At 43.9% G+C, this 144,179-nt stretch overlaps 1 protein-coding gene across 2 annotated transcripts; it reads right to left on the reverse strand.

Annotated features, from left to right (window-relative positions):
• Positions 1 to 10,096: 10,096 nt before the first annotated feature.
• LOC144892394 (uncharacterized) lies at positions 10,097 to 90,895 on the reverse strand. 2 transcript variants are annotated; one of them, XM_078778876.1, is made up of 8 exons: positions 90,857 to 90,895; positions 90,567 to 90,632; positions 90,319 to 90,437; positions 84,302 to 84,420; positions 78,727 to 78,881; positions 78,159 to 78,325; positions 34,680 to 34,786; positions 10,097 to 12,155 (listed from the first exon to the last, which is right to left on the reverse strand). In XM_078778876.1, the coding sequence occupies exons 1-8, from the start codon at positions 90,867 to 90,869 to the stop codon at positions 11,996 to 11,998; spliced, it is 906 nt and encodes a 301-aa protein (XP_078635002.1). In that variant the 5' UTR covers positions 90,870 to 90,895; the 3' UTR covers positions 10,097 to 11,995. The 2 variants fall into 2 exon arrangements, with proteins under 2 accessions (XP_078635002.1, XP_078635001.1); XM_078778875.1 differs by lacking the exon at positions 10,097 to 12,155 and adding an exon at positions 33,934 to 34,405.
• Positions 90,896 to 144,179: the final 53,284 nt, after the last annotated feature.

Consider the following 144,179-nt stretch of genomic DNA (forward strand, 5'->3'; position numbering starts at 1 on the left):
ACGGTGCCACAAAGTTTCTTAGTACTTGTACTAAACTACCATTTATACTTTGTAGTTTTTATATTTTTCCTGCACTCCCAATTTCTGAGCTGGATCTCGGAGCCGGTTGGGCCTTTTGGAATGAAATTTTGCAGCAATAATGCGAATATAATGTACGTGTAGTTGACATAATTTTTTGACCTTGACATAATTTTAAGGGCATGACCTAATTATAGACATTTTAACATATACCACAACTCGACTAAGCTTTTTTTATCCGATTGGAACTAAATTGCCTTCTCCAGATAGCCAAGACCACGGTGCTTAATTTACATCATACCCCTCCAGGTTAAAGGTCAAGGTCTTACACCCCTAGGATGATTAAACCACCATTTAGGTTTTTTCTGCCAATGTCCCAGAACTTTCGGAATGAAATTTTGCATCAGTAATGGGAATAAAAAGTATGTGAAGTTGACGAAATGTTGTTTTGGGCTTGACCTAAATTTAAGGACACTACCCAATTATCATCATTTTAGTATTTTTCACCAAAACTTGCCGAAGGTTTGTCGGATCAGAATGAAATTGCCCTCTCTAGATAGCTTGGAGCAAGTGCATTCATACCCCTCGGAGTTAAAGGTCAAGGTCTTACACCCCTCAGAGTGCTAAACCACCATTTAGGTTTTTTGCCAATGTCCGAGCTGTATCCCGGATCTGGCTGGGACTTTTGGAATTAAATTTGCATCAAAAATGGGAATAAAAAGGAGACGGAGTTGATGGATTTTTTGACCTTGGCCTAATTTTAAGATCATGACCCAATAATGAAAAATTTTTTTTACCAAAAACTCTACCAGGGTTTGACCAATCAGAACAAAATTGCACGTCACTCTAAATCCTAGAACATGTGGCATTTACGCTTGATTTACATCCTGCCCCTCTGAGTTAGAGGTCAAGGTCAAATGGCGGTTTGAAAAAAAAAACGTGTATTTTCTCATCGCTTAATTTTGCCGAAGCAGAATCTCAAAGACTGCTTGTCCTACCAAGATGTTTTGCATCATAATAGTGTACCTGCATTGAAGTTGTGCACCTGATATTTGGTTTGTGTCCTTGACCTGCTCTTTGCAGATTGTGACCTCATTACCAAAAAACACCTTTTTGATGCTAACTTGAATAATTTTCCACTTTTCATGATTTTGGGTTTTATAGATAGATTTTAGATGGGGACACATCTTCTTAATTAACACTCTATCCCTAAATTCGCTATTAAGTATATATCATATTCATGTGGATAGATATGCATTGTGAATGATAGCTTTAGCACATATTATTTCCTTTCTACACCCTGGACTCAAACAATTTCATGCCAAACAGCATGCACACGCCACGCCATCTCACGTCATTCCTTCCCACTCGAGCGGAGACTCCTGCACAACGGGCTAGCCAGCCCACTCGAAGGGCACCACGCAGGGGCTTCCCCTTGACAGGAAGACATCAATCACCGAAGTGACAGGTACACGCCAAATCCTTTCTCCTCCCCCTTCCTGGAAAATCCACCGCGGAGGTCCCGTCCCACCAATCGGGCTCCATTGCCTGGCAGAGGTATGGGACCCGGCCAATCACCGGCAATGAGGGTCAGTCCGCCCTCGTGGTCTCTGCACCAACGAGGGGTCCCAGAGACCCTTTGGATCTCTATAGGCCCTTTGGAGCACTTAGACACTTTAGACACCTTAGACCTGTAGACTGGTTAGACCCCTTCAGATGCACACCACACAAACATCTAGAGCCTTCCGACAATATACAGACTATACTTTTTCAGAAAGTAATGCTCAATCTCAACCCACCCGGATGCTGCGTCGTGCTCTACAAGGTAGAACAGAATTTGCATATTGGGTCACTGAATTGTTTCACCAATCAAAACCTGGACATATTTTGTTTATTTGGATTTTGTAAGTATTGGGATATTCGCGACATCTTTCTTTCTTTCTTTGTCTGTCTGTCTGTCTGTGTGCAGGATATCTCAAAAAGGTATGAACGGATTTAGATGTAATTTGGTGGACAGGTTGTATGTGTGTGACAAGGGCAAACTGATTCGATTTTGGTGAAAATCCGGACCCGGATCTGGATACTAGAAAATTTTCGGTGATTCTTCACCATTGAGAGATAGGCCAAAACGATACACAGCATATAGTCAGGTTCACTATGTAATTTCGTTGGAATTTTTGAGGGATTTTGAAAACTATATATTTTTGGAAACTATATTGTATAGTCAGTCAGAAAACCAATGTTGATATTTGCACAGACTCCTGTATGGCGGCCATCTTGGATTTTAAAAATTGCCGCCGTAGAACGAATTTTTCTCAATATCTCAGCTTCTAAATAACATAGAGCTTTGATTCTAACGGCTAAACATACATTTTCAAGGGCCCCGAATCCAATGGTAACAAGTTCGATAAGCTAGACATGACCATAGAGCTCCTATGTGGCGGCCATCTTGGATCTTTCAAACTGGCCGCCGTAAACTTGATGTTTCTCAATATCTCAGCTTCTAAACAACATAAAGCTTTGATTCTAACGGCTAAACATACATTTTCAAGGGCCCCGAATCCAATGGTAACAAGTTCGATAAGCTAGACATGACCATAGAGCTCCTATGTTGCGGCCATCTTGGATTTTTCAAACTGGCCGCCATAAACTTGATGTTTCTCAATATCTCAGCTTCTAAACAACATAAAGCTTTGATTCTAATGGCTAAACATACATTTTCAAGGGCCCCGAATCCAATGGTAACAAGTTCGATAAACTAGACATGACCATAGAGCTCCTATGTTGCGGCCATCTTGGATTTTTCAAACTGGCCGCCATAAACTTGATGTTTCTCAATATCTCAGCTTCTAAACAACATAAAGCTTTGATTCTAATGGCTAAACATACATTTTCAAGGGCCCCGAATCCAATGGTAACAAGTTCGATAAGCTAGACATGACCATAGAGCTCCTACGTGGCGGCCTTCTTGGATTTTTCAAACTGGCCGCCGTAAAACTGATGTAACTCACCTTCTAAAGAGCACAGAGCTTTGATTCATCATTGAGTAAAGTCATCATCATCCTCATCATCACTTTCGTTCATCACATCTTGAGAGTCCTCATCATTTTGGCACTGGATGTCACATTGACAAAGGTCTGCACAAGCCAATTTGTTTGTTCTGCAGGAACATCTAGATGAAGAACAGTCTGTTTTGCACTGACATCTAACCATTTGAATGATGGCCTTGGGGGCTGGAGGCTCCTCAGTTGTGGTTGGTTTCACTTGTCCATCCGTGTCTTTGTAAAAGCCGTTTTGCAGGGGATTCAGCTGAGGATCCTGTTGAGCAATGCTTGCCTGACCCCACACTCTGGCTTGGATATTGACTCTAAGGATGTGCTGCTTGAGAGCTCCAAGAGTAGGAGGAAGCCTGTCACTTTCTGCCATGTGTTTGCAAAAGAGATACCATCGTAGTTCGGGGATGCTGTCGATGTGGATGCCATTTGGAGAGTAAGCAGCACATACAAAGTTAGCTAGTGTGGACAACATGTCCTCCGTCACTTCAGTTGCATCTGAAAGCATTCGCACGGTGTCTATGACATCTTCACTTGCTTTGAGGTAGACATGCAGCCAGGTTGCTTTGCCTATTCGAGAGAACCTCCCAGTGTTGTCTGCCCCTGTGAAAGCATGAAAGGCTGGCAACGCCTTTGCTCTTTCGACCCCCTAGAGCTGTCCACAGTGGCTCTATTTGAAGTATTCCAGAGGCCATGGAAATTGATGTATTCCTCAGCAGTAGGTCATAGTTTGCTATGACTAGTACCAGGACATCTGTGTCGGGAGAGAAGAACACCAACTGCGCATCATGTGGGTTTCGCTGGGATGCCAGCACGGCCTGGTGGATCAACAGGGTGTCAGCTTCTTCATGGTTGTTGTCCTCGAAGAGCAGGTCACTGTTGCTCCTAGTATGCCCTGAAGCAGACGTGATGATCAACTTGGATGAGTGACTGTTGTATTCTAGAGTTTTCGCTGCCAGATAGTCAGTCAGATCAGCCTTTGTTTTGTCATGAGAAAGGAATCTGCTCATTGGGATGTTTGATGTTGGTATCATCTCTGACTTGATACTGTACTGCATCCTTTCCTTGCCTTCTTTTAGCCCTGGTAGCACTCTTCAGAGAATCGTTTTTGTACGTGTCAAAGACCAGTATGATCTCATCACAATCTTTTGTTAGAGACATGAGTCTGTCATTGAAGCATTCACCCAGATCGTTGACTTTCACTACAGTGGCTGGTTTCTTTGTCAGCTTATGCACAAGTACCATCCCATCCACCAGTGCAATCTTCCGACTTGTAGGTTTACTAGATGTGGATGCCATAGTTCTTGTGTCCATTGGATCTTCTTGTAGAACACTTGCAGCTGGTGTCTGCTGCTGATCTTCGGGGTGAATTTCTGCTCTTGCTAACTTGTCGAGGAGATGAATTAACTTCGACTTGTCAGTGCATGGAAGAATTGTCCCATCTGGAGTGAACAGTGCTCTTGGTGTCACAGTGAACTCGTAATTTCCGATGGCATATTTCTGGTTGACGTCTCTGTTTGACTTGGCAAGGACCATGAGCCTTCCGTACAGTTCCTTAGTCTCCTTCAGATCCACAGTCCTGTCTCTGAGTTTCACTGTGGTTCTCTTGTTCCCAGACGTGAACATCTTGTTGTTCTCCTTCTTGACTGGTGCCCAGAGGCTAACATCTCCATTGATACGCTCCGACACGTAGTCTTCATACAACTTCTGACCATTGACATCAATGTTCAAGATCTGTGGTACATACTCGTCTGGGATGTAAGCATTCGTTATCACATTGTGCAGCTTGTCACCTTCAGTGTCAAATGGATTCCCGTGACTCAGTATCGCAGCCTTGATCTTGTTGATTGCTTCATGCTCCCTCTTGACTGCACTTGGACCAAGGTCATGATGTTCTGTGATCTTGTCACCTTCCAGGCCAAACTGACTCTTGAAGTCTTTTGACAGGCGTGATAATTCTGGTGTAACCATGAAGAATCTCTGTCTAGCATTGGCATTGTTAGAGATGCCAATCAGTCCAGAGTGAATCTTCATCAGCTTGTTCAGATGTTCACATGCATGATCTGGTCCAATGGATACAAACGGGATGTCATTCTTGGTTACTGATAGATTGCCAGCTCCTAGTTCTTCCCAGGTCCTAGGGTGATTGGTTCTTAGGTCATACATGTCTGCGATGTATCGGGGCCAGAGCCGCTTGTATTTGATCCGGTCCATGGCAAAGAATAACTTGCTCAGTTCTTCTCCAGCTTGGAGGTGAAGCACCAGGTCAGCACTCCGTGATACAGTAGTCAACACAGTCAGGTTCAGCATGTCCAGATTTTAGATTTCGTTGGATTGTTTTTGGGATTTAGAAAAATCAAAGCTCCGTCTTATTTAGAAGATGAGATCCTAAGAAACATCAATTTTACGGCGGCCAGTTTGAAAAATCCAAGATGGCCGCCACATAGGAGCTCTATGGTCATGTCTAGCTTATCGAACTTGTTACCATTGGATTCGGGGCCCTTGAAAATGTATGTTTAGCCGTTAGAATCAAAGCTCTGTTATTTAGAAGCTGAGATATTGAGAAAAATTAGTTCTACGACAGCAATTTTGAAAATCCAAGATGGCCGCCATACAGGAGTCTGTGCAAATAGCAACATTGGTTTTCTGACTGACTATACAATATAGTTTCCAAAAATATATAGTTTTCCAAATCCCCCAAAAAATCCAACGAAACTTTAAATCTGGACATACTGAACCTGACTAATAGCATGATATCTCAAAAGGTTATGGATGGATTCAGCCGAAATTTGATGGAGAGGTTGGATATGCGACAAGGAAGAATCGATTAGATTTGCGTGAAGATCCGGATCTGGATCCGAGAAATTTTAAATTGATTCTTCATCATTGAGATGGGGCAAAAAAAACGATATATAGCACGATATATCAAAAAGTTGTGGAGAGATTTAGACCAAAATTGGTGGACAGGTTGGGTGTGTGACAAGGAAGAACTCATTCAATGTTGGTGAAGATTTGAATCCGGATCCAGATGAGAGCTTTTTTTTCAAGTGATTCTTCACCATTAAGTAATAGGTTTTTTCCTCGAATTGTGACTACCACTTTGATCGTAGTGGGGAAGTTTGCATGCTCTTGTAACCCGAAGAGCTATACTGGCAGGAGCTTTGCTCCTGGTAGGTCTTACATAGCCAGGCAGGACAATGGGTAGGAGACACACATCTTTGGAGTGTAGGAAAATTAATTTTTTCCGCCTGGCCTAGTCACCACCACCTTCACAGTGGTGCTGTGAAGAGGGTTGTCCTTGTTTCAGGACTATGTGAATGGCACGAGCCAGTCTTCTTTGTCCTTGTCTTCTTCTTCTTCGTTCGTGTTTTCTTCTTCTTCCTCATCCCTGTTTTATTACCCTCGCCAGAGGAGAGGGTATTGCATTTGAGTCTTTGTGTCTGTTTGTCTGTCCGCACAGAATAAATATGATTTTCTCTGCAACCATTGGTCCGATTGACAGGAATTTTTCACCATAGGTGCAACTCCACCCATATATTTTTTAATGATAAATATGACGTCATCGGTCACGTGGTTCGGCCGCCATCTTGGAAAAACCGAAAAACTTTGCACCTCTATATCTCCGAAAGCGCTGAATCGAAAAAATTGAGACATGGCTCATTGTAAAGAACTCTCCATGAGGAATAAAATATGTTAATGAAGAAGTCATAGGTCCCTCCATTATGACGTCATAATTCGACAAGTACACAACTTTCTGATCAAGATGTAATTTATTGAGCATAATCTAGGAATAAATTAGTTTCGAAAAAAAACATAATGATGTCATCGGTCACGTGGTTCGGCCGCCATATGTGTTTTAACACAGAAGCCTTAAATACCACTGAAAATACATCCTGGTGAGGGTTTGCAATCTCTGATTGCTCTTTCTTGTTTGTCTTTGTCTTCTTCCTCTTCCTTGTTACCCTCGCCTGAAGAGAGGGTATTGCATTTGAGTCCATTTGTCCGTTTGTCTGGTTGTTTGTTTGTCTGCACAGAATAAATATGATTTTCTCTGCGACCGCTGGTCTGATCGACAGGAAATTTTCACCATCGGTGCAACTCCACCTGACGAATTTTCTAATGATAATTATGACGTCATAGGTCACGTGGTTTGGCCGCCATCTTGGAAAAACCGAAAAATATTGCACCTCTATATCTCCGAAAGCGCTGAATATAAAAAAATGAGAAATGGCTCATTGTAAAGAACTCTCCATGGGGAATAAAATATGTTAATGATGATGTCATAGGTGCCTCCATTATGACGTCATAATTCGACAAGTACAAAACTTCATCTGATCAAGATGAAATTTATTGAGCGTCATGTAGGCATAAATTGGTGTTGAAAAAAATAATGATGACGTCTTCGGTCACATGATTCTGCCGCCATATTTGTTTTAACACAAAAGCCTTTAAAACCACTGAAAATACATCCTGGCGGGGGTTTGCAATCTCTGATTGCTCTTTTTTTCTTTGTATTCCTTCATATTCTCCTTTCTTTTCTTTTTTCGGACGGTCCTTTCAGTGAGAGTGTGAGATTTGTCAGAATTGAAAGACACGTTCCACGTGTTTGACCAGCTTGTGATTTTATCCAGGTCTGCAGAGAGTGAGGAGGCTGCTGACTGCCGCTCCGAGGGAATGAGAGATGGTACAACAGAGGGTGGAGTCATCAGCAAAGAGATAGAGAGGATTTTCCAGAGAGTCGGAGAGATCATTGATGAAGACCAGAAAAAGCACAGGGTCCAGAACACTGCCTTGGGGAACTCCAGCCTGAACAGGAAGGGGAGATGAGAGAAATCCATTCAGGGCCACACGTTGACTACAACCAGAGAGGAAGTCCGCAAGCCATGCATGGAGATTTCCATGGATACCATAGGAGGAGAGTTTGGTGAGCAGAGCGGGGTGCCAGACCGTATTGAAGGCACGTGATATGTCAAGGGAGACCGCTCCAGTTCCTGTTTGGCATTGCGGACCTCCATCCATTGTTGAGACAGCAGAAGCAGCATGTCCAGAGTAGAATGACCTGGTCTGAAACCAAATTGATGATTAGAGATCAAGCTATTGGAGAAGAGGAAGGATTTAATATCGGAAGTGATGATGGATTCCATGACCTTGCTGATTATTGGGAGCAGCCTAGTTGCTCTGTCGTTGCAAGGATCTGTTTTTGCACCTTTTTGTGGAAAGCGGTAATGTTGGCTCATTTCCAAGCAGATGGCAGATGACCTTGAGCAAATGAGAGCGTGAAGAGAACAGAGAGAGAGAGAGAGAGAGAGAGAGTGAGTGTGAGAGAGTGTGAGAGAGTGTGAGAGAGTGTGAGAGAGTGAGTGCGTGCGAAAGAGCAGTAAGGCAGATTTTTAGAACCCGTGGGCTGATGCCTTCAGGTCCAGTTGCAGAATCAGAGTCGAGGACTAAAAGAAACGTCTCCTCCATGTTGGAGCACCAGAGTATGGGTGACACACACACACACACACACACACACACACACACACACACACACACACACACACACACACACACACACACACACCTGGGTGATAGAGTCCAGGAGCAGCTCGGTATGACTGGATATAAGGAGGGTACAGAGAGAAATAAAATTTTGCCAAGAGAAATAAAACTTAAAGAGGCAGTCGTTCATGTTCAAAACTTCGCTTTGGACCAAACCATTGCATGTAAATAGAGGGGGGGGATTGTCACCACTCGCAAGCCGTTCGCTTTGGACCAAACCATTTCATGTAAATAGAGGGGGGGGATATAATTTTAGATATAGATATAGTACGGGCATGCCCTAGTGTTCAAAACAAAGATAACAAATCAGTAAAAGTTTATGATTGAAAAATCTGTACTTGCAAGTCGGTAGAGCTGATTTTTCAGCGAGAATCCAAAATGGATTCCTTTTTACCATGATGCAAACCAGTTTTTTTTTCTCTGTCCAAGATGACCACTTGACTGGTACATGGCTGTGACCATTGCAAAAAAAATGTTATCAAAAATTTGCAGCCTTATGTCCCATTGGGACAAAGAATCTCAAAATGATATGTGGTTAAGGAGGGTTTATCATTTTATCTCTGCTCAACAAAGATAAACAAGAAAAAGAGCAATCAGAGATTGCAAACCCTTGCCAGGATGTATTTTCAGTGGTTTTTAAGGCTTTTGTGTTAAAACAAATATGGCGGCCGAACCACGTGACCGATGACGTCATCATTATTTTTTTTTCTAAACTAATTTATTCCGAGATTATGCTCAAGCAATTTCATCTTGATCTGATTTTGGAGAGGGATTTTTGAGAATGTAAGAAGGTTTTTTTTCCCCTTTTGCTCCCACTCACTTGCACGTTAAATTTTGGGTGTTTGGGGAGATGTTGGAGATAAAATGATAAGGTTATCGTGGAGAAACCATTTTTGCCTCCATCTAAATCCTTGTTAAATTCGTCCTACAACTATCATTTCTCTACCATCATGACCATGATTCCACTCATCAAGATACCATCATGGTCCTCTTTTTCCTGCTTGTGGAACCAACTTCACACCCTTTTCAATCTTGTTCTTCTCCAGGTCTTCAAGACGGCTGTTAACCACCATCTCAAATAACTCCACATCCAAAACCATGATCGTTTCTACACCTGCTAAACCACCCCCACCCCTCCCAAAAATTTGCTTCATCTTTCAAAACAAAACTTTTTCAAAATAAAAAAAATCCATCTTATCCACCCTTTGCGTTCTTCCCGACACATCATCATTATCTGCATCCCTTGCTTGTCCATCTCGGTCTATTTTGTCCCTCTGCCCTGCCATTGGCATTTTCCCCTTCTGCTGTTCACTTTGTTATGTTGCATTCTGATCCATTCTGTGTTCTAGCTGTACCACGAGCCTTGACTATGTACATAATATAAATCTACAGTTGTCTCCAAAAATATTGGCACCCTTGCACTTTTTTCAAAGAACTCACCATTTTCTCCAAAAATAAGTTGAAATTGACAACATTATTTGGTGTTCACAATTCTTTATTTCACTGTTAATATTACAGAACCTTTGTTTTTGATTCAGAACTTAATATATCCTTTAAAATCAGAAAAGAAAAAGAAATTACATTGACAAAATTATTGACACCCAAACTTAATATTTGGTAGCACAGCCTTTGGACAAAACAAATTGCAGTCAAGCGCTTACTTTTGCCATGAATGAGCTTCCTACAGCTCTCGACTGGCAGTTTGACCCACTCTTCTTATGCAAACAGCTCGAGTTCTCCCAGATTTGAAGGGTGCCTTCTCCCAACTGCTGTTTTCAGATCTCCCCACAGGTGTTCAAAGGGATTTAGATCTAGATGCATTGCTGGCCACTTCAGAACAGTCCAGCGTTTTGTCTTGAACCATTCCAGGGTGCTTTTTGAAGTGTGTTTGGAGATCATTGTCCTGCTGCATGACCCATGACCTCCGACAGAGACCCAGCTTTCTGACATTGGGTTGAACATTGTGCTCCAAAATGCCTTGGTAATCTCCTGATTTCATGATGCTATGCACCCATTTAAGGTACCCAGTGCAAGAAGCAGCACAGCAACCCCAAAACATCACTGAACCTCCTCTATGTTTGACTGTATGGAAGGTGTTCTTTTCTTTGAGGGATTCATTTTGTTTCTGTCCACAGGACAACATAGAGATGATGTGCTTTACCAAAAAGCTCTAATTTGGTCTCATCTGTTCACAGGACATTCCCCCCGGAAGGATTTTGACTTGTTTAGGAGTGTTTTTACAATCTCCAGTCGGCTTACATATCTCTCTCTCTCTCTCTCTCTCATCAGTGGGGTCCTCCTGCGCCTCTGACCATAGAACCCCTTTTCATTGAGTTGGCGACGGATGGTGCGAGTTGAAACTGTCGTACCTTGTGTCTAAAGGTCAGCTTGAATCTGGTTGGCAGTTGATCAAGGTGCTTTCTCCACCATTCAAACAATCCTTCGCTGCAATCTTCGATCAAGTTTTCTCTCGTGGCCATGTCCAGGGAGGTTGGCTACAGTGCCATGGGCCTTAAACTTCCTGATAACATTGCATACGGTGGACACAGGAACATCAACGTCTCTGGAGATGCACTTGTGGCCCTGATATTGTCCATGCTTGGCTAAAATCTTGTGTCTGACCTCCTCAGACAATTCTCTGGTTTTCTTTCTTTTCTCCATGTTCATTGCGGTACACACAGTGACTCAAAACGGCAGAATGACTCCTTTTCTCTACTCAAACTGGTTGAATGAGTGATTTTTATATTGCAGGCACCTGCAACCTGATTTTTATATTGCAGGCACCCAGGTGAGTTCAATTCCAAAGTAAAGGTGAATCACCTGCTTGAAGTCCAATTATTTCTAACAACTTCTAAAAGGTGCCAATATTATTGTCTGGGCCATTTTAGGATTTCTGTGTGGAATAAGCTAAGATTTAGTCATTTTTACAGCTTTTCTTTTTGTTCAACTGCAAACCAAAGAAATACATATGTGGATACCAAAATATTTTTTAATTTCAACAATTGTCTGGAAGAAATGGTGCATTATTTCATAACAGTGCAAGGGTGCCAATATTTTTGGCCACGACTGTACAGTGTACACATATACAAACACACACACACACACACATACATACACACACACACACACACACACACACACACACACACACACACGAAGGAAGTTCAAATTCTGAGCATCACTGAATACATTTTAATGAAAAATTCCAGGCAGCATCATCATTTTAAGCAAGCATCAAGTATTAACTTACGATGCACATTGCTTTTAACAAGAAGATATTAGCGATGACTTTGGAGAACATGTAAAATTAGCAGCACCATCACCAATATTTATTTACCCCAAAACTTGAAAAAAAATTTGCACGGCTGAAAGATCCTGAGTAATTATTTGGACACTTCCACCTGGATACCACAGAGGATCAAGTGGTCAACCCGATCCAGGATTTTAAGTACGACATAGCGGGCTTCATTATCTCCATCATCAAAAGTGAAAGTTCTATTACTCCCAGGTGGTATAAAGATGTTTCTTCCATCATGAGCGCACCTAATGAGAAATGAGGAATAAGTAATTAATAGTTGAGTAAGTTTGATTTTGATCTCAAGCATTTTTCCTAGGTTGCCCGCAGAAAGTTTTTTTTTTCTGGTCGAATAGCAAAGCAAAGATGATGATGGCGTTATGAAAGTTTAAAAGTGTTTGAAGAGCCATTGATTGATGTTCACAATTCCTTCAACTTACGATACACTTGTGTGTGTATATACGTATGTGTGTACATGTATATATATATATATATATACTGTATATACAGTCACGTGAAAAAGTAAGTACACCCCATGTAAAGTTTTGACTTTTTCAACATATTTCAACATTCAGCTATTTGATCTTCATTTCAACAATATTGACAGATAGAGGTGATGTAATTTAACAAATATCATGAAACATTTACATTTTGTAGTCCATTGTATAATTTAAATAAACATAAATGCAAATTTCGCATGTGGAAAAAGGAGAACTTTTTTCTCCTCTTCAATGGTTAAATTAATGGAGGAAAAAGTTTTATTTATGGTCTCATGTATGATGCCCACCTCATCAGAGTGACAGATGACAAATGTGTCATCCACGTACCGGAACGAAACACGTGATTGCACTAACAGGGCTGGAATGGTGCGTTCCTCCAAATCCTCCATCACCATGTTGGCAATCACAGCCGATACCGGGGAACCCATAGCGGTGCCATAAACCCGCTTGTAATATACCTCATTAAATACAAAGTAGGTGGAAGAGAGGCAGGTAGAAAGCATGTCACAGACGTCCATCAGGCTTAACGCTCCAGCAGTCTCTTTCCATCGATCATCTTCCATCAAACGCCGGTTTGCCACCTCAATCGCCAGGGCTATGGGCACGTTGGTAAATAAAGACACAACATCAAACGAAACCATGGTCTCATGTGCTTCGATGGTGAGCTGCTTCACTCTTTCAGCAAATGCTGTGCTATTGTGCACGGTTCGCTCTGTTGTCACCACCAAATGCTTCAAAATGTTTGCCAAACACTTGTATAGAGCATATGATGGACCATTAATACAGGAAACGATTAACCGTAGCAGAAATCCCTCTTTGTGCACTTTCGGTAGCCCGTAGGCCCTGGGAGCCACGCCCTTACTGCTGTACAGACGTTTGTACGCTGCAGCTGATAGTCTACCCTGGGAACACCTTGTTCTTTAAATGTCCCCAAAGGAAATAATCACATGGTGTGAGGTCAGGTGATCTTGGCGGCCATTCCACTGCATGGTTGAGGGCGATGACTCGGTCTCCAAAGAGTTCCCTCAGTCGATCTCGGACAGCGATAAGACGATGTTCTGGGGCGCCGTCTTGGGCCCACCAGAGATATCTGAAGACACCATGAACCTGTCGCTCAAAGTTCTCCTCCAGCTGCGGTAAAACTTCATCATTGATCATCTGCAGATACCTGTCACCATTGACATTCCTTTGAAAGAAAAATGGTCCGATCACCTGACCACTTCCAAAAAGTCCCAACCAAACAGTCCACTTTTGTCGATTCATGTTGGTGTCAAAATAAAATTCCAGGGGTTGTCCTGTCGGTGCATATTCAAGAACATTATGGGTATTGACCTTGCCGTCCATGGCGAAAGCAGCTTCGTCGCCGATAACGAGATACCGCAGGAAATTGACATCTGCTTCGCAACGTGATATCAACCATCTGGCAAGCACCAGCCTCCTGGCAAAATCCCCTGGCGTAAGTTGATGCCGGATGTGAATCCGATATGGATGTTGGTGGAGGTCCAGTCTTTTGATTCGGTTGAATGTTGCCGAAGGCAATCCCGTCCCATTTCGTCTTGCGTTGGTATCCCAAGGATGCTCCAAAACTTGCTGCCTCACTGCTGCAATGTTCATTTCCGATTGCCCAGTGCGCCTCCTACCAGAATTGTCCTTGTTGCGGTTGAGGCTAGTGCCATGCTCTTGGTATTTTCTAACATTCGCCCAGATGGTTTTGGCTGCTGGAGGCTCCCGTTCTGGGAAACGTTCCCTGAACGCATCATGAGTTCGCTGCAAACTTCCAGTTTGGTGAAAGGTTGTAACCACGAAGGTCCGCTGTTCAGTCATAAGTTGAACCATTTTTTCAATGACTCAGACTGCCTCTAAACCCATACACTGTAGGCCCATCTTAAATACCCATCTTAAACAAAGGATGATGCAACCGACGATTACCAGACCAGCTTAACAATTTTACATAATCAACTTGGCAGTCGACAAGTAATGCATCCATTTCAAACTGTCTTGCACTGATTCGCCAAACTTGTAAAAATGCGATTTGAACTTGTCATTTTCAATGAACATGTACATGTGTGACAATGACAATGTGACAATGTGACATGTACATGTGTGTGTGTGTGTGTGTTTTCATGTGTGACAGCAATGATACATGTAAGGCATCAATGGAAAGCTGAGGATGTCCTCATAATTGGTAAACCACATGTAAATTGTCAAACTAAATAACCTTTGCATATTAACCCCTTTAATTCGGATTACCGTTTTTTTGATATGCACTGTAGAAAGCCTGGTGTTGGCTTAGCGGTTAGGGTGCTGGCTTGGGATCCTGGGATCCTGAGTTCAAATCCCGGTCTATCGCTGAATTAACGCCATGGGGGTTGACTCAGCCTGTCATCTCTCTGAGGTCAGCAAATTGCGTACCAGCTTGCCTGGATGAATGATCCCGGTGTGTAACCCGATTTAGAATAGGTGCACTGTATCCCTGCGCATCGTAAGAGATGACGAAGGGTTGGTTTCAGGAAGGGCATCCGGCCATAAAAACATTTCCTCAAACAGGGAACCATGATTGTCATGGGACCCGCAAGGCTAAGCCCTGCCCGAGCGGGGGAAATTGGCTTGAAAACGATCATTCATTCATACAAAGTATTCAGACCCCTTCACTTTTTTCACATTTTGTTATGTTGCAGCCTTATGCTGAAATCGTTTAAATTCATTTTCCCCTCATCAATCTACACTCAATATCCCATAATGACAAAGAGAAAACAGGATTTTAGAAAGTTTTGCAAGTTTATTAAAAAGAAAAAACTGAAATATCATCGTGACATAAGTATTCAGACCCTTCGCTATGACACTTGAAATTTAGCTCAGGTGCCTCCCATTTCTCTTGATCATCTTTGAGGTGTTTCTCCACCTTGATTGGAGTCCACCTGTGGTAAATTCAATTGATTGGACATGATTTGGAAATGCACACACCTGTCTATATAAGGTCTTACAGCTGACAAGGCATATCAGAGCAAAAACCAAGCCATGAGGTCGAAGGAACGAACTGCAGTGCTCAGAGACAGAATTGTGTCAAGGCACAGATCTGGGGAAGCCGACAAAAAATTCTGCTGCATTGAAGGTTCCCAAGAGCACAGTGACCTCCATCATTCTTAAATGGAAGAAGTTTGGAACAACCAGGACTCTTCCTAGAGCTGGCCGCCCGGCCAAACTGAGCAATCGGGGGAGAAGGGCCTTGGTAAGAGAGGTGACCAAGAAACCGATGGTCACTCTGGCTGAGCTCCAGAGATCCTGTGTGGAGATGGGAGAAACTTCCAGAAGGACAACCATCACTGCAACACTCCACTGATCTGGGCTTCATGGCAGAGTGGCCAGACGGAAGCCTCTCCTCAGTGAAAAACACATGAAAGCCCGCTTGGAGTTTGCAAAAAAGCACCTAAAGGACTCTCAGACTGTGAGAAACAAGATTCTGTGGTCTGATGAAATCAAGATTGAACTGTTTGGCTTCCGTCTGGCCACTCTGTCATAAAGCCCAGATCGGTGGAGTGTTGCAGTGATGGTTGTCCTTCTGGAAGTTTCTCCCATCTCCACACAGGATCTCTGGAGCTCAGCCAGAGTGACCATCGGGTTCTTGGTCACCTCTATTACCAAGGCCCTTCTCCCCCGATTGCTCAGTTTGGCCGGGCAGCCAGCTCTAGGAAGAGTCCTGGCTGTTCCAAACTTCTTCCATTTAAGAATTATGGAGGCCACTGTGCTCTTGGGAACCTTCAATGCAGCAGAGATTTTTTTGTAGGTTTCCCCAGATCTGTGCCTCGACACAATCCTGTCTCTGAGCTCTGCAGGCAGTTCCTTCGACCTCATGGCTTGGGTTTTGCTCTGATATGCATTGTCAGCTGTGAGACCTTATATAGACAGATGTGTGCCTTTCCATATCATGCCCAATCAATTGAATTTACCACAGGTGGACTCCAATCAAGGTGTAGAAACATCTCAAAGATGATCAAGAGAAATGGGAGGCACCTGAGCTAAATTTCAAGTGTCATTGCAAAGGTTCTGAATACTTATGTCAATGTGATATTTCAGTTTTTTCTTTTTAATAAATTTGCAAAACTTTCTAAATTCCTGTTTTCTCTTTGTCATTATGGGGTATTGAGTGTAGATTGATGAGGAAAAAAATGAATTTAAACGATTTCAGCATAAGGCTGCAACATAACAAAATGTGAAAAAAGTGAAGGGGTCTGAATACTTTCTGAATGCACTGTATATACAGTGCATATATATACATATTTTTCGTTGTTGTTGTTGTTGTTGTTGTTGTTGTTTGCGAAGCCTGGTGTTGGCTTAGCGGTTGGGGTGCTGCCTTGAGATCCTAGGATCCTGAGTTTGAATCCTGATTGATCGCTGAATGAATGCCAGGGGGGTTGACTCAGCCTGTCATTCTTCCGAGGTCGGCAATTTGCCCCGGTTTGGAATAGGTACACCGTATCCCTGCATGTTGTAAGATCTGACTAAAGGGTTGGCATCAGGAAGGGCATCCGGCCATAAAAACATTGCCTCAAAAAGGGAACCATGATGATCATCATGGGGCCCGCATGGCTAACCCACACTCTAGCAGGGAAAATAGACCTAAAAAGGGAGGAAAAAATTATACTGTATATATTTTTGTGGTTTTGGGAAACGGCTAAGAAGTAATGGCAACCACCATACAGGTCCCTTGGAATAATTATATCATAGCAGAACATTATCTTCGGCAATTCCCCTTATTTCAGGTTAGTATGTCATTATGTGTTGGGGAGGGAAAGACAGGCCCTCCACTCATAAGGGGAAGACAGGCAGATGCACAAAGATTGCATCCTCAGATATTGATTCAAAGTCTTGAAGGACAGATGACAGGCCAAAGACCATTGGGATATGCACCAGGTAAAAGTCCCTTCGAGAAGGCTTGTGGGGGCAGGGGAAGCAACACCCCATCAATCGGCAGCTTGGAAAACACCCTAAAACAGCCCCCACCTCTCGCCAAGGCTGAACAAAAAGGCCTTGCACACGTGCCTCTCCCGCTTGGCCGGTGTCTTTCCACCTCCTCTGCACGTGTGCATGTCTCTCTTGGCCTGGACTTTGTTCTCCATGCGTGTGCCTGCATAATGCTCTCTGCTGGATAGAAAGGCCTGGGACTTTGTTCGCTCTGGACGTGTTTTTTCCCACTCTTTGTGCATGTCTTGGCAGACGATCTCTCTCTCTCTCTCTCTCTCTCTCTCTCTCTCTCTCTCTCTCTCTCTCTCTCTCTCTGCTTCCTCTTGCTGCATGAGGCCACAACGTACTCTTTCTCTACACAAGGCCACGACGTACTCTTACTGTGCACGGGATCACGATGTGCTCTCTCTCCACGTGTACTGTCTCTTACTTGCACGTTTCCCGATGCAATCACCTGCTCAAGTTTGTGCTGAGGATTGCCTTTACCTGCCCAAGTTCGTGCTGAGGATCGCCTTTACCTGCTCGTGTTCATGCTGGGGATCGCCTTTGCCTCTTTGTGTTTGTGCTGAGGATCACCTTTACCTACTCAAGTTTGTGCTGATGATTGCCTTTGCCTGCTCAAGTTCATGCTGAGGATCGCCTTTACCTGCTCATGTTCATACTGGGGATCGCCTTTGCCGCTTTGTGTTTGTGCTGGAGATCACCTTTGCCTGCTCATGTTCGTGTTGCGGATTGCCTTTGCCTGCTCGGGTTCGTGCTGGGGATCGCCTTTGCGTGCTTGTGTTCGTGTTGCGGATCGCCTTTGCCTGCTTGTGTTTACTGGGGATCGCCTTTGCCTCTTTGTGTTTGTGCTGGGGATCACCTTTGCCTGCTCATGTTCTTGTTGCGGATCGCCTTTGTCTGCTCATGTTCGTGCTGGGGATCGCCTTTGCCTGCTCATGTTCGTGCTGGGGGTCGCCTTTTCCTCCTCGTGTTTGTGCTGAGGATCGCCTTTGCCTGCTTGTGTTTACTGGGGATCGCCTTTGCCTCTTTGTGTTCATGCTGGGGATCACCTTTGCCTGCTCGTGTTCGCATTGTGGATCGCCTTTGCCTGCTCGTGTTCATGCTGAGGATCACCTTTTCCTGCTCGTGTTCGTGCTGGGGATCGCCTTTACCTGCTCGTGTCGGGGACTGCCATTTGCTGGCCTGGTGCTCGTTAGTGAAGTCAAGACAAAGGTCGTCGCGAGGAGAAGCGTTTGGTAACATCGTGGCCATTTTGCTAGCAGGATCCCAACGCTCGTTCCTCCTCCCCTCCCCCATAAATGTGTGCTGGGCGCCCTTGTTGTGTTTATTTGTAGTGATCGTCATAAGGCATAGAATAAGCTAAGTTTCTGCCTCTTGTCCTTTTTTTCTTTCCTACCGATAAGTTGCACTGTATATATTTGTAAATAAATCAAATTGTTAAACATTTCCTTGCCCTCTGTCCGTGAATGTCTTTTCTTCCATTGGTCCACCATTGCTTGCACTCAGAGTAGTGATCGGCCGTAGGAAAATTAGCATCAGCCTGGCGTGTAGCAACAGTGGCTTGGCCGTCTAAATTTCCATCCAGGAACAAAAGACAGTGGTACACTGCCGAAGGGAAGGTACGTTCCCCGATTGAAACCGTCACGAGTCACGTGGTACAGGTAAGCGGTGTCAGACGATTGGACCCTGCTATCAAGCGACAGACCAATTGGCGTTCGTGGTTGATGGTTCGCAACCTGCCGAAGTATGATGTCATTCATGTGTGGCAGCCTCAGGTCCGGTAAGTTCGGGAGGGAACAAAGGCGAACCCCCTCGTAGTAGACCCCGAACCCTGGGCCATAACAATATATTGTTACGGATCCAGGGGACGGCACTCCTGTTAGCAAGGGGGGGTTAATCCCCTTGTCCTGTTAAGCTGGCCGTCCGACCGGTCCTGGTACTTGTAACGCTCTTTTGCGGGGTGGGATTGATCAGGGTTATTGGTCCAGGTATTATCCCGAATACCTTTATCAATCTCTCCGCAAAACAGGGAGATAAGTACCGCTCGAACCACAGACAAGATGGTATTTGCCGAGCGGTTTAGCAATCGACGGTTCGAGCCATTATCAATGGACTAAACCTGATTAAAAGCGGTTCGGCCAAAATCGCGCCACAGGTACTCAATTGACAGAAATCACGAAAGCGATCGGACAAGAATGAAACCAAAGAATAAGGAGGAACAGGTATTTATTAATTATTTACACAAAACCAAAGAAAGAGAAACGAAAGTAATTTACAGAAGAAGAAGAAGACACAGAGCAAACCTTAAAACAAGCTTATATTATACCTCAGACAACAAACAGGACAGACAACGGACGTACACGACAAGGGGAATTGGCAGGAAGGAATGGCTGGAAGGAGAAGGTCCAGGCAGACGACAGGGCAGGAAGGTCCGGGCAAATGCACAGCGTCGAGGTTGGCTCCAGTCCATGCTCCGGGCTCGAGGCGAAGCCCGGCGGCAGCTGCACGTATCCGTTTCACACGGGCTGACAACGTGAATAGATGGCGTACTGTCAGCGGACCCACTCTTCTGCCTCACGATCCTTCACACTCAGCTCTCCGTTCTTTGATGTCGTGACGCACTCATCCCTCTCACTTATCTGCGTAAGCAGTCCCTCTTCTTGCTTTTATTGCCCTCTCCGAAATCAAGCCGCCAGCTCCGATGACACGCCTACCGGTTGGCTCACCTCGGCGCTGGTTGGTCGGTTAGGGCTGGCTGACTCCACCTCTGATGACGAGCTGATGCCACGCCCGTGATTTGGCAGCTCCTCCCCCCTTCTACTCCGAGACGGAGCACATGGGCAATGGCGTCTTGCGGGATAGAAAACCATTCGCACCGCTTTTGAAGGGAACTTTGGAGAGCGGAGATGATTGGGGAAATTGAAAGGGGACCTATCTTATTTGATTAATGCAACGTAGAGTCAAACTATTGGAAACACAGCCTTACCTGAAACATATAACGAAATAACTACGAAGAAGGCCTATGGTTCGCTACGTGTTGCGATGTGGACTAACTAGGGGACGACCTTTGACCTTTACAATGAATGGAGGTATTAACAAAAAGAATTATTTACAAAGGGGTATATTTACAACAATTTACAAAGTGCAGGGTTCTCAAAACCCCAACAATATGTATGTATGTGTGTGTATATATATATATATATATATATATATATATATATATATTGTTACAGACACGACTTTGATGTTAAGGTGGGCCGAGCGGAATGGCCGTCGTGTCCGCACAAATTACCCGATTATACTCGACGTTGACGAAGTCGCGTTACGCTGGCTCAATAAGAAAAAAGAAGACACCCGGCTGGATTATAATGACAGACACTAATGTTTCGATTCTCAATTATATTCGTACGGAAAAGGTTAGATTACAGGGGCTAGAGGTATATCACAGGAAGACAGGCACTTAGACACACTCTTATATTAACCCCGGACAGACGACAGGTAAACGGGACAAGGCTGACTCACACGGGGGTTGATGGCAGGAAAGCGGGTATCGATGGCTCAAGGTGCACTCTTGGCTCAAAGCAGGGTACAGTCCGGTCCAAAGATGCGGGGAGGTCACAGCGCTCGGAGGGGACGTTCTTTCTCAGGCGGGTCTTTCTCTCTCAGCGATCGCAGGCAACGTTCTTTCTCAGGCGGGGCGCATCTGACTCAGCGCTCGCAGGTACCTCTTTCTCCAGCTGGGGGCGCATCTCTTCTCACTTCCGGTAAGTCGCCACGTATATCCGGCGGGGAGTGACACGCCCTCGGCTCGCTAGCGCCGCCCCAGATGGAATCGGTCCGCCCTTCTGATTGGGTGCGGGGGGTTACCAGGCTCCGCCCTTGAGGAGGAGCTGACAGCCAGCCCCTCCGTGGTAACCCCGTGGAGCGCGTGGTCAATGGCGCTAATCGAGCCGGTGTGAGGACGCATCCTCCCCCGCGCCGCCGCCATCTCCTCTGTTGTTGTTGTAATTGTTGGGGAAGAAGATGGAAGGAGGTATGGGAGAGGTCCTAAACTCACTACTCATGCCATATAATCACATTCTGGTGCAACGAAGAGTCATAATTAATGGAAACGAGGCCTTAACTGACATAGACTTGCCTCACACTCCTCTCCAATCGTGCCTCACACTCCCCTCCAATCACTCCTCTCCAATCGTGCCTCACACTCCTCTCCAATCACGCCTCACACTCCTCTCCAATCGTGCCTCACACTCCTCTCCAATCGCGCCTCACACTCCTCTCCAATCGCGCCTCACTCGCCTCTCCAATCGGCTTTCCCCGTCTCGTTTCTCTCCTTTTTCTCCCGTCTCGTTCTTTTTCTTGCTCCAAATCGGCCCGTCGGAATCGGAAATCGGCCCGTCTCGCCCGTCGGCCCGTCGGAATCGGAAATCGGCCCGTCTTGCTTTTGTGCTTGTGCGTAAATAAATTGTGTTCATGACACCATTTCTGGTGTTGGGCTAGCGGCTAGGGTGCCGGCTTAGGATCCTGGGTTCGAATCTCGGTCGATCGCCGAATTAATGCCAGGGGGGTTGACTCAGCCTGTCATCCTTCCGAGGTCGGCTAATTGAGTACCAGTTCACTGGTAATTCCCTGTTTGTCGTTGAAGGCGGCAAAAAGGGTTGGCGTCAGGAAGGGCATCCGGCCGTAAAACATTGCTTCAAAAAGGGGACAAAAAAACAACAACTACCACGGTCCCCGAAAAGGCCAACCCCCGCTTTGCGGGGAAAAATGGCCTCTAAACGGTGGTTTTTACACCATTTCTGGATCTGATGACTTGCCAGTAACCATTTTGTAAAAATGAATGTGCAGCATCTAACTCAATATGTCGAAATGTCACACACATCCATGCCCGTGGGATTCCCACGGGTGACCCCGCAAGTTTGCATTGACGTTCGTCGATGGACTCGTTCGCCCGTCTCATTCGTTTTCTTGCTGCATCCTGTTCAAGTCTGCGTTCTTCATCGATCGTCTCATTCATTTTGGAAATAGAAGTTTCCACGCAGCGCATGAATTGTCACGATCCTCAAGAGCAATTTGTCTCGTAATCATCAAATGATAAATGGCAAGTAAATTATATTGTGGAAAATTAAAGATTTCAAATAAACCTATTTAAAGTGTATTCGCACATAACTAATTTTAAAAAACGAAGAAATATCTCTCGGTAATTTCCTGAAACATATTTTACTTCCGGCTAATAATGTTGAATTAAATAAAAACGAAGAAATATATGTCGGCATCATTGTTGACGTTTTTGTGACGACTGTCATCAAACGAAAAAGTAATATATCTTAACGGAAAAGCAAAAGCGAATTTTTAATATATATCGACACGTTGCCGTCGGTGTCATGTTGGGCGGTGTATGATACACCATGACGCGATTTTTAAAAATATATCTCTGCATTTTCCCGCGTGTGTGGAATGTTCTCAATTATTGCTGACACCGAGTCCAAAACCATCGATAAAAATGAAATCATATGGTGAGTTAGATTGGAGATAAAGGCGTGAGAGAGACTCAATGGCCTTGAAGTTGAAGTTACAGGCGTTTGAGAATTCATTTCGTTCTATAAACGGCAACTTTCATTGGATTTCCTTCCCGTTTTTTTTCAACCGAGTCGAAAACTATGTTAGCGACTGTGAAAAATGAAATGATATATCGAATTTTTAATATGTATCGACACGTTGCCGTCAGTGTCATGTTAGGCGGTGTATGATACACCATGACGCGATTTTAAAAAATATATCTGCATTTTCCCGCGTGTGTGGAATGTTCTCAATTATTGCTGACACCGACTCTAAAACCATCGATAAAAATGAAATCATATGGTGAGTTAGATTGGAGATAAAGGCGTGAGAGAGACTCAATGGCCTTGAAGTTACAGGCATTTGAGAATTCATTTCGTTCTATAAACGGCAACTTTCATCGGATTTTCTTCTCGTTTTTTTTCAACCGAGTCTAAAACTATGTTAGCGACTGTGAAAAATGAAATGATATATCGAATTTAAAATAGATATCGACACATTACCGTCGGTGTCATGTTGGGCGGTGTATGATACACCATGACGCGATTTTAAAAAATATATCTCTGCATTTTCCCGCGTGTGTGGAATGTTTGTGGAAAATTAAAGATTTCAAATAAACCTATTTAAAGTGTATGCGCACATAACTAATAAAAAAAACGAAGAAATATCTCTCGGTAATTTCCTGAAACATATTTTACTTCCGGCTAATATGTTGAATGAAATAAAAACGAAGAAATATATGTCGGCATCATTGTTGACGTTTTTGTGACGACTATCATCAAACGAAATAGTAATATATCATAACGGAAAAGCAAAAGCGAATTTTTAATATATATCGACACATTGCCGGCGGTGTCATGTTGGGCGGTGTATGATACACCATGACGCGATTTAAAAAAATATATCTCTGCATTTTCCCGCGTGTGTGGATTGTTCTCAATTATTGCTGACACCGAGTCTAAAAGTAAAACCATCGATAAAAATGAAATCATATGGTGAGTTAGATTGGAGATAAAGGCGTGAGAGAGACTCAATGGCCTTGAAGTTACAGGCCTTTGAGAATTCATTTCGTTCTATAAACGGCAACTTTCATCGGATTTTCTTCCCGTTTTTTTTCAACCGAGTCTAAAACTATGTTAGCGACTGTGAAAAATGAAATGATTTATCGAATTTGATTTGAAATAAAACTGGGGGAGAGCAAGACACCACGGGCCTACAAAACAGGACTCAAAGCTATGCGAGTTAATAAAATGGTGGATATTTGTTTATAGCCACTCCCAGAATGGGTGGAGCTATGGGTGGAGCTACTCTGCAAACCGAGTAAGCCACACCCCGGACAGACACCCAACAGATAGACAGACAGACAGACAGAATCATCTACGGCTATTATAATATAGATATTGTTACGAATTTGAGAAAGTGTAAAGAATGTGAGAATTATGGTTTTGTTGTGTGTAACTGACCCTCGTAATGTAAAGAAAGGTCGAAGCTCGTCCTCTTAGTTAATTCCATAAACCTACACACAGGACACCATATATCCTTTTAACTAGTTAGTCCCTTATTCTATGTAGGCTAAGGATGTGTTTCCCAATAGTTTGACTCTTCATTGCACCAAATTAAATAAGAGTAGGCCCCTCCGACACCCCATGGCAGCTTCCAAGTGCCAGGTTTGCCACTTTGCTGCAATTGACTCTTTAGGCACTTTGCTGCATTTTCATCTCCCGTCCACTTTGCTGCATTTGACGCCATTACGCACGAGGTAACGACGAAGAAGAAAGGCGGGTCTCCACCTCGTCATAGAGGGGAGGAGTAAGTCGGCCCCGCTCATCCAACCCAGAACGAGGGGTTTGGCTTGAGAGAGCGGAGAGAGAACGCTTGGGGGAGGTTCGCAAAGGGTGAAGGGCGGGGCCTATATAACCCGCCGCGGGACGCTCCCCACGGAGATGAGCTGAGATGAGCAGATGAGCTTTTTGGAGAAGATTGAGGTCCGAAGAAGATTGAGAGAGAGGTGCGGCAGATGCGCGATCCAGCTAAAGCAGCCGAGAGAGAACGAGACGTGAGGGGGTGCTGATACTGAGCAATACGCCGAGACCCTCTAGGCCCTATTGCCGGCTGTGGAGACGCGGAGCTGCCACCTGCTGTTCGCTTCGAGCACGGAACGTGGACCTCGACGGTGTGGAATTGCCCGGACCTTCCTGCCCTGCCATCGGCTTGGACCTTCTCCTCCCTCCAGTGATTCCTGCCATCAATTCCCCCGTGTAAGTGTGCCCGTTTGTCCGTCTTTCATGTTGTCTTGGGGTATTAATTAAGACTGCCATAATATAAGCTAATCATTGCCCTATGTCTCCTGCTCCTTCAATTGCCTTATAAATCATCTTTCTTTTCCTTTCTGCTTAGTGTGTATAAATAGTAATAAATCTTGTTATTCCCTACTTTGTTTTTACTTCTTCATGCTCTTTCGGTCGCTTTAGAGGTTTCCATATTGAGTGTACGTGGCGCGATTCGGCCAACGTTCAGGATCGGGTTTAGTGAAGGCTAATGACTCGAACTTCGGGTTGCTAAAAACCGCTCGGCAACTAACTAAACCATCCAAACCGGGGTTCGAGCGGTACGTGTCTCCCTAGTCTGCGGAGGGACGGATAAAGGTATTCGGGATAGACCCTGGACCCATAACCCTGATCCGTTCCATCCTGCGGGATAGCGTTACAAGTACCAGGACCGGGGAGACGGCCAGCTTAACAGGACAAGGGGCTAATCACCCCTTGCTAATGGGAGAGCCGTCCCCCGTATCCGTAACAATATATATATATATATATATATATATATATATATATATATATATATATATATATATATATATATTGTTGCGGTTTTGAGAACCCACACTTGTAACATCATTAAAGGTTAAAGGTAGCACCCCATAGGTAGGCCACAAGCAACACGTAGGTCACCTTAGGACATCAGCTATTTCTTAGTATGTGTTAGATAAGGCTATTCCCAGTAGTTGCATCTGCATTATGTCAAACAAATAAGAATAGGCCCTTTCGTTCATTCCATTCATTTTGGCAGCCTCCTTTCCAAGCGACGCCATTAAGCACTCTACAGTCTATGCCCCATCGGCTCTCCCAAATTGTTACGCGCCTTTGCCAGCACCCTTCGCTGCCTTTGGGCTTGCTCAACCCCGCCATAAGCCACGAGGTGAAGCTTGGAAAAAGGGGGCGGAGCGCCAGGATGGAGGTGTGGCCACGTCAACCAACCATCAAGGCGGGGCCGGTAAGCCAACACCAGCCAACCAGGGCTGAGGTGAGGTCGCTTGACTGGGCGTGGTTTTGGCTTCGAGAGCGTTTGCTTGCTTGAGATATAAAAGCACGCATGCAAAGCCCTCATAAGGACTTATTGGGAGAGCGCACTGCGAGAGGACTTATCGTGGTTGGGAGGACTCGCTGGGGAAGAAGGACTTATCGTGGTTGGAAGGACTGATGAGAAGAGCTTGTGTTAAAAAGGATTTGTTGGGAGAGCGCATTGAAAGAGGACTGTGCACAGAAAGCTGATCGTGGTTGAAAGGACTCGTGAGGAAGGTGCAGTGTGATAAGAACTTACGAAGCAGCACTCATTGTGGAAGGAATTGCGCTTCACGAGAGGGCTGACTGGGCGAGCGCGCGGCACGCATTTGCCGAGAATTGCAGCGTGCAGGACATAGGGGAGGGGGCGCTTTGAGCGAGTAAGACCGGTAGCGCGAGTACAAAAGCGCCGGTACACAAATTACGTATGCCGATAGCCCAAGCTTACCTTTCCCCGTCACGACAATGGTCCGCTCACGCTACGCTACACGGAGAACTGCCTGCCGGGTTTCATTGCCTGGAACGAGTCAAGGACCGGAGCCTGGACTCCATCGCCGGACCTTCCACCCTACCATCTACATCCCCGCGTGAGTTTGAAGTCTGAGACCGAATCTGAGAGTGAGCGGGCCCGAGTCCAAGGGAATAGAATAAGACTGTTTAAGACTGCCCTGTGTACTTTTCCTTCCTCTTTCTTTCCTGTACATTCTTTCGTTTCCTCTTCATTGTACAAATTGTAAATAAATTACCTTGTTCTTCCTGGTTTCTTCCTAAATTCGATCGTCCTCGTCTTTTCTCCATTGGGTAAGCATGGCACGACTATAACCGCTCCAATCGGATTAGTCCTTGTTAACGGCCCGAATCGCAGCTCGCTTCGCTCCGTGTGTCCACTAACGCCGTGGTTCAGGCGGGAGTTATTTCCTTGCTTTACGGTCGGTGGTAGTACTTAGGTAATAGGGCTAAAAAATCGACCAACAACCCTATTTACCACCGACCGGAAGGAACGTGATAACTTCGGATCCCGTCGGCCCGATAAAAGACAAGGGGATTAATCCCCCCTTGATAAGGGGAGAGCCGATGTCGGAGATCCGCAACAATATATATTGTTGCGGATCTCGGACGTCGGCGCTCCCCTTATCAAGGGGGGGGGGGGGGTGAGGGGAGTTAATCCCCTTGTCTTTTTATCTGGCCGACCCGAGTCCTCAGAAGTTATAACGTTCCTTCTGGTCGGTGGTAAATAGGGTTGTTGGTCGAGTCTTAGTCCAATTACCTAAGTACTACCACCGGCCGTAAAGCAAGGAGATAACTCCCGCTCGAACCACGGATATTGGTGGAAACGCCGAGCGGATAGCGATCCGTGATCCGAGCCGTTAACAATGGGACTAAACCCGATTATGGCGGTTCTGATCGTGCCACGTTTACCCAATGGAAGAAAAGACTAATGCGATCGGATAATAGCAAAACCAGAAAGAGCAGGGCAATTTATTTACAATTTACAAGAAGAAGAGGAAACGAAAGAATATACAAGATAGGAAGAGGAAGAAGCAGGACACAGGGCAGTCTTAAAACAGTCTTATCCTTAATACCCAGGACAAACGTACACACTCACACGGGGATTGTAGATGGTAGGGCGGAAGGTCCGGCGATGGGCTCCAGGCACCGGTCGGCTCCAGTCCAGGCTCCGGTCCAGCGGGCGAAACCCGGCAGGCAGCTCCACGTGTAGTTGAATGCGACCGGACAATTTATATAATGGGGGGAAGCTGGTGTCCTATCGCGTATGTAATATGTGCACCCTTGTGCCAAATTCCCCCTCTCCAAAGTCCTCTTAATCAGCGTGCCATATATCTCATGAGTCCTTCTCAATGTGCTCTTTCCCAGAAGTCCTTTGTAATGCATGCTGCCACTGTGAGTCCTCTTGGTAAATGTGCTCGCTGGCAAGTCCCCCGTGCAGTCCTGTGAAAGGGCTTTGCGCTCGTGCTTATATAACTCGACCAGCAATCGCTCCAGCTTGCGACCAGCAAAAGCCACGCATGTTAGCGATGTCACCTCAGCCCTGGTTGGCTGGTGAGGGCTTACCGGCTCTGCCTTTGACGGCTGGGTGACGGGCCACACCTTCTTCTTGGCGTTCCGCCCCCTTTTTCCGGCTTTACCTCGTGGCTTATGGCGGCGTTGAGCGAGCTCACGGGCAACGAAGGCTGCCGCTGCTGGCAGAGGCGCGTACCAATTTGGGAGAGCCATAGGGCAGACTGAAGTGCGCGTAATGGCGTCGCTTGGAGAGGGAGGTTGCAAAAATGAACAGAATGGGGCCTACTTCTTATTTGATTGACACAACACAGAGTCGACTATTGGGAACACGGCCTTATCTAAACACATATTAATGAAATAACTGAAGTCCTATGGTGACTTACGTGTTGCTGTGGCCTATCTAGGGGTGCTACCTTTAACCTTTAATGATGTTGAATTTATTTACACGAGTGAGGGTTCTCAAAACCGCAACAATATATATATATATACTGTATGTATATATATATATATATATATATATATATATATATATATATATATATATATATATATATATATATATATATATGTATGTATGTATGTATGTATGTATGTATGTATGTATGTATGTATGTATATATATATATATATATATAATAATTCATTTATTTTGTATAGCGCTTTTCAAGAAGCCCAAAGGCGCTTTGACAGAGTGGAAAACATAATGCATAACAATACATGAAAACAACAATTGCAAAAAGACGAATCAATAGGGAAATATTTAAAGCAAAAGGAGGGAGAAGGAGAAGAGATAGTCAGGGGTTAAATGCTGTGGGTTGAATGTTGAATGCAGTGTTGAACAGGTGGGTCTTTAGTGATGTTTTGAATGTGGTGAGTGAGGAGGAGTCTCTGATGGTGTGAGGTAGTGAGTTCCAGAGGGTGGGAGCAGCGATGGAGAAGGCCCTGTCCCCCCAGGATCTGAATTTGGTCCGGATGGAGGGGGTCAGGAGGTTGGTACCAGCAGAGCGGAGGTTGCGGGTGGGAGTGTGTCTGGAGAGGAGGTCAGGCAGGTAGGATGGGGCCAGGTTATGGAGGGCTTTGTATGTCAAGAGGAGGATTTTGTACTGGATTCTCTGGGGGATGGGGACCCAGTGAAGCTTGTAAAGGACGGGGGTGATGTGGTCACGGGTCCGGGAATGGGTGAGTAGACGGGCAGCGGAGTTCTGAATGTATTGGAGTTTATTGGTGATTTTTGAGGTTGAACCATAGAGGAGGCTATTGCAGTAGTCCAGACGGGAGGTGATGAAGGTGTGGATGAGGGTTTCTGCAGCCGTGGAGGAGAGGGATGAGCGGAGACGGGCAATGTTTTTCAGGTGAAAGAAGGCTGACTTTGTGATCTGTTTAGTGTATTTGTCGAAGGAGAGGGTTTGGTCAAAGATGACGCCAAGATTCCGGATGTGAAGGGAGGTGGATACTGAGATACCGTCGATGTTGAGGGCAAAGTTATGGGTGGATTTTGTGAGCGTTTTTGGGCCAATAATGATTATTTCAGATTTATCACAGTTAAGCTTGAGGAAGTTGATTTGAAGCCAGGATTTTATTTCAGTGATGCAGTTTGTCAGGATAGAGTGGGTGCCGGTGGAGACAGACTTGGTGGAGATGAAAAGCTGGATGTCATCGGCGAAGCAGTGGAATTGGAGACCATGACGGCGGATTAAGTGACGGAGGGGGGACAGGTAAAGGATGAAGAGGAGGGGGCCAAGAACTGAACCTTGGGGGACACCTTGGGGGAGGGGAGCAGTGGGGGATTTGCAGTTATTGATGGAGATGAACTGGCGTCTGTCAGAGAGGTATGATTTAATCCAAGAGAGGGCAGTGCCGGTAACGTCAAAGGTGGATTCAAGTCGGGTGAGGAGGATGGTGTGATCGATGGTGTCAAAGGCAGCGCTGAGGTCGAGGAGGACGAGAATGTTGAGGTTGCCAGCGTCAGAGGAGAGGAGAAGGTCGTTGGTGATTTTGAGGAGAGCAGATTCAGTACTGTGGTTGGAGTGGAATCCGGATTGGAATGTTTCATACAGGTTATTGGCAGAGAGGTGATGTTTGAGTTGAGTGGCTACAGTGCGTTCCAAAACTTTTGACAGAAAGGGTAGGTTGAGATGGGTCTGAAGTTGTTTAGGGTGTCAGGGTTTAGACCAGGTTTTTTTAGAATGGGGGTAACAGCAGCAATTTTGAGGGAAGGTGGGACGATGCCTGTAGACAGGGAGGAGTTTATTGTTGCAATGATAAGTGGAGAGAGAGCAGGCAGGGAGGCCTTGACAAAGCTGGAGGGGATGGGGTCAAGAGTGCAGGTGGCAGTTTTCATTCCTATGAGGAGTTCAGAGAGGTCAGTAGGGGAGATTGGGGAGAACCGAGACAGGGGATGGCAGGACAAGGGGGGGCAGGTGGTTGGAGGGGGAGCGGGTGCAGCAGTGGTCAAGCTGTTGTAGATGTTGTCAATTTTGCGTTGGAAGAAAGAGAGGAAGGAGATGCAGTTGTCTACTGTGAATGACTGGGTGGTGGTGTTCAGGGGGTGGAGGAGTTTGTTTATTGTCGAGAAGAGTGCTTTTGGGTTTCCGGAGCCAGAGTGGATAATTTGAGAGTAGTAGGCGGAGCGGGCGCGGGAGAGGGCATCTTTGTAGTGTTGTAGGTGGTCCTTGTAGGCTTGGGAGTGAACTGTGAGACCTGTTTTATTGCGGAGTCTTTCAAGTTTGCGAGCACGAGTTTTCATCAGGCGGAGTTCAGGGGTAAACCAGGGAGCAGAATGGGTGAAAGAAACTGCTTTGGTTTTTACAGGCGCAAGCTGGTCAAGGCAGGAGGAGAGAGTGTGGTTGTAGTAGTCAGTGAGGTCGGAAGGGGTGTGGAGGTCAACGAAGGGAGAAGTGGACATTTTTTCAGAGAGGGTGGATGAGAATGAGGTAGGAGAAAGAACGTTTAGCTTACGGAAGTTGATAGTGCGATAATGTCTTGGTGTTGGGGTGGGGATGTTGATGGTCATAGTGATAGCTCAGTGGTCAGAGAGGGTGAGGTCGGAGCCAGAGAGATGGTGCAAATTTAATCCAGTGGAGCAGACAAGGTCCAAAATGTGACCACGGATATGGGTAGGAAAGTCGACATGTTGAGTGAGGTTAAAGCAGGTGAGTAAATCAGTGAAGTCAGTGGTTATTGTGGAGTCAGTGGAGTCCATGTGGATATTGAAATCACCAAGGAGGAGGATTGAGGGGGAGAGGGAACATAGCTGGGTCAGAAAGTAGGAGAAGTCAGACAGGAATGATGGGTGTGGTTTGGGAGGGCGGTAGACGACAGCCATGACTGACTGCGTGCGACCAGAGAGTTTAAAAGCCAGGTGTTCAAATGATGAGGATGAGGCGATGGGGATGAGGCTGGTCCTGATGTCTTGACGGTGGATAACGGCAATTCCACCACCTCGGCCCCCCGAGCGTGGTTTATTGACGTAGGAATATCCATTGGGTGTGGTGAGGTTGAGTGTGTAGTAGTCCAGAGGTTGTTGCCAGGTTTCGGTGAGACAGAGAAAGTCCAGTTTGTTATCCAGGATGTATTCGTTCAGGATGAGGCTTTTGTTGTTGAGGGACCGGGTGTTGAACAGGGTGAGCTTGATGTTGTTTTGAACAGCAGGGATGAATTCAGGTGATTTAGCCAGGGTTCGTAGGCAGGAGGTGCGATTGTGTGCGTTGCTGTGACCAGGTGCGCTGGGACGATGAGTGGGAGTGCGCTGAGCCGATCAGAGGACGGGGATGGAGTGACCTGATTGCAAATATACAAACTTACGACCGGAGCCACGGTGAATGTACCTGGGTCGTCGGAGGAGTCCATTTGATTTGATGGCAGAGATGCATGATGGGGTGGAGCGGGTATTGAGCAGAAGGAGCCTTGCGGCGGAGTACCGCAGAGCCATGTCAGGCAGGAGCGGAGAGACGAGACGAGGCCAAGGTTGGGGAGGTGAAACAATGGTCCCAACCCACGGGGGCAGGCCCGAGGAAACGAAGGAGCCAGGTAGGTGAAGCCAGGAGCAGAGCCGGGACCAAGCAGAGGGCAGGCAGGAGCAAAGAGATGATCACGAGGCCAAGGTTGATCACGGCAAAGCGGCAAATGCAGCGGCAATCGACCGCCGCCGCTACAAATCTAGATCACGGCGGGAAACCGCCACCAAACCGCTGCGATGGTCACAACCCACGAGAGCGTGCCCGAGGAAACAGCGAGCAGGCGAAGGAGCCGGGCAGGCGAAGCAGGGAGCAGAGCCGGGGCCATGCAGAGGGCAGACTCAATGGGCAAAAAATCCGCACGACCACCAAAAAAGCAAGCAACTGACAGTGGCCCGGTCAAGAAGCGGCGAGCATGTCTCTTCATACCGGACCGGAAGCGGAGCCATATATATGTGCATGGGGTTATCTGCGACTGGTGGCCTCAGGGCCAGTAGTCAGGAGCAGCCTGAGGCCTGAGAAATTCCCTCGTTGTGGCAAACCCTGATACCCGGATCCGTAACAGTGTGTGTGTGTGTGTGTGTGTGTGTGTGTGTGTGTGTGTGTGTGTGTGTGTGTGTGTGTGTGTGTGTGTGTGTGTGTGTGTGTGTGTGTGTGTGTGTGTGTGTGTGTGCAATACAACAAACAATACGTTATATCCTATTCTCCTTTGTAATAACTAGCTGATGAATCAAAGTACAAAGAGCAGGCTCCTCAGTGTTGTGCAGTGCCACGGAGTCATCTGGTGTGATGTTTTATATATTTCTACACGAGATCGCGTTGTTTCACCTTTTTGTGCGATCTGCTTTAATTTAGGATGTTGTTTCATTTAATTAGTAGCTTGGAGCGATGTTATCTTCGATATAAAAGCGAATGAGACATTGTTAATTTGTTTGTTACCTTAAGCCTAAAGCCTAAGTCACACATAGGTGGATTTGTCGGCGACTACTGGCAACTGGAAAAATCGCCACCACCCGCCGACAATCGTAATAAAACCGTAATGGACGGTCTTCTGTAGTCGTGGTTATCCTCCCCAGGTCTGCTGCAGTCGGCAAGAGCCGCAAAGGGGCCAAATGTTTTTTTAAATGTTTAAAAACGGCGCGCTCAGTCGTCCTCAAAAAAGATCCGCCATGCTGTCGTGATGGAACCGCCATGCTGTCGTCGGTATCCGTAATAAGACCGTAAAGCGGCCGCAACCCAGTCGCTCATGGTCTTCCGCAATCGCCCCACCAGCTAGCACGGCAGAGATGCGAATGCCATACGGCCTTCCTGCGGCATCTTCCCGACTACGGGCCGACACTGTTGCGGCTGCATATCGAGTACAGAAGAACAGCCACGTCTCCCCTGCGGCTATGGGAGACTGACGATGACAGCAGTAGGACTAGTGGCGGCCGAGTTACGGCCATTTGCGACAGAGATACGACTGCCTGGCGACTGCATTACGACATACCACGATTCCATGGCAAGACAGGATGGTGTGAGGGTCTCCGTGGAGTGAGGTCCTGTGGTGCCGACAAGGATATGGCTTTATTGTTTGGACTTGGGACTTTTGGAAACTTTATTTTTGGGACTTGGGACCAGTGGAAATAATTTGTTGGACTTTATTTCCATTCTCTCTCCCTGCAGAAAATTTTGATTATTACATTACAATGATACATCTTTATTAACTTTCTTATTGTACATCAAACATCTTTATGCTTCATGTCATACATCATTGAAATGAATAAAGTGAAATGTAAAATAGAGAGATAAAGATTTAAAAAGTTGTGTGAATCGTCTCCAATCGCCGGCGGTCTTATTGCAGTCTTGCGGACGTCGGAGTAAACCGCCACCCGGCCCCAATGCAGTCGCCGCGATCCGCCATCGGTCGTAATCTAGCCGCCAGACTGTCGCCACGCTGCCGCCGTGCATCCGCAATGCAGTCGTCGTCGATCTTCAACAGTCGCCATCCCATTCGGGGCGTCGTCGCAATGCATTCGCAATGTGGCCGCCTGCAGTCGCCATACTGCCGCCTGACCATATTTGACCGCCCGAAATCGCCAATAGTCGCCGAAAAATCTTGATCGCCGGCAGTCGCCAGTAGTCGCCAAAATATCCGCCTATGTGTGACTTAGTCCTTTGCGGGGTGTGAGGAGGAGGGAGGGGAAGGGTGGGGTGGGAAGGGGAAGGGTGGGGTGGGAGGGGGAAGGGTGGGATTGGAGGGAACACCAGGTACCTTTGCTCATGCTGAATAAATAATAATTACAATAATTATTATAATAATACTACTAATAATAACGATGATAGCAACCGCAATACTCATACAATAAAGTATAAACTAAAAACAATGATGAAAAAAATTACAAGAAAAGTAGGGGCCGAGGTTTGCATACAGTAATTCAATTTGGTACCTCCACTGGTGTTTGGAGCAATCGTACATGCGACAGATGCACAGAGACGCATTGAAGAATCGCATACCCTGAACGCCATTGCTGTTCTGCAGAATGATCTTGGATATCTGCTCACAATAGAAAATGGGTTATCTATAATAATAAAAGACAATGTGTGTCAGTTGGTGTTGGTGTGTGTGTGTGTGTGTGTGTGTGTGTGTGTGTGTATGTCTCATCCATAACTCAAAACATAAGCGGCCTGAAACTTTGCAGGCATAATAAGAGACCTCTGGAGGAGCACATGAATGAAAAGTGGGTGTTTGGATAAATTTAAACATGCCCTTTGAAGATAAATTAACCGGCTTATTTAATTAAAACAAAAAACAGGCTTTATCCTTGGTCAGACTTCTATCATTCGCAGGGGTCTTCAGCTGTTTTGGCCTGCTCAAAAACGCCTTGCCTTGGATGCCATCATGTTTGTTTCTTCCCCTCCACTGCCAAACTCTGGAGCTCTTTACCTTCTCATGTCTTTCCAAACACACATGATCTTCCTCTTTTCAAAAAGCAGATTTTTTTTACTTTCTCAAAAACTCTTAGACTATTCTCTCTTTCTTCACTTTTGTATCAATGCAGTCCTTTTATTTAAGGCCTGGCCTCGATGAGGACTACATAGTTCGTGACTGGAGTCTTCAACATAATATATCTACATCTACATATATATATATATTACTAGCTGAGGTACCCGGCTTCGCCCGGGTTGAATAAGAATAATACAAATATACGATGAAAAGAACATGTATATTTTAGAGCAATATCACAGTACATTTCCTACATGACGTTTTGTGAATTGTCAATTTCTCAAAACCTCTGGGTATACAACATTTCTGGTTTTCTTACTTGGTGCCAAGACATAAAGATTGCTTGGTTTTCCAACCCTCGAGCAGCCCACGTACAGCTGGGCCATGGGAAGTACCCGGCATTGCCGGGCGGGGGAAGGGAGGGGAGGAGGAAGGGGAGGGGAGGGTGGGGAGGGGGAGAAGAGGGGGAGAAGGGAGAAGAGGGGGGGGAGAAGAGAGGGGGGGGGAGAAGAGGGGGGGGAGAAGAGGGGGGGGGGGGAGAGGGGGGGGGGGGAGAAGAGGGGGGGGGGGAGAAGAGGGGGGGGGGGGGGAGAAGAGGGGGGGGGAGAAGAGGGGGGAGGGGGGAGGAGGAGAGGAGAGAAGAGGTTGGGGAGGGGGAGGGGGAGAAGGGGAGGGGGTAGGGGAGGGGGAGGAGGGAGGGGAGGAGGTAGGGGGGAAAGGGAGGACCATGGGGGGAAGGGAGGGGGAGGGGGAGGGGAGGGTTGGGGGGAGGGTTGGGGGGAGGGGGTGGGGGGAGGGGGAGGGGGTGGGGGGGAGGGGGAGGGGGAGGAGGGGAGGAAGAAAGGGGAGAGGAGAGGGGGAGGGGGAAGGGGGAGGGGGAGGGGTTAGGCTGGAGGGGGAGGGGAGGGGGGAGGGGAGGGGGAGGGGGGAGTCAAGTCGGAAGTCATTGTCGTCAATTGAATGTCGCATTTATTTTTTATTCCCTGTCAAATGGCATTGGTCCCGCATTCCGAACCCGGAAGTCGGAAGTCATTGTCGGCAAAGTTGAAAAATTAACGTTACGAAATACGCTGATGACGTCATAATTTTAAAACCCGAAGGTTTTAAAACATTTAAGGTGTGCTGTAGTTGCTCTGGGACGTACTGATTCCGAATATGAAGTTGAAAAATTAACGTTCCGAAATACGCTGATGACGTCATAATTTTAAAACGCGACGTTTTTTTTTTTAGTTGAGATTTTATTCGAATTCGAATGCCATTAAATTTCAACTGTTGGAAACAATAATTATTTAAATTTCCAACAGTTGAAATAATTATTGTTTCCAACAGTTGAAATTTAATGGAATTCGAATAAAATTTCAACTACCGTTTATTCGTTCTTGGCGCGAAAAAATGGCATGCATTTTGTCATTATGTGCGACTTTACGTCACTCCTACGGACGTGAAAACATTTGTTTTCCTTAAAAATATATTTAAAATAAATACAATCTCTATATATAAAGGAGGAGTGTGTGTGTGTGTGTGTGTGTGTGTGTGTGTGTGTGTGTGTGTGTGTGTGTGTGTGTGTGTGTGTGTGTGTGTGTGTGTGTGTCTGTCTGGATGTCAGCTTATAACTCAAGAACTACACATCGGAGAAAAGTTTTAGACACAGATTCGGAATCAGCATAAAATCCCGGTGGTTTTAGGCTACGTTTTATTTTAATATCAATGGTTTAAAAAAACCGCGCCAGCTGCAATTCCATGGTGTAGTTTGTGGCGGCGCTAGACGTTCGGGGTGGATTGCAATTGTTTGTCGGGTTTGGCTGTGGGTCCAGAATAGCTCCCATTTCCTTATGTTATTCCACTTTTATTTTGATTCTTCTGTTACAACGCCTTCCTTATCTACCTTATATCCCCCCGACGAGGCCTCTACATAATTTCATGCGGCAGAATTTCGTGCATTTTGAGTGAAAGAAGTGAGACGAAGTTGAAGGAGGAAGAAGAGGCGCGGTCACTGTGGAGGCCTCGATCGTGAGTGTAAATGGCGGGAATTGCGTTTGTATCGCAAAGTAAAGGATCTGCATTCATTTCTGAACTTGCATTGGTGGATTGTTATACATCTGCATTATTTTTCATAAAAAACCTTTTTGTTGAACTTGAAAGCTCCAAGCACGGACTATATTGTTACAGACACGACTTTGATGTTAAGGTGGGCCGAGCGGAATGGCCGTCGTGTCCGCACAAATTACCCGATTATACTCGACGTTGACGAAGTCGCGTTACGCTGGCTCAATAAGAAAAAGAAGACACCCGGCTGGGTTATAATGACAGACACCAATGTTTCGATTCTCAATTATATTCGTACGGAAAGGTTAGATTACAGGGGCTAGAGGTATATCACAGGAAGACAGGCACTTAGACACACTCTTATATTGACCCCGGACAGACGACAGATAAACGGGACAACGGCTGACTCACACGGGGGTTGATTGCTGGGAAAGGCAGATAGCGATGGCTCAAGGTGCACTCTTGGCTCAAAGCAGGGTACAGTCCGGTCCAAAGATGCGGGGAGGTCACAGCGCTCGGAGGGGACGTTCTTTCTCAGGCGGGTCTTTCTCTCTCAGCGATCGCAGGCAACGTTCTTTCTCAGGCGGGGCGCATCTGACTCAGCGCTCGCAGGTACCTCTTTCTCCAGCTGGGGGCGCATCTCTCGTCACATCCGGCGCGGGGCCGCGTATATCCGGCGGGGAGTGACACGCCCTCGGCTCGTTAGCGCCGCCCCAGATGGAATCGGTCCGCCCTTCTGATTGGGTGCGGGGGGTTACCAGGCTCCGCCCTTGAGGAGGAGCTGACAGCCAGCCCCTCCGTGGTAACCCCGTGGAGCGCGTGGTCAATGGCGCTAATCGAGCCGGTGTGAGGACGCATCCTCCCCCGCGCCGCCGCCATCTCCTCTGTTGTTGTTGTAATTGTTGGGGAAGAAGATGGAAGGAGGTATGGGAAAGGTCCTAAACTCACTACTGATGCCATATAATCACATTCTGGTGCAACGAAGAGTCAGAATTAATGGAAACGAGGCCTTAACTGACATAGACTAAGAATAACTAGCAAGATGTCCGAAAGTTGTCTACGTGTGGTGCGGTGGACCTGGGCACGACATTTAATGGGGGAATAAGGGGAAGGTCGGCTCTACTGATTGTTGTTTACATGCAATGGGACTAGGGAATGGGGGATTGGGGAAAGTTGGGGAGTATTGGAGAAAATAGGGGAATATTTACAAGCGGATATGGAGGCCAAATTCCATATTCGCAACATTGCACCCTTCTCTACCCTCGGGGCGTCCCGACCCGATAAATTTTTACCTACTTTAGTGTGGCACGCAATGTAGTTCCCTCTACTATTAACTCTACCCTGAGTGCGACAGTTTTACAGATATTCACAAATGAGTAAATATGTCCCCCTGCGACGTTGCACCCTTCTCCTCACAGAAACACACCCACAGGATAACCGAATTGCGGAAAGAATTCTCAAACTACACAGACAGCCGGTAGGGAGCATTATTTACAAGATTACGCTGATATCTACACTACGATCCAGGACCTGTCTTTGGAGGAACACATGCAGATGTTATGCATAGAGAGAGCGCGCTTGCCAGCATCGATACACCAACCCACGAGTGCTCTGTGGCCGACGGCCCTTAATAACGTGCAGAGCACCCTTCCCGAGCATCAAAAGCACCACCCCACCACCAATCGGTGCAGTCACCATTGTTCATGGGAATAAAAATAAATTCGACAACCCCTAACCCTGCAGGTGTCTCTTGCTCTTCTTGTGGTGCACTTGGTGTTAACTAAAAGTGGTTCACCTGTATGGCATAGGTGCCACGTTGACCCATAGGTCCATCCCCGGGTGGTGCTTGGCCGCAAACGAACTGCGGTCCATTGTGGGTGGCCACAAACATTGCGGTCCATATGGTGTATCGATCCCGGCAGCAAACAGCGAAAGTGCAGGCCCACAACTGCGCAGCCAGCACCTCTCTCTCCTCTCTCTCTACCCCAAAGCCAGATCCTCGGAGGTGGGAGACAAAAGAAGCAGACAAGTGAGTAAGGTGGTAAGGGCGCAAAAGTGCACGCAATGTAAGGTGATGCACACTGGGGGCACATGGGAACCAGGTGAGACAGGTACGTTCCTATCGTACGCCCCCCCCCCCCCCACCAGGTAACCTACATGGCCCCTCCCTTACCCCTTACTGTATCCACAAAACACAACACTACCCATAAACATCTACTTTACAAATCAACAAACATCCCTACTGTCTTCCCCGTTCCTCCCATATACCAAATTCGTCTTCTCTCCCTCCTAACCAATCAAATTTGCCATTTTCAACTCTCATCAAAATTTGCCATCTCCAACTCAACATCATAATTTGCCATTACCAATTCATCATCAGTCCCTCCTAGGGAGGGAGAGATGGAATCACCCCAATGTCTCATCCACGTCGTGATGCGTCTCACAAATCCACACAGCAATTCATCTCCTGCAACAAAACAAAGAAAACACAGGTGTGGAGTCATCATCATCACAGGTAAGTGGCTGCGTATGGTGCGACAGGTTCTTCAATCCTAACTATTTCCTAAATGACTTTAACAACTTTACACTACCCGGGGTCTTTCTCCGGCCAAACCATTGGCCCTCTTACACTATGGGTTCTAAAAACCAATTCCCATTGGCCAAACTGTGGTGCTTTTCAATTTGGGGTCTCACTCCCCCGATTCATCTCCCGGTGCCCTCGCACAATTTCTGGGCTGTGGCGTGTACCTCTCCCAGCGGGTCTACCCACCTGCACACCTCCACCACTGTAGTTGCCTCCGAGCTTACCTGCTCCTTACTCTAACCTAACTACCTGGGGAAGGCCCTCTGGCACTCTCCCCACTCGGTGCCCTCTCTGGCACTGGGCTACCCGGGTCCATCCTCCGGATCCTCGGGCCCCATCCACAACTCTACCGGCTCCCAGAGCCCACCTGCGGCCTCACCTGGCCGACATCCTCACAGTGGTGGAGTGCCCAACCAACTACACACACTAACAGGCTACACGCCCAGCCATTTTCACAACACTAATGCACCCATTCACAACACCATTCTGCAACCGCACCACAAATGCCAATATCCAACCACAATTTACCTGCACCCTCTACCTAACACTTACAATACCCGCCCCGGGTATCCGTGATGGGGGTCCACTCTTCCCCCATTCACACCTTCGCACCATGCACACCACTCCGTACCACTTACTCCAACTCTCTCCACACACCTGTACTTGCACACCTGTGCTCTCACACCTGGTGCCACCTGCACCCTTCTCTCCCCAAGCGCATTCGCGCTGATCCACAACACTCACTACTCATACACGGCTCCACACACCTGTCCAGTTGCACACCTGTGCAATCACACCTGTTCAATTCTCACACACACGGCATCATCTCAGCTAACTACTCCCTTCTGAAACTTGCGCTTGCTTCCCAGTCGTCCCTTTAAACTATTGTGCTCCCACGTCATTATCATCCACACTAAACTACCTGCGTCCCCACTACAGGTATCAGTCACTAACTAAACTTAACGTCACCTAAGGTCATCTTCTCTAGATCCCTACACACAATATCCTAACCCACCCGGGCTAGTTTTCACTGCCATACACCCCATAAGCTATTGCTCCTTTGCCCCCACATGGGAAGGGTGGCAGGGATGCCATCCCACCACATCGGGGGTCTCTCACTACCAATTTTGCACATCAAATTTCAACAAATCAAAAATTTGCCAATCACTACCCATCATCTGCCAATCACTACTGCCAATCCCTTGCCAATCATCAAATTTTGTTTTTCTCTAATTTTGGGTCCAATACACTAACCTCATCACCCAGTCGACTCACTAATACCTCTCGGTGCGCCAATCCCTGTCCAAAGCCCGGCTTCGTAAAGCCAAGCAATGGATGCTGGTTGTTTTGTGCCAGCGGCTGGATACGTCCCGCATTCGGGGCAGGGACGGGGGCTTACCCGGGCCGAGATCCCACGCACCACCTCGGCGTGGAGCCATCCAATGTCCCGCTCTCGACCTGCCGGCACGTCTCACCAAAAAGTGGTCGCCATGACGACCCTTTCTATCGGGCTGCCAGCTCCGCCTAGTGGAGCACGGACGCGGCCGTTCAAAGCGAGGCCCGGCACGCACCGAGGGCCCGATTCGGCTATAAGTCTCTACTAAGCTATAAGTCTATAAGCTTATAGTCTAAGCTATAAGGCTATAAGTCTCTACTATTCTAAACTCTACCCCGTCTAACGTCGATGCTTCACCTGGACGCTTACACCCCGCAGCCCGTTCCTTGCTCACACATCCAGCTGTGCCCATGCTCCTCGTACCTTTCCTTACACACCCAGGTACACCCATTCCACTTACAGCCTTGGTCACACACCTGACCACCGAACACTTTGGCACACATTCGTTGCTCGCACACCTCACCAATACACCGCTTCGCGCCCCCTCCTCGGTCACCTCCTCTGTGACAATCACAGGTGTGCCCTCATTCGCACACCCAACCACGTGCCTCACCACCAACTCCAGCGTGCATTCCCACTCACGCTCTACCATTCCAGGTGTGCATCCTTCCATTCCAGGTGTACATCCTCGCTCACCTGTCACACCCAACTCACGCTCCTCGTCACTCTCACCACCACTCTTGACAACGCACTCACCCTTACTCTTGACAGCGCACTCTTTCCCCATGCACCTGTCCGTTACACACCTTTCTCGCGCACACTCTCCCATTACACCCTCTGTAACACTCACCACAGGTGTGCATTCTTCCTTACTTCTGACAGCGCACTCTTTCCTCATGCACCTGTCCGTTACACACCTCTCTCGCGCACACCCTTGCGCACACTCTCCCGTCACACCCTCTGTAACACTTACCACACCGCGCTTCCATGTGCTCCCTCGCACACTCGCTACGACCGACTCACTCTCGCCAGCACCCTCACTCCTTGGCGTGCACTTTTTCCTCACACACCCCAGAGTCGGACTTTCTCGCACACCTCCTTTTTCGCACACCAGACCTGTCGCACACTTCACCAGTCGCCTCTCACGAACATCCGGGTCTATCTCGACCCCCAAGCTTATTAAATCACCTGGCGCATCATACGCACGACCATATTGGTCACCACTTACACCAGGTCTTCTTCCTCTTCGCTTCTCCTCCATCACCTGCGAATCCCTCATCCGGTTAATGAGCACATCACGATCCAAACACAGACTTTGGACCAATTCTTTCATCTCCTCTTTTATCTCTTTGTTATCCCCTCTCCGTCGCTTCTTAATTTCGCTCACCCCCTCTTCCACTTCTTTCTGTGTCGCTTTCAACCCTCCTAATACCGCAGTGTTCCTTTGAACCTGCTCCACTAACTCCGTCTGTCCCACCGTCAGCTGCTCCACCTCCTGCGTCAGGTCCTCTATGCCCCCTTGTAACTTTACAGTCCCCTTTCTCACCTCCTTCTCCATGTGCTCCTCACAGTGCCTCACCTCCTCGCGCACTCCTCCGACCTCCTCACTCACACCTCCTCTAATCTCCTCTCCCTCTACCCCATTTTTCACTCCCTCTATCTGATTCTCCTGGGCAGCCATTCTATTTTCTACCCCCATTAACCCATTTTTCACCTCCTTTATCCCGTTGTCTAACCCCTCTCCGGTACCCCTCGCTTCGTCCCTCATTACCCCCATCTGGTTTCCCATTACCCCCAATCGCTCACTCCGAGCCCTCGCTTCGTCCCTCATTACCCCCAGTTGGCCCTCCAATCGCTCACTCCGAGCCCTTCCGAGCCCTCATTCGGTTCGTTATTTCTTCAATTTGGTTTCCCAATCGCTCACCCTGAGCATCCATCCGGTTTCCCATTCTGTTTGCCATTTCTTCATTATTCTGGGCCATAAGGGCCTTCATTTGTATAAAAAACAAGTTCCAATCCACCGGGGGCGCTGCCACGGTCGCCGGCGCGGTGACCAGCGAGGCGCCATTTTGCGTGCTTGCTACCCTCGCTGTTTCGCTCTCCTCACGTGTCTCAATTTGGTCCTGGACCGACCCTGCTTCACTCTCCCCTACCGGACCCCAGCCGTCTTGATCCGCCATAGCGCGACTTTCAAAATTCGAGTTTCGTAACACAAATCCAAATTTTGCTGTTATAATTTCGTCGAGCGCAGTAACCGCGGGACCGCGCTCCGGATCGATTTTATCGAGCGCAGTACGCGCTCCGAATCGATTTTCCCTCCCAAAATTTGGGCCTAACTAATTTAGTCCCGGGTCCGAATCTCACTCCTCGACACCAATTGTTACAGTACTAACACAATTGGTGTCCAAAATTTGGGCTAAATAAATTTAGTCCCAGGTTCGAATCCAACTCCTGACAACCAATTGTTACAGACACGACTTTGATGTTAAGGTGGGCCGAGCGGAATGGCCGTCGTGTCCGCACAAATTACCCGATTATACTCGACGTTGACGAAGTCGCGTTACGCTGGCTCAATAAGAAAAAGAAGACACCCGGCTGGGTTATAATGACAGACACCAATGTTTCGATTCTCAATTATATTCGTACGGAAAGGTTAGATTACAGGGGCTAGAGGTATATCACAGGAAGACAGGCACTTAGACACACTCTTATATTGACCCCGGACAGACGACAGATAAACGGGACAACGGCTGACTCACACGGGGGTTGATTGCTGGGAAAGGCAGATAGCGATGGCTCAAGGTGCACTCTTGGCTCAAAGCAGGGTACAGTCCGGTCCAAAGATGCGGGGAGGTCACAGCGCTCGGAGGGGACGTTCTTTCTCAGGCGGGTCTTTCTCTCTCAGCGATCGCAGGCAACGTTCTTTCTCAGGCGGGGCGCATCTGACTCAGCGCTCGCAGGTACCTCTTTCTCCAGCTGGGGGCGCATCTCTCGTCACATCCGGCGCGGGGCCGCGTATATCCGGCGGGGAGTGACACGCCCTCGGCTCGTTAGCGCCGCCCCAGATGGAATCGGTCCGCCCTTCTGATTGGGTGCGGGGGGTTACCAGGCTCCGCCCTTGAGGAGGAGCTGACAGCCAGCCCCTCCGTGGTAACCCCGTGGAGCGCGTGGTCAATGGCGCTAATCGAGCCGGTGTGAGGACGCATCCTCCCCCGCGCCGCCGCCATCTCCTCTGTTGTTGTTGTAATTGTTGGGGAAGAAGATGGAAGGAGGTATGGGAAAGGTCCTAAACTCACTACTGATGCCATATAATCACATTCTGGTGCAACGAAGAGTCAGAATTAATGGAAACGAGGCCTTAACTGACATAGACTAAGAATAACTAGCAAGATGTCCGAAAGTTGTCTACGTGTGGTGCGGTGGACCTGGGCACGACATTTAATGGGGGAATAAGGGGAAGGTCGGCTCTACTGATTGTTGTTTACATGCAATGGGACTAGGGAATGGGGGATTGGGGAAAGTTGGGGAGTATTGGAGAAAATAGGGGAATATTTACAAGCGGATATGGAGGCCAAATTCCATATTCGCAACAATATATATAGCCCTCATTGAGGTAAAAATAAAAGTAAAAAGCCTGCTATCGCTTGCCAAGCTAGCCATTCCCCCCTCCCCCTCCCCATCCCCTCCCATCCCTCCCCTCCCCCCTCCCACTCCCCTCCTCCCCCTCACCCCCTCCCCCTCCCCTTCCCCTCCCCCCCTCTCCCCCCCTCCTCTCCCCTCCCCCCTCCCCTCTCCTCCTCCCCCTCCCTCCTCTTCTCCCCTCTCCTCCTCCCCCTCCCTCCTCTTCTCCCCTCCCCCCCTCTTCTCCCCTCCCCCCCTCTTCTCCCCTCCCCCCCTCTTCTCCCCTCCCCACCCTCTCCTCCCCTCCCCCCCATTCCCCTCCCCTCCCCCCCTCTTCTCCCCTCCCCACCCTCTCCTCCCCTCCCCCCCCCCATTCCCCTCCCCTCCCCTTCCTCCTCCCCTCCCTTCCCTTCCCCCGCCCGGCAATGCCGGGTACTTCCCATGACCAGCTGTACGTGGGCTGCTCGAGGGTTGGAAAACCAAGCAATCTTTATGTCTTGGCACCAAGTAAGAAAACCAGAAATGTTGTATACCAAGAGGTTTTGAGAAATTGAAAATTGACAAAACGTCATGTAGGAAATGTACTGTGATATTGCTCTAAAATATACATGTTCTTTTCATCATATATTTGTATTATTCTTATTCAACCCGGGCGAAGCCGGGTACCTCAGCTAGTAGTACATCAATTAACAATAAAAGAAGCAAAAAAAACAATTTAAAATACAATAAAAAGCACATTGAAAATATATAAATAAGTACGTACAGTATACTGTACGTACGCGCAACCGCGGGATCGGAAAGGGGCAATAGCGCCGCCACAAACTACACCATGGAATTGCAGCTGGCGCGGTTTTTTAAACCATTGATATTAAAATAAAACGTAGCCTATAACCACTGGGATTTTATGCTGATTCCGAATCTGTGTCTAAAACTTTTCTCCGATGGGTAGTTCTTGAGTTATAAGCGGACATCCAGACAGACACACACACGCACACACGCACACACACACACAGACACTCCTCCTTTATATATATATATATATATATATATATATATATATATACTAGATTGGCTCGGCTCGCTGCGCTCGCCTCAAAGCGTCGATACTGAGGAACGGGCTTATTTTAATTGAGGCTAATGACCGTACCTGAGTTGCTGTGTTGTCATGATTTTCACCAATCATAATACAAACAATTACTTTGCACAAATGTATTTGTTGTGTTTGTGATATTACATTTTTATAGGCAATTTAGGTTGAAGATTTAGGTTGAATGTTTTTTTTTCAAGAAAGAACCCCTCCACACATACATAGGGGAGGGGTAGGTGCACATTGGAAATTTGGGACGATTACACCTCACCACCACGTAATTCAAAACACCTCATCACCAAGTAATTCAAAACACCTCACCATCACGTAATTCAAAACACCTCACCACCAAGTAATTCAAAACACCTCATCACCAAGTAATTTAAAACACCTCAGCTATAAACCACGTTATAAAAACAGATTTTTCAAAAAAAATACCCTTAGGGCATACTGACGGGAGAGATATGTGCATTCCAGAAGTTTGGTACGATTTCACAAAAGTTTGAGAAAGTAGTTCAGTGACAACACAACACAACACAAGACAAGACAAGACAAGACAGACGCTGCACAGATATATATATATATATATATATATATATATATATATATATATATATATATATATATATATATATATATATATATATATATATATATCTATATATATATATATATATATATATATCTATCTATCTATCTATAATTCCAGTAATCTCTGTGTGTGTGTGTGTGTGTGTGTGTATGTGTGTATGTCTGTGTGTTTGTCTGTGACCGCTGTTTCTCGACAACCACGGGTCCGATATACTTGAAACTTGCCAGGTATATTGCTGGGGACCTGAGGATGTGCCTTTTCAAGGTTTCATATTAATCGGACAAGTAGTTACCGAGCTATGGCGATTTCTTTACCAAACTCCGCAAGCCGTTCGCTTTCCATTTCATGTAAATAGAGGGGGGGGATTGTCACCGTACTCGCAAGCCGTTCGCTTTGGACCAAACCATTTCATGTAAATAGAGGGGGGGGATTGTCACCGTACTCGCAAGCCGTTCGCTTTGGTTTTGCGAATGGACCAAACCATTTCATGTAAATAGAGGGGGGGGATATAATTTTAGATATATATATAGTACGGGCATGCCCTAGTATATATATAATCGGGAGATTAAATAAGACGTGGACGTAGCTTCAGGACGGTCGATCTTTAATTCTCGACAAGCTTTCGACTAACAAGGGTCTTCTTCTTAGTCGTCCCCACAAGTTCAGCGGAATATATGTATGTATGTATATATATATATATATATATATATATATATATATATATATATATATATATATATATATATATATATATATATATATATATGTATATATATATATATATATGTATATATATATATATATATGTATATATATATATATATATGTATGTATATATATATATATATATGTATGTATATATATATATATGTATATATATATATATATATGTATGTATATATATATATATATATATATATATATATATTATATATATATATATATATATATATATATATATATATATATATATATACTGTATATACATATATATATATCTATATACATATATATATATATCTATATATATATATATATTATCCCTGGTGTTGGGCTAGCGGCTAGGGTGCCGGCTTAGGATAACCTAGGATCCTGGGTTCGAATCCTGGTCAATCGCTGAATCAACGCCAGGGGGGTTGACTCAGCCTGATCATCCTTCTGAGGTCGGCAAATTGAGTACCAGTTCACTGGTAATTCCCTGCTTGTCGTTAAAGGCGGCAAAAAGGGTTGGCGTCAGGAAGGGCATCCGGCCGTAAAACATTGCTTCAAAAAGGGGACCGATAAACAACAACAACCACAGTTCCCGAAAAAGGCCAACCCCCGCTTGTGGGGAAAAATGGCCTCTAAAGGTGGTTTTTTAATATATATTTATATATATATATATATATTGTTGCGGATCTCCAACGTCGGCCTTCCCCTTACCAAGGGGGGATTAATCACCTTGTCCTTTTACTGGCCAACGTGATCCGGGGCTATGACGTTCCTTCCGGTCAGCACTGAATAGGGTGGTAGGTCGAATTTGTCCTATTACCTAAGTGCCAGTGCCTCCCGGGAAGCACGGAAATAACACCACCAAAACCACGGTTTCAGTGGACACGCCGAGCGATAGCGAGCCGCGATTTGGGCTGTTAACAGGAACTAAACCCGATTGGAGCGGTTACTAATCGTGCCACGCTTACCCAATGGAGAAAACACTAAGACGGTCGAATTAAGAGGAAACAGGAAGAACGGATTGGTTTATTAACTATTTGCACAGGAAGAAGAAGAAGCACAGAATACACAGGGCAGCCTTATACAGTCTTATACTTATCCCCTGGACACGGGCCCGTTCACACTCAGTCACACTCTCAGACTCACTCACACGGGGTTGGTAGATGGTCAGGCAATGGTCCCAAGGATCTTGTTCACAGCTCGTTCTGGTCCCCGACTTGTACCATGAAGACGATGGTAGACGGCAGGCAAGCCCTCTTTAACAAGCTCGCTCTGCTGTTCAATACCGAATCTATTAATTAAGGCCACACGGAAGGCTGGTAGGGTGATAGCACCCGGTGGTAAGGCCGTCAGAACCTCCCCCGCCGCGCCGCGTAGTGCCCCCACATGATGTACTCCACCTTCGTCCAGATTCCAACCATTCCCCCTACACACGTGGTCGAATTGCGCCAGGTACGCCCTCAAATCACTCTTGCCGTCATACGGCGCGAGTGGAACCTTATGGCTGCCCGAAGGCCAGACCCCGTGCATCGCTCCCTGCGGAATTAACGCGGGGCCGAACCGTTCGGGCCCCCATAGTACACTATTCCCGGGGGGCTCGCGTGCGTCCCCCGTCCCTCTAAAGACTACCCCTGTCGGTGTCGATGCTTGGGTCGCCTCGTTGCAACCTGCCACCCATTCCATACTTGCACACCCCGGCTCACCAACACCTCTCACACTCCCCATGGTCGGACATCCCTGTGCACACTCTCTCTCCACGCACTCCGGACCAGTCGCACACCTTACCATTGGCCTCTCACGAATGCCCGGGTCTATACCAACCCCCAAGCTCGTGGAGCCTTCCCTCACACCATATACATTTCCGACATTATCGCCACTCACCTCGGCGCTTCTTCCTCTTCGCTCCTCCTCCACCACCTGCAAACTCTTTATTTGGTTAGCAAGCACGTCATCACGATGTGAGCACAGACCTTGTACAAATTCCATCACCTCCTCCATTATTTCATTCTTAGTCTCCCTTCGTCTCTTTTTTATTTCACTCACCCCTTCTTCTACCTCCTCCAACTTTTGTTTCACCCCTTCTATTTCCCGGTGCGCCCCCACAATTTCTTCTTCTAAGGCCACCTTGGTCGTCTCTATATGGGTCCTGACTTCATGTTCCCTTACCCCCAATGTCTCTACCACCTCATCCAACCTCTTTGTCAGCCACTCGTGTGCCATCTGGCACTCTTTCTTCGTCGCCATAAGTTCTTTTTTAATTTCTTTTGTGCTGATTTCAGCCCCCCTTATCACGGCCGTGTTCTTACCCACTTGCTCCCCTAACTCTTTCTGTCCACCGTCAGCTTCTCTAATTCCCATGTCAACTCCTCTATACCCCTTGTAACCTAGCCGTACTCTTCCTCACCTCTTTCTCCATGCGCTCCTCACACTGCTTTACCTCGTCGCATACCCCCGCGACCACTTCGCTCACCCCGCGCCTTATGTCCTCCCCCATTTCTTCTATTTCTCTCTTAGACGCCACCCTCATCTGTTCCAATTCGTTCTTATGGGCGTCGATTTTGCTTTCCAGCCCGTTTTTACCTCTTCTAATTGGTCCCCCATCTTGTTTTCCAATCCTGTTATTTCCCGGGTAGATTTGTCCCCCATTTCCTTCAATTGACCCCCCATTTTATGTTCCAAATTATTGGCCTCCAAATTCTTCCCGGGGGTCCTGGGTTGACTCTAATTCCTCCTCTATCTCCTCATTGACCCCCTCCGGCATCCGACCGCTTTGGCTATCCATGGCACGATTTAATTTGGTTGAATGAATGAATGAATGAATGAAAGATCGTTTTAAGGCCATGTTCCCCGCTAGAGCGGGGGTTAGCCTTGCGGGCCCGATGACAATCATGGCTCCCTGATTGAGGCAATGTTTTATGGCTGGATGCCCTTCCTGACGCCAACCCTTGGTCACACTCTTACGATGCGCAGGGATACGGTGTACCTATTCTAAATTGGGGTACACACCGTGATCATTCATCCCAGCAAGCTGGTACTCAATTTGCCGACCTCGGAAGGATGACAGGCTGAGTCAACCCCCTTGGCGTTAATTCAGCGATCGACCGGGATTCGAACCCAGGATCCTAGGATCCCAAGCCGGCACCCGAACCGCTAAGCCAACACCAGGCTAAATTAAATTCACTAAATTGGTTGTTCAATAAAATTTCGGCCGCTCGTAATTTTGAGTGCGTTAAGCGCACTTCGGGTCCAATCCCACTCCTGACACCAATTGTTGCGGATCTCCAACGTCGGCCTTCCCCTTACCAAGGGGGGATTAATCCCCTTGTCCTTTTACTGGCTGACGCGATCCGGGGCTATGACGTTCCTTCCGGTCAGCGATGAATAGGGTGGTAGGTCGAATTAGTCCTATTACCTCAGTACCAGCGCTTCCCGGGAAGCAAGGAAATAACCCCACCCGAACCACGGTTTCAGTGGACACGCCGAGCAATAGCGAGCCGCATTTCGGGCCGTTAACAGGAACTAAACCTGATTGGAGCGGTTCCTAATCGTGCCACGCTTACCCAATGGAGAAATCACTAAGACGGTCGAATTAAGAGGAAACAGGAAGAACAGATTGGTTTATTAACTATTTACACAGGAAGAAGGAGAAGCACAGAATACACAGGGCAGCCTTATACAGTCTTATACTTATCCCCTGGACACGGGCACATTCACACTCAGTCACACTCTCAGACTCACACACACGGGGTTTGTAGATGGTCAGGCGATGGTCCCAAGGATCTCGTTCACAGCTCGCTCCGGTCCCCGACTCATACCGTGAAGACGATGGTAGACAGCAGGCAAGCCCTCGGCGTGGCGTTGGCGCGAAGCGGACAATTATATCGGGGAAAGTTAGGCTGGGCTAACGGTTACGTTGTGGCTCATGGCCGTGTATCTAATAGAAGGACCGGCGCTTGATATGCGCTCCCCGCAAGCCCACAGCCAAATTCCCACCGAGCCCTTGCAATCGATCAGGATAGCGCATCTCTCACAATAGTCCTTCACAATGGCGCTTTCCCCAGCGAGTCCTTGAATAATGGCGCCTTCCACAAAAGTCCTTGGTTCTCTGGCAAGTTCTTTACACATGCGCTCTCCCATCAAAGTCCTTGTAACCAACAATGCAATGCGCTCCAACCAAGTCCTTCAGACCTCTCCCTTCTCAATACTTGTCACAGTGCGTCTCTCCTCATAACTGAGGTGGGGGCCTCGCGCAAAGGGTTTTATTGCCATGCCCAGCGAACCCTCTGGAACCTCTAGCCACACCCTGTCAGGCGATGTCGCCTCAGCCCTGGTTAGTTGTTGGGGTCTTACCGGCTCCGCCCTTGATGTCTGCTTGACGTGGCCACACCCCCACCCTTGCGCTCCACCCCTTGTCCAGGCCTTACCTCGTGGCCTTTGGGCTGGTTCGAGCGAAAATCCAAGGGCAGCGAACGCTTCTGGCAAGCAAGGTGCAACAAACTGCGAGCATCCCAAGCGTAACAAACTGCGAGTTGTCAAATGGGGCGCGGGATGGATTCGGCCCAACGAGTTGGAATTTGGAGGGTGGAGGCACAATGGAACGGGACCTACTCTTATTTATTTTACACAATGCAGATGATAACTATTGGAAATGGCCTTATGGCCTCACATATACTAATATGTGATGGCTTATGGCCTCACATATACATATACATAAATGGCCTCACATATACTAAGAAATAACTAGCGTTCTACGGTGACCTACGTGTTGCTCGTGGACTAACTATGGGGGCAAAACCTTTAACCTTTATTACTCAAATATGTACACTTTCTCAGAACTGCAACACTATATATATATATATATATATATATATATATATATATATATATATATATATATATATATTGTTACGGATCTCAGAGACGGCAATCCCCTTAGCAAGGGGAGGGTTAATCCCCTTGGCCTGTTAAGCTGGCCGTCTCTGGTCCTGGTACCTGTAACGCCCTTTTGCGGGGTGGAATTGTTCAGGGTTATTGGTCAAGGTGTTCTCCCGAATACCTTTACCAATCCCTCCGCAAAACAAGGAGACAAGTACCGCTCGAACCACGGACAAGATGGTATTTGCCGAGTGGTTTAGCAATCCGCGGTTCGAGCCGTTATCAATTGACTAAACCCGATTATAAAGCGTTGGCCAAATCGTGCCACAGGTACTCAATCGAAAGAAATCACGAAAGCGATCGGACGAGAAAGAAGAAACCAAAGGTAAGAAATAACAGACATTTATTAATTATGTACAAAAAAACCAAAGGAAGAGCAAAGAAAGTAATATACAGGACGAAGTAGAAGAAGATACACAGGGCAAGCCTTAAAACAGTCTTATAATATACCCCAGACAACAAACAGGACAGACCACAGACTTACACGACCAGGGAATAGCAGGCAGAAATCACTGGACGAAGGAGAAGGGTCCGTGCAGGACAGCAGGGCTGGAAGGTTCGGGGGGAAGGCACAGCAAAGAGGTCCGCTCCAGGTCCACGCTCCGGGCTGGAAGCGAGCAGCCAACACAGCTCGACATATTCGGTTTCACAGTAGGGGCTTTCTGAAGCAGCTCCGCGCAGCTCGTCTCTCATGCCTTCTCACCGGCTCTCTTATTCAGGTTGCACCTTCTCACCCAGCTCGTACCTTTTTATCTCTCCTTCCTCGGAACTCTCTCACTCCAACTGGTACCTTCTCTGTAAAAAAGCTTCGCGCCCGTGCTTATATTACCGTGTTGCAAATCAATGTGCGCTTCATGGAGACACGCCCCCGAGATCGTCTTTCGTCAGCCCTGGTTGGCTGGTGGGGGCTCGCTCGCCACGCCTCGGGTGGTGCGTCGGCGTGCCACGCCCGTGATCTGGCGGCTCCTCCCCCTTCTTCTCCGAGATGGAGCACATGGGCAATGGCGCCTTGTGGGGAGATAGCAAACCACTCGCACAGCATTTGAAGCACAGCACAACATATACGGTGGGGAGCATTATTTACAAAACACTAATTTGTATTTACACTGCAACCCAGGACCTGTCATTTTTGGGAGACAAAAAGAAAAGATCTGCAAACGAGGAAGAGCATGCACTGCACTGCACCGATACACCATACTCAAGTGCCCGGGGATGCACAATTGATATTGCAGTGCACCCCCGAGCACAAGAGCACCAAAGCACCATCAGCACCAATAAGCACCAGAAAAACACCAAAGCACAATTCAGTGCTCATTGCACACATTTCAAATAAAAACAAACAAACTGTTGACCGGGTTCTTCTTTCTGCTCCTGCTCTGCTGGCCGATGTTTCTTCCAGATGTTGTCCTTCTTGATCTTGTGGCTTTCTGCCTATTTGCAATAATAAAAAGGCACACAACACGTCCATTTTTATTTATGGCCAACAGGGGCCAACTATGGGTGGTCCACCTGTATGGCAAAAAGGGGCCACCTCACCGTGGTCCGCAAGCCAACTCTTCTCTGGCCATCAAGGCCGGTCCCAGCAGAGGGGCCAGGCCCCAACACGTGGGGTCCATAAGGGTGTGGTGCTTAGCCACAGAAACGTGTGGTCCATATGGTGGTGCTAGGCCGCAAGTCGTGCGGTCCATAAGGTGGTGTACCGATCCAGGCAGGCTGTGCAGCGGCGGCTCGGACACACAAGTGCTGCTCCTGCACGCTTTCCCCTCAGTGCCCAGAGAGCACAGTCCATAGGTGGGGAAGGAGGACAAAGCAAAGTTAGCGGGGTGCAAGGGCGCAAGGGTACACATCAACACAAGGTAATGCAGAGGTGAGGTGCGCAGGAGAGCGAGCGGAGAAAGCTCGTCCCTACCGTACGTCCCCCCCCCTGTCACCTAATCTACCCTTGCCCCTACCCCGTATTTACACAATCTACAAATTTACAATTTTTTGATTGGCAAATCCAAGGCGGAGAGATTGGCAAAGGTATTTGGGAGCCCATCTTGACCAATCACCCTGGCCAATCTCAACCCCGCAAAGGAGCGTTATAATTTCCAGGGCTGGGGGCTCAGCCAGTGTACAAGACAAGGGGATTAACCCCCCCTTGGTAAGGGGAGCGCCGACCCCCGAATCCGCAACAATATATATATATATATATTGTTGCGGTTTTTAGAACCTTCACTTTATCAAATTTAGTATTAAAATCCCTAATAACTCCCCGTGTACATTTCCCCTTAATTGGCTGTTAATTGTTTGCACCTTAGTTAGTCCATCGCATCACGTAGCAAATAATAGGCTTCCCTCAATAGTTATCTCATTATTATATGTCAGTATAAGGCTCTGTTTTTCCACTAGTTCATTGCGTTGCACCAAATCAAATAAGGTAGAATCCCCTTTCAATTGCCCCAAAACGCCATTGCCAACCGCATTACCAACTGCATTCGCCGCCATGCCATGTGCTCTAACTCGAAGAAGAAGGGTGTGACCCCACCTCGTCATCAGGAGGAGGAGTGAACCAGCCCCGATCAACCAACCAAGCATGAGGGGTTTGGCCTGAGAGGGCGGAGGAAAGAAACTTCGAGGAGGTTCAGGAAGATTCGAGGGTGTGGCCTATAAAACCCGTGGCATGAGCCCCCACCATCAGATGATTGAGGGAGTCAGATGATTGTGGGAGTCAGATGAGCGAGGGAGCACAAAGGCAGTTTCTGTAAGGAAGGCGCTTGAGTTGGTGAAGAGAGACGTGCAACCTGCGGGAGTACGAGTGAGGGAGACGCTGTTTCCAACCAGCCCCTGTGCGCACGCAGCTTTGACGCGCTGCTACGCGGGAACCAGATTGCGGTGGAGTCGGTGGCCGTCCACTTCCAGCCCTGACCGGCCGTGCAGGATCAAGCTCCAGCCTGCGTCCAGCTGAACCTTCCTCTCCTTCCAGCCATTCGTTCCTGCCTTCATTCCCCATTCGTGTAAGTCTGCTCGTCGTCTGTCCTTTGTGTTGTCCTGGGTTTAAGTAAGCCTGTATAAGTTAAGCTTACTCTGTGTCTATCTTCACTGTATATTACTTTTATTCCTTGCTTTCTTTGGTTTGTGTAAATAATTAATAAATCCTGTTATTTCTTACTGTTGGTTTCTTTTTCCTTCACATCGATCGTCTTTGTGATTTCCCCCATTGAGTACCTGTGGCACGATATTAGTCTTTGTTAATGGCTCGAACTTCGGACTGCTAACCCGCTCGGCAGATAACATCTAGAACCGTGGTTCGAGCAGAAGTTATTCCCTCGTTCCCGGCTGGCGGTAGTAATTAGGTACGTAGCGAACCCCTAGGCCTAACAAACCCTACCTACTGTCGGTCCGGGAAGGACGTAGTAGCTTCAGGATCAGAGACGGCCAGTGCAAATAGAAGGGGGATTAACCCCCCCCCTTGCTAAGGGGGAGCGCCGTTCCCGTTTCCGTAACAATTGGTGTCGAGGAGTTGGGATTTGGACACGAACCAAATTTTTAACATCTAAAAAAATTTGGTCAAAAATTACGAGTGGCCGAAATTTCATTAAAACAACTAAATTATAAAATTGTGCCATGGATGGTCAAGGTGGTCGGATGCCGGTAGGGGAGATAGAAGAGGGGTTAGAGGCAACCCAGGACCCCAGGGAACAATTGGGAGTAATAAAGGAGGTTAATGAAGGTGCGGTAGCGGGGGTTGCAGGCGCACAGGATGGCGGCGCCTCGCACGAGGTTTCAGGAGCACAAAGCGGCTCCTCGCACGTGGCCGCGGTAGCCGAGCCCGCTGTACCAGCGGGCTTCGACATGCAAGCCCTCATGGCGCAAATCATGAATGGATTGGAAAAGCTAAATGATAAGATAGATGCTCAGGGAGAGCAATTGGGAAACTAATTTGGGGAAGTGAGAAACGACCTAGGAAGCAAATTAGATGGGTTAGACAATAAATTTGAGGGGTTAGACAACACATTTGAGGGGTTAGACAGCAAATTGGAGCGAATAGGTAAATTTGGGGACAGAATGGGTGAGAGCATACAAAGATGGGGAGAGCATGGATCGCATGTTGAGTGGGAAAGGCACACGGTTACGCGACGAGGTAACGCGAGTCGAGGAGCGCGGGTTGAGCAAGGCGGAGCAGAGCGCGGTTAAAATGACCGGGATAGAAATCGCGACCCGGGGTATGGGGAAGCCGGCGACCGCTGAGGTTGAAGAGAAAATTTTAATAAAGCCAGCGGTCGTCGAAGAGAAAGAAATCAATGAATTAATTATAGTGGAAATTGGGATTGGAGAGATGGACTTGGTAGAGCAACAGCGGGAGGAAAAGATGGAAAATGTGCAAAGTCCGTGCTCACATCACGATGCTGTGCTTGATAACCCCAATAAAGATTTGCAGGTGGTGTAGGAGCGAAGAAGAAGAAGCGCCCAGGTGAGTCGTGCTGTATATTGTGCGGGGAGATTTTTCAGGAGGATGTTTGACGCAAAAAGAATTTTCGCGCACTTGGGATCGAGAAAGCACCCGGGCGTTGGTGGAGGGTCCCTTGTGAGTGGTGTGAGTGGAAATGGCGCGCTTGCGAGGAAAAGGTGTGCATCGGAGAGTGAGTGTGTGACAGAGTATGGGAGTGATACCGGGTGCGAGAGCGAATGCATGTCGGAGGGTATGTGTGAAACAGAGTGTACGGAGTGTGACACGGAGAGTGAGTTGGGGGTGGCGCGGGTGCGGGACAGCACATCGGAGTGCGTGATGGGGAGTGTTACAGAGGGTGTAACCGGAGAGTGTGCGCAAGAGTTGGCGCAAGAGTGTGCGATGATGATTGGGTGTGCAGAAGAGTGCACACCCGTGGGGAGTGTTACGGAGGACGTAACGGGGGAAGAAAGGTGTGGAACAAAGTGTGTGAGCGACGAGTGTGTGCAAGAAGGTGCGTGAGAGGAGTGGTGTGTAACAGGGTGTGCGAATGGTGGAATGGATGCGCAAGAATGTGCGCGAGAGTGTGTGGTGAGCGTTATGAGTAGACCGGAGTATGGAGCGAAAGAGAATGCACGAGCGAGTACAGTGGAAGAATGCGAGGGATGTACGAGAGGCACTGAGACACCTGGATGTGTGAGTGTAAAAGGGGTCGCGTATGCATGTGAGCATGCGAGTAAAGCATCCACGTTGAATGGGATAGCGGTTAGAACGACATTTAGCCGACGCGAGCTCTCGGTCCGTGCCGGGCTGTGTGTATTGCGGGAGCCGGCGGGGATCGGTGCCGCGTGGCTCCTGTTCGGAGCGCCACGCACGATCCGGGCCGGGCCCCGCCCTGCACGATCGAGTCCGCGCTTTGCCGGGCAAGGCGACCGGCCCGGTTCGAGGGAAGGTAGGAGGGATCAGAACGGCACCCCCTTGTGGTGGCGGCGTCCCACCCAGGCAGGGTTGGGCCCACCGCGCGGGAGACCGAAAGGCCCCACGTCGGGATGGTGCTTTAAACCTTAGCCCAACCAAACCTCCTCCCCTGAACCGAATGCCGGATGGACCCAACCTGCAGGCGACCAAACCACCCGTATTCATTGCTCGGCTTTGCAAAGCCGAGCTTTGGAAATGTCATGACGTACCGAGATGCTCAAGTTTAATGGACTGTGATGATGATAGTGTTTTGATTCGAAATTGGGATTAGTGAATAGGATTGGCAGTAATGATTGGCAAATTGGATGGGTAAAAATGATTGGCAGTAATGATTGGCAAATTTGATTGGCAAAAATTGGATGGGAAAAATTGATAATGGGAGACGCCCGATGTGGAGGGATGGCAACTCTGCCATCCCTCCCATCCCCGGGCACATGAGCAATAGTTATGGGGTTTTGGCGGTGTAAACCAAGCCAGGGACGATTTCGATAATTGTTAGGGATCTAGAGAAACGACAATAGGTAACTGTAGAGTTAAGTAGCGACATGATACCTGTAGTGGGGACGTAGAATAGATTAGATGGATTATAACGACGAGGGAGCGCAATAGTATATGGGGCGACTGGGAAGCGCGTGTTTCAGAAGGGGGGTAGTCAGCTTAGACGATGCAGTGTGTGTGAAGGAGGTGATTGAGCAGCGTATTGTGAAAAGTGTGAGTTGAGTGCGTAGTATTGAATGAATGGTCCTGGAGGAGAGACGGGTGCAAGAGTCACCCGGTGTGTGTGAGTACAGGTGTGTAAGTGAAGCACAGGTGTATGGAGAATGGTTGCAGGGAATAAATGGTATGGAATATATGGAGAATGGAATACATGGAATGGAGTATGGAATGGATGGTGTGGAGTGAGTAGTGTGGAATATGTGGAGTGGAGTGGTGGGTGCGGAAGGAGTGGATGGGGGAGGATGGACCCCTTTCACGAATACCCGGGGAGGGTAGTTTAAGAGTAGGTAGAGGGTATAGGTAAATTGTGGTGGATATTGGCATCTGTGGTGCGTGTGGTCGAATGGTGTTTGGATGGGTGCATTAGTGAAGTGGAAATGGCTGGGCGTGTGGCCTGTTAGTGAGTGTAATTGAATGGGCACTCTGCCACTGTTAGGATGTCGGCCAGGTGAGGCCGCAGGTGGGCTCTGGGAGCCAGTAGAGTTGTTCAGTGGGGCCCGAGGATCCGGAGGACGGACCCGGGTAGCCCAGTGCCAGAGAGGGCACCGAGTGGGGAGAGCGCCAGAGGGCCTTCCCCAGGTAGATAGGTTAGGGTAAGGAGCAGGTAAGCTCAGAGGCAACTACAGTGGCGGGGGTGTGCAGGTGAGTAGACCTGCTGGTGAGCCACACGACCCAGCCCAGAAATTGTGCGAAGGCACAGGGAGTTGAATCGGGGGAGTGAGACCCCAAATTGGTGAGCACCACAGTTTGGTCAATGGAAGTTCGGTTCTTAGAACCACACAGTGTAAGATGGCCAATGGTTGGGCAGGGAAAGACCCCGGGTAGAGCAAAAGTGTTAAAGTCATTTAGAGGACTAGGACGTGCCCGTACGTGGGTGCCCGTTCCTTGCCAAAAAAAAATAAAAAAATGTCTGGGCGTGCCCATGGGCCCATGGGCGTGCCCGTAAGTGCGTGATGTGACCGTACAATGAATGTATCGTCCCGACGCCGCAGCTCGGATGGCGCTGCAGTTAATCGGGCCTGTATCGGCAGAGTTATTATAAACGTGTACTACAATCGATCGTACCTTACAGCGTCTGCTCGCCACGTTCAGCATCAGTACGTCGTCACTATGACTATCCGTAAGTCCGGAAGTGACGTCCTCATTTGACTGTCCGGAAGGTCGCATATCGCAGTTACGATGAATCGCAAATTAGTTTTAATTAGTTTTAAAACATAGTTTAACGCCAACATAGTTTGCCAACGTGAAATAAATGAATACGCTCTCAAATGTGCCGTCCGAGGCAGAGTCTGTTCGGCACGTTCGGCACACGTGATAGCTCGCTGCTCTCTGATTGGTTGAATCGTTTTTTGGACATAGCTCGGTAACTACTTCTCCGATTAATATGAAACCTTGAAAAGGCACATCCTCAGGTCCCCAGCAATATACCTGGCAAGTTTAAAGTATATCGGACCCGTGGTTGTCGAGAAACAGCGGTCACAGACACACAGACATACACACAGACATACAGAGATTACTGGAATTATAGATAGATAGTTAGGATGGAAATCCCTTCGCACCATCTGCAGCCACTCAACTGAGGTGATGACATGACCATGACCAAACACCATGGTTGTTTTTTGATTTTTGCAAATGTGTTTTGGAATGGTGAGACGCATCATGACGTGGGGGTGACATTGTGCTGGTTGTTCCATCTCTTCTTCCTTATGAGGAATTGATGAGAAATTGGGCTTGATGGCAAATTTGAGGAATTGGGATTGTTGACGAATTTGGTATAGAGGGGAGATATGGGGAAGACGAAACAGTAGAGACGGAATTTGTAAATGTGCAGAGTTGTGTAAATATGGGGTAAGGGCAAGGGTAGAATAGGTGACAGGGGGGGTGACATACGATAGGGACGAGCTTTCTCCGCTCGCTCCCATGCGCACCTCACCTCTGCATTACCTTGTGTTGATGTGTACCCTTGCGCCCTTGCATCCCGCTAACTCTGCTTTGTCCTCCTTCCCCACCTATGGACTGTGCTCTCTGGGCACTGAGGGGAAAGCGTGCAGGAGCCGCATTTGTGTGCCCGAGCCGCCGCTGCACAGCCTGCCTGGATCGATACACCACCTTATGGACCACACGACCTGCGGCCTAGCACCACCATATGGACCACACGCTTCTGTGGCTAAGCACCACACCCTTATGGACCCCACATGTTGGGGCCTGGACCCTCTGCTGGGACCGGCCATGGTGGCCAGAGAAGAGTTGGCTTGCGGACCACGGTGAGGTGGCCCCTTTTGCCCTACAGGTGGACCACCCATAGTTGGCCCCTGTGGGCCCTAAATAAAAATGGACGCGTTTTGTGCCTTTTTATTATTTACAAATAGGCAGCAAGCCACAAGATGAAGGACAACAACAGGAAGAAACATCGGCCAGCAGAGCAGGAGCAGAAACCAGAAGAAACGGTCAACAGTTTGTTTTTTTATTTGAAATGTGTGCAATGAGCACTGGATGGTGCTTTGTGTGTTTTTCTGGTGCTGATTGGTGCTTTGGTGCTTTGTGATGCTCTTGTGCTCGGGGGTGCACTGCAATATCAATTGTGCATCCCCGGGCACTTGAGTATGGTGTATCGGTGCGCAGTGCAGTGCATGCTCTTCCTCTTTTTCAGACCTTTTCTTTTTGTCTCCCAAAATGACAGGTCCTGGGTTTGCCATGTAAATACAAATTAATGTTTTGTAAATAATGCTCCCCACCGTATATGTGTAGTTTGCGAACAATTCCGTAATTCGGTTATTCTGTGGGCGTGAGTCTGTTAGGTAGGATGCAACGCAGCAGGGGGACATACTTAATTGTTTTTAAAACTGTCACACTCAGGGTAAGGTTAATAGTAGAGGGCTACTACACCTGTGTCACATTAAGTAAAGTTAGTTCGGGTCGAGACGACCCTAGAGGAAAAACGGGTGCTGTGTTACGGTTTTTAGAACCTTCACTAGTAAATTTTAGTAAATGTATCCCTTATAAATGTCCCCCTGTAAATATTCCCATCAATTGGCTTGTTAAAGATCGCACCCTAGTTAGTCCATGAACAACACGTAGCGAACCATAGGACTTCTTCGTAGTTATTTCATTATTATGTGTTTCAGTTAAGGATCTGTTCCCAGTAGTTGAATCTGCGTTGCATTAATCAAATAAGAGTAGGCCCAAAGTTCCCTTCAAAAGCGGTGCAAGTGGTGTTCTAACTCCCCACCAGCCGCCATTAGCCATGCGGTCAAGCCGAGAAAGAAGGGGGAGGAGCCACCAGAACAAGGTGTGGCACGTCAGCTCGTCATCGGAGGTGGAGTCAGCAAGCCCTTACCGGCCAACCAGCACCGCGGTGAGCCAACCGGTAGGCGTGTCATCAGAGCCGGCAGCTTGATTCCAAGACGAGCAATAAAAGCGGCTGCAAGGAACTGCTTCAGGAGTCGGTGAGAAGGCACGAGAGAGAGGTGATCTGGCGAGTGGGTCCGTGACGGCGACCACAATACAATCATCAACTGACATTGTCCGACCGTGTGTGTGGAAACGAATACGTGGAAACGTATACGAATACGAATCGTTCGAATACGAATATGTGGAAACGAAGACGAAAACGAATACGCTGTTCGCCTCGAGCCCGTAGCGTGGTCAACATTTGGAGCGACCTTCGACGCTGCGCACCGGCCCGGACCGCCCTACTCGTTCACCTGCACGGACCCTTCTCCTTCGTCCAGTGATTCCTGCCTGCTATTCCCTTGTCATGTAAGTCTGTTGTCTGTCCTGTTTGTTGTCTGGGTTATAATATAAGACTGTTTTAAGGCTTGCCCTGTGTCTTCTTCTTCTTCTGTATATTGCTTTCGTTTCTCCTTTGGTTTCTTTGGTTTTGTAAATAATTAATAAATGTCTGTTATTTCTTACCCTTTTGGTTTCATTCTCCCCCGATCGCTTTAGTCCTTTCTTTCGATTGAGTACCTGTGGCACGATTTGGCCAATGCTTTATAATCGGGTTTATTCTCTTGATAACGGCCCGAGTCGCAGCTCGCTTCACTCGGCGCAATCCAATCACGCTGCGGCCCGGGTGGGAGTATTTCCTCGCTTATGGCCGGTGGTAGTACTTAGGTATTAAGACAAATTGGGCTTACAACCCTACTTACCATCGACCGGAAGTGACGTAATACCCGCAGGACCGGTTGGACGGCCAGCTTAACAGGACAAGGGGATTAACCCCCCCTTGCTAACGGGAGTGCCGTCCCCCGGATCTGTAACAATATATATATATATCTATATATATATATATATATATATATATATATATATATATATATATATATATATATATATATATTGTTACGGATACGGAGTACGGCACTCCCCGTTAGCGGGGGAGGGGGGGGTTAATTCCCCTTCTATTTGCACTGGCCGTCTCCGCTCCTGAAGCTGCCCAGCTCCCTCCACGAGGCAGGTGAGCAACCCCGTTCGAGACCGTGGACAAGATGTTATTTGCCGAGCGGATTAGCAGCCCGCGGCTCGAACCATTAACAAAGACTCAACCCGATCCTGAACGTTGGCCAAATCGTGCCACAGGTGTTCATTGTGGAAACCTCTAAAGCGACCGAATGTGAAGAAAAGAAGGCAGAGTAAGGAGGAACAGGAATTTATTACTACTATTTACACAATCAAAGAAACCAAAGGAGATGGAAAGATACGAAAATAATTTACAGAAGAAGAAGAAGACAGTGCAATTCTACCTAGACACGCTTAACTTATCCCCAGGGACAACACAGACAAACAGACGACATTCAGACTTACACGAGTGGGGGATGAAGGCAGGAACGAATGGCTGGAAGGAGAGGAAAGTTCAGGTGGGACTGCAGAACGGCCTGGCCGGGAGCGAGCAGCCGCCGACTCTCCACACTCGGGTCCACACGGCCGAGATGCTCGCAACAACACGTCGGAGCTTGTCGTGGCAAGGCTGGTTGGAACAGCGTCTCCCTTCCCAGAGCTCTCTATTCGGGCTCCTTCAACTCTCTGGCTCCCTCAATGATTTCGTCCTTCACTTCTTTCACCAAGCAGTCCCTCCACTGAACTCTTACGCGCATCTCTCGAATAGGCTTGCGCGGGCGCTTTTAGATCAATGCGCGCCACGCCCGTGATGGTATCTCACCAGCCCTGATTGGCTGGTGGGGGCTCGCTGGTTCCACCTTCTGATGACGAGGGGTGGGCAACGCCCTTTTCATGGGCTTGACCGCGTGCGTAATGGAGGTTTTGGGGCGATTTGAGCGAGCCCCCAGCCAAAGGGCAGCGAACGCTGCCGGCAATTGCATTTTTGGTGGCAATTGAAAGGGGATTCTACCTTATTCGATCCGGTGCAATGCAGTGTCAACTAATGGGAAACAGAGCCTTATACTGACATAGAATAAGAAATATCTATAGAGAAGGGTATATAATTTTCTACGTGCATGCGATGGACTAACTAAGGGGACGACCTTTGACCTTTACAATTAACGGAGGTATTTACAAGGAATCATTACTAGATGTTCATATTTACAAACACAAGATTCTCAAATCCGCAACACTGCACCCTCATCCTCCAGCCACGTCCCGGGACTATAAAACTTTAACTTAGTGTGGCACGTAGGTGTAATTCCCTCTGCAATTAACCTGACCCTGAGTGCGGCAGTTTTAAAACACAAATAAGTATGTCCCTCTGCTGCATTGCACCCTACCTAACAGATTCACGCCCACAGGATAACCGAATTGCAGAATGGTTTTCAAACTAAACATGAATGGTGGGGAGCATTATTTACAAGTGACGCTAATTGTATTTACACTGCAACCCAGGACCTGCGATTTCCTTTGGGGGAAACAAAAAGAAAATCCTGTGGGAGGGGAGGAGACAGCATGCACTGCATTGACACACCAGCACCAATAAAGAGCACCAAAATACCAAAGCACCATAAAGCACCATCACCTCAGTTCCATAAAACAAACACACTGTTGGTGGTCTTGCTCTTCGGCTCCCTCTGCTGGCCGATGTTCTTCCAGATGTTGTCATTCTTCATGTTCTTCTTTGCTTGCGGCCTATTTGATGGAAATAAAAAGGTACACAATGCGTCCATCTTTTTTTATTTATGGCCCACAGGGGCCGACTATGGGTGGTTCACCTGTATGGCATAGGTGCCATGTCACCGAGGTCCGCAAGCAAGATCTTCCTCTGGCCAACCTGGCCGGTCCCAGCAGAGGGGCCATGCCACAAAGCTTGTGGTCCATAAGTGGTGCTTGGCCACAGACTGTGGTCCATAAGTGGTGCGTGAATGCAGGCAGCTGGTTGCGGGGATTCGGGCACACCGATGCAGCCTCCCGCACGCTCCCCTCAGTGCCCAGAGAGCACGATCCTCGGGTTGGGGAAGGAAGACAGAGAAGACAGGTGAGTGAGGGGTAAGGGCGCAAGGGTACACATCAAACAAGGCAATGCAGAATGAGGGGTGCATGGGAGCGAGCTGAGAAAGGTTCGTCCCTACGTACGCCCCCCACATGTGACCTACACTGCCCCCCTTGCCCCTCCCCGTATTTACAAAAGCCTACACATTTACAAATCCGTCACTATGTCTCGTCCTCCCCAATCTCCCCTATACCAAATTCGTCACAATCCCATTGTCTAAATTTGCCATCACCAATTCATCATCAATCCTCATAAGGAGGGAGAGATGGAACAACAGCACAATGTCACACCCACGTCATGATGCGTCTCACATTCCAAACATTTGCACAAAAATAACAAAAACACATGGCATGGTGTGGAGTTACGTCGCCCCAGGTGAGTGGATGTAGATGGTGCGAGGAGATTCTTAATCCCAACTATCCTCTAAATGACTTTAATACACTTTACACTACCCGGGGTCTTTCCCTGCCAATCCATTGGCCAACTTACTCTATGCAGTTTTAAGAACCAAATTCCCATTGACCAAACTGTGGTGCTTCATCAATTTGGGGTCTCACTCCCCCGGTTCAACTCCCTGTGCCTTTGCACAATTTCAGGACTGGGTCGTGTGGCTCTCCCAGCAGGTCTACCCACCTGCACACCTCCACCACTGCAGTTGCCTCCGAGCTTACCTGCTCCTTACCTAACCTATCTAACTGGGGAAGGCCCTCTCTGACACTTACCCCCCTCGGTGCCCTCTCTGGCACTGGGCTACCCGGGTCCGTCCTTTGGATCCTCGGGCCCCATCCACAACAACTCTACCGGCTCCCAGAGCCCACCTGCGGCTCACCTGGCCGACATCCTCACAGTGGTGGAGTGCCCATTTAACTACACACACTAACAGGCCACATGCCCAGCCATTTCCACGACACTAATGCACCCATCCAAACACCATTCTTCCACACGCACCACAGATGCCAATATCCAACCACAATTTACCTACTCCCTCTACCTAACTCTTAAACTACCCTCCCCGGGTATTCGTGATAGGGGTCCACTTTTCCCCCATTCACACCTTCGCACCATCCACTCCACTCCACAGTTTCCACCATACTCCCTCCACACCATCCATTCCATACTCCATGTATTCCATACTCCATGTATTCCACACACCTGTTCATTTGCACACCTGTGCAATCACACCTGGTGCCACCTGCACCCTCCTTCCTCCCAGGCTTCTTCAATCATTCAATACAATGCACAACCACAATTGTTCCTCATACACTGCTCCATACACTTCCACGCTCAATACAATCCACAATCACCATTACTCACTCATACATTGCTCCATACACTTTCAACACAAACACACGGCACCATTCACGAGCATTGCCTCATTTGCTCAACATGCTCATCGGCAAAGATTCTCACACACACGGCATCATCTGATCTACCTGGTTTCCTTCTAACTTGGTGCTCCCCGTCTTCCCTTTAAACTAAGCACATACCACGTCGTTATCATCCATTCTAACCTCTCTATGTCCCCACTACCTGTATAATGTCGCTACTTAAATCTCCAGTTACCTATGGTCATCTCTAGGTCCCTATACATTATCCAAACCCTCCCTCGGCGAGCCTACACTGCCATAAACCCCATAGCTAGTGCTCATGTGCCCCATATTGTGTGAGGGATGGCAGAGTTGCCATCCCACCACATCGGGCATCTCCCACTATCAATTTTGCCCATCAAATTCCAGCCAATCAAAAATTTGCCAATCATCTGCCAATCAGTTTACCAATCAATTTTGCTTTTCAAATTCACTACTGCTATCACCCCCACACGTCTACTCACTTGAGCCTCTCGGTGCGTCAATTCATTCTCAAAGCCCGGCTTCGCGAAGCCGAGCAATGAATGTGGGTGGTTCTTTGCCGGTGGTTGGGTCCGTCCGGAATTCGGTGCATGGAAGGAGGCTTACTCGGGCCGAGATTCCACGCACCATCTCGGCACGGAACCGTCCGATGCCCCAATCTCGGCCGGCCGGAACGCCGCAACCACAAGGGGTCGCCGTGCCGACCCTTCTTACCTGTCCTCGAAGCAGCCCGCCCGCTCCGCTTAGCGGAGCACGGAGGCGACCGTTCAGAGCGAGGCCCGGTGTGGATCGCGCACGGCAGTTCTTTCGAAACCGCCGTGGTTACGATCCCCGCTGGTTCCTGCCGCACCCAAAGCCCGGCACGAACCGAGGGCTCGCTTCGGCTAACCGTCGGTCTAACTGCTAACCCGGTTAACGTCGATGCTTCACTTGCATGCTCACACCCCGCGTTCCGTTCCTTATTCGCACATCCAAGTGTCTCCATACACTCCGTCATTGCACCTTCTCTTACACACCACCCAGGTACACTCATTACGCTCGCAGACTTCTTTACACGCCCGACCACCGCACACCTTAGCACACACTCGTCGTTCGCACACCTTAGCACACACTCGTCGTTCGCACACCTCATCAACACACCTCTTCGTGCCCACTCCTCGGTCACATCCTCTGTGACAACCACGGGTGTGCACTCTTCTACACACCCAATCACGTGCTTCACTACCAACTCAAGTGTGCATTCCCACACGCGCTCGACCATTCCAGGTGTGCATCCTTCCATTCCAGGTGTGCATCCTTCCTCACCTGACACAACCAACTCGTACTCCGTGTCACTCTTACTACCACACTCTATCGTGCCTTTACTCTCACTCTCGACAGCGCACTCTGTAATCATGCACCCCTCTGTTACACACCTTTCTCACGTATCCTCTTGTGCACACTCTCCCGTTACGCCCTCCATAACACTCACCACAGGTGTGCACTCTTCCGTTACATCCCCTGTAACACTCCCCATCACACGGTTCAATGTGCCCCCCCGCACCCGCGCCACGACCAACTCACTCTCGACAGCACACTCACTCCTCGGCACGCACCTTTTCCTCACACGCCCCTCTGTTCTACACCTTTCTCGTGCACCTGTCACACTCTCTCCCGGTACATACTCCGTACCACTCATGGGGGTGCATTCTTGCACACACCCGATCACCGCCGCACACGCTGGCTCACAAATACCTTCCGCATTCCCAATATTCGGACCTCCTTGCGCACCTCCTCTTTCCATACACTCCGGACCAGTCATACACCTCACCATTGGTCTCTCACGAACACCCGGGTCTACACCAACACTCAAGCCCCCTGAATCTCCCCTCGCACCATATACATTTCCGAGTATATCGTCACTCACCTCGGCACCTCATCTTCGCTCCTCCTCCGCCACCTGCAAACTCTTTATTTGGTCAGTAAGCACATCATCATGATTTGAGCACAGACCTTGCACCAATTCCATCACCTCCTCCTTTATCTCTCTCTTAGTTTCCCTCCGTCTCTTCTTAATTTCACTCAACCCCTCTTCCACTTCCTCTAATTTTTGTTTCACCTCTTTTATTTCCCGGTGCGCCCCTTCAATTTCTTCCTCTAATGCCACCTTGGTCGTTTCTATGTGCATCCTTACTTCCCGTTCTTTCGTCTCCATTGCCTCTGTCACCTCGTCCAACCTCTTTGTCAACCCCTCATGTACCATCTGACATTCCCTCTTTGTCGTTATAAGTTCCTTTTCTTATCTCCTTCTGTGTTGCCTTTAACCTCCCGATTATCGCCGTATTCTTCTCCACTTGCTCCCCTAATTCTTTTTGTCCCACCGTCAGCTGCTCTACTCCCCTCATCAGATCTTCTATGCCCCCCTGTAACCTAGCCGTACTATTTCTCACCTCTTTCTCCATACGCTCCTCACCCCGCTTTACCTCCTCGCGTACCCCCGCGACCTCCTCGCCCACACCTCGTCTGATCATTTCTCCCATCTCTTTGGTAGATGCTGCCCTCATCTGTTCCAAATCATTCCTCTGGGCATCCAATTTAGCTTCCAACCCGATTTTCATCTCCTCTATCTGATCTCCCATCTGTTTAATTTCCCGGGCGGATTGCTCCCCTATTTCCCTCAATTTGCCTTCCATGGTGTTTTCTAACCCACTTAACCCATTCTTCACCCCTTTCATCCCATTGTCGTCAGCCCTCCTTCTGTCTTCCATTTCTTCACCCGCCTTAACCATAAAGGCCTTTATTTGCTGCATGAATAGGCCCCAGTCCATCGGCGGCGCTGCTACGGTCACGGGCGCGGCGACATTTGGTGCCGCTGCAACCTCGTGCGCGAGAAGCCATCTTGTGCGCCTGAAACCTCTGCAACCACAGCCTCATTGCTCTCCTCCTCCCTCTCCCCCATATACATTTCCCTGGGGTCCTGGGTCAACTCTACCCCCTCTTCTTCTACCCCCACCGGCATCCGGTCGCCTTGATTATCCATGGCACGATTTTAAATTTGGATGTTAAATAAAATTTCGACCTCTCGTAATTTTGAGTGCGCTAAGCACATGTCAGGTCCGAATCTCGCTCCCGACACCAATTGTTACGGATACGGAGTACGGCGAACCCCTTAGCGGGGGGGGGGGGGTTAATCCCCCTTCTATTTGCACTGGCCGTCTCCATTCCTGAAGCTGCCTAGCTCCCTCCATGAGGCAGGTGAGCAACCCCGTTCGAGACCGCGGACAAGATGTTATTTGCCGAGCGGATTAGCAGCATGTGGCTCGAACCATTAACAAAGACTCAACCCGATCCTGAACGTTGGCCAAATCGTGCCACAGGTGTTCAATGTGGAAACCTCTAAAGCGACCGAATGTAAAGAAAAGAAGGCAGAGTAAGGAGGAACAGGAATTTATTACTACTATTTACACAATCAAAGAAACCAAAGGAGATGGAAAGATACGAAAATAATTTACAGAAGAAGAAGAAGACTGCAATTCTACTTAGACAAGCTTAACTTATTCCCAGGGACAACACAGACAAACAGACGACATTCAGACTTACACGAGTGGGGGATGAAGGCAGGAACGAATGGCTGGAAGGAGAGTAAGGTTCAGGTGGGACTGCGGAACGGCCGGGCCGGGAGCGAGCAGCCGCCGACTCTCCACACTCGGGTCCACACGGCCGGGATGCTCGCAGCAACACGTCGGAGCTTGTCGTGGCAAGGCTGGTTGGAACAGCGTCTCCCTTCCCGGAGCTCTCTATTCGGGCTCCTTCAACTCTCTGGCTCCCTCAATGATTTCGTCCTTCACTTCTTTCACCAAGCAGTCCCTCCACTGAACTCTTATGCGCATCTCTCGAATAGGCTTGCGCGGGCGCTTTTATAACGCGCTTTTAGATCAATGCGCACCTCGCCCGTGATGGTATCTCACCAGCCCTGATTGGCTGGTGGGGGCTCGCTGGCTCCACCTTCTGATGATGAGGGGCGGGCAACACCCTTGTTCGTGGGCTTGACCGCGTGCGTAATGGAGGTTTTGGGGCGATTTGAGTGAGCCCCCAGCCAAAGGGCAGCGAACACTGCCGGCAATTGCGTTTTTGGTGGCAATTGAAAGGGGATTCTACCTTATTCGATCCGGTGCAATGCAGTGTCAACTAATGGGAAACAGAGCCTTATACTGACATAGAATAAGAAATAACTATAGAGAAGGGTATATGATTTTCTACGTGCATGCGATGGACTAACTAAGGGGACGACCTTTGACCTTTACAATTAACGGAGGTATTTACACGGAATCATTACTAGAGGGTCATCTATCTATAATTCCAGTAATCTCTGTCTGTCTGTCTGTACGTCTGTACGTTTGTTTGTTTGTCTATGACCGCTGTTTCTCGGCAACCACGGGTCCGATATACTTTTAACTTGCCAGGTATATTGCTGGGGACCCGAGGATGTGCCTTTTCAAGGTTTCATATTAATCGGACAATTACTTACCGAGCTATGTCCAAAAAACGATTCAACCAATCAGAGAGCAGCGAACGATCGCGTGTGCCGAACGTGGCGGGCACACTCTGCCTCGGATGGCACATTTGAGAGCGTATTCATTTATTTCACGTTTGCAAACTATGTTGGCGTTAAACTATGTTTTACAACTAATAAAAACGAATTTGCGATTCATTCGCTTTCCTGCGCGTTTGTGCACGCGATGGCGATTTCTTTACCAAACTCCGGAAGCCGTTCGCTTTGGACCAAACCATTGCATGTAAATAGAGGGGGGGGATTGTCACCACTCGCAAGCCGTTCGCTTTGGACCAAACCATTTCATGTAAATAGAGGGGGGGGGATATAATTTTAGATATAGATATAGTACGGGCATGCCCTAGTATTTACAAACACAGGATTCTCAAATCCGCAACAATATATAATATATATATATATATCTATATGGTTGTTGTTGTTGTATATATATATATGGGGGGGGGAGGGGTGGGGGCGAAATCCGGACGGTTGAACTGGTTGAAGGGGGAAACGACAGAAAAAAGGTGGGGAACCACTGCTCTCGGCTAACACTATGAGGACACTCAGATATCAAACTGCACCTGTAGGTCAGCCTAGGCAGTGCTACATCATGGATAAATATGCCCATGAAAGTCAGTTATGCACCAATTTAGGCATCACTACACATGCATCTGCAGACAGCTGTGTAGTGAAAATGTATCAAAGTTGAACCCAGGTGTGATGCTCCCTTAAACCACTGAGAGGCGTCTATAAGACCTCAGACATCCGCGACTCCGGACCACTCCTGCGACATTTACTCTATGACATGTAGACTCGGATGGTACATACATGCAGACATTCTAGGCTTGCTTGCATTGACTAATACTAGGGCATGCCCGTACTATATATATGCCCGTACTATATATCTATCTAAAATTATATCCCCCCCCTCTATTTACATGAAATGGTTTGGTTCATTCGCAACGCCAAAGCGAACGGCGAACGGCTTGCGAGTACAGTGACAATCCCCCCCTCTATTTACATGAATGGTTTGGTCCATTCGCAACGACCACAGAACCCCCCCCTCTATTTACATGCAATGGTTTGGTCCAAAGCGAACGGCTTCCGGAGTTTGGTAAAGCAATCGCCATCGCGTGCACAAACGCGCAGGAAAGCGAATGAATCGCAAATTCGTTTTTATTAGTTTTAAAACTTTATTAAAACATAGTTTAACGCCAACATAGTTTGCAAACGTGAAATAAATGAATACGCTCTCAAATGTGCCATCCGAGGCAGAGTGTGCCCGCCACGTTCGGCACACGCGATCGTTCGCTGCTCTCTGATTGGTTGAATCGTTTTTTGGACATAGCTCGGTAAGTAATTGTCCGATTAATATGAAACCTTGAAAAGGCACATCCTCGGGTCCCCAGCAATATACCTGGCAAGTTAAAAGTATATCGGACCCGTGGTTGTCGAGAAACAGCGGTCACAGACAAACGTACAGACGTACAGACAGACAGACAGAGATTACTGGAATTATAGATAGATTATCGATCCTTCCTATACGATGACATGATCCTGATATATATTGCATGATTGTATTCTACAGGATGATGCCAGAGATCTGATTGTTATTAAACCTACCTATGGGACAAAGTTGTGGACTTGATTGATTTTCACAACACTTAATAACAATCAATCTCGCTGTCCACTCGAGAACAAGAGGTGAACATGGCGGGACACAGGATGATCCAGGTGCCGATATTCGGCGCCGACCCAAAAGCAGCGGATTTGGGCTCGGAGCTGACGCATTGGCTCAAGACACTGGACAATCAGTTCAAAGCCCAGGACGCCGCTGTCACTGATGAAACGAAACTGGACGTGCTGCAGACTAAAGTACACCATAACGTCTACAGGGGCATCGAACAGTGTACGACGTACAATGCAGCTGTGACGGAGCTGAAACGAATTTACATTAAGAAACGGAGTGTGGTTTATTCCAGGCATCTGCTCGCAACGCGGAGTCAACAGCCCACTGAGACGCTGGACCACTTCGCCCAAGAGCTGCGACGTCTACTTGCAGACAGTACTCCCGAGGTACGCACTCATGAGCAAGTCCAAGATGACCTTGTCCGCGATTCTTTTGTCTCTGGGATCAGCTCTTCAACCATTAGACAAAGACTTTTGGAAACAGCGGACTTGACGTTAACGGAAGCTCTACGGCTGGCACACGTATACACTGAGGCCTGGGAACAATCTAACGCCTATGACCACACATGTGTCGTTGCGGGGACTTCTCAACACACTCGACCGGAGAGAGCTACCGCCGAGGATGCGGGAGCGGACTCGACCTCACTGCCGGAACCCCTGGCCTCTCCCGAGGAGGACCCGGATACCGGCTTGGCGGCAGCCGCAGCGGCAGGACCAAAGCCTGGATGAAACGCTACGTGTTACTTCTGCGGAAATCGACAACATCCCAGGTCTGCGTGTTCGGCTCCGGGAGCGATGTCATTTGTGTTCGACAAAAGGACATTTTGCAAAAGTTTGCCGAAAGGCTGCGCGGGGCAAACGAACTCGCGCGACCCTGAATGGGCTTATCGCCGAGCCAACGGGCCGAGCACGGAGCGGGGCGCCTCACCCGGCTTTGATGAGCGGCGGTCCTCCTCGTGGGCCCTTGGTTGCGTGCTCGACCTTGGTGAGATTCATCGGGCCGCCAAAACAAATGGCGTGAACACGACCGAACGCAGAGTGACCGTCCTTGGCTGGTATCCGAACGTCTCATGATGGCTTTGAGACTCACCGCGTGACTCTAGCGCCATCCGAAGGCTGTTCGTACGAACTACAAGCTCTTGCTTCGGCACAGGAAACTACAGTTGGCTTCGACCCTTCTCGCGTAACACGAGCGCCATCCGCTGGCTGCTCGTACGAACTACAAGCTCCTGCTTTGGCACGGCAAACTACGCGCTTGACACGAGCGCCCTCCGGAGGCTGCTCGAACGGCCGGAGAACTGTAGCCAGCGTTGGATCTACACGCGAGGCGCGATCATCTCGCTCGGATGGCTCAATACCTGCCGGTCCACCCGGCCTTGCTCAGGCCATTATCCCACTTATGATCGAAGGCATTTTTGCTCGGGCTTTAATCGATATGGGGTCCACAGATAGTTATATCGATCATCGACTGATGCGAAAACATGGATGGCCGATCCTTGGGACAACACGGCGGATCTTTATGGCCTCCCAAGGGCTTAGGCTCAGCACAAAAGGGGAATGTCGTTTGAAGCTTGTGATAAAGGGACGCATATTTCCAGATGTACATCTCATGGTCTTACCTGCTTTATGTGCTGATATTCTGTTAGGACATGATTTTCTTAAGCGACATGGACGTTTGGAAATGGAATTTGGTGGGACTGACACGCTTGCTGTGTGTGCACTCGCAGGAATGGAAATTGAGCCTCTTTCGCTGTTCCCCAACATGACCACGGACTGCACACCTGTAGCGGTAAAATCACGGTGCTACTCACAAGCAGACGCGCTTCATTGCGGAGGAAACGGCCCAGCTCTTAAAGGAAGGTATCATAGAACCTACCCGGTCGCTGTGGCGGGCCCAGGTCTTAGTGGTGCGAAGCGAAGCGCATCGCAAATGAATGGTAATCGACTATTCGCAGACGATTAATCGATTTACACAGCTGGATGCCTACCCTCTACCGGGGATGGACGCACTGGTTCGACAGGTGGCCCAGTACTCGGTCTATAGCACTCTCGATCTGCGTAGTGCGTATCATCAGATCCCCATCTCCGGGGCCGATCGCATCTATACCGCCTTTGAATCAGGTCAACGGTTATACCAGTTCACCCGACTACCTTTTGGGGTGACGAACGGCGTCGCCTGTTTTCAGAGGGCTATGGACGACCTCATTGCTAAGGAGAACTTGACAGATGTCTTTGTATATCTGGACAATCTTATGGTTTGCGGGCATGACCAGGGGCATCATGATGCTAATCTGAAGCGCTTCCTCGAGGTCGCGCAGAGGTATCGCCTAACCATGAATGAGGCGAAGTGTCGTTACTCCATGCGCATGATAGATCTTCTGGGGTACACCGTGACCCATGGCTCTGTTGCTCCAGATAAGGAGCGTCTGCGACCCTTGCTCGATATGGCCCCGCCCTGCGATCGAGCTTCGTTGAAGTGTGCTCTCGGGCTGTTCGCCCATTATTCTAAGTGGGTGCAAAATTTCTCCATGAAACTCCGCCCACTTGTGGCCTGCGAAGCATTCCCCATGAGCCCTGCCGCCATGGCTGCTTTTCGGGGCCTTAAGTCCGACATCGCTGGCGCCGCTGTGGCGACGATCGACAAGCGCAAATCTTTCGTCTTGGAAAGTGATGCCTCGGATAATGCGATAGCGGCGACTCTCTCCCAGGGAGGGCGCCCTGTGGCTTTCTTTCCACGGACTCTCACCTCCGCTGAGCGGAGGCATTCGTCTGTCGAAAAGGAAGCGTACGCGATCGTCGAGTCAATTCGGCGTTGGCGTCCGTACTTGCTCGGACGATGCTTCCAAATCATCACGGACCAACAGAGCATTGCGTTTATGTACGACACCTTACATGCTCAACGCATTAAGAATGAGAAAATCACTCGCTGGCGTATCGAACTCGCCGACTTCTGCTACACCATCAAATATCGCCCGGGGAGGGATAACCTGGTCATCGACGCCTTATCGAGGCCGGCTACGTGTGCGGATCTCATATATTTGGAGGGTCTGCACGCTTTGCACGACACTATGTGTTATCCTGGGGTGACGCGTTTCGCTCATTTCGTGCGTCGTGGTAACCTGCCGTACTCGGTTGAGGACATCCGCCGGGTCTGTCACAACTGCGCTGTATGTGCGGAACTCAAACCGCGTTTTTACAACCCTCCCATGGGGACGCTGGTCAGGGCTACTAGACCGTGGGAGAGATTGGCGATTGATTTCAAAGGGCCGTTGCTGGTGTCGATTAACTCTCGTTATCTGCTCACTATCGTTGATGAGTACTCGCGATTCCCTTTTGCTTTCACATGTGCAGATATGACGGCCGCCACAGTCATAAGGTGCCTGCAGAACTTGTTTTCTATGTTTGGGTATCCGGCCTACGTGCATACAGATCGGGGTGCGGTGTTCCTGTCCCAGGAAGTGAGGAGCTTCCTGCTCCAGAATAATGTCCCTTCTAGCTATACCACCCCGTACAGACCACAGGCGAATGGGCAGATCGAACGCTTCAATGGGATTATATGGAGGGCCGTCATGCTAAGCCTCAGGACCCTCGGCCGGGGCCTAGATAAATGGGCTTGGTCACTACCTGTGGCGCTGAACTCGATCAGGGCTCTACTATGTATGGCTACCAACCAGACTCCTCACGAACGGTTGTTCCACCACCCACGAAGCTCGGGTAGTATCCGATCTTTACCTAGTTGGCTCGCTGAGCCGGGGCCGGCCTACCTCAAACGTGCGGTTCGCACGAGCAAGTACGATCCCTTAGTGGATAAGGTGCAGGTACTCCAGGCTAATCGCGAGCATGCTCGCGTAATGACGGCAGATGGACGTGAGTCCACAGTCTCCGTACGCCATCTCGCCCCATGTGGGGTCATCGACCCTTACGGGGACATCGACGAACTGATTTACGAGTCTATGGACTCTCCCGATGCTCCGCCTATGGAGCATCTGCCGTCCCTCCCGTCGCCAGAGACACCCCTGCCTGAAGGCACTGTGGTGCCCCCTCCGACGCCAGCCTCCAGCGGCTACTCTGATGCAGGGGACTCCGGGCTTGGGGATGTCGTACCCGTTAGTTGCTGGACCCGTGCTGGCAGGGCAATTTGCCGCCCTGACCGCTACGGATGGACCGACTGACATGGACTGCCAACACTAATCAATTTAGGCTGATGCATGCTTACTTCCTGCCTAGCGGCAGTGTAGTTCTAACGGCAGGGAGAATGTAGTGAAAATGTATCAAAGTTGAACCCAGGTGTGATGCTCCCTTAAACCACTGAGAAGCGTCTATAAGACCTCGGACATCCGCGATTCCGGACCACTCCTGCGACATTTACTCTATGACATGTAGACTCGGATGGTACGTACATGCAGACATTCTAGGCTTGCTTGCATTGACTATCGATCCTTCCTATACGATGCCACGATCCTGATATATATTGCATGATTGTATCAAAGTTGAACCCAGGTGTGATGCTCCCTTAAACCACTGAGAAGCGTCTATAAGACCTCGGACATCCGCGATTCCGGACCACTCCTGCGACATTTACTCTATGACATGTAGACTCGGATGGTACGTACATGCAGACATTCTAGGCTTGCTTGCATTGACTAATATTATCGATCCTTCCTATACGATGCCACGATCCTGATATATATTGCATGATTGTATTCTACAGGATGATGCCAGAGATCTGATTGTTATTAAACCTACCTATGGGACAAAGTTGTGGACTTGATTGATTTTCACAACAAGCTGTGTCCACTATTGACATCAAGGGCAGCCGTCATCATACCGACGACCTGGGAAGTCTGCTTTGCCCTTGTGCATCATACTTCACAGTGCATTTACTGCACCTACACCCAATGGTGCTTATTGGAATAGAGAGTGGGAGAGATAGCACACACCCCTATCACTTTAATCGCTTCTATGTGCAGGTTTTTCCACACACGTGTCATGAGAGACTCCGACTCTTTTGTCTGACCACAAGCTTGTTAAGAGTAAAATGTTAATCAATATCAAGCCTTCTGTGAGACGGCAACGTCTCAAGCCTGGTACAAAGCTCAACACTCAATAGCATAAATGCAGCAATGTGCAATCACAGCTTCAGCATAATCTCAAAGCCACCTTGGAACAATTGGATCTACCTACTACCAATGCTGAAGTGGGGTGGGCCATTTTACAAGACATCACCTTCAGTACGGCTTCTGACATTCTCGGTTTCGTTAAGCATAGTCACAAAGACTGGTTCGACGAGAACGCCTCCCAGATCAGCAGTTTACTTAACTCCATACATGTGGCCCATCTTTGCTGGATTGATGACAGAGGCTCAGCGAGCAAACACTCCTCTTACTTGCAACTTGGGAGACTCACACAGTCTATGTTCCATGAAATGGTGGACCGTTCTGGCAAAATGGATTACGTTCCATTAAAGCCGATGCAAATAATTTCAAACCTTCTATGCTGGTCTAAAGGCAGTCTATGAACTCTCTTCTTGTGGTATCGCTGCACTCCATAGCTAAGATGGTGTGGAAGATTTTTTTTTTTTGGTATACACGATCGAGGTTCATATAATAGCTAACATTAATCACGAAAAAAAAAAACAGACACATAAAACATATAATAAGGGGGGCGGTAGACAAGATGGGGAGAGAGGGGGAAGCACACAAGTGCAACATTTGAGAGCAGGAACATCGGGAGATCTGTGGGAGGGAGAGGGCATTGGGGGAGGAGGCGTGGGAAGAGGGGGCGGAGGGGGGGGGGGTGGGGGGAGAAGTATAAAACACATGGACATGTATCACCGTAATGCATTGAAAAATCATTGTAATTTGGTTTTCTGAGGAACCTCTTGGATGGAATACAAGTCCAAAATCCACCAGGGCTCCCAGTCCCTTCGGGTAATGGAGCAGAATTCTGGGCAGGGTAGGCCAATGTTGGCATTTTTGAAAGCCTCCTCTGGCCCCGTGTTGTATTCCAGCGTGCTGGACTGAAAAGCCCAACCATACACCAATTCTGTCGGGGTGTTGTGGGGGGAATGTACAAAACGGTGGCAGGTTTATCAGATGTCAAACAAGGCCCACTTTGCACCTCACATACGATGAGGCCAACCTTCCCAATGTCATGAGAACCTAACAAACTTTTATTAGTTCCGTTATGTTTGAGGAAATAGATGCTGATTCAACATGATACCACCAAATGGATCAAAACAATGAGGAAGCCACGAGTGAGCACGATACACCAACATATTTACTACATGTTATAGTTGTAAATACTTTTTCCATGGAGCAACGGTACTTGGAATGTAAAGGATATCTCATCAATATAAATGAGGTGTGCCATACAGAAGGTGGGTGTTACTGTAAATGATGAAAAAACACATCCGATCCGAATCGTTCCAGAATTGTACAGCTTACTTGAGTTCTTCGAGAAAGGCAGGCTGGATGCTCTCACACATATTGAATTAACTTCGTTTTCCATCACCAGTTGGATGAATTGGGCACTGACGCCATGACAATCATATGTGACTTTGTTACGACGACCTGAATGCATCCCACGAACAACCTGGCAGCTGGTTTGAAGACAAAATAATCACACCATCATGTTTGTTTATCTGAAACGTTTCTAAGGCGTGAGATTTGAAACAATGAGGGTACATATATATATATACAGTCACGTGAAAAAGTAAGTACACCCCATGTAAAGTTTTGACTTTTTCAACATATTTCAACATACAGCTATTTGATCTTCATTTCAACAATATTGACAGATAAAGGTGATATAATATAACAAATATCATGAAACATTTACATTTTGTCGTCCATTGTATAATTTAAATAAACATAAATGCAAATTTTGCATGTGGAAAAAGTAAGTACACCCCTACATTTATCACTATTTCAAATACCTAAAATTAGAATCAGGTGCACCAGCTCAGGTGCAAATGATTAGAACATCGTTAGAGAGGATCTTGGAGGAACCTGTCTTATTTAAACCTCAGACATTTAGCTTGATTTGCTCTTTGTTGTTGAAGTGTGCGGCGTCACCATGCCTAGATCAAAAGAGCTTTCTGGGGCCTTCAGAAAGAAGGTTATAGACGCCTACGAGTCTGGGAATTGGATTTTAAAAGATCTGCAAACAATTTGAAATCAATCATTCGACTGTCTGGAAGATCATCTACAAGTGGAGAAGATTCCAAACTGCCAACTTGTTCAGGCCAGGCCGCCCCAGCAAGTTCAGCCTGAGAGCAGACCGCAAGATGCTGAAAGAAGTCTCTAAGAACCCCAGAATGTCATCACGGGACCTACAGGTAGCTCTTGCCACTGTTGATGTCAAAGTGCACGAGTCAACCATTAGAAAGAGGCTGCACAAATTTGATCTACATGGGAGGTGTGCCAGGAGGAAACCTTTGCTGTCCAGAAAGAACATCAGGGCAAGACTAAAGTTTGCCAATGAACAACGAGGCAATGACCAGCACTTCTGGAACAATGTGCTCTGGACAGATGAGTCAAAGGTAGAGCTATTTGGCCACAGTACCAGAAGACATGTTTGGCGAAAACCAAAGACAGCATTTGACCACAAGAAGCTGATACCAACTGCAAAGCATGGTGGTGAAAATATTATGGTTTGGGGCAGCTTTGCTGCATCAGGGCCTGGGCAGCTCACCATCATATAATCCACTATGAATTCTTCATTGTACCAGAGGGTGCTTGAGGATAATGTGAGTCTATCTGTCGGAAAGTTGAAGCTCAACCGAAGGTGGACCCTGCAACACGACTATGACCCTAAACATACCAGTAAATCCACTAAGGAATGGCTGAAAAGAAAGAAATGGAGGGTTCTGGAATGGCCAAGTCAAAGCCCGGATCTAAATCCCATCGAGATGTTGTGGGGGGATTTGAAACGAGCTGTGCATACAAGAAACCCCTCAAACATCGCACAGCTGAAAGAATTCTGCATGGAGGAGTGGGCAAAAATTTATCCCAGTCGATGTCAGAGACCGGTAGACAGTTATTAAGAAACGCCAACTTGAGGTTGTTTCTGCCAAAGGGGGCAATACCACCTATTAGAGCCAAGGGTGTACTTACTTTTTCCACATGCAAAATTTGCATTTATGTTTATTTAAATTATACAATTTTTTTTTTTTTTTTTTTTTTGTATACTGTATCGAGGCTCGTGAAAGAGCTAACATTTACTTCACAAACAAATCAACCAGACAAACAAAATATATAAAAAGCGGGAGCGGAAAACAAGATGGGGAGAGAAGGTGAAGCACACAAACACAACATTTGAGAGCAGGGAGATGTGTGGAAGGGAGAGGGCTTGGGGGGAGGAGGCATGGGAAGGGGGGGGGGGGGGTGGAGGGAGAAGTATAAAACACAAGGACACCAATGACTTCCAGGACAGAAGTTGGTATTTCAAAAAAGTGGAATTGGGGTGAAATTAGCGGGGGTAGAAAAGATCAAGGTTTTGGATGGGGGAAGATAAGAGATGGTGGTGAACAGCTGTTTTAAAGACCTGGAGGGTGGAGTGGGATTGAAGAGAGTGAGGGAGTTTGTTCCAGAGGCGGGAGAAAAGAGGAATGAAGGAGTGAAGGTGAGCAGAGAGTCTTGATTTTGGCAGTTTGACCATAAGAGGGTTGCAGGCAGATCTTGTGCGACCTGTAGGAATATTTGCGGGACAGAGCCCAGAGAGAGCTGGGGGGGCAAGGCCAGAGAGGAGTCGGTAGAAGATGGAAAGACCACCAACCTGCCTGCGGTGAGTGAGTGAGAGGCCCTTGGAGTTAGCTTCATCGCGGGAGATTCCAATGATTCTGAATGCTTTGGTTTCAACAGCGTGAAGACGAGCTAGGTGTGAGGCAGGAGCACCAGCCCAGAGGGGAGAGCAGTATTCCATTGAGCTGCGGATGAAAGCCTTGTATGTGGTGAGGAGCTCAGGTGTGCCAAGGAAGGACTTCGCACGACGGAGGATGCCCAGTCGGCGACTGGCTTTGGAGGCCAGATTTGAAATGTGGTTTTCCCAGGAAAGATCATGGCAGATAGTGAGACCCAAAAGCTTGAGTGACAGAACTTCTTGGAGAGGATTATTCAGAAAGTGGATGGGAGGGTTGTCCAGTCGGTCTTTTCGGAGAGACATCGTAAGAGTGTGAGATTTGTCAGGATTGAAAGACATGTTCCACTTGTTTGCCCAGTCTGTGATTTTGTCCAGGTCTGCAGAGAGTGAGAAGGCAGCAGACTGCCGATCTGAGGGATGAAGAATGGAGCGACAGAGAGTAGAGTCATCAGCAAAGAGATACAGAGGATTTTCAAGAGAGTCAGAGAGATCATTGATGAAGATCAGAAAAAGGACAGGGCCTAGAACACTGCCTTGTGTAATGTAATGGACGACAAAATGTAAATGTTTCATGATATTTGTTATATTATATCACCTTTATCTTTCAATATTGTTGAAATGAAGATCAAATAGCTGCATGTTGAAATATGTTGAAAAAGTCAAAACTTTACATGGGGTGTACTTACTTTTTCACGTGACTGTGCATATATATATATATATACATATATATATATATATATATATATATGTACCAGCATGGCTCGCTATGCGTCAGAGTTAGAGGAACGGGCTTATTTTAGCTGAGGATAATAACTGTACCTGAGTTGCTGTGTTTAAACCACCGTTTAGAGGCCATTTTTCCCCGCAAAGCGGGGGTTGGCCCTTTCGGGGATTGCTGTGTTTACACCAATCAATCAATTTACACCAATCATAACACAAACAATTATTTTGCACAAATGTTTTTATAGTGTTTGTGGTATTACATTTTTATAAGCAATTTAGTTTGAAGATTTAGGTTGAATTTTTTTTTTTAAACATTCAAAAAAGAACCCCGCTGCACATACACATGGAAGGGGTAGGTGCAAACTGGAAGTTTGGACCGATTACACCTCACAATGACATAATGAAAAACACCTCACCACCATGTAATTCAAAACACCTCACCACCACGTAATAAAAAACACTTCACCACCACGTAATTCAAAACACCTCACCACCACATAATTCAAAACACCTCACCACCATGTAATTCAAAACACCTCACCACCACATCATAAAAAACACTTCACCACCATGTAATAAAAAACACTTCACCACCATGTAATAAAAAACACTTCGCCACCACGTAATAAAAAACACTTCACCACCACATAATAAAAAACACCACCACCACGTAATTCAAAACACCTCACAACCACGTAATAAAAAACACCACCACCACGTAATGAAAAACACTTCACCACCACATCATGAAAAACACCTCACCACCACATAATTCAAAACACCTCACCACCACATAATTCAAAACACCTCACCACCACATAATTAAAAACACCTAACCACCACGTAATTCAAAACACCTCACCACCACATAATTCAAAACACCTCACCACCATGTAATTAAAAACACCTCACCACCATGTAATTAAAAACACCTCACCACAACGTAATTAAAAACACCTCACCACCACGTACAAAACACCTGACCACCACATAATTCTAAACACCTCACCACCATGTAATTCAAAACACCTAACCACCACATAATTCAAAACACCTCACCACCACGTAATTAAAAACACCTCACCACCACATAATTCAAAACATCACCACCATGAAATTAAAAACACCTCACCACCACGTAATTCAAAACACCTCACCACCACGTAATTCAAAACACCTCACCACCATGTAATTAAAAACACCTCACAAACTATGTCATTAAAAACGCCTCGCCACCACGAAATTAAAAACACCTCACCACCACGTAATTAAAAACATCTCACCACCACGTAGTTCAAAACATCTCACCACCATGAAATTAAAAACAACTCACCACCACGTAATTCAAAACATCTCACCACCACATAATTCAAAACACCGCACCACCATGTAATTCAAAACACCTCACCGCCAGAAAAAAAAATTGCATATAGATAAAACTGCATATAGAAAAAACTGCATATATAAAAAACACTGCATATAGAAAAAAAACTGCATATAGAAAAAAACTGCATATAGAAAAAAAACTGCATATAGAAAAAAACTGCATATAGAAAAAAAACTGCATATAGAAAAAAACTGCATGTAGAAAAAAATTGCATTAGAAAAAACTGCATATAGAAAAAAAACTGCATATAGAAAAAACACTGCATATAGAAAAAAAACTGCATATAGAAAAAAACTGCATATAGAAAAAAAACTGCATATAGAAAAAAACTGCATGTAGAAAAAAATTGCATTAGAAAAAACTGCATATAGAAAAAAAACTGCATATAGAAAAAAAAACTGCATATAGAAAAAAACACTGCATATAGAAAAAAACTGCATATAGAAAAAAAAACTGCATATAGAAAAAAAAACTGCATATAGAAAAAACACTGCATATAGAAAAAAAACTGCATATAGAAAAAAACTGCATATAGAAAAAAAACTGCATATAGAAAAAAACTGCATGTAGAAAAAAATTGCATTAGAAAAAACTGCATATAGAAAAAAAACTGCATATAGAAAAAAAAACTGCATATAGAAAAAAACAATGCATGCAGAAAAAAACTGCATATAGAAAAAAAAACTGCATATAGAAAAAAAAACTGCATATAGAAAAAAACAATGCATGCAGAAAAAAACACTGCATATAGAAAAAAAACTGCATATAGAAAAAAAACCTGCATATAGAAAAAAAACTGCATATAGAAAAAAAAACTGCATATAGAAAAAAACAATGCATGCAGAAAAAAAAACTGCATATAGAAAAAAAAACTGCATATAGAAAAAAAAATGCATATAGAAAAAAAACTGCATATAGAAAAAAAACTGCATATAGAAAAGCCAGTTCAATCTCCCTCTGGAGATACGCTGTACTTTGCAATGCAAAACATCCATTTATACCACCAATTAAGTTTTACAACAACGTGAATGATAAATGTCTTTCATTACCTTTTCCAGTTTTCATCCTCTAAAGAATTAGCTGGTTTTATTTTCACTTCTTTGACACCATCACGTTGGTTAGTTTTCACTGTAATGTCATGGAGGACGAACTCTTTTCTTAGATCCATCTGCAGTGATTTTACATTTTGATTAGTATCATTCACAATTAATATTGCACTTATTTCCTGCACATTGAGATCCCAATGAATTAAAGAAAACAATACATTGATTTGTAAACTCTTCAGTGCAAATTCAGAATGACACGTTCTGTACCAGTTAATAATATTCTACGTATTCATTAAATTCAGACCTGGTCTACTGGAATGTATTTTACATTGATTCAAACTACTCATAAATTTTGGAAAATTCAGTCAATTGCTCATAGGTTAAGGTAATAACTTCAAATATAATAGATTTTACAAGCACTAATAAGTTCATAATATATCTGTGTATGTGTTTGTATATGTCCGTTTATATGTACATGTGCATGTATATGTATGTATGTATGTATGTATGTGTGTGTGTGTGTGTGTGTGTGTGTGTGTGTGTGTGTGTGTGTATGTGTGTGTGTGTGTGTGTGTGTGTGTGTGTGTGTGTGTGTGTGTGTGTGTGTTGTTAATGTCCGGCTTCCTTCTTGTGACTACAGTGCAGTAATTGGTCTTTATTTTGATTATTAAGGCCTATCATGTGACGTGACATGTGGTGTCTATAATGCTATTGCATGGAATTTGTAGAAATTAAATTAAAATATTTGCCAAAATTTGTTGAAGACGATTGGTGGTATTCCTTCCAGTTTCACATATAAAGTTGCAGTGAAACATGTGACATGTGACTATAATGAGAATTGTACACACGGGCATCATGGTTAGGGTTAGGGCGAGTTGTTAGGGTTAGGGCTAGTTGTTAGGGTTAGGGCTAGTTGTTAGGGTTAGGGCTAGTTGTTGGGGTTAGGGCTAGTTGTTAGGGTTAGGGCTAGTTGTTAGGGTTAGGGCTCGTTGTTAGGGTTAGGGCTAGTTGTTAGGGTTAGGGCTAGTTGTTAGGGTTAGGGCTCGTTGTTAGGGTTAGGGCTAGTTGTTAGGGTTAGGGCTAGTTGTTAGGGTTAGGGCTCGTTGTTAGGGTTAGAGCTAGTTGTTAGGGTTAGGGCTAGTTGTTAGGGTTAGGGCTAGTTGTTAGGGTTAGGGCTAGTTGTTAGGGTTAGGGCTAGTTGTTAGGGTTAGGGCTAGTTGTTAGGGTTAGGGCTAGTTGTTAGGGTTAGGGCTAGTTGTTGGGGTTAGGGCTAGTTGTTAGGGTTAGGGCTAGTTGTTAGGGTTAGGGCTAGTTGTTAGGGTTAGGGCTAGTTGTTAGGGTTAGGGCTCGTTGTTAGGTTTAGGGCTAGTTGTTAGGGTTAGGGCTAGTTGTTAGGGTTAGGGCTAGTTGTTAGGGTTAGGGCTAGTTGTTAGGGTTAGGGCTCGTTGTTAGGGTTAGGGCTAGTTGTTAGGGTTAGGCATCAGGGTATAAAGGTCTTTGTAGCATTCTAGTTGTAAGGTCTCGCCTTTGAGCTGTCGAGCCTGGGTTTGAAATTCGACCATGCGACAAACCGTCAGCCTGGTGTTTGGCATGTATCAATGGGGATGGATGTTGAAGATTCAAGTGTCTTTCTTGAAAAGTAGGTGAGTTATCACCAGCACCGTGAATAAATTACAAATTCCTGTCCTAACTGCTGTGAAGGCAATGGTAAACTCGCTGCACAATACCTCGTGAGGCTGCACAGTTTACGTTTTGTATCCCACCGATAGGCCGGATCTGGATTCGGACCTGAACCAAAATCGAACTGGCTTGTTCATTTCGCCAAACCAACTCATCCACCAAGTTTTGTCATAACTCGTCCACAAGTTTTTGAAGTATCATGCTATATATCGTTTTTGGCTCCATAACTATATGGTGAAAAATCACTTTGAAAATTAAGAAATTCTCTGATCCGGATTCGGTTCTTCACCAAAATCTAATGGATTCGTCCTTGTCACACACCTGAAGTGTCCGCCAAGTTTCGTCCAAATCCGTCCATAACGTTTTGAGATATCTTGCCATATATCATTTTTGGCCATATCTCCCAATGGTGAAGAATCACTTAAATAATTCTACTAGCCGAATCCGGATCTTCACCAAAATCTGATCGTTTCGTCCTTGTCACATATGCTAACTCTCCGCCAAATTTCGTTTGAATCCGTCCACAAATTTTTGAGATATCTTGTTCACAGACAGACGGCCAAACAAACAGACAGACAGGGGTGAAAACATAACCGCCATCCACCTTTGGTGGCGGAGGTAACTAGATATCTGCGATCACAAAGCGATCGCCAAGAGTAAGCTTCCGCCGGCTCGGGAAGGCTTACCTTAGGCGATCGCACGCGACTTACGCTTGGCCGGCGATCCAATGATGGCCATATTTTTTTTCAGACAGCCATATGACCTTGACCTTCAACATTTAATGATATAGTGTAAATTAAGAAAATGTGTCCACAACTACAATCTACCCATCATTTTCAACATCATGAAAATGGGAGGGTGTAATTAATAAACGTACTGTACTCGTGTTTGAATAGTATGTGATTAATCGATGTACTCAGATTTCAATTGTATGTAATTAATAGATGTACTCAGGTTTCATTGGTATGTAATTAATAGACGTACTCAGGTTTCAATTGCATGGAATGAATAGATGTACTCAGGTTTCATTGGTATGTAATTAATAGACATACTCAGGTTTCAATTGCATGGAATGAATAGATGTACTCAGGTTTCATTGGTATGTCATTATAGATGTACTCAGGTTTCAATTATATGTAATTAACAGATGTACTTAGGTTTCAATTGTATGTAATTAATAGATGGACTCAGGTTTCAATCGTATGTGATTAATAGATGTACTCAGGTTTCAATTATATGTAATTAATAGATGTATTCAGGTTTCAATGGTATGTCATTTATAGATGTATTCAGGTTTCAATGGTATGTAATTTATAGATGTATTCAGGTTTCAATGGTATGTAATTTATAGATGTATTCAGGTTTCAATGGTATGTAATTTATAGATGTATTCAGGTTTCATTGGTTAATCAATTAAATTATTTAATTTTTTATTAATGACATATTTAATTAAATTTCTAAAAGATACATCTTCGGATGAAGCACTAGTGGTTTAGTTATGCTATTAGCCAATTGATTAAGAAAATATTTTGTGATAATCTTTTATTGATTTTAATTGCACAATTAATCAATCAATTAGTGTACACCTCTCCCTCCCAATGCAGCCTCTATGAGCTGCACTGCGGTATTGCCGGGCGCCGGAGGCACCCCGGCAATGCCGCGCTGTAGGATATTTAATTATTTGGCATGGGGGCGGTGTACTTTGAATGTATCTGTACTTGTTTATCTTTTTTTTTCTCTCTTGGTATTTTTACCATGGGCCTCTGCTCATTCTAATTGAAACCTTTCTCCACCGACAGACTGCCCTATTCAAGTTATGAGACCAGTCACTCAATAATCCGACCTTACTTCCCATCATCATAATCATTTATCATCATTATCATCTTCATCATCATCATTTCCCATGCTCCACACAGAGTGTTGGTTCTGCCAAAGGAGTTTATTGGCCAGGGTTGCAAACCTGGATGGGCAGCCACAACGACACAATCTCTTCCCTTATTACGGGGAAATTATTTTTAAAAACTTAGCTATAACATGTGGAGCCTTGTACAATCTGAAAACCCCAGAGAAAGGAAGGAGCAGGTTCGTGGATCATATTGCATGCAATGTTCCAGTGTGCTGTGTTCATTCATCTCCCAAACACGACACTTTTGTAAGTATGTACAGGCTCGACAAATTCCAGGTCCACTGCTAGAGGTTAATGACCTCATGGACTTAATCTTCAAAACTTATATTTCATGTGGACTCATAAATAGACAAAAGTACAACTCATTTGTACGAATAACTTAATGGGAAGCAGATTTCATGTTGTATTACTAGACTTCAACCTGGATCATCATCGTGAACCGATCGTGCTAATGTGTTGATGTTTCGAAAGCACAAACACACAAAAGTGTCTTTGTGAACACTTTTGAACCCACAAAAAAGAAGGAGATGGCCATTTGATTTGATGAATTTGGATATTTGATGCTTTGTTCATTTCCCTTGACATCCCACCCCAGGGATACCTAACTTTTTTTTTTTTTTGTATACAAGATCGAGGCTCGTGTAAGAGCTAACATCAATCACAAAAAAAAACCGACACACAAAACATAAAATAAAGGGAGCGGGAGACAAGATGGGGAGACAGAGGGAAGCACACAAGCACAACAGCAGAGCACAGGGACAACGGAAGATTTGTGGGAGGGAGAGGGCTTGGGGGGAGGAGGCATGAGAAGGCGGGTAGAGGTATAAAACACATGGACACTGCTAGGACTTCCAGGAAAGAAAGAAGTCGGTATTTCAAAAAAAAGTGGATCTGGGGTGAATTAATAGGGGTAGAAGAGATCAAGGTTTTGGATGGGGGAAGATAAGAGATGGTGGTGAACAGCTGTTTTAAAGACCTGGAAGGAGGAGTGGGATTGAAGAGAGCGAGGGAGTTTGTTCCAGAGGCGGGAGAAAAGAGGAATGAAATAGTGAAGGTGAGCAGAGAGTCTTGATTTTGGCAGTTTCACCAGAAGAGGGTTGATGGCAGATCTTGTGCGACCAGTAGGAATATTTGGGGGACTGAGCCCAGACAGAGCTGGGGGAGATAGGCCGGAGAGGAGTCGGTAGAAGACAAAAAGACCACCAACCTGCCTGCGGTGAGTGAGCGAAAGGCCCTCGGAGTTAGCTTCATCGTGGGAGATTCCAATGATTCTGAAAGCTTTGGTTTCAACAGCGTGAAGACGAGCTAGGTGTGAGGCAGGAGCACCGGCCCAGAGGGGAGAACAGTATTCCATTGAGCTGCATGAGGAGTTCAGGTGTGCCAAGGAAGGATTTCGCACGACGGAGGATGCCCAGTCGACGACTGGCTTTGGAGGCCAGATTTGAAATGTGGTTTTCCCAGGAAAGATCATGGCAGATAGTGAGACCCAAAAGTTTGAGTGACAGAACTTCTTGGAGAGGATTGTTCAGAAAGTAGATGGGAGGGTTGGGTCAATTAAGTGTCAACCAGAAAATGTGTGGCCTGGCATAGAAGCAGTCCTAGCATGAAAATGTTCGATCAAAACCACAGAAAAATCAAATTATATAAATGTAATAAGAGGACAAAAAACACGAGTAACAGTTTCATTAACAGAATCCATTGACTTCATAGTTTTTTTTGATTTTTTTTTGTATACAGAGTCGAGGCTCGTGAAAGAGCTAACATTTATCAAACAAACAAGCAAACAAAGTATATAAAAAGGGGAGCGGTCGACAAGATGTCATGTTATGTACTTCCTTACATACCCATTACTTTTCGTGAATATGCCGATGTTCCCCAAGGGAAATTATGTAAAACAATATACGAGCTTGAGTGACAGAGGCTCGTGTTTTATATATATTATACTTTATATATATAAAGTTTATATATATACTTTATATATAGTATTGTGGCGGACACAAAAGCCCACTGGCGTGGCGACATCATTCCGCGCACCAAGTGGGCGGTGGCCACGCCCGAGGGGTAGGCGTGGCCTCATGATATACACCGGGGGCGCAGCCCGGAGCGCGCCAGTGTTACAGTGAGCTCCTGAAATAAAGACGCTTATAAGTTACCGCTTGTCCGCTTCCTCCTTGCTCGCAAGCAGCGCGCGTAACGCCGCGCTTTAGTATATATATAATATTATACGTGTTTTATACTTTATATATATAAAGCATTCCCCTTAGGATAATGCTTTCCAAGCCAAGTTCAGTGAAAATGCATATTTTTTTTTCGATTGAAATTTTGCTATAGACATGATGTAGGTGTAGAGAACATTTTGATGAAATGGAAGTTCGCACAATGCGGCCATCATCAGATGGATAAATGCAGTACATTGTACGTGTTATGCGTTTACCTGCAATACTTCTATATCGTGGCTTTTGTTGTGGCATTCGTTCCCTGGATTTGATTGTGCAACTTCCCAGTTTTCGTTCCACTTGGCGGTCACGACCGCATTCGCTGCCACATTCAGCCCTGCAACGATACAATGGTTTTTCTTATTTTTGACATTTTTTATGCCATGGAAGGACAATTCATGGGTTTTTCTACATTTCGGTTGTATTCTTTGTTTCCAGCAACAAAAGTTCCATCTGGAATACTTACGAATTTGTGCAACACCGTTTCCCCGACATGAGGCAATGGTTATCACTAGCCCCAACATCTGCATCACTGCAATACAAAACAATAATGATGTAAAAAGACAACTTAACGTGCACAGACTGCCAACTGTGAATATCACTGACATTGGTGGTAATGGTACAGCCTGTTTTCTGAGTACAGCATTTTGACTTAATAGACAGTTACCATCGCATATCAGACAAATAAATGCATAGACTTAACGCAGGTTAAGATGGCAAGCAAAGATGCCGAGAATTGCCGGTCGTTTAACGTACGTGAAAAGGACATTTTTCGTTCCGTACAAATTGAACACCTCAGGTGTACCACAGATTAAAAATAGTTTACAAACTGCCTGGATCTTGGTCTTTATAACTTTACTTGATGTTTACCGTCACAGAGTTTGAATTACCTGCTGAAAGGCTGAATGTAATTTAACACCTTTCATAAATATTGAATGATGACAAGTCGGAAAAAAAAAACGTTAAAAAAAAAAGAAAAATCTTGTGCTGATTTAATTCCCAAAAAACAACCAAAGGTAGGAATGACACCAAAATCTTTTATGGATTGCTATTATGACTTCTTTGTCATAGATAATTGTATGGCAATACAAACAATTGTTTAATCATTACCTGCGCCACCGAAGGTTGATGGAGGTTATGCTTTTTTGATATTGTTTTGATATTTTTGGTATTTTTTTTACCCCTGTCTGTCTTGTCTGTCTGTTTATTTTTGAACATGATATCTCAAAAGGTTGTGGACGGATTCGGCTGAAAATTGGTGGATGAGTTGATTCTGATGATTGGTGAAATTTATTAAAAAGAAAAAACTGAAATATCACATTGACATAAGTATTCAGACCCTTTGCTATGACACTTGAAATTTAGCTCAGGTGCCTCCCATTTCTCTTGATCATCTTTGAGATGTTTCTACACCTTGATTGGAGTCCACCCGTGGTAAATTCAATTGATTGGACATGATTTGGAAAGGCACACACCTGTCTATATAAGGTCTCACAGCTGACAATGCATATCAGGGCAAAAACCAAGCCATGAGGACGAAGGAACTGCCTGCAGAGCTCAGAGACAGGATTGTGTTGAGGTACAGATCTGGGGAAGCCTACAAAAAAAATTCTGCTGCATTGAAGGTTCCCAAGAGCACAGTGGCCTCTATAATTCTTAAATGGAAGAAGTTTGGAACAACCAGGACTCTTCCGAGAGCTGGCCGCCCGGACAAACTGGCCCTTGGTAAGAGAGGTGACCAAGAACCCGATGGTCACTCTGGCTGAGCTCCAGAGATCCTGTGTGGAGATGGGAGAAACTTCCAGAAGAACAACCATCACTGCAACACTCCACCGATCTGGGATTTATGGCAGAGTGGCCAGATGGAAGCCTCTCCTCGGTGAAAGACACATGAAAGCCCGCTTGGTGTTTGTAAAAAAGCACCTAAAGGATTCTCAGACTGTGAGAAACAAGATTCTGTGGTCTGATGAAACCAAGATTGAACTGCTTGGCCTCAATTCTAAGCGTCATGTCTGGAGGAAACCAGGCACCGCTCATCACCTGCCCAATACCATCCCAACGGTGAAGCATGGTGGTGGCAGCATCATGCTGTGGAGGTGTTTTTCAGCAGCAGAGACTGGGGGACTGGTCAGGGTTGAGGGAACAATGAACGGAGCAAAGTACAGAGATACCCTTAATGAAAACCTGAAACAGAGCGCTCAGGACCTCAGACTGGGCCGAAGGTTCACCTTCCAACAGGAAAATGACCCTAAGCACACAGCCAAGACAATGCAGGCGTGGCTTAGGGACAACTCTGTGAAGGTCCTTGAGTGGCCCAGCCAGAGCCCTTACTTGAACCCAATCGAACATCTCTGGAGAGACCTGAAAATGGCTGTCCACCGACGGTCCCCATCCAACCTGGCAGAGCTTGAGAGGATCTGCAGAGAAGAATGGCAGAAAATCCCCAAATCCAGGTGTGCAAAGCTTGTTGCGTCATACCCAAGAAGACTCGAGGCTGTAATCGCTGCTAAAGGTGCTTCAACTAAGTACTGAGTTAAGGGTCTGAAGTCTGAATACTTATGTCAATGTGATATTTCAGTTTTTTCTTTTTAATAAATTTGCAAAACGTTCTAAAATCCTGTTTTCTCTTTGTCATTATGGGGTATTGAGTGTAGATTGATGAGGGAAAAAATGAATTTAAACGATTTTAGCATAAGGCTGCAACCTAACAAAATGTGAAAAATGAGGGGGTCTGAATACTTTCTGAATGCACTGTATAAGCCAAGTACTGCATCCACCAAGATTATTTTTACATTTATGAATAATGTTGGTGAATTTACGGATTTAGTATCAACTGGTTCATTTACTCTCGCACTTGTGATCGTTCTAATCGGAGAAACATTTAAAAGATTCCGATCTCCATTGTAAGAAGAAGTTTCGTTGGCGTTTGGAATATAAGAAATAGGTAAATAAAGTGCAGGTGTGGATCCTTGTTTGGGGATGAATTACATTGTAAAGACAAATATTAGAACAACATCATGTCTGTTGTCATAATCTTATCGTGGTCTTGTTAACCAAACACCTTTCATTAGTAGGGGAACCAGTGAGCTGGCGTGCGAAATAAGGATCGGAGGTGCGCATGGATGCAATACTTTGTTTGGCAGTACTTTTTGGTAGATATGTCCCTTCCTCATAGATTCTAGGTTGTGTGCTTGGCGAAAGCTCGTGTGAACTCAAATTATGGCCCAAACGATTAACTTTAGCACGCAACAAGTTTCGCCAAAATATTAGGGAAGGAGAAATACATTTGGGATTTACATCGGGTCAGCTTTCATGATAACATAGATGTTAGGCAGAATTAGAAAGGCCTTGGCCCAACCTCCAATTTGGTAGCAAAAGTATTTTGATTACATTGATGACGTCAACAGTGGTCAAAAGGTCACCGATTTGGAAGGGAAGTGAAAATCAATGTATCTCGTCAATAGATTGCCCCATTTCAGAAAAACCAAGAAAGTTAGAATGTCAAAAATACTATTTATATAAGAAGACTTAATGGCAACGTTTTTAGTATCAAGAAAGTTTACAAAAGGAGCATAGTTGTTATGTAAACTCGTTTCAACCCAAAGGGAAATTTTGGAAAAAAATGACCAAAATTGGGAAATTCCCGGAAACACAGCTAACCTTTATTTCTTATCATTTTGTGGTGTAACAGCATATATTCTACTTTATCCAGCTTCGTAATGTATTCAATAACGATTTTAAATCAGATATTAACACTTTGAGCTGTAATTTTAATGGTAAAATTATTTTGATTAATTCATCGATGACGTCACCAGAGTTCAAAAGGTCATCGATCTTAAAAAAAAGTGAAAAACTCGGTGCCATATTCAATAAGATATACTATTACTGAAGATATATTACTGAAGAAAGTAAACTCATGAACAAAGTTTTTGATAGCAACATATTCATCAAAGGTAATATAGTCGTTAAGTTAACCCCTTATGTTTTTCAAGCCAAATTTTGAAAATTTGGCCAAAATTGGGAAATTTCTAGAAAAAGATGCAACCTGCATAATTTTACATTCTACTGTTTTTTACACTTGAATGCAATCTACACTCTTCTATTGTAGGCCTTCGAGGACTGGATCTTGGGTGAGTTATGCGAAACTAATATGTCCTTACTTTCAGTTCAAGTCAACAAGGTCTGTGAATTAATAAACAGCAGCAAAAATAATTATGATATTGAACATCTTCATTGAGCATGTGAAGACGCACATGAGAATATAATGGCAGATAAGAGCAAGCTGGACGAATCTCTAAAGACATGTCAATTTCCAACAAGCCAACATTGGTTGATGTATACAGACTAATACTTAGCATCCTGAAGAGGTACATCCATGCGGAGAGGTCTGGTAACTGGGACATTCATTTAGCGTCAACTGAAGATATGCTGCCATATATAGTATCAGCTGGACAAACCAAATATGTATTATGTCTTCCACATTACTTGAAGGCTATAAAAAAAACACCACCTACAGTTGAGGCCAAAATTAGGAAGAGTAACTTTATTGTCAGGCAGAAGGAAGGAAAGCACAATGGAGTATGGACTAATACAATGCCTATAGAAAGTCTACACCCCCTTTCAAAATTTCACCTTTTGTTGCCTTAAACTTAAAGCCTGGAATAAAAATGCCTTAAATCAGACTTTTTCCACCTTTATTTACACATCGTAACCCACAACTTCCAAGTGAAAAACAAATTCTACAAATTTCAGAAAATTAATTAAAAATACAAAACTAGATTATCTTGGTTGGGTAAGTATCCACCCCCCTTATAACAGCAATTGTAAATTAGCTCAGGTGTAACCAATTACCTTCAAAATCACACACCAAGTTAATTGGTCTCCACATGTGTTAAATTGTAGTGATTCTGATTATTTCAGAATAAAGTCAGATGTTCCTGTAGGTTTCCTCTGCTGGGTAGAGCATTTCACAGCAAAGACTCAAACCATGGGTCATGTCGTGCCGCCCCCCTCGCCGCCACCGTCTTGTCTTGATTTGTGTGGATCCAGGAACTTCAAAAAGGGACCTCAATCTCACCATAGTATGCACTAGGCCAGTGACGAACGGGTGGTGGGAGGGGGGGGGGGAAGGGGGTTTACCCCCACAAAATCTGTAAAGAATTGATCGTCGGAAACAGCATTTCCTGCGTTCTTGGAAGTTTCTGCAGCTCCTTGCCTTCTTCCCTTGCCCAACAGTTTAGCAGATTGTCGGTGACTAAGGGGCCAAAGTGGTGAACTGGTTAGCCGAATTGCCTAGCCATTCCTGAGTTAAAACAAGAATGACGGCACTTTGGTCACAACCTGCAACAAAATCCGGTCGCAGGCCGATTGGGAAACGCGGATTTTAAAGCACTCTTAAAAGACAAACAGCATGATTGTGAAACACATGTAATGCTCTATTAAAAGGTTGACACCTCACATGTATCCTGTAAACACACGCATAATTGACTCGCACATGAAGAGAAAGTTTAATGGTGCACACCACTCTGGTCCTGCCACTGGACTGCATCTAATATCATAGCATATAACTTATCATCAAAATGCACTGCACCGCCCTCCTCCACCCCCGCCCTCCTCCACCCCCACCCCCCTCCCCCCCCCCACACCCCCTGCCCCACTCCTGTGGATCCGCCTATATTTCCTGTTCATGTAAATTATAGCTAAAGCTTGATTATACAACACCTCTTGTTCTAAAATAATAACCAACTAGAACGCCACTCAGTAGAGCGCATACTCCCGCCGTGGGTGGGCGCTGCTGAGCCCTATTTTCCAATAGTAAAAAATCCTTCAAAAAATTCCTGGATCCGGAATAATATCCTGAGCTTCACCAAAAACTAATCAATTCTTCCTTATCCCAAAGGCAATCATCCCACCAACTTTCATCCAAATCCGTTCAGAACTTTTCCAGATATCTTGTTCACAAACACACAAACACATGAACATACGAACACACACACACACACACACACACACACACACACACACACACACACACACACACACACACACACACACACACACACACACACGATCGAATGCATTACTCCCTGGTGGGAGTAATAAAGATGTCGTGTTTAGCACAATACTCGCAAAATCCGAATAAACAATAGTTGCCATGGAAACAGTAATTTCGAAAATTTGGCCTATCATGTGTTTTACATGTAGATAGATATAGATATATGTTTTACACGTATTATCAAGCTTATTTGTGATAATACGGAGAAGGCAAAATGAATAATTTGGTCAAAAGGTCAAAGGTCAGCGTCACATAAAATCATCAATTTTCCTCCAATTGACCTGAAATTTTAAGAATTTGTATATTAGGTCACTAAATTGGTTCACCAATCAAAAGCTAGAAGATGATTATTTTTTTTTAGATCAAAAGGTCTAAGGTCAAGGTTGCGTAAAATCGGCAATTCTCAACGGATTGACCTGAAATTTAAAGAATTTGCATATCAGATCACCGATTTGGTTCACTAATTAAAAGGTAAGAGTCGATTGTGTTTTTAGATCAAAAGGTCAAAGATCAAGGGTGCATAAAATCATCAGTTTATAATTTTGTATGTTTTTAACTGTTTCCCTTATTTTTAGCATATGGAAGAAGAAAAAGAAGACGTCTCAATAGAAATAGATGTGGACGGGCTTTGCATTTTTCGATGCTTTCTAGTAATTTGACCTTTTGATCTCCAGAACAATAGGCTTCTCGTGTTTGACTAGCTCTACCAGTCGGTTAGGTTTTGTGATGGTCAGTGTAGAATTGCAACCAGTAAGCACCAGACAAACAGACATACTCAGGGAAACGAATATACAGCGGTACTTGCCAATATTTGATTTCACAAGTTCATAAATTGACGTCTGTGCTTTCATCCAAATTACATAATTAAATATCGAAAATCTTTTCATTTTAACTCCTGATTTGCAGTTCACACCCATCATATTTTCCTTCAAACAACAGACAAGTAATCATCACCCACAACCACATAAGGCCACAACACAAAGCCAAAAATGATTCGATCTAGGTTCAGGAACAATGTGCCCACTGAAGCTAGAGTGAGACAGCATGGGAAACTAAAACGGCACTCAGTGGAGAGCATACCTCCGCCAGGTGAACAGTTTACGTTTTGTATCCCAGAGTAGACCAGAAAATCACAATACAGAATCACATTTAATCAAAATCATCCGTCCCCAAATTTTTCAGATATCCTGCTACGTATCGTTTTTGGCCCTGTCTCCCCATGGTGAAGAATCACTTTAAAAATTCTAGTATCCGGATCCGAATCCGAATCTTCACCAAAATATAATCATTTTGTTCTTGTCACATTCGCTACATCTCTGCCAAATTTCGTCCGAATCCGTCTACAACTTTTTGAGATATTTTGTTAACAAACAAATGGACAAGCAGACAGACAGACAGGGGTGAAACATAACCTCCATCCACCTCTTTTTAATAAACCTCCACCACACCATGAATTGTGTTGTTGTCGTTGGTTGTTATCATTAGTGGTATCAGCAACGTTATGGACGATGCTGCGAGAGTGGGCAACGCCAGTTCCAGACAATTCACACTGTCATCCATCAGGCCATTTTGTGGAACCTGTTCATTAGATCCCTGCTGTGAATGCAGAGTCTGCACTCATAGCGAGCCAGATGTATGGACCGCAGACACCAACAACGTCACAATTCCAATAAACATTCTTGGATTGTCACCTCCATGTGGAGATGTGCTGGAAAGAAAGCTGTTTGAGCGAAGCACTTATCATTTTCGAGCTTCAAACGTTATTGTATCATGGTTATATATTGTTGTTGCTGTGAAACTTTTCAAACAGAATACTGCAAAAAAAAAAAAAAACATGCTTAGATCAGTTGATTTTAGAAAACAATGACATACCATTGATTGTTTTTGGTATATTTGTTGTGTTTTTTGTATATATGTGTTTTGGTTCTTCGTGTATTCCTTGTAAACTAGCCGAAACCCGTGGAACATCCACGGAAGGGAGGATGTGGTGGATGGATAGAGTGTACCATTATGGATGGCATAGGGGATTTGCTTGTCCGAGTAAGTTTATTTATTTATTTATTTTTTTGTATACAAGATCGAGGCTCGTGAAAGAGCTAACATTAATCACACAAAAAGACAAACCGACACACAAAACACAAAAAACAAGGGGAGCGGCAGACTAGATGGGGAGAGAGGGGGAAGGACACAAACACAACATTTGAGAGCAGGGACATCGGGAGGACTTGGGGGGAGGTGGGAGAGGAATAAAACATATGAACACTGCAAGGACTCTGGGGTGAATTACCGGGGGTAGAAAAGATCAAGGTTTTCGATGGGGGAAGATAAGAGATGGTGGTGAACAGCTGTTTTAAAGACCTGAAGGGAGGAGTGGGATTGAAGGGAGTGGGGGAGTTTGTTCCAGAGGCGGGAGAAAATGGGAATGAAAGAGTGAAGGTGAGCAGAGAGCCTAGACTTTGGCAGTTTAACCATAAGAGGGTTGCAGGCAGATCTTGTGCGACCTGAAGGAATATTGGGGGGACAGAGCACAGAGAGAGCTGGGGGAGCAAGGCCGGAGAGGAGTCGGTAGAAGACAGAAAGACCACCAACCTGCCTGCGGTGAGTGAGTGAAAGGCCCTCGGAGCTGACTACATCACAGGAGATTCCAATGATTCTGAAAGCTTTGGCCTCAACAGCGTGAAGCCGAGCAAGGTGTGAGGCAGGAGCACCAGCCCAGAGGGGGGAACAGTATTCCATTGAGCTGCGGATGAAAGCCTTGTATGTGGTGAGGAGCTCAGGTGTGCCAAGGAAGGACTTCGCACGACGGAGGATGCCCAGTCGGCGACTGGCTTTGGAGGCCAGCTTGGAAATGTGGTTTTCCCAAGAAAGATCATGGCAGATAGTGAGACCCAAAAGCTTGAGCGACAGAACTTCTTGGAGAGGATTGTTGAGAAAGTAGATGGGAGGGTTGTCCAGTCGGTCCTTTCGGAGAGACATTGTAAGAGTGTGAGATTTGTCAGGATTGAAAGACATGTTCCACTTGTTTGACCAGTCTGTGATTTTGTCCAGGTCTGCAGAGAGTGAGGAGGCTGCAGACTGCCGATCTGAGGGATGAGGAATGGAGCGGCAGATAGTGGAGTCATCAGCAAAGAGATAGAGAGGATTTTCCAGAGAGTCGGAGAGATCATTGATGAAGACCAGAAATAGCACAGGGCCCAGAACACTACCTTGGGGAACTCCAGCCAGAACAGGAAGGGAAGATGAGAGAAATCCATTCAGGGCCACACGTTGCCTACGACCAGAGAGGAAATCCGCAAGCCATGAGTGGAGATTTCCCTGAATACCATAGGAGGTGAGTTTGGTGAGCAGAGCTGGGTGCCAGACCGTATCGAAGGCACGTGATATGTCAAGTGAGACAGCTCTGATTTCTTGTTTGGCATTGAGGACCTCCATCCATTGTTGAGACAGCAGAAGCAACATGTCCAGAGTAGAATGACCTGGTCTGAATCCAAATTGATGATCAGAGATCAAGCCATTGGAGAAGAGGAAGGATTTGATATCTGAAGCAATGATGGATTCCATGACTTTGCTGATAATTGGGAGCAGGCTGATTGGTCTGTAGTTGCAAGGATCTGTTTTTGCACCTTTTTTGTGTAAAGTGGTAATGTTTGCTGATTTTCAAGATGCTGGCAGATGACCTTGAGCAAAAGAGAGGGTGAAAAGAACAGAGAGAGGGTGAGATAGAGCACCAGAGCAGGATTTTAGGACCCGAGGGCTGATGCCATCTGGTCCAGTTGCAGAATCAGAGTCGAGGTTTGATAAAAACTTCTCCACCTTGTCAGGAGAGAAGGACACAGAGTCCAGGAGCAGTTGGGTTCGACTGGGAAAGGTGGGAACAGAGAGAGATTGGTTTGGGACACAAGATTTTGAGGCAAACACAGAGTTGAGGCATTCGGCTTTGTCACATGCGGTGTCAACTGTGTAGCCATTTGAGGTAAGGGAGGGGATGGAGGGGGAACAAACACCAGAAACGGATTTGACCAGACGCCACCAGGATTTGGAGGAAGGAGAAGGAGACAGGTTTGAGAGTTCAATCTTGAGTGTGGAGAGATAGTGCTTCCTGGCACTCCTGAGGGTAGAAACACACTTGTTTCGAGCTTGGTGGAAGGAACTGAGATTGCCTTCAGTTGGATTTGCCTTCCAAGATGCAAAGGCAAGTTGTTTCAGGGCAACTGCTTCACCACAAGATTCGGTGTACCATGGACGGGAGGAAGGGTAAGACAACTGAAGACGAGATGGGATAAATCTGTGCATGAGAGAGAGCAGTTTGCGAGAGCGAGAGAGAGCAGTTTGAGAGAGAGCAGTTTGTTAGGAAGAAAGATGAGAATGAAGAGTGCGTATATGAACAACGTATTTATTGCAATCTACTTAAATGACAACGCTACGATATACTTTTGAAAAATGAATGGATTCGTAATAGGAATCGGCATAGCACCACTCTGGCCACACTGGCGCAGTGGTATGTGTCAATGGAAAGGAACAGCAGTAGAACCATAGACTTTAAAAAAATGAACGGTTTAGTAAATCGACTGGAATTAGCCCCATACTGGCGCATTGGTAAGCGTCAATGTCAAGGCAGAGCAGTAGGAATCTATCTATAATTCCAGTAATCTCTGTCTGTACGTTTGTCTGTGACCGCTGTTTCTCGACAACCACGGGTCCGATATACTTTTAACTTGCCAGGTATATTGCTGGGGACCCGAGGATGTGCCTTTTCAAGTTTTAATATTAATCGGACAATTACTTACCGAGCTATGTCCAAAAAACGATTCAACCAATCAGAGAGCAGCGAACTATCGCGTGTGCCGAACGTGGCGGGCACACTCTGCCTCGGATGGCACATTTGAGAGCGTATTCATTTATTTCACGTTTGCAAACTATGTTGGCGTTAAACTATGTTTTACAACTAATAAAAACGAATTTGCGATTCATTCGCTTTCCTGCGCGTTTGTGCACGCGATGGCGATTTCTTTACCAAACTCCGGAAGCCGTTCGCTTTGGACCAAACCATTGCATGTAAATAGAGGGGGGGGGATTGTCACCACTCGCAAGCCGTTCGCTTTGGACCAAACCATTTCATGTAAATAGAGGGGGGGGATATAATTTTAGATATAGATATAGTACGGGCATGCCCTAGTATAATACAATGAACGCAGTATCAGAGGTTGAAATTATTTTAAAACTTCTGGATAAATAATGTTTGGGGTAATAGTCAAGCCTCTGACGACTCCTTGCGTACTCGTATTATCAACCTTGATATACACATCTTTGAACGACCGTGCTCTTGAACATGCCACATATAACTGGCCGTGGGAGAAGACAGGAGCAGGCAAATAGATACCCAGTTTACGGAATGTTTAGAAATTATGGTAAACCCACCTGATGAGGTTAGCGTACACCGCGATCGACGACACCGGCACAAATGCATGCTCAGGATTGTCCACTCAATGGACGGCTTGCGGTCGCCTTCGACTGTCCAATCAGCGGACGGCTTGCTTCGCCTTCACCCAGCAGATGCCAATAACATGGCGTCGTATCGGCAGTTAAGCGGATGCTTTTGGGCCCCAACGTCGGCTAATTCAGATTTTTCGAGTATGGCTGTACGTGATAAACAAAGAGCGCGGTTCGTAGATCGTAAATCCATTAGTGCCGTGGGCATCGGGTCACTGGGTGCGGCGTAAAAGGGATAACAAAGTCGAGTCCTTACGCTATTATTATATAGATGACTGACTGATGTACCATTTTGTTTGTTTTTTTGTATACACGATCGAGGCTCGTGTAAGAGCTAACATTGATCACAAAAGCCAAACTGACACATAAAACATGATAAAGGGAGCGGGAGACAAGATGGAGAGCAGGGACATCGGGAGATCTGTGGGAGGGAGAGGGCTTGGGGGGAGGAGGCATGGGGGGGTGGAGAGAGAAGTATAAAACACATGGAGACTGCTGGGACTTCCAGGAAAGAAGTCGGTATTTCAGAAAAGTGGATCTGGGGTGAATTAACGGGGGTATAAAAGATCAAGGTTTTGGATGGGGGATGATAAGAGATGGTGGTGAACAGCTGTTTTAAAGACCTGGAGGGAGGAGTTGGATTGAAGAGAGCGAGGTAGTCTGTTCCAGAGGAGGGAGAAAGAGGAATGAAGGAGTGAAGGTGAGCAGAGAGTCTTGATTTTGGCAGTTTAACCATAAGAGGGTTGTTGGCAGATCTTATGCGACCAGTAGGAATATTTGGGGGACATACTCTGTGTTACTGAGCGTTGGTTCCACCAAAGAAGTTTCTTAGCCTGGGGTCATACTGGGTGGTTTGACATCCCTCTCCCAGCAGTAGTTAGGGCAGGAATTTGTAATTTGTTCAAGGTTCCGGCGATAGGTCGTCCACTCTCCGAGAAGCACACCGTGGGATGGGAGGATACATATCAGCTATTCCTAACACAGACCAGAAATACATCTCATTTACAAAATAAATTATATCTCACAAAATTAATATTAGCTTTCTTGAAAATACTTGTAAAATTTATGGGAACTCCTTTATCCACATTTAGACAGGTGGAAAAATGTTCAAATTCCACTTCAGGGGGTACGGAATGTTAGGAGCAGGCATCCATGTCAGCTAGTTAATATGACCCATACTGAACATATTTCAGGTGGATGCCCATTGATTTGGGCCTTTTTAATTTTTTTATACCAAAAACAAAATGGCCGGACAAATAGAAAATGTATAACTTAGAAAATGTCTGATAACTTAAGTTGTACTGAAGCTGTGGTTCTGAAATTTGACATATATCATCGCAGCAATACCAGTAAAGTGTCCAAGAAGTATTAGGCCATTCCATAACGAATTGATAAAGTTATATACAGATCAGTCACAAAAATGTACAAAAAATCTCAAAGCTGAACTCTGTTAATTTTCAAATCACGCGACTTATCTTGACTTTTACTGTGGGTATGTTTGTGTAGTTTGGTATATTTTACTCCAGTGATACCAGTAAGATGTCCTGCAAATATCATGCCAAACTATACATATTTGATAAAGTTATGTGCATATTTATATACAATAGTCAGATTTGACTATTAAGAAAAATATGTTAACCTTTACCAAAAATATGGTTCTGAAATGTTGCATTTGTATCTCATTGATACCTATGAATTGTTCTAAATATATGAATTGTCCTAAATATATTGATGCAAAGATATTATGTTTTAATCACATGTTAAAATCATTTATTATATAATAAATTATTTTAGCATAATGTGATTTTAGCATATGTGTTTAAAACATAATTTCACCAAATCATTAGGCGTTAAGCCTCTCACAAACTTGAAACTCATTATGGAAAGATTCACGTATTTTCTGTTCGTATCCACCATGTTGGGCGCGGCCGGAAGTGCCTCGTTATCAGGTCAGCTTCACTTCCGGTGTTTCCGCTTCCGTTCAGCGTCAGTGTTGCCTGATGTTCAGACCGATGACCGATGTTTGAGATGAACTTCAGCTTTTCACCAGCTATACAGGTGCAGCATTGATCTTTTTTGGCTTGAACACGGACATCTTTGCGACGGGAAAACGCTGATTGAAAAGTTTGATACCTACAGCCCGCAGTCCGGCTATCGTGAAGTCGGGCTGCACAAATTTCAATTTTTTATAGGATTCGACATTACGGCAGTAATGGGACGGCACGTAAAAATGCCGGCAGAAACTGGCTATCATATTATGCAATTTCTGATGTTTGCAGGATGTGGTGAACTGAGTTGAGCTTCAACATGGAATCCAAGGTAAAATGCCAGAGCCAAAAGCGGAGTTCTGACACAAGTACTGACTGGACCCTCTGCATCTTCTGTCAAAACAGAGACCCAAAGAAACCAACGAGAAACCTCGGAGACGCCGGAATTCAAAGAGTCCGTGAAGCCGCTGCAGAGCGCAAGAAGTACAATGACTCTGAGAACTGGCACACTGTTGAAAGAATTCAAAACATTGACTTTAAGGAAATCACAAAACAGACTGAAGTCCTGAATCACAAAGACTGCTATTCGACGTTTACAAGTTCGTTCAAAATAACTCGACTCAGGAAAAAATATGAAAGCACTCTTGCCACCTCAAGCAGTGCACCTGAGACAAGTTCACCACCGAGACCATCTCTACGCAGTAAACTGTCCATTATGGACACTGATTTGTGCTTTTTCTGCCAAGAGAAAAGTTGCAAACAAACGTATTTGGTCGCTACCTTTGATGTTTCTGACAAAATTCTCCAAGGAGCTCAAACAGACCCTGTGTTGCGGTGTCGCCTGGCAGGAGTAAGTGATCTCGTGGCTGCTGATGCCAGGTATCATCTTAAGTGTTATGTACAGTTCAATAGAAAAGCATCGAAATCTAGTACAAGCACAACTCAAACGTCCAGAGATATCTGCTTTGAGAAAGTCGCATCTGAAGTATCGACTGGACTGGCCTGAGGTGAAATCTATACGCTTCTAGACGTTTGGGAAAGGTACAGGTCTTTGCTCAGCGAATTCGGCATTGACGCTGGACCATACCGGGACAATAAATCCCGCCTCAAAGAGAAACTACACCGACTTCTTCCAGGACAGATCAACTTTGTACCTCAACTCGATCCACATCAACCACAATTGTTGTTTTCCACACTGTCATCTAAGATCGCTGTTCAGACACAGAAAAGGCGTTCGGATGAAATGGAGACAAAGAGAAATATGGATGATCTTAGGCCAACCCAGTTCTCGCGCTCAGAGACAGAAGAGTTGTTGACCTTGCATCACTGCGCGTTACGCATTAGAGGTGACATCAGTTCTCGTCCAGGCCTAAATAATTGCACGTCAGTTAGTAAGGAGAGTGCCGAAAAGATTGTACCGGAGAGCTTGTTTCTATTCCTCAGTATTTTGCTGTCTGGGGAAGTGGACGGACAGGCTGACGATAAATTTGTGAAGCGAACTGCTTTGAGCATAAGTCAAGACCTAGTCTACGCAGTGTCGAAGCACAAAACGCTCACACCAAAACACGTTGGACTTGGCCTAGCAATTCATCAGGCAACACGTTCAAAATCGTTGATTGAACTCATCCATCACGCAGGACACTGTCCCAGCTATGACCAGATACGTAGACTGGACACAACTCTTGGAGTTCAAAATCTGCAACACTTCGCAGATTGCAACAATACTCCTGTCCCTTCAAATATATCATCCAACAAGTTTTGCCAATACGCTGCTGATAACATCGACATTATCGAAGAAACGTTAGATGGTATGGGGACGTTTCATGCGACGCAGATGGTAGTTTACCAGAGAGGGACCCCTCAACATCAGCAACAGGAAGTACTTCCTCTTGGAAAGTCAAGGTCCTTGAAGGTCCCTCCCGAACTTCATCGTTTGGAGAAAGTCACTCGCCAATCTTCTCGAGAAGATCCTAAATTCACAGCCACCTTGAATGAGACGATGTTTACCCCAGATAATCAGGTGTCTGACGAAGCTTCTGCCCGAGATATGGCCTGGATTCTCTCTCGCATCTATGGCTCTAACAGTGACGATGTGCCAGCGTGGACCGGGTTCAACCAAGTTACAACACAAGACAAACACGAGCTCTGCACAATCGGGTATTTGCCGCTCCTCAACGCCCCGGCCCACGAGAACGACACGCTGTGGACAGTTATGATGCGATGCCTGAGGATTTCCAACATTATAAATCCTGGCCAGTCCACAGTCATTACTCTGGACCAGCAGCTGTACTGCAAGGCCAAGGAAATACAGTGGGCAAACAGTAATGAATGCAAAACGATATTCTTGCGACTTGGGGGGTTCCACATTGTCAAGAATTTCATGTGTGTGATTGGAAATCATTTTGCAGACTCTGGTCTTACGGAGGTGTGGGCGGAGAGTTCCGTTTTTGGAGAGAATACAGCTCAAAATAACATGCAGGCCAAATCGTACAACCGGGCTATTCGTGCACACAAGCTAACATTTGAAGCTGTTTGGAAAACACTCTGGCCGACATTCATCGTATGGGCTAAAGATCACCAAGTAGAAGAAGTTGAGCTCCAAACATTATCAGTCCACGTCGTAGAAGCTTTGGAAGCACACAATGAGCGAGATGTGACCAGCAACAAAGTCAAAGCACTGAAAGACGCAGTTCAGCACTCCAGAATAACAAGACTGTTGGACGACTTCCAAGAGACACAACCACCCACTACCAGATTTTGGGTGACGTACATCAAAATGATCTCCATCTTGTTGCTGTTCCTGCGTGCAGAGAGAACTGGAAATTGGAACCTACATAAATCGTCCTTTGCTGCAATGTTACTCTGGTTTGCTCAGTATGACCACGCAAACTACACTCGCTGGGGGGCAGTTTATCTTGCTGACATTATGATCCTTGAAACAAGCCACCCCGATGTTCACCAGGAGTTCATGAATGGAAATTTTGTGGTCAAGACAACCAATAACACATTCAATCAGCTATCGACGGATCAAGCCTTAGAGCACGTCAACAAAGTCGGCAAAGTTGCCGGTGGTCTTGTAGGAATAACGAGATCAGAAGGAGCAAGAGATCAATGGTGCCTCACATTCAACGAACGGAGCAGAATAGTAGACGACACAAGCGCCATGTTGGACATGCATGCTACAGATGAAGACTACAACCCTTCTTATGTAAAAGAAGCCGGACCCTCAAGACTAAAGCGGGACAAGGAAGATGTTCAGAAGATTGTCGACCAACTGAAGAAATTCGGCATTTTTCAACACCAAAATCTAGCTGTCGTTAGCCTGGCCACTCGAGATGTAGCTTCTCCTCAAATAACGGAATGTCTTCTGACAGCACATGCACAAGGGCAAGACAAATTGAAAGAATTTGTGGGCTTACGTCTCATCACGAAAAAAGTGGGATTCCATGACAAGCTCAGACAGTCGAAAAGCCTGACGCTGAAAAGCATGTATCAGGTCCAGAACAAAAATTCGACTCTGAAACAAAAACTCGTCAAAGCAGACCATAACCTCTTTCAACGCTTGCTTGTTTCAAAAGAAGCTGGACGCGAGGTGGACCTGAAGGAAATCCTCAGCCATGAACTTTCGCCGGTTCCTCTATCACTTGCAGACACATCCGGAGCAATGCGATCCACAAACAAAGCAGCTCTCGGAAATATCCTTCAGACAAGAACAACTGTAGAGAAAGAGCCGCCGACAGCAAATCTGAAAACGTGTGTAATCATCGATGGCCAGGCACTTGTTCAAGCAATCGGCAAACCTGCAAATGCCCACAATTTTGGACAACTCGCAGACCGGTTCGTAGCCTCTGTCTTCAGTCACTTCAGTGACACTTGCTCCAGAGTTGACGTTGTGTTTGATAGGTATGAAGCACATACCATCAAGGACACCACTCGGATTTTACGGACCGGGAAAACCCGGCCAATACGTCGCAAAGTGGACAACAGGGATGTGCCATTACCCGTCAACTGGAGGCAATTTATTGACCTCCCAGAAAACAAGCAAGACCTGGAACACTTTTTGAGCATGGAGCTCATTCGTCAAGCAAGGTCGACTCAACCGAATCGTGAAGTCGTGACATCTGGCGGATTCCATGACCGAACGGCGGTTGAGTCATCCCGTGGAACGGACGTCAACTCCCTCAAATCAAACCACGATGAAGCTGATACCAGAATATTGTTACACGCCAAGTCTGTGACAGATCTTGGGTTTGAGCGTCTGATCATTTGTTCCAGGGACACAGACGTCCTTGTTCTCCTCGTTCACTTTGCCAGTGACTTATCTGGAGAGCTTTGGTTGCAAACGGGAACAGCGAAGCAACGGAGCTTTGTTGCTGTGCACGCTGTAGACCTTGATCCAGCTCCCCGCCACAATCTTCCAGCATTCCATGCCCTCTCGGGCTGCGACACAGTCAGTCAATTTTGTGGCATTGGCAAAACAATAGCATGGAAAACGTTCATCAAGAACTGTCCCTTATTGGACGGGCTCGGACGCGGCACACTTACTGAAAGAACACTGACAGATGTAGAGAGCTTCATCTGCAGACTGTATTCAAACAATGATAACAACACAAACATCAATGACGTGCGTTTCAAAATGTTCCTCAAAGGTCACAAAGAACCAGAGAAGTTGCCACCAACCCGATCTTCTCTGAAGCTGCATATCAAGCGAGCACACCATCAGTGTACAATTTGGCTCTCTTCACTGATCGCACAACCAGATATATCTTCCCCGGTGGGAAATGGATGGAACAAGGACGGTACAACTGGAAATATACTTCCTCATTTGATGAGTGATAAACCATTTCCAGAGGTTTACCTCAAGCTTACACAATGCCAGTGTAAGAATTGCGAATCTCACAGATGCAGTTGTCGTCTTAAGGAGCTAAGATGTACCGCTGGTTGTGGTTGCGCTGACGGAACGTGTCGGAATCCTTTGAACAGTGCCCAAGATGACTCGGACTACACCACCGAAGACTGATGTTAATATTATCCCAACACAGTTTTTTTTTTAAATCAAACGAACTTCATCAAAGTATGTCCGTACATTTGTACAAGCTCAATATAATGCATCAAGATGTAATTTTCTTAGATTTTCAGAGCATTTTTTCATGTTTGTCTCTCCATAGGGAAAGAAATAGATAAATTATCACTTAGATCGTTTGAGGAAGATGTGTGTATTATTATAATATGTCCAAATACAGCAAATTTCATTGTTATCCTGTATAAATACAAAGTTGTGTAATTTTATTACAATCCGGAGTTTTCGGAGTTTTCGATAATGGCGGCCACTTTGTTTTGGCTGTATAATATTTAAAAAGGCCAAATTTGATGGGCATCCACTTGAAATATGTTCACTATGAACCACTTTAACAGTCTGACATGGATGCCAGCTCCTAACATTCCGTACTCCCTAAAGTGATTTCTAGGCCCCTTTTCAGATTTTGCCTCTAGTCTAATTAGCATCGAGTCTCACATCCTTTCCAAATCTCCGAACCCTTTCTTCACTCAGAACCAGATGAAATGTAACTCTTATCATGAAAAGGAATTTAACTTCATGACGACATGGATGGAAAAGATTTGATGAAACCAAATTATCATTAAAATAAAACTTTAAAAATAATCTGAGTAAAACTCATATAACTGATAACTGATGTTAACTGATGATGATAACTGATAACTGATGTTAGACTCATATAACTGATAACTGATGTTAACTGATGATGATAACTGATAACTGATGTTAAACTCATATAACTGATAACTGATGTTAAACTCATATAACTGATAACTGATGTTAAACTCATATAACTGATAACTGATGTTAAACTCATATAACTGATAACTGATGTTAAACTCATATAACTGATAACTGATGTTAACTGATGTTAAACTCATATAACTGATAACTGATGTTAACTGAGGATGATAACTGACAACTGATGTTAAACTCATATAACTGATAACTGATGTTAAACTCATATAACTGCTAACTGATGTTAAACTCATATAACTGATAACTGATGTTAAACTCATATAACTGATAACTGATGTTAACTGATGATGATAACTGATAACTGATGTTAAACTCATATAACTGATAACTGATGTTAACTGATATGAATAACTGATAACTGATGTTAAACTCATATAACTGATAACTGATGTTAACTGATGATGATAACTGATAACTGATGTTAAACTCATATAACTGATAACTGATGTTAACTGATGATGTTAACTGATAACTGATGTTAAACTCATATAACTGATAACTGATGTTAACTGATGATGATAACTGATAACTGATGTTAAATTCATTTAACTGATAACTGATGTTAACTGATGATGATAACTGATGTTAAACTCATAAAACTGATAACTGATTTTAAACTCATACAACTGATAACTGATGTTAACTGATGATAATAACTGATAACTGATGTTAAACTCATATAACTGATGTTTGTCAACACGGAAAACATTTGGAAAAATCTAACCTAAGAAATATTTGTGCATATCATGATGTACTGTGTTTCTCAAAACAGATGTTCTACCAGTAGCTGATGTATTTGAAGCATTCAGATAAGTTTGTCATAAAAAATATTCAATTTGCATTACCTGTCTGCCTGTGAGTAAGGTATCCAAAAAATGATGGGTGGATTCAAACGAAATTTGGAGGACTGGTTGGGTGTGTGAAAAGAACGAATTGATTAGATTTTGATGAAGATCTGGCTCCGGAAACGATACTTTGTTAATTGTGTAATTAATTCTTCACCATTGAAAAATGCGGCGAAAAACGATATATACAGTATGAGTAATATAATATAATATACAGTATGAGTAAAACGATATATACAGTATGAGTAAAACGATATATACAGTATGAGTAAAACGATATATACAGTATGCGTAAAACGATATATACAGTATGAGTAAAACGATATATACAGTATGAGTAAAACGATATATACAGTATGCCTATGAGTAAACCGATATGTACAGTATGAGTAAAACGATATATACAGTATTCCTATGAGTAAAACGATATATACAGTATGAGTAAAACGATATATACAGTATGCGTAAAACGATGTATACAGTATGCCTATGAGTAAAACGATATATACAGTATGAGTAAAACGATATATACAGTATGAGTAAAACGATATATACAGTATGAGTAAAACGATATATACAGTATGCCTATGAGTAAAACGATATATACAGTATGAGTGAAACGATATATACAGTATGCGTAAAACGATATATACAGTATGCCTATGAGTAAAACGATATATACAGTATGAGTAAAACGATATATACAGTATGAGTAAAACGATATATACAGTATGAGTAAAACGATATATACAGTATGCCTATGAGTAAAACGCTATATACAGTATGAGTAAAACGATATATACAGTATGCCTATGAGTAAAACGATATATACAGTATGAATAAAACGATATATATAGTATGAGTAAACCGATATATACAGTATGAGTAAAACGATATATACAGTATGAGTAAAACGATATATACAGTATGCGTAAAACGATATATACAGTATGCGTAAAACGATATATACAGTATGAGTAAAACGATATATACAGTATGAGTAAAACGATATATACAGTATGCCTATGAGTAAACCGATATGTACAGTATGAGTAAAACGATATATACAGTATGCCTATGAGTAAAACGATATATACAGTATCAGTAAAACGATATATACAGTATGCCTATGAGTAAAACGATATATACAGTATGAGTAAAACGATATATACAGTATGAGTAAAACGATATATACTGTATGAGTAAAACGATATATACAGTATGCCTATGAGTAAAACGATATATACAGTATGAGTAAAACGATATATACAGTATGCCTATGAGTAAAACGATATATACAGTATGAATAAAACGATATATATAGTATGAGTAAACCGATATATACAGTATGAGTAAAACGATATATACAGTATGAGTAAAACTATATACAGTATGCGTAAAACGATATATACAGTATGAGTAAAACGATATATACAGTATGAGTAAAACGATATATACAGTATGAGTAATACAATATATACAGTATGAGTAAAACGATATATACAGTATGAGTAAAACGATATATACAGTATGAGTAAAACGATATATACAGTATGAGTAAAACGATATATACAGTATGAGTAAAACGATATATACAGTATGAGTAAAACGATATATACAGTATGAGAAAAACGATATATACAGTATGCGTAAAACGATATATACAGTATGAGTAAAACGATATATACAGTATGAGTAAAACGATATATACAGTATGAGTAAAACGATATATACAGTATGAGTAAAACGATATATACAGTATGAGTAAAACGATATATACAGTATGCGTAAAACGATATATACAGTATGAGTAAAACGATATATACAGTATGAGTAAAACGATATATACAGTATGAGTAAAACTATATATACAGTATGAGTAAAACGATACATACAGTATGAGTAAAACGCTATATACAGTATGCATAAAACGATATATACAGTATGAGTAAAACGATATATACAGTATGAGTAAAACGCTATATACAGTATGAGAAAAACGATATATACAGTATGCGTAAAACGATATATACAGTATGAGTAAAACGATATATACAGTATGAGTAAACCGATATATACAGTGTGAGTAAAACGATATATACAGTATTGTGGCGGACACGAAAGCCCACTGGCGTGGTGACATCATTCCGCGCACCAAGTGGGCGAGGGCCACGCCCGAGGGGTAGGCGTGGCCTGAGGATATACACGGGGCGCGCAGCCCAGAGCGCGCTAGTGTTACAGTGAGCTCCTGAAATAAAGCCGCTTATAAGTTACCGCTTGTCCGCTTCCTCCTTGCTCGCAAGCAGCGCGCGTAACGCCGCGCTTTACTGGTGACCTTGACGTTGGATCTGCCGGAGCGATCCTTCCACACACGACGCCATTGCCATGGCCAACTTCATCAAACTTCCCGAATTTTGGGAGGCTCAGGCCGAAGTCTGGTTCGTCCAGGCCGAAGCCCAATTTCAGCTTCGGCGCCTCACCGGCGATGACACGCGATACTGCCACGTCGTCGCCTCCCTCGGGCCCGGCACGGCCGCTCGAGTTGTGTCCATCCTTCGCCACCCACCGGACGGCCACAAGTACGAGGCACTCAAGCGGCTACTCCTAGCCACGTTCGGCCTCACGGACGACGCACGGGCCGACCGCCTCCTGGATTTCCCCGAGCTCGGCGACACGCGCCCGTCGGTCCGAATGGACCATATGCTGTCACTGTTGGGCGACGAAGCCCCCGGTTCTCTATTCCGGGCGCTTTTCCGTCGCCAACTTCCAGCGCAGGTTCGCCTCGCGTTGGCCGGGACCGTGCTAACGGAACCCCGAGCATTGGCAGCCGAGGCGGACAGGTACTTCGCGGCCGTCACGGACCTCGAGGCTGATGCTGCTGATGATGCTGATCCACAGCATCAGTTTACACAGCATACGCAGCATGCTGATACACACCTCGTGGCCGCCGCCACGCCCCGCCCACCGCCGCGGCGAAAACCGCCACCGCGGGGAAACCCGCCAACTCCACCGGCCTGGCGGAGCCAGCCGCGCTCCTCCAGCTCCACCACCTGGTGCTGGTTCCACACCAAGTTCGGCCACGAGGCTCGGCAGTGTCATCCGCCATGCTCCTTCAACAGGTCGGGAAACGCCCGGGCCGGCGCTCAATAGTGGCGATGAGCGCCGGCCGTTCGAGCAGCCTGCTGTTCATAACGGACACCTTATCCGGGCACCGTTACCTGTGCGACACGGGAGCGCAGGTGAGTGTCGTTCCCGCCGGTACGTCAGACAAGCACGCCGCGGGCGGGGGCCCCGCGCTGCTTGCCGCGAACGGGACGCCCATCCGTACGTACGGAAAACGCTGCCTCTCTCTGCGGTTCGGAGGGCAGGTTTTCCGATGGACGCTCGTCACCGCCGACGTGCCCATGGCACTGCTTGGCGCGGACTTCCTGTGCGCTAATGGGCTCCTGGTCGACGTAAAGCGCAGACGTCTTGTCCAGGCCGAGACGTTCAGCTCGCTCGCTTGTGCGCTGCCCAGCTCGTCGAGCAGCTCAACGAGCAGCTCGCCGAGCGGCTTGCCAAGCGGCGTGCCAAACGGTTCGGTTCCGGCCACGTTGATCTGTACGCTTCCGGCAGCGGACGCATTCACCCGCCTCCTCGCCGGCTTCCCGGCCCTCACGCGGCCCACCTTCTCGGCGGGGGCCGTCAAGCACGGGGTGGCCCATCACATCCCCACCGTCGGGCCACCGGTCTACGCCCGGGCACGCCGTCTCGAGCCGACGAAGCTGGCGGTGGCAAAAGCGGGGTTCGCTACCCTGGAGCGACTCGGCATCGTTCGGCGCTCGAAGAGTGCTTGGGCGTCGCCGCTGCACATCGTGCCGAAGCCCGGCGGGGGATGGCGACCGTGCGGGGACTATCGCCGTCTCAATGACGCCACCACTCCCGACCGCTACCCCGTCCCCCACATTCAGGACTTTTCCGCCCGTTTGGCGGGCATGTCCTTCTTCTCAAAGGTGGACCTCATACGCGGCTACCATCAGGTCCCCGTCAGGCCGGAGGACGTCCCGAAGACGGCGGTCATCACGCCATTCGGACTCTTCGAGTTCCTGCGGATGCCCTTCGGTCTGAAGAATGCGGCTCAGGCGTTCCAGCGACTGATGGACAGCGTCCTGCGCGACTTGGATTTTGTCTACGTCTACATGGACGATATCCTCGTCGCCAGCGCGTCCCGCGAAGAGCACCTACGCCACCTCCGCACGCTCTTCGAACGCCTGGGCCAGCATGGCCTGATTGGGAACCCCGCAAAGTGCCGGTTCGGCGTCGCCGTAATCGATTTTCTGGGGCACCGTGTCACCAGGCACGGAGCTGTCCCCCTGCCGGCCAAGGTGGAGGCAGTGAAGGGGTTTCCGCACCCCCGCACGATCAGAGGGCTGCAGGAGTTCCTGGGCATGGTGAACTTTTACCATTTGTTCCTGCCCCGTATCGCCCAGCTCCTGCGCCCCCTGCACGAAGCTCTCCGAGGTAAGCCGGGCAAAGGCGACATTACCTGGACCGAGCAGATGGACACGGCGTTCACGGGCGCGAAGCTCGCCTTGGCTAACGCCACCATGCTCGCGCACCCGGCGCCGGATGCACCGATCGCCCTCACCACTGACGCCTCGGACTACGCGGTGGGCGCGGTGCACGAGCAATGGGTGCGTGGAGCTTGGCAACCGCTGGCGTTCTTTAGCCGGCAGCTTCGCCCGCCCGAACGCCGTTACAGTACCTTCGACCGCGAGTTGCTCGGGCTTCACTTGGCGGTCAGGCACTTCCGCCATCTGCTCGAGGGCCGTGCGTTCACGGCCTTCGTCGACCACAAGCCGCTGATCTTCGCGATGGGCAAGGTCACCGAGCCGTGGTCGGCCCGGCAGCAGCGTCACCTCTCGGCCGTGTCCGAGTACACGACGGACATCCGGCATGTCGTGGGGAAGGACAACCCGGTGGCGGATTGCCTTTCCCGGGCCGTCGCCCATGCAGTCCACCTCGGCATCGACTATGCCCGGATGGCAGCGGACCAGGCCGCTGACCCCGACGTCCAGGCCTTGCGGACCGCCGTCACGGGCCTCCGCGTCACCGAGGTGCCGTTCGACGGTGCGGGCGCGGCCCTCTTGTGCGACGTCTCCCTCGGGCGGCCTCGCCCCATCGTGCCCGCGGGCTGGCAGCGCCAGGTGTTTGACGTCATCCACGGCCTGTCCCACCCGGGCGCGAGGGCCTCCCAAAGGTTGATCGCCGACAAGTTCGTCTGGCATGGCCTCCGGAAGGCCGTCCGCGGCTGGGCCAGGACGTGCCTCGCGTGCCAGCGCGCCAAGGTGCACCGGCACACCCAGGCCCCGTTGGCCCCGTTCACGGTGCCGGAACGCCGGTTTGACCACGTCCATGTGGACCTGGTGGGACCTCTGCCCCCCTCGCGGGGTTTCACCCACGTCCTCACCATGGTGGACCGCACCACCCGGTGGCCGGAGGCCGTGCCCTTGGCGTCGACGACGGCGGCGGACGTCGTGCAGGCTTTCATCGCCACCTGGGTCGCCCGGTTCGGCGCCCCCTCAGACATCTCGTCCGACCGCGGCCCGCAGTTCACCTCGGAGCTCTGGGGGGCGGTCGCGCAGGGGCTCGGGGTCCGGGTGCACCAAACCACGGCCTACCACCCCCAGGCTAACGGCCTGTGTGAGCGATTTCACCGCTCATTGAAGGCCGCGCTCCGGGCCACCCTCCGCGACGGCGGCTGGGTCGACAGGCTCCCCCTGGGTCCTGCTGGGCCTCCGGACGGCGCCCAAGGAGGACCTGCGTGCATCCGCGGCGGAGTTGGTCTTCGGGCAACCGCTGCAGGTGCCGGGCGAGTTCCTCCCCGACTCCACGGCACCATGGTCAGCAGCGCTCCGTGATATATACAGCAGCGCTCCGCTCTGCAAGAGACCGCCCAGAGGTTCGCCCCGGTGCCAACGGCATGCCACGGGCACCCACCGACGCACGTCGCCCTGGAGCTTCGCACGGCGGCGTACGTCTTTGTCCGCCACGATGCCCACCGGACACCACTGCGGCCCCCGTACGACGGGCCTTTCCGCGTGCTGGAGACCGGGGCGAAGCACTTCACCCTGGACATCGGCGGTACTCCTGACCGCGTTTCTGGAGACCGCCTCAAGCCGGCCCACCTCGACGTGGACCATCCACCGCCAGTGGCCCGACCCCTGCGTCGGGGCCGCCCCCCTGCGGGCGGACCCCCGGCACTGCCCAGCCCCGCCGCCACGCCGCCCCCCGGTCTTGCACCCATCCCAGGGGCAGCCAGGGGCATCCCACCTGGCATACCTGCACCCCGGACGCCGCCGATCGCCAGGGGGCGCTTCGGCCGGGTGATCCGTCTGCCCCGCAAACTGGCCCTCCAGGTGCGCAGGAATTCTGGGGGGGCGCGTGTGGCGGACACGAAAGCCCACTGGCGTGGTGACATCATTCCGCGCACCAAGTGGGCGAGGGCCACGCCCGAGGGGTAGGCGTGGCCTGAGGATATACACGGGGCGCGCTGCCCAGAGCGCGCTAGTGTTACAGTGAGCTCCTGAAATAAAGACGCTTATAAGTTACCGCTTGTCCGCTTCCTCCTTGCTCGCAAGCAGCGCGCGTAACGCCGCGCTTTAGTATGAGTAAAACGATATATACAGTCTGAGTAAAACGATATATACAGTCTGAGTAAAACGATATACAGTATAAGTAAAGCGATATATACAGTATGAGTAAAACGATATATACAGTATAAGTAAAACGATATATACAGTCTGAGTAAAACGATATATACAGTATGAGTAAAATGATATATACAGTATGAGTAAAACGATATATACAGTATGAATAAAACGATATAAACAGCATGAATAAAACGATATATACAGTATGCGTAAAACGATATATACAGTATGAGTAAAACGATATATACAGTATGAGTAAAACGATATATACAGTATGCGTAAAACGATATATACAGTATGAATAAAACGATATATACAGCATGCGTAAAACGATATATACAGTATGAGTAAAACGGTATATACAGTATGAGTAAAACGATATATACAGTGTGAGTAAAACGATATATACAGTATGAGTACAACGATATATACAGTATGAGTAAAATGATATATACAGTATGAGTAAAACGATATATACAGTATGAGTAAAACGATATATACAGTATGCGTAAAACGAGATATACAGTATGAGTAAAACGATATATAGAGGATGAGTAAAACGATATATACAGTATAAGTAAAACGATATATACAGTATGAATAAAACGATATATACAGTATGAATAAAACGATATATACAGTATGAGTAAAACGATATATGCAGTATGAATACAACGATATATACAGTATGAGTAAAACGATATATACAGTCTGAGTAAAACGATATACAGTATAAGTAAAGCGATTTATACAGTATGAGTAAAACGATATATACAGTATAAGTAAAACGATATATACAGTCTGAGTAAAACGATATATACAGTATGAGTAAAATGATATATACAGTATGAGTAAAACGATATATACAGTATGAGTAAAACGATATATACAGGATGCGTAAAACGATATATACAGTATGAGTAAAACGATATATACAGTATGAATAAAACGATATATACAGTATGAGTAAAACGATATATACAGTATGAGTAAAACGATATATACAGTATGAGTAAAACGATATATACAGTATGAGTAAAACGATATATACAGTATGTGTAAAACGATATATACAGTATGAATGAAACGATATATACAGTATGAATGAAACGATATATACAGTATGAATAAAACGATATGTACAGTATGAATAGAACGATATATACAGTATGAGTAAAACGATATATACAGTATGAGTATAACGATATATATACAGTATGAGTAAAACGATATATACAGTATGAGTAAAACGATATATACAGTATGCCTATGAGTAAACCGATATGTACAGTATGAGTAAAACGATATATACAGTATGCCTATGAGTAAAACGATATATACAGTATGAGTAAAACGATATATACAGTATGCGTAAAACGATGTATACAGTATGCCTATGAGTAAAACGATATATACAGTATGAGTAAAACGATATATACAGTATGAGTAAAACGGTATATACAGTATGAGTAAAACGATATATACAGTATGCCCATGAGTAAAACGATATATACAGTATGAGTAAAACGATATATACAGTATGCGTAAAACGATATATACAGTATGCCTATGAGTAAAACGATATATACAGTATGAGTAAAACGATATATACAGTATGAGTAAAACGATATATACAGTATGAGTAAAACGATATATACAGTATGAGTAAAACGATATATACAGTATGAGTAAAACGATATATACAGTATGCCTATGAGTTAAACGATATATACAGTATGAATAAAACGATATATATAGTATGAGTAAACCGATATATACAGTATGAGTAAAACGATATATACAGTATGAGTAAAACGATATATACAGTATGCGTAAAACGATATATACAGTATGCGTAAAACGATATATACAGTATGAGTAAAACGATATATACAGTATGAGTAAAACGATATATACAGTATGCCTATGAGTAAACCGATATGTACAGTATGAGTAAAACGATATATACAGTATGCCTATGAGTAAAACGATATATACAGTATGAGTAAAACGATATATACAGTATGCGTAAAACGATATATACAGTATGCATATGAGTAAAACGATATATACAGTATGAGTAAAACGATATATACAGTATGAGTAAAACGATATATACAGTATGAGTAAAACGATATATACAGTATGCCTATGAGTAAAACGATATATACAGTATGAGTAAAACGATATATACAGTATGCCTATGAGTAAAACGATATATACAGTATGAATAAAACGATATATATAGTATAAGTAAACCGATATATACAGTATGAGTAAAACGATATATACAGTATGCGTAAAACGATATATACAGTATGAGTAAAACGATATATACAGTATGAGTAAAACGATATATACAGTATGAGTAATACAATATATACAGTATGAGTAAAACGATATATACTGTATGAGTAAAACGATATATACAGTATGAGTAAAACGATATATACAGTATGAGTAAAACGATATATACAGTATGAGTAAAACGATATATACAGTATGAGTAAAACGATATATACAGTATGAGTAAAACGATATATACAGTATGAGAAAAACGATATATACAGTATGAGTAAAACGATATATACAGTATGAGTAAAACGATATATACAGTATGAGTAAAACGATATATACAGTATGAGTAAAACGATATATACAGTATGAGTAAAACGATATATACAGTATGCGTAAAACGATATATACAGTATGAGTAAAACGATATATACAGTATGAGTAAAACGATATATACAGTATGAGTAAAACGATATATACAGTATGAGTAAAACTATATATACAGTATGAGTAAAACGATACATACAGTATGAGTAAAACGCTATATACAGTATGCGTAAAACGATATATACAGTATGAGTAAAACGATATATACAGTATGAGTAAAACGCTATATACAGTATGAGAAAAACGATATATACAGTATGCGTAAAACGATATATACAGTATGAGTAAAACGATATATACAGTATGAGTAAACCGATATATACAGTGTGAGTAAAACGATATATACAGTATTGTGGCGGACACGAAAGCCCACTGGCGTGGTGACATCATTCCGCGCACCAAGTGGGCGAGGGCCACGCCCGAGGGGTAGGCGTGGCCTGAGGATATACACGGGGCGCGCAGCCCAGAGCGCGCTAGTGTTACAGTGAGCTCCTGAAATAAAGCCGCTTATAAGTTACCGCTTGTCCGCTTCCTCCTTGCTCGCAAGCAGCGCGCGTAACGCCGCGCTTTACTGGTGACCTTGACGTTGGATCTGCCGGAGCGATCCTTCCACACACGACGCCATTGCCATGGCCAACTTCATCAAACTTCCCGAATTTTGGGAGGCTCAGGCCGAAGTCTGGTTCGTCCAGGCCGAAGCCCAATTTCAGCTTCGGCGCCTCACCGGCGATGACACGCGCTACTGCCACGTCGTCGCCTCCCTCGGGCCCGGCACGGCCGCTCGAGTTGTGTCCGTCCTTCGCCACCCACCGGACGGCCACAAGAACGAGGCACTCAAACGGCTACTCCTAGCCACGTTCGGCCTCACGGACGACGCACGGGCCGACCGCCTCCTGGATCTCCCCGAGCTCGGCGACACGCGCCCGTCGGTCCGAATGGACCATATGCTGTCACTGTTGGGCGACGAAGCCCCCGGTTCTCTATTCCGGGCGCTTTTCCGTCGCCAACTTCCAGCGCAGGTTCGCCTCGCGTTGGCCGGGACCGTGCTAACGGAACCCCGAGCATTGGCAGCCGAGGCGGACAGGTACTTCGCGGCCGTCACGGACCTCGAGGCTGATGCTGCTGATGATGCTGATCCACAGCATCAGCTAACACAGCATACGCAGCATGCTGATACACACCTCGTGACCGCCGCCACGCCCCGCCCACCGCCGCGGCGAAAACCGCCACCGCGGGGAAACCCGCCAACTCCACCGGCCTGGCGGAGCCAGCCGCGCTCCTCCAGCTCCACCACCTGGTGCTGGTTCCACACCAAGTTCGGCCACAAGGCTCGGCAGTGTCATCCGCCATGCTCCTTCAACAGGTCGGGAAACGCCCGGGCCGGCGCTCAATAGTGGCGATGAGCGCCGGCCGTTCGAGCAGCCTGCTGTTCATAACGGACACCTTATCCGGGCACCGTTACCTGTGCGACACGGGAGCGCAGGTGAGTGTCGTTCCCGCCGGTACGTCAGACAAGCACGCCGCGGGCGGGGGCCCCGCGCTGCTTGCCGCGAACGGGACGCCCATCCGTACGTACGGAAAACGCTGCCTCTCTCTGCGGTTCGGAGGGCAGGTTTTCCGATGGACGTTCGTCACCGCCGACGTGCCCATGGCACTGCTTGGCGCGGACTTCCTGTGCGCTAATGGGCTCCTGGTCGACGTAAAGCGCAGACGTCTTGTCCAGGCCGAGACGTTCAGCTCGCTCGCTTGTGCGCTGCCCAGCTCGTCGAGCAGCTCAACGAGCGGCTCGCCGAGCGGCTTGCCAAGCGGCGTGCCAAACGGTTCGGTTCCGGCCACGTTGATCTGTACGCTTCCGGCAGCGGACGCATTCACCCGCCTCCTCGCCGGCTTCCCGGCCCTCACGCGGCCCACCTTCTCGGCGGGGGCCGTCAAGCACGGGGTGGCCCATCACATCCCCACCGTCGGGCCACCGGTCTACGCCCGGGCACGCCGCCTCGAGCCGACGAAGCTGGCGGTGGCAAAAGCGGGGTTCGCTACCCTGGAGCGACTCGGCATCGTTCGGCGCTCGAAGAGTGCTTGGGCGTCGCCGCTGCACATCGTGCCGAAGCCCGGCGGGGGATGGCGACCGTGCGGGGACTATCGCCGTCTCAATGACGCCACCACTCCCGACCGCTACCCCGTCCCCCACATTCAGGACTTTTCCGCCCGTTTGGCGGGCATGTCCTTCTTCTCAAAGGTGGACCTCATACGCGGCTACCATCAGGTCCCCGTCAGGCCGGAGGACGTCCCGAAGACGGCGGTCATCACGCCATTCGGACTCTTCGAGTTCCTGCGGATGCCCTTCGGTCTGAAGAATGCAGCTCAGGCGTTCCAGCGACTGATGGACAGCGTCCTGCGCGACTTGGATTTTGTCTACGTCTACATGGACGATATGCTCGTCGCCAGCGCGTCCCGCGAAGAGCACCTACGCCACCTCCGCACGCTCTTCGAACGCCTGGGCCAGCATGGCCTGATTGGGAACCCCGCAAAGTGCCGGTTCGGCGTCGCCGTAATCGATTTTCTGGGGCACCGTGTCACCAGGCACGGAGCTGTCCCCCTGCCGGCCAAGGTGGAGGCAGTGAAGGGGTTTCCGCACCCCCGCACGATCAGAGGGCTGCAGGAGTTCCTGGGCATGGTGAACTTTTACCATTTGTTCCTGCCCCGTATCGCCCAGCTCCTGCGCCCCCTGCACGAAGCTCTCCGAGGTAAGCCGGGCAAAGGCGACATTACCTGGACCGAGCAGATGGACACGGCGTTCACGGGCGCGAAGCTCGCCTTGGCTAACGCCACCATGCTCGCGCACCCGGCGCCCGATGCACCGATCGCCCTCACCACTGACGCCTCGGACTACGCGGTGGGCGCGGTGCACGAGCAATGGGTGCGTGGAGCTTGGCAACCGCTGGCGTTCTTTAGCCGGCAGCTTCGCCCGCCCGAACGCCGTTACAGTACCTTCGACCGCGAGTTGCTCGGGCTTCACTTGGCGGTCAGGCACTTCCGCCATCTGCTCGAGGGCCGTGCGTTCACGGCCTTCGTCGACCACAAGCCGCTGATCTTCGCGATGGGCAAGGTCACCGAGCCGTGGTCGGCCCGGCAGCAGCGTCACCTCTCGGCCGTGTCCGAGTACACGACGGACATCCGGCATGTCGTGGGGAAGGACAACCCGGTGGCGGATTGCCTTTCCCGGGCCGTCGCCCATGCAGTCCACCTCGGCATCGACTATGCCCGGATTGCAGCGGACCAGGCCGCTGACCCCGACGTCCAGGACTTGCGAACCGCCGTCACGGGCCTCCGCGTCACCGAGGTGCCGTTCGACGGTGCGGGCGCGGCCCTCTTGTGCGACGTCTCCCTCGGGCGGCCTCGCCCCATCGTGCCCGCGGGCTGGCAGCGCCAGGTGTTTGACGTCATCCACGGCCTGTCCCACCCGGGCGCGAGGGCCTCCCAAAGGTTGATCGCCGACAAGTTCGTCTGGCATGGCCTCCGGAAGGCCGTCCGCGGCTGGGCCAGGACGTGCCTCGCGTGCCAGCGCGCCAAGGTGCACCGGCACACCCAGGCCCCGTTGGCCCCGTTCACGGTGCCGGAACGCCGGTTTGACCACGTCCATGTGGACCTGGTGGGACCTCTGCCCCCCTCGCGGGGTTTCACCCACGTCCTCACCATGGTGGACCGCACCACCCGGTGGCCGGAGGCCGTGCCCTTGGCGTCGACGACGGCGGCGGACGTCGCGCAGGCTTTCATCGCCACCTGGGTCGCCCGGTTCGGCGCCCCCTCAGACATCTCGTCCGACCGCGGCCCGCAGTTCACCTCGGAGCTCTGGGGGGCGGTCGCGCAGGGGCTCGGGGTCCGGCTGCACCAAACCACGGCCTACCACCCCCAGGCTAACGGCCTGTGTGAGCGATTTCACCGCTCATTGAAGGCCGCGCTCCGGGCCACCCTCCGCGATGGCGGCTGGGTCGACAGGCTCCCCTGGGTCCTGCTGGGCCTCCGGACGGCGCCCAAGGAGGACCTGCGTGCATCCGCGGCGGAGTTGGTCTTCGGGCAACCGCTGCAGGTGCCGGGCGAGTTCCTCCCCGACTCCACGGCACCATGGTCAGCAGCGCTCCGCGATATATACAGCAGCGCTCCGCTCTGCAAGAGACCGCCCAGAGGTTCGCCCCGGTGCCAACGGCATGCCACGGGCACCCACCGACGCACGTCGCCCTGGAGCTTCGCACGGCGGAGTACGTCTTCGTCCGCCAAGATGCCCACCGGACACCACTGCGGCCCCCGTACGACGGGCCTTTCCGCGTGCTGGAGACCGGGGCGAAGCACTTCACCCTGGACATCGGCGGTACTCCTGACCGCGTTTCTGGAGACCGCCTCAAGCCGGCCCACCTCGACGTGGACCATCCACCGCCAGTGGCCCGACTCCCTGCGTCGGGGCCGCCCCCCTGCGGGCGGACCCCCGGCACTGCCCAGCCCCGCCGCCACGCCGCCCCCCGGTCCTGCACCCATCCCAGGGGCAGCCAGGGGCATCCCACCTGGCATCCCTGCACCCCGGACGCCGCCGATCGCCAGGGGGCGCTTCGGCCGGGTGATCCGTCTGCCCCGCAAACTGGCCCTCCAGGTGCGCAGGAATTCTGGGGGGGCGCGTGTGGCGGACACGAAAGCCCACTGGCGTGGTGACATCATTCCGCGCACCAAGTGGGCGAGGGCCACGCCCGAGGGGTAGGCGTGGCCTGAGGATATACACGGGGCGCGCTGCCCAGAGCGCGCTAGTGTTACAGTGAGCTCCTGAAATAAAGACGCTTATAAGTTACCGCTTGTCCGCTTCCTCCTTGCTCGCAAGCAGCGCGCGTAACGCCGCGCTTTAGTATGAGTAAAACGATATATACAGTCTGAGTAAAACGATATATACAGTCTGAGTAAAACGATATACAGTATAAGTAAAGCGATATATACAGTATGAGTAAAACGATATATACAGTATAAGTAAAACGATATATACAGTCTGAGTAAAACGATATATACAGTATGAGTAAAATGATATATACAGTATGAGTAAAACGATATATACAGTATGAGTAAAACGATATATACAGTATGCGTAAAACGATACATACAGTATGAATAAAACGATATAAACAGCATGAATAAAACGATATATACAGTATGCGTAAAACGATATATACAGTATGAGTAAAACGATATATACAGTATGAGTAAAACGATATATACAGTATGAGTAAAACGATATATACAGTATGAATAAAACGATATCTACAGTATGCGTAAAACGATATATACAGTATGAGTAAAACTGTATATACAGTATGAGTAAAACGGTATATACAGTATGAGTAAAACGATATATACAGTATGAATAAAACGATATATACAGTATGAATAAAACGATATATACAGTATGAGTAAAACGATATATGCAGTATGAATACAACGATATATACAGTATGAGTAAAACGATATATACAGTCTGAGTAAAACGATATACAGTATAAGTAAAGCGATATATACAGTATGAGTAAAACGATATATACAGTATAAGTAAAACGATATATACAGTCTGAGTAAAACGATATATACAGTATGAGTAAAATGATATATACAGTATGAGTAAAACGATATATACAGTATGAGTAAAACGATATATACAGTATGCGTAAAACAATATATACAGTATGAGTAAAACGATATGAACAGCATGAATAAAACGATATATACAGTATGCGTAAAACTATATATACAGTATGAGTAAAACGCTATATACAGTATGAGTAAAACGATATATACAGTATGAGTAAAACGATATATACAGTATGAATAAAACGATACATACAGTATGCGTATAACGATATATACAGTATGAATTAAACGATATATACAGTATGAATAAAACGATATATACAGTATGAATAAAACGATATATACAGTATGAATAAAACGATATGTACAGTCTGAATAAAACGATACGTACAGTATGAATAAAACGATATATACAGTATGAATAAAACGATATATACAGTATGAGTAAAACGATATATACAGGATGAATAAAACGATATATACAGTATGAATAAAACGATATACAAAGTATGAGTAAAACGATATATACAGTATGAATAAAACGATATATACAGTATGAATAAAACGATATATACAGTATGAGTAAAACGCTATATACAGTATGAATAAAACGATATATACAGTATGAATAAAACGATATGTACAGTATGAATAAAACGATATATACAGTATGAGTAAACCGATATGTACAGTATGAATAAACCGATATATACAGTATGAGTAAAACTCTATATACAGTATGATTACAACGATATATACAGTATGAGTAAAACGATATATACAGTATGAATAAAACGATATATACAGTATGAATAAAACGATATGTACAGTATGAGTAAAACGATAAATACAGTATGAATAAAACGATATATACAGCCTGAATAAAACGATATATACAGTATGAGTAAACCGATATATACAGTATGAGTAAAACGATATATACAGTATGAATAAAACGATATATACAGAATGAGTAAAACGATATATACAGTATGAATAAAACGATATATACAGTATGAATAAAACGATATATACAGTATGAATAGAACGATATATACAGTATGAGTAAAACGATATGTACAGTATGAGTAAAACGATATATACCGTATGAGTAAAACGATATATACAGTATGAATAAAACGATATATACAGTATGCGTAAAACGATATATACAGTATGAGTAAAACGATATATACAGTATGAGTAAAACGATATATACAGTATGAGTAAAACGATATATACAGTATGCGTAAAACGATATATACAGTATGAATGAAACGATATATACAGTATGAATGAAACGATATATACAGTATGAATAAAACTATATATACAGTATGAATAGAACGATATATACAGTATGAGTAAAACGATATATACAGTATGAGTAAAACGATATGTACAGTATGAGTAAAATGATATATACAGTATGAGTAAAACGATATACAGTATAAGTAAAGCGATATATACAGTCTGAATAAAACGATATGTACAGTATGAATAAAACGATATACACAGTATGAATAAAACGATATATACAGTATGAATAAAACGATATATACAGTATGAATAAAACGATATATACAGTATGAATAAAGCGATATATACAGTCTGAATAAAACGATATGTACAGTATGAGTAAAACGATATATACAGTATGAATAAAACGATATATACAGTCTGAATAAAACGATATGTACAGTATGAATAAAACGATATACACAGTATGAATAAAACGATATATACATATATACAGTATGAGTAAAACGATATATACAGTATGAGTAAAACGATATGTACAGTATGAGTAAAACGATATATACAGTATGAGTAAAACGATATATACAGTATGAGTAAAACGATATATACAGTATGAGTAAAACGATATATACAGTATGAGTAAAACGATATATACAGTCTGAGTAAAATGATATATACAGTATGAGTAAAACGATATATACAGTATGAGTAAAACGATATATACAGTATGAGTAAAACGATATATACAGTATGAATAAAACGATATATACAGTATGAATAAAACGATATATACAGTATGAATAAAACGATATATACAGTATGAGTAAAACGATATATACAGTATGAATACAACGATATATACAGTATGAGTAAAACGATACATACAGTATGAGTAAAACGATATATACAGTATGAATAAAACGATATATACAGTATGAATAAAACGATATATACAGTATGCGTAAAACGATGTATACAGTATGAGTAAAACGATATATACAGTATGAGTAAAACGATATATACAGTATGAGTAAAATGATATATACAGTATGAATAAAACGATATATACAGTATGAGTAAAACGATATATACAGTATGAGTAAACCGATATATACAGTATGAGTAAAACGATATATACAGTATGAATACAACGATATATACAGTATGAGTAAAACGATATATAAAGTATGAATAAAACTATATATAAAGTATGAATAAAACTATATATACAGTATAAGTAAAACGATATATACAGTATGAATAAAACGATATATACAGTATGAATAAAACGATATATACAGTATGAATAAAACGATATATACAGTATGAATACAACGATATATACAGTATGAATACAACGATATATACAGTATGAATACAACGATATATACAGTATGACTAAAACGATATATACAGTATGAGTAAAACGATATATACAGTATGAGTAAAACGATATATACAGTATGAGTAAAACGATATATACAGTATGAGTAAAACGATATATACAGTATGAGTAAAACGATATATACAGTATGAGTAAAACGATATATACAGTATGAGTAAAACGATATATACAGTATGAATAAAACGATATATACAGTATGAATAAAACGATATATACAGTATGAATAAAACGATATATACAGTATGAATAAAACGATATATACAGTATGAATAAAACGATATATACAGTATGAATAAAACGATATATACAGTATGAATAAAACGATATATACAGTATGCGTAAAACGATATATACAGTATGAGTAAAACGATATATACAGTATGAGTAAACCTGAATAAAACGATATATACAGTATGAATAAAACGATATATACAGTATGAATAAAACGATATATACAGTATGAATAAAACGATATATACAGTATGAATAAAACGATATATACAGTATGAATAAAACGATGCATACAGTATGAGTAAAACGATATATACGGTATGAGTAAAACGATATATACAGTCTGAATAAAACGATACATACAGTATGAGTAACACGATATATACAGTATGAATAAAACGATATATACAGTATGAATAAAACGATATATACAGTATGAATAAAACGATATATACAGTATGAATAAAACGATATATACAGTATAAGTAAAACGATATATACAGTATGAATAAAACGGTATATACAGTATGAATAAAACGATATATACAGTATGACTAAAACGATATATACAGTATGAATACAACGATATATACAGTATGAATAAAACGATGTATACAGTATGAGAAAAACGATATATACAGTATGAGTAAAACGATATATACAGTATGAATAAAACGATATATACAGTATGAGTAAAACGATATATACAGTCTGAGTAAAACGATATATACAGTATGAGTAAAACGATATATACAGTCTGAATAAAACGATACATACAGTATGAGTAACACGATATATACAGTATGAATAAAACGATATCTACAGTATGAATAAAACGATATATACAGTATGAATAAACCGATATATACAGTATGAATAAAACGATATATACAGTATAAGTAAAACGATATATACAGTATGAATAAAACGATATATACAGTATGAATAAAACGATATATACAGTATGACTAAAACGATATATACAGTATGAATACAACGATATATACAGTATGAATAAAACGATATATACAGTATGAGTAAAACGATATATACAGTATGCGTAAAACGATATATACAGTATGAATAACACGATATATACAGTATGAGTAAAACGATATATACAGTATGAGTAAAACGATATATACAGTATGAGTAAAACGATATATACAGTATGAATAAAACGATATATACAGTATGAGTAAAACGCTATATACAGTATGAGTAAAACGATATATACAGTATGAGTTCAACGATATATACAGTATGAGTAAAACGATATATACAGTATGAGCAAAACGATATATACATTATGAGCAAAACGATATATACATTATGAGTAAAACGATATATACAGTATGAATAAAACGATATATACAGTATGAGTAAAACGATATATACAGTATGAATAAAACGATATGTACAGTATGAGTAAAACGATATATACAGTATGAATAAAACGATATATACAGTATGAATAAAACGATATATACAGTATGAGTAAAACGATATATACAGTATGAATAAAACGCTATATACAGTATGAGTACAACGATATATACAGTATGAATAAAACGATATATACAATATGAATAAAACGATGTATACAGTATGAGTAAAACGATATATACAGTATGCGTAAAACGGTATATACCGTGTGAGTAAAACGATATATACAGTATGCGTAAAACGATATATACAGTATGAGTACAACGATATATACAGTATGAATAAAACGATATATACAGTATGAGTAAAACGATATATACAGTATGAATAAAATGATATATACAGTATGAATAAAACGATATATACAGTATGAATAAAACGATATATACAGTATGAATAAAACGATATATACAGTATGAGTAAAACGATATATACAGTATGCATAAAACGATATATACAGTATGAGTACAACGATATATACAGTATGAATAAAATGATATATACAGTATGAATAAAACGATATATACAGTATGAGTAAAACGATATATACAGTATGAATAAAACGATATATACAGTATGAGTAAAACGGTATATACAGTATGAATAAAATGATATATACAGTATGAATAAAACGATATATACAGTATGAGTAAAACGATATATACAGTCTGAATAAAACGATATATACAGTATGAGTAAAACGATATATACAGTATGAGTAAACCGATATATACAGTATGAATAAAATGATATATACAGTATGAATAAAACGATATATACAGTATGAATAAAACGATGTATGCAGTATGAGTCAAACGATATATACAGTATGAATAAAATGATATATACAGTATGAATAAAACGATATATACAGTATGAGTAAAACGATATATACAGTATGAGTAAAACGATATATACAGTTTGAGTAAAACGATATATACAGTATGAGTAAAACGATATATACAGTATGAGTAAAACGATATATACAGTATGAGTAAAACGATATATACAGTATGAATAAAACGATATATACAGTCTGAATAAAACGATATATACAGTATGAATAAAACGATATATACAGTATGCCTACAACGGTATATACAGTATGAATAAAACGATATATACAGTATGAGTAAAACGATATATACAGTATGAGTAAAACGATATATACAGTATGAGTAAAACGATATATACAGTATGAGAAAAACGATATATACAGTATGAGGAAAACGATATATGCAGTATGAATAATACGATATGTACAGTCTGAATAAAACGATATATACAGTATGAGTAAAACGATATATACAGTCTGAATAAAACGATATATACAGTCTGAATAAAACGATATATACAGTATGAGTAAAACGATATATACAGTCTGAATAAAACGATATATACAGTATGAATAAAACGATATATACAGTATGAGTAAAACGATATATACAGTATGAGTAAAACGATATATACAGTATGAATAAAACGATGTATACAGTATGAATAAAACGATATATACAGTATGAATAAAACGATATATACAGTATGAATAAAACGATATATACAGTATGAGTAAAACGATATATACAGTATGAATAAAACGATATATACAGTCTGAATAAAACGATATATACAGTATGAATAAAACGATATATACAGTATGAATAAAACTATATATACAGTATGAATAAAACGATATATACAGTATGAATAAAACGATATATACAGTATGAATAAAACGATATATACAGTATGAATAAAACGATATATACAGTATGAATAAAACGATATATACAGTCTGAATAAAACGATATATACAGTATGAATAAAACGTTATATACAGTATGAATAAAACGATATATACAGTATGAATAAAACGATATATACAGTATGAGTAAAACGATATATACAGTCTGAATAAAACGATATATACAGTATGAATAAAACGATATATACAGTCTGAATAAAACGATATATACAGTATGAATAAAACGATATATACAGTCTGAATAAAACGATGTATACAGTATGAGTAAAACGATATTTTCAGTATGAGTAAAACGATATATACAGTATGAGTAAAACGATATATACAGTCTGAATAAAACGATATATACAGTCTGAATAAAACGATGTATACAGTATGAGTAAAACGATATTTTCAGTATGAGTAAAACGATATATACAGTATGAGTAAAACGATATATACAGTCTGAATAAAACGATATATACAGTATGAGTAAAACGATATATACAGTATGAGTAACCGATATATACAGTATGAATAAAATGATATATACAGTATGAATAAAACGATATATACAGTATGAATAAAACGATGTATGCAGTATGAGTCAAACGATATATACAGTATGAATAAAATGATATATACAGTATGAATAAAACGATATATACAGTATGAGTAAAACGATACATACAGTATGCGTATAACGATATATACAGTATGAATAAAACGATACATACAGTATGAATAAAACGATATATACAGTATGAATAAAACGATATATACAGTATGAATAAAACGATACGTACAGTCTGAATAAAACGATACGTACAGTATGAATAAAACGATATATACAGTATGAATAAAACGATATATACAGTATGAGTAAAACGATATATACAGGATGAATAAAACGATATATACAGTATGAATAAAACGATATACAAAGTATGAGTAAAACGATATATACAGTATGAATAAAACGATATATACAGTATGAATAAAACGATATATACAGTATGAGTAAAACGCTATATACAGTATGAATAAAACGATATATACAGTATGAATAAAACGATATGTACAGTATGAATAAAACGATATATACAGTATGAGTAAACCGATATGTACAGTATGAATAAACCGATATATACAGTATGAGTAAAACGCTATATACAGTATGATTACAACGATATATACAGTATGAGTAAAACGATATATACAGTATGAATAAAACGATATATACAGTATGAATAAAACGATATGTACAGTATGAGTAAAACGATAAATACAGTATGAATAAAACGATATATACAGCCTGAATAAAACGATATATACAGTATGAGTAAACCGATATATACAGTATGAGTAAAACGATATATACAGTATGAATAAAACGATATATACAGAATGAGTAAAACGATATATACAGTATGAATAAAACGATATATACAGTATGAATAAAACGATATATACAGTATGAATAGAACGATATATACAGTATGAGTAAAACGATATATACAGTATGAGTAAAACGATATATACAGTATGAGTAAAACGATATATACAGTATGAGTAAAACGATATATACAGTATGAATAAAACGATATATACAGTATGAGTAAAACGATATATACAGTATGAGTAAAACGATATATACAGTATGAGTAAAATGATATATACAGTATGAGTAAAACGATATATACAGTATGCGTAAAACGATATATACAGTATGAATGAAACGATATATACAGTATGAATGAAACGATATATACAGTATGAATAAAACTATATATACAGTATGAATAGAACGATATATACAGTATGAGTAAAACGATATATACAGTATGAGTAAAACGATATGTACAGTATGAGTAAAATGATATATACAGTATGAGTAAAACGCTATACAGTATAAGTAAAGCGATATATACAGTCTGAATAAAACGATATGTACAGTATGAATAAAACGATATACACAGTATGAATAAAACGATATATACAGTATGAATAAAACGATATATACAGTATGAATAAAACGATATATACAGTATGAATAAAGCGATATATACAGTCTGAATAAAACGATATGTACAGTATGAGTAAAACGATATATACAGTATGAATAAAACGATATATACAGTCTGAATAAAACGATATGTACAGTATGAATAAAACGATATACACAGTATGAATAAAACGATATATACATATATACAGTATGAGTAAAACGATATATACAGTATGAGTAAAACGATATGTACAGTATGAGTAAAACGATATATGCAGTATGAGTAAAACGATATATACAGTATGAGTAAAACGATATATACAGTATGAGTAAAACGATATATACAGTATGAGTAAAACGATATATACAGTCTGAGTAAAACGTTATATACAGTATGAGTAAAACGATATATACAGTATGAGTAAAACGATATATACAGTATGAGTAAAACGATATATACAGTATGAATAAAACGATATATACAGTATGAATAAAACGATATATACAGTATGAGTAAAACGATATATACAGTATGAGTAAAACGATATATACAGTATGAATACAACGATATATACAGTATGAGTAAAACGATATATACAGTATGAGTAAAACGATATATACAGTATGAATAAAACGATATATACAGTATGAATAAAACGATATATACAGTATGCGTAAAACGATATATACAGTATGAATAAAACGATATATACAGTATGAATAAAACGATATATACAGTATGAATAGAACGATATATACAGTATGAGTAAAACGATATGTACAGTATGAGTAAAACGATATATACCGTATGAGTAAAACGATATATACAGTATGAATAAAACGATATATACAGTATGCGTAAAACGATATATACAGTATGAGTAAAACGATATATACAGTATGAGTAAAACGATATATACAGTATGAGTAAAACGATATATACAGTATGCGTAAAACGATATATACAGTATGAATGAAACGATATATACAGTATGAATGAAACGATATATACAGTATGAATAAAACTATATATACAGTATGAATAGAACGATATATACAGTATGAGTAAAACGATATATACAGTATGAGTAAAACGATATGTACAGTATGAGTAAAATGATATATACAGTATGAGTAAAACGATATACAGTATAAGTAAAGCGATATATACAGTCTGAATAAAACGATATGTACAGTATGAATAAAACGATATACACAGTATGAATAAAACGATATATACAGTATGAATAAAACGATATATACAGTATGAATAAAACGATATATACAGTATGAATAAAGCGATATATACAGTCTGAATAAAACGATATGTACAGTATGAGTAAAACGATATATACAGTATGAATAAAACGATATATACAGTCTGAATAAAACGATATGTACAGTATGAATAAAACGATATACACAGTATGAATAAAACGATATATACATATATACAGTATGAGTAAAACGATATATACAGTATGAGTAAAACGATATGTACAGTATGAGTAAAACGATATATACAGTATGAGTAAAACGATATATACAGTATGAGTAAAACGATATATACAGTATGAGTAAAACGATATATACAGTATGAGTAAAACGATATATACAGTCTGAGTAAAATGATATATACAGTATGAGTAAAACGATATATACAGTATGAGTAAAACGATATATACAGTATGAGTAAAACGATATATACAGTATGAATAAAACGATATATACAGTATGAATAAAACGATATATACAGTATGAGTAAAACGATATATACAGTATGAGTAAAACGATATATACAGTATGAATACAACGATATATACAGTATGAGTAAAACGATCCATACAGTATGAGTAAAACGATATATACAGTATGAATAAAACGATATATACAGTATGAATAAAACGATATATACAGTATGCGTAAAACGATGTATACAGTATGAGTAAAACGATATATACAGTATGAGTAAAACGATATATACAGTATGAGTAAAATGATATATACAGTATGAATAAAACGATATATACAGTATGAGTAAAACGATATATACAGTATGAGTAAACCGATATATACAGTATGAGTAAAACGATATATACAGTATGAATACAACGATATATACAGTATGAGTAAAACGATATATAAAGTATGAATAAAACTATATATAAAGTATGAATAAAACTATATATACAGTATAAGTAAAACGATATATACAGTATGAATAAAACGATATATACAGTATGAATAAAACGATATATACAGTATGAATAAAACGATATATACAGTATGAATACAACGATATATACAGTATGAATACAACGATATATACAGTATGAATACAACGATATATACAGTATGACTAAAACGATATATACAGTATGAGTAAAACGATATATACAGTATGAGTAAAACGATATATACAGTATGAGTAAAACGATATATACAGTATGAGTAAAACGATATATACAGTATGAGTAAAACGATATATACAGTATGAGTAAAACGATATATACAGTATGAGTAAAACGATATATACAGTATGAATAAAACGATATATACAGTATGAATAAAACGATATATACAGTATGAATAAAACGATATATACAGTATGAATAAAACGATATATACAGTATGAATAAACCGATATATACAGTATGAATAAAACGATATATACAGTATGAATAAAACGATATATACAGTATGCGTAAAACGATATATACAGTATGAGTAAAACGATATATACAGTATGAGTAAACCTGAATAAAACGATATATACAGTATGAATAAAACGATATATACAGTATGAATAAAACGATATATACAGTATGAATAAAACGATATATACAGTATGAATAAAACGATATATACAGTATGAATAAAACGATGTATACAGTATGAGTAAAACGATATATACGGTATGAGTAAAACGATATATACAGTCTGAATAAAACGATACATACAGTATGAGTAACACGATATATACAGTATGAATAAAACGATATATACAGTATGAATAAAACGATATATACAGTATGAATAAAACGATATATACAGTATGAATAAAACGATATATACAGTATAAGTAAAACGATATATACAGTATGAATAAAACGGTATATACAGTATGAATAAAACGATATATACAGTATGACTAAAACGATGTATACAGTATGAATACAACGATATATACAGTATGAATAAAACGATTTATACAGTATGAGAAAAACGATATATACAGTATGAGTAAAACGATATATACAGTATGAATAAAACGATATATACAGTATGAGTAAAACGATATATACAGTCTGAGTAAAACGATATATACAGTATGAGTAAAACGATATATACAGTCTGAATAAAACGATACATACAGTATGAGTAACACGATATATACAGTATGAATAAAACGATATATACAGTATGAATAAAACGATATATACAGTATGAATAAACCGATATATACAGTATGAATAAAACGATATATACAGTATAAGTAAAACGATATATACAGTATGAATAAAACGATATATACAGTATGAATAAAACGATATATACAGTATGACTAAAACGATATATACAGTATGAATACAACGATATATACAGTATGAATAAAACGATATATACAGTATGAGTAAAACGATATATACAGTATGAGTAAAACGATATATACAGTATGAGTAAAACGATATATACAGTATGAATAACACGATATATACAGTATGAGTAAAACGATATATACAGTATGAGTAAAACGATATATACAGTATGAGTAAAACGATATATACAGTATGAATAAAACGATATATACAGTATGAGTAAAACGCTATATACAGTATGAGTAAAACGATATATACAGTATGAGTTCAACGATATATACAGTATGAGTAAAACGATATATACAGTATGAGCAAAACGATATATACATTATGAGCAAAACGATATATACATTATGAGTAAAACGATATATACAGTATGAATAAAACGATATATACAGTATGAGTAAAACGATATATACAGTATGAATAAAACGATATGTACAGTATGAGTAAAACGATATATACAGTATGAATAAAACGATATATACAGTATGAATAAAACGATATATACAGTATGAGTAAAACGATATATACAGTATGAATAAAACGCTATATACAGTATGAGTACAACGATATATACAGTATGAATAAAACGATATATACAATATGAATAAAACGATGTATACAGTATGAGTAAAACGATATATACAGTATGCGTAAAACGGTATATACCGTGTGAGTAAAACGATATATACAGTATGCGTAAAACGATATATACAGTATGAGTACAACGATATATACAGTATGAATAAAACGATATATACAGTATGAGTAAAACGATATATACAGTATGAATAAAATGATATATACAGTATGAATAAAACGATATATACAGTATGAATAAAACGATATATACAGTATGAATAAAACGATATATACAGTATGAGTAAAACGATATATACAGTATGCATAAAACGATATATACAGTATGAGTACAACGATATATACAGTATGAATAAAATGATATATACAGTATGAATAAAACGATATATACAGTATGAGTAAAACGATATATACAGTATGAATAAAACGATATATACAGTATGAGTAAAACGGTATATACAGTATGAATAAAATGATATATACAGTATGAATAAAACGATATATACAGTATGAGTAAAACGATATATACAGTCTGAATAAAACGATATATACAGTATGAGTAAAACGATATATACAGTATGAGTAAACCGATATATACAGTATGAATAAAATGATATATACAGTATGAATAAAACGATATATACAGTATGAATAAAACGATGTATGCAGTATGAGTCAAACGATATATACAGTATGAATAAAATGATATATACAGTATGAATAAAACGATATATACAGTATGAGTAAAACGATATATACAGTATGAGTAAAACGATATATACAGTTTGAGTAAAACGATATATACAGTATGAGTAAAACGATATATACAGTATGAGTAAAACGATATATACAGTATGAGTAAAACGATATATACAGTATGAATAAAACGATATATACAGTCTGAATAAAACGATATATACAGTATGAATAAAACGATATATACAGTATGCCTACAACGGTATATACAGTATGAATAAAACGATATATACAGTATGAGTAAAACGATATATACAGTATGAGTAAAACGATATATACAGTATGAGTAAAACGATATATACAGTATGAGAAAAACGATATATACAGTATGAGGAAAACGATATATGCAGTATGAATAATACGATATGTACAGTCTGAATAAAACGATATATACAGTATGAGTAAAACGATATATACAGTCTGAATAAAACGATATATACAGTCTGAATAAAACGATATATACAGTATGAGTAAAACGATATATACAGTCTGAATAAAACGATATATACAGTATGAATAAAACGATATATACAGTATGAGTAAAACGATATATACAGTATGAGTAAAACGATATATACAGTATGAATAAAACGATATATACAGTATGAATCAAACGATATATACAGTATGAATAAAACGATATATACAGTATGAATAAAACGATATATACAGTATGAGTAAAACGATATATACAGTATGAATAAAACGATATATACAGTATGAATAAACCGATATATACAGTATGAATAAAACGATATATACAGTATGAATAAAACTATATATACAGTATGAATAAAACGATATATACAGTATGAATAAAACGATATATACAGTATGAATAAAACGATATATACAGTATGAATAAAACGATATATACAGTATGAATAAAACGATATATACAGTCTGAATAAAACGATATATACAGTATGAATAAAACGTTATATACAGTATGAATAAAACGATATATACAGTATGAATAAAACGATATATACAGTATGAGTAAAACGATATATACAGTCTGAATAAAACGATATATACAGTATGAATAAAACGATATATACAGTCTGAATAAAACGATATATACAGTATGAATAAAACGATATATACAGTCTGAATAAAACGATGTATACAGTATGAGTAAAACGATATTTTCAGTATGAGTAAAACGATATATACAGTATGAGTAAAACGATATATACAGTCTGAATAAAACGATATATACAGTCTGAATAAAACGATGTATACAGTATGAGTAAAACGATATTTTCAGTATGAGTAAAACGATATATACAGTATGAGTAAAACGATATATACAGTCTGAATAAAACGATATATACAGTATGAGTAAAACGATATATACAGTATGAGTAACCGATATATACAGTATGAATAAAATGATATATACAGTATGAATAAAACGATATATACAGTATGAATAAAACGATGTATGCAGTATGAGTCAAACGATATATACAGTATGAATAAAATGATATATACAGTATGAATAAAACGATATATACAGTATGAGTAAAACGATACATACAGTATGCGTATAACGATATATACAGTATGAATAAAACGATACATACAGTATGAATAAAACGATATATACAGTATGAATAAAACGATATATACAGTATGAATAAAACGATACGTACAGTCTGAATAAAACGATACGTACAGTATGAATAAAACGATATATACAGTATGAATAAAACGATATATACAGTATGAGTAAAACGATATATACAGGATGAATAAAACGATATATACAGTATGAATAAAACGATATACAAAGTATGAGTAAAACGATATATACAGTATGAATAAAACGATATATACAGTATGAATAAAACGATATATACAGTATGAGTAAAACGCTATATACAGTATGAATAAAACGATATATACAGTATGAATAAAACGATATGTACAGTATGAATAAAACGATATATACAGTATGAGTAAACCGATATGTACAGTATGAATAAACCGATATATACAGTATGAGTAAAACGCTATATACAGTATGATTACAACGATATATACAGTATGAGTAAAACGATATATACAGTATGAATAAAACGATATATACAGTATGAATAAAACGATATGTACAGTATGAGTAAAACGATAAATACAGTATGAATAAAACGATATATACAGCCTGAATAAAACGATATATACAGTATGAGTAAACCGATATATACAGTATGAGTAAAACGATATATACAGTATGAATAAAACGATATATACAGAATGAGTAAAACGATATATACAGTATGAATAAAACGATATATACAGTATGAATAAAACGATATATACAGTATGAATAGAACGATATATACAGTATGAGTAAAACGATATATACAGTATGAGTAAAACGATATATACAGTATGAGTAAAACGATATATACAGTATGAGTAAAACGATATATACAGTATGAATAAAACGATATATACAGTATGAGTAAAACGATATATACAGTATGAGTAAAACGATATATACAGTATGAGTAAAATGATATATACAGTATGAGTAAAACGATATATACAGTATGCGTAAAACGATATATACAGTATGAATGAAACGATATATACAGTATGAATGAAACGATATATACAGTATGAATAAAACTATATATACAGTATGAATAGAACGATATATACAGTATGAGTAAAACGATATATACAGTATGAGTAAAACGATATGTACAGTATGAGTAAAATGATATATACAGTATGAGTAAAACGCTATACAGTATAAGTAAAGCGATATATACAGTCTGAATAAAACGATATGTACAGTATGAATAAAACGATATACACAGTATGAATAAAACGATATATACAGTATGAATAAAACGATATATACAGTATGAATAAAACGATATATACAGTATGAATAAAGCGATATATACAGTCTGAATAAAACGATATGTACAGTATGAGTAAAACGATATATACAGTATGAATAAAACGATATATACAGTCTGAATAAAACGATATGTACAGTATGAATAAAACGATATACACAGTATGAATAAAACGATATATACATATATACAGTATGAGTAAAACGATATATACAGTATGAGTAAAACGATATGTACAGTATGAGTAAAACGATATATGCAGTATGAGTAAAACGATATATACAGTATGAGTAAAACGATATATACAGTATGAGTAAAACGATATATACAGTATGAGTAAAACGATATATACAGTCTGAGTAAAACGTTATATACAGTATGAGTAAAACGATATATACAGTATGAGTAAAACGATATATACAGTATGAGTAAAACGATATATACAGTATGAATAAAACGATATATACAGTATGAATAAAACGATATATACAGTATGAGTAAAACGATATATACAGTATGAGTAAAACGATATATACAGTATGAATACAACGATATATACAGTATGAGTAAAACGATATATACAGTATGAGTAAAACGATATATACAGTATGAATAAAACGATATATACAGTATGAATAAAACGATATATACAGTATGCGTAAAACGATGTATACAGTATGAGTAAAACGATATATACAGTATGAGTAAAACGATATATACAGTATGAGTAAAACGATATATACAGTATGAATAAAACGATATATACAGTATGAGTAAAACGATATATACAGTATGAGTAAACCGATATATACAGTATGAGTAAAACGATATATACAGTATGAATACAACGATATATACAGTATGAGTAAAACGATATATAAAGTATGAATAAAACTATATATAAAGTATGAATAAAACTATATATACAGTATAAGTAAAACGATATATACAGTATGAATAAAACGATATATACAGTATGAATAAAACGATATATACAGTATGAATAAAACGATATATACAGTATGAATACAACGATATATACAGTATGAATAAAACGATATATACAGTATGAATAAAACGATATATACAGTATGAATAAAACGATATATACAGTATGAATAAAACGATATATACAGTATGCGTAAAACGATATATACAGTATGAGTAAAACGATATATACAGTATGAGTAAACCGGAATAAAACGATATATACAGTATGAATAAAACGATATATACAGTATGAATAAAACGATATATACAGTATGAATAAAACGATATATACAGTATGAATAAAACGATATATACAGTATGAATAAAACGATGTATACAGTATGAGTAAAATGATATATACGGTATGAGTAAAACGATATATACAGTCTGAATAAAACGATACATACAGTATGAGTAACACGATATATACAGTATGAATAAAACGATATATACAGTATGAATAAAACGATATATACAGTATGAATAAAACGATATATACAGTATGAATAAAACGATATATACAGTATAAGTAAAACGATATATACAGTATGAATAAAACGGTATATACAGTATGAATAAAACGATATATACAGTATGACTAAAACGATATATACAGTATGAATACAACGATATATACAGTATGAATAAAACGATTTATACAGTATGAGAAAAACGATATATACAGTATGAGTAAAACGATATATACAGTATGAATAAAACGATATATACAGTATGAGTAAAACGATATATACAGTATGAGTAAAACGATATATACAGTCTGAGTAAAACGATATATACAGTATGAGTAAAACGATATATACAGTCTGAATAAAACGATACATACAGTATGAGTAACACGATATATACAGTATGAATAAAACGATATATACAGTATGAATAAAACGATATATACAGTATGAATAAAACGATATATACAGTATGAATAAAACGATATATACAGTATAAGTAAAACGATATATACAGTATGAATAAAACGATATATACAGTATGAATAAAACGATATATACAGTATGCCTAAAACGATATATACAGTATGAATACAACGATATATACAGTATGAATAAAACGATATATACAGTATGAGTAAAACGATATATACAGTATGAGTAAAACGATATATACAGTATGAATAACACGATATATACAGTATGAGTAAAACGATATATACAGTATGAGTAAAACGATATATACAGTCTGAGTAAAACGATATATACAGTATGAGTAAAACGATATATACAGTATAAATAAAACGATATATACAGTATGAGTAAAACGCTATATACAGTATGAGTAAAACGATATATACAGTATGAGTTCAACGATATATACAGTATGAGTAAAACGATATATACAGTATGAATAAAACGATATATACAGTATGAGCAAAACGATATATACATTATGAGTAAAACGATATATACAGTATGAATAAAACGATATATACAGTATGAGTAAAACGATATATACAGTATGAATAAAACGATATGTACAGTATGAGTAAAACGATATATACAGTATGAATAAAACGATATATACAGTATGAATAAAACGATATATACAGTATGAGTAAAACGATATATACAGTATGAATAAAACGCTATATACAGTATGAGTACAACGATATATACAGTATGAATAAAACGATATATACAATATGAATAAAACGATGTATACAGTATGAGTAAAACGATATATACAGTATGCGTGAAACGGTATATACCGTGTGAGTAAAACGATATATACAGTATGCGTAAAACGATATATACAGTATGAGTACAACGATATATACAGTATGAATAAAACGATATATACAGTATGAGTAAAACGATATATACAGTATGAATAAAATGATATATACAGTATGAATAAAACGATATATACAGTATGAATAAAACGATATATACAGTATGAATAAAACGATATATACAGTATGAGTAAAACGATATATACAGTA

This window comes from Myxine glutinosa, chromosome 5 (assembly GCF_964187855.1).
Source record: "Myxine glutinosa chromosome 5, kmMyxGlut1.1, whole genome shotgun sequence".
NCBI classification, from domain to species: domain Eukaryota; kingdom Metazoa; phylum Chordata; class Myxini; order Myxiniformes; family Myxinidae; genus Myxine; species Myxine glutinosa.

Coding starts and splice junctions, on each gene's coding strand:
- LOC144892394 (XM_078778875.1), bottom strand. Junction 84,421..90,318: donor ACGATATAGAAGTATTGCAG/GTAAACGCATAA, acceptor AAATCACTGCAG/ATGGATCTAAGAAAAGAGTT. Junction 34,787..78,158: donor ACTTGTATTCCATCCAAGAG/GTTCCTCAGAAA, acceptor TATTGTGAGCAG/ATATCCAAGATCATTCTGCA.